Below are 104,773 nucleotides of genomic sequence, written 5' to 3' on the forward strand. Positions count from 1 at the left end.
ATAGCCCTCAAAAGAAATAGGGAGCCTTTCCAGCAGAGGCTGAAAATCTGAGAGACCTCCTAATATTCAATAACCCAAATATCCTAATGTCAGTCACATGGTTTTTCTGCCCAAATAACACATAGGAAAAGGTAAAGGGACCCCTGGCCATTAGGTCCAGTTGTGACCGACTCTGGGTTTGTGGCGCTCATCTTGCTTTATTGGCCAAGGGAGTCGGCATACAGCTTCTGGGTCATGTGGCCAGCATGACTAAGCCGCTTCTGGCGAACCAGAGCAGCGCATGGAAACGCTGTTTACCTTCCCGCTGGAGGTATCTACTTGCACTTTGACGTGTTTTCAAACTGCTAGGTTGGCAGGAGCAGGGGCCGAGCAACGGGAGCTCACCCCATCGCAGGGATTCGAACTGCCGACCTTCTGATCGGCAAGCCCTAGGCTCTGTGGTTTAACCCACAGCACCACCCGCGTCCCTCAAATAACACATAGGAGGGACCTATTTGCCATTGCTAAGGTTAGTTTTGTCTGAGTGATGCAGAGAGCTGGTTGGAGCTAAGTGAACTATACAACCTTTAGAAGACATCTGAAGGCAGCCCCTATATAGGAAAGTTTTTTAAATATTGAATATTTTATTATGTTTTTATATGTTATGTAAGCTGCTCAGGGTGGCCTGGCCAACTGAGTCAGGTGCAGAGTACAAACAAACAAACAAACAAACAAACAATTAATTAAATGGCCAGGAAATTAAATTCATGGAAGTGTAAAATATGCACGGGGCAGGAAAGAATGTGTGGCTTTCAGATTTTGGGGAGGCATGGAACTGGCTGAGATGACTGGCAGAATCTGGGACCAAGGAGAAGAGTCGGTGGAAGAAGATTGGAAAAAATTTAAAGTTTATCTTCAAAAATATTGCAAAATTAAAGATTGTTAGAAAGATGTTGGGAAAAGAAAATTATGTGGTTTTAGCAGAAAAAACATAAAGGATTAAGTAAAAATGAATTGGTGAAAGAGAGAATATAAAATTATAGTATATTAAGACAAATTATTAAGATAAAAATAAGGTTGGAAGGATTTGCTGAAATATCAAATTGAATCAGAATACAAAAATGGGAGGTGTGAGGAGGTCAAGGAAGTAAGTGAATGTAAGTAAGTGCTGTATAGGTTTGCCTTGTTCTTTACCCTTTTTTCTTTTTTTCTGTTTTTTGATGATGTATTGTTTTTCTTTTTCTTTTCTTTTTTTTGACTGTTATTAATATATTTTTTTCTTTTTTCGCTTCTTATTTTTTTCTGTAATCCTTAAAACTTTAATAAAAATTTATTTTTTAAAAAAAGAGAGATTTTGGGGAGGAAATCCTTTGTTAAAAATAGCTTGATAATTTTCATTACGTGCGCTGTACCCTAGTGGAAGAGCCTCTACCGGTTGCGGTAACTAAGTATTCTTTTATGAAGTCACGTTAGTTCAGTCCTGCTTAAATTGAGGCTGCAATAAACATCCCAATTTCTCAAAATCATAATGCAATTTATTAGTCAATGGTAAATATGAGCTAAAAAAATATTAACATAGTGTTAAGGTGAACATTCCATGATTTCTCCTTGTGCAATGGAACGTTTCCCACCCCCTTCCTCCCCACACGTACTGCCTTAATCTGCTATGGACGTTCCCTTTATAGAGAATGGGAAGGCTCATCTTCTACCTCCAGCCAATTCCTTGCAATTTACTCCGAATGTGAAGGAAGCCCTTGCTCAGGACGCCATGTTACCCAATATCTGAGGGGGCTGGGGCCCCCAAAGTTAATTGGCATTGCCATTCAAATAGTATGTGTGTGTTGTATCATGTGATTGATTATATGGGGTGGGGCTTACTCCCCCCCCCCATCTTTTATTCCAGTTTGCATCCCTGCTTGTACCTCATTTATGGAACTCCCTCCTGATCCACCTGGCACCTTCCTCATTTTCCCTTGTGTACCAAATGCATGTGCTAAAATGGCTGCTTTGGCTTCTGTGTTAATTTATAACGCAGGTGGTGCTGTGGTCTAAACCACTGAGCCTCTTGGTCAGGGGTCAGCAAATTTTTTCAGCAGGGGACCAGTGCACTGTCCCTCAGACCTTGTTGGGGGCCTGACTATATTTTGAAAAGAAAGAAAGAATGAATTCCTATGCCCCATAAATAACCCAGAGATGCATTTTAAATAAAAGGACACATTCTACTCAAGCAAAAACACGCTGATTCCCGGACCATCCTTTGGCTGGATTTGGAAGGCGATTGGGCTGGATCTGGTGCCCGGGCCTTAGTTTGCCTACCCATGCTCTTGGGCTTGCCAATCAGAAGGTCAGTGGTTTGAATCCCCGCGATGGAGTGAACTTCTGTTGCTCTGTCCCAGCTCCTGCCAACCTAGCAGTTCGAAAGCACACCAGTACAAGTAGATAAATAGGTATCTCTTCGGCGGGAAGGTAAACAGTGTTTCCTTGCACTTTGGTTTCCGTCACAGTGCTCTGTTGTGCCAGTAGCGGTTTAGTCACGCTGGCCACATGAGCCAGAAAGCTGTCTGCGAGCAAACGCTGGCTCCCTCAGCCTAAAAGCGAGAAGAGCGCCGCAACCCCATAGTCGCCTTTGACTGGACTTAACTGTCCAGGGGTCCTTTACCTTTATCTTAATTGCTGATATGATTTCTGTAGTTTATTGCTCTGTCTGGTGTCTTTTGAAACTGCCCTGAGTTTTGTTTATCAGCTGCTCGGACACATTTCCATTACTCCTGGTGGTTCTTTCCCTGATTTGTTGTTTTGATCTCTGTTTATCCACCTGGAATGCTACCTTATAGAAATGTGGCGTAAAAGCATTTTAAATAATGGCATGGCGTGACTGGAAGCAGATTCCTCAACCGCGCGCTGGCTCATTCATGCCCCTGCTTGTTTTCGAATCGCCGGTATAGCTTGTAGAATTTTGTGCATTGCAGATCGCAGGTGTTTGCCAAAAGAGAATCTGGATGAAAGGGAACATTTCTGTGGAAAAAAATGTGACAGCTCGCTTATCTCCCTCAGCTTCTCTTTTCCTCTGCCCGCCTCCCTCTCCTTTATGGTCTCTGGGTTCCCACCAGATCAGCGCTGGGACACATTTCTCACACAGGATGTTTATAGCAAAGGCAGGCTCGGGGATCCAGCTGTTCACATCCAGTCCCCCATGCTTGACCAATGCAGTGGAAAATGCTGACCCGCTTTCAAATTCCAGGTCTGACGGATGGAGCCAGGATGCCAAAATATGGAAGAGACTTCAAAGATGCCGTATGCAATTTTTTTTTAAAAAAATCAGGGAATCATTCAGAAAGCAAATCAGACCACCAGGGAGAGCTCTCTTTTTTTTCTGCTCAAACACAGGAAGCTGCCCGGTCAGATCCAGTGGTCTCTATCTAGCTCAGGATTGTCTACACGGACTGGCAGCATCTCTCCAGGGCTTCAAAAGAAGAAGAAGAAGAAAAAGAAGAGTTTGGATTTTATATCCCGCTTTATCACTACCTGAAGGCATCTCCAAGCGGCTAACATTCTCCTTTTTCTTCCTCCCCCACAACAAACACTCTGTGAGGTGAGTGAGGCTGAGAGACTTCAGAGAAGTGTGACTGGCCCAAGGTCACCCAGCAGCTGCAGGTGGAGGAGCGGAGACGCGAACCCGGTTCCCCAGATTACGAGCCCTTCACTATTGTTGGCATCCATCTGGGATGCGGGCGGTGTTGTGAGTTAAACCACAGAGCCTAGGGCTTGCCGGTCAGAAGGTCGGTGGTTCAAATCCCCGTGACGGAGTGAGCTCCCGTTGCTCAGTCCCTGCTCCTGCCAACCTAGCAGTTCGAAAGCACGTCAAAGTGCAAGTAGATAAATAGGTACCACTCCAGCAGGAAGGTAAATGGCGTTTCTGTGCGCTGCTCCGGTTTGCCAGAAGCGGCTTAGTCATGCTGGCCACATGACCCGGAAACTGTACGTTGGCTTCCTCGGCCAATAAAGTGAAATGAGCGCCACAACCCCAGTTGGCCACGAGTCCTAGGCTCTGTGGTTTAACCCACAGCGCAACCCGCGTCCCCAAGCATATCCTAGCCTTTTCTAGACTCCCCCCTTCAATGTATATTACTTAAAGCGGTAGTTATTTTAAACTGTACAGAAACTGAATATCGTTACAAATCTCTGCAGCTTCCAAGATTTGTTCTCCTCCACTTGAGCTTATAGCCATGTTTTTTTCGAAATCAGTTTTTGAACTGACAGATAATGCACTTGCTGAAATTGACATGACGCTCTTCTCATGAGTCCCCCTAAGAACTGTACTTATTTTCCTCACATGATCTGGCAGCGCCTCCATGCATTTCAAGTCAGACTGCAATCCGGAGACCAAAATAATAATGTTTATGAATTATCCTGCAGATGTAAGGACTCAACAAAGGGTCTGTTGAGCTTTGTAAAACTGCACGATACGGTAACGTTAACTGGTCATTAAAATAGTTGATAAAAAAAGAGTACAAAATAATTTGAGCTGTTCAATGACGGTTGCTTATTAAAAGAAGGAATTCATAAATTCAGACACATGACGAACTCTATCATCTGATATATATGGTATCTCATTTTAAAATTACATGGTAATGTGACATTGGAGCCTCATCACAGAGGCTTCTGAAGAACCATTTTGCCTGGAAGAAGCAGACGCTGTTTTTTAAAAAATGGTTTTGATTTTACTATAAAAATGGCACATTATCGATGCTTACTGTAATAATTTTATGTCAACCAATCTGTTGAGGTCTACCTGAAAAGCACTACATAAATATTGTCATCAAGATAAAATAGACACCAGGATTCCCTTTGTAATGCACTTAAAAAGAAGAGATACGAATCGCCAAATATCATATTCAAAGGTACCATCCTTCTACGTTCTGTGCACCTGATGGTGTAGTTTACTCTAGTTTCCTTTTTTTGTTGGTGTTGATTTGGTTAAAGAAAATAGATGTGGTTAACAAAAATTAAAAAAGAATTCTGGATGCTTAGATCCAGATTTGGAGCAACTATTTTTTGGTAAGAAAACCCCAGCAGAGATGTCACATCGCAAAACATGCAGTAAAATGTGGAATTATAGGATGTTAGACGTTTAAAATATGCCCTTCCAAGTTTCTCTCAAAGTTACCCACTTCCCTTAGCATAGAAAGAGACCAACACATTTGATAAGTTAAACATGGTTTACTTACTAACTCTTCAAAGGTCAAATTCATGTGCTACCTGAAACTTTTAACTGGAGATACAGAATTGAAGCAGAGTCGTTTTACCTTTAACGTGTGTGCTGTACCAATGAATTTTTGCTAAACCTGAGAGTCCAAGACACAAACTCACCTATGTACACACCCACCCATCACTGCCTACCTTTCCCCCAAATTATCAGCTTTAGCAGCTACAAGTCTCCATGGTCTGGTGGTTGTCATCTTTCTTTTGGGAAAGAGACTATACAGTGGTACCTCGGTTTAAGAACAGTCCTGTTTACGAACAATTCGATTTACGAACTCCGCAAAACCGGAAGTAGTGTTCTGGTTTGCGAACTTTTCCTCGGTCTACGAACGGAAGCCGAATGGTGGAAGGGCACCGGCAGCGGGAGACCTCATTAGGGAAAGCTCGCCTCGGTTTAAGAATAGTTTCGTTTTAAGAACGGACTTCCGGAATGGATTAAGTTCATAAACCGAGGTACCACTGTACATTGGAACATTTTATTTAGCACTGAGCATGTGCAACATACAACTTTATCTTACCTAAACAGTTGAGTGAAATAGGGATTTTACAAACCTAACGTTTTTATTACTATAAAATGGATTCTCCTCCCCCCAAAAAAACAACCCAGGAAGATAAAGACTGCAATTTATTTCAAGTTCTGAGAGGCTCTGAAGCAGCAAAACGGAAGGTCTGTTATGGGTGCTAACAGAATATTTAAATTGCTTTCAGCCATTGCATCACCTTTATTGTATTTATTTATTATTTAACAAACAAACAAACATTTGGCTATTTAATACCATTCACATTTCCTGCCAAATTTCAGACAGTTGGGAATTTCGTCTTCATTTTACAGAGATTAGACATGTTCAGCCATTATGACGGCAGAATACCATTGGACCCTTCTGCCCTCAAGCACTCTTGGACCTGTGTAATTTACTTGTGAGTAAAACCCACCGAGGGACGCGGGTGGCGCTGTGGGTTAAACCTCAGAGCCTAGGACTTGCTGATCAGAAGGTTGGCGGTTCGAATCCCTGCGACGGGTTGTGCTCCCGTTGCTCAGTCCCTGCCCCTGCCAAGCTAGTAGTTCGAAAGCACGTCAAAGTGCAAGTAGATAAATAGGCACCGCTCTGGCGGGAAGGTAAATGGCGTTTCCATGCACTGCTCTGGTTCGCCAGAAGCGGCTTAGTCATGCTGGCCACATGACCTGGAAGCTGTACACCGGCTCCCTCGGCCAATAAAGCAAGATGAGCGCCGTAACCCCAGAGTCAGTCATGACTGGGACTAATGGTCAGGGGTCCCTTTACCTTTTACTAAAACCCACTGAATGTTTATGTCACAAAATATACAGGGATAGAAGGGAAGGAGGGGAAATTTAACAGCGGATGATGGAGCACAGAGTCCAAGAACAGAAAAATCAACGGAGGGAAAGCATCAGAAGAGGAAACACAAATCTTTTGTTTTACATTCAATATTTTTAAAATGTAAGCCACTGCGCATATTAAAAGCATTCAACTGAAACAAATGGCTCACAGGGAGCCCCTAAGGTGGGGTTTCCTGGCAGGCTTTGAGCCCCACCACCTCCTCGTTTTGTAAATTAAACACTGCAGAGAGGGCAAGGATTGATTCGTTCTGCGCTGGCTCCTGATGTCAGGCTAGATTTTGTTGAGAGCTCCCTGACCCCTTCCTGAGCATCCTGATTTCCTTTCACAGTATGTTTCCTGGCTCTGTTTCCCATCATCAAGTTCCCCACAATGGGAGACAGTGCGAAAAAGCGGGTGATCCCACCCTCAGCATCCTGCACATGACCCTAGCTACACCTGAAAGGTCAGCTGGGAAAGTTTTTGCAGGCCCACTATTGCGTCACCGCCATACCTTGCTGTTGATGTCTGTCACTGGGAAAATATCGCCCTTACAACCTGTGGCCGTGAATTGCATAGGTTAACTATGCCCAGAGTAAACAAGTGCCCCTTTTATCATCTCTTTCACCTGCTGCCAATTTACATCACTGAGTAATCCCATGGGTTTACCAGTGATTAGATGGTTTGGTCTTTCCTCCTCTTTTTTTTTTTTTTTTTTTTAGGATAACAGACACATATTTTATCTTAAAACCTGAACCTACAACTAACAATATCCCCTTTTAAGTTGCTTTCAAAGTTTCCCACTTCCCTTAGCATCATCATCATTTTATTTATTTTATTTAAATTATAATTTAATTTAATTTAATTTAATTTATTATTTGTTTAAGAAATTATTATTAAATTTTATTTATACCCCGCCCTCCCCAGTCAGAGCCGGGCTCAGGGCAGCTAACACCAGTAAAATTACAATAAAAACATAATGGGGGGGACCAATTTAAAATACAGGTTAAAATGCAATTAAATTGCAGCCTCATTTTAAAAGTAGCCCATAGATAGATATAGACTTTATTTGCGTAGCCGACAGGACATAGCATCAAAGGACAAACACCAACAAAAATACATTACGAATATAGTTACCATAAAATCTTATGACCTATTAGAACCCTAGGTAGAAGCTGGATTATCATTCATCCATGACCCTCTGTCCCATGGGCGGCGGCCTTTTCTCTGGTAGATTGTTCCAGGTCGGTTAAGTGAATAGACCAGCCAATTTGAAAGATTATAAATATAAATATAACCTCAGAGGGATGGTCAGGACAGGGAGAAAGATAATAATAACCAGATGCAGATAAATTAATAATCTCAGTACTTAAAACTTGGCAGAGGTAGGACAGGAAACTAGGATTTCAGAAGGAGAGGTCAAAATTGGAAACAGAACTGTTAGAGACCAATACTAAGAATTTGTCTAAAATGTATAATTTGTTGCTGAAATGGAATACACAGGATGAAACGGTTAAATCAGCTATGATCAAATGGGCACAAGACTTAGGTCATGATATTATGTTTGCTGACTGGGAACAGTTATGGACCACAGGCCTTAAATTTACGGCATGTAGTGCCTTGAAAGAAAACATAATGAAAATGATCTATAGGTGGTACATGACCCCAGTCAAGCTTGCAAAGATATATCATTTGCCCAATAACAAATGCTGGAAATGTAACGAATGTGAAGGAACTTTCTATCATCTTTGGTGGACCTGCCCAAAGGTTAAGGCCTACTGGGAAATGATCTATAATGAAATTAAGAAAATCCTTAAGTGGACATTTGTAAAGAAACCGGAGGCTTTTCTCTTGGGTATGGTCGGCCAATTGGTACCAAAGAAAGATAGGACTTTTTTCATGTATGCAACTACAGCAGCAAGAATTCTTCTGGCAAAGTATTGGAAGATGCAAGAACTACCTACTCTGGAAGAATGGCAGACGAAGGTGACTGAATTTATGGGACTGGCAGAGATGACCGGCAGAATCCGTGATCAGAGGAGAGAGACAGTGGAAGAGGACTGGAAAAAATTTAAAATATATCTTAAGAACTGTTGTAAAATCTCAGACTGATAAAATGTCAAGGGGTAAGAAACAGAGAATTATAGCTGTAAATATTTAAGTTAAGAGAATCTGAGGGAAGTTAAATATAGAAATGAAATGAAGGATTGCTAAAAAATTTGAAACAAGGGTGCAATGAAGGGGAGGCATGGGGAAGTCATGTGTTGTTTGTGAATGTTTTTATTTGTGTGATTTTTGTTTATGAAAATTAATAAAAATTATTTAAAAAAAAAATAAAACTTGGCAGAGGTAATAAAATAATAATAATAAAACATAAAGATAATAATAATAAGATCCTAGGCGAGGAATCCGGGTGACGACACTAATGTCATTCAGATAGCAGCTCTCAGTCTCATTGCTCTCTTGATAAATTTGGCAACCTTCTCTGTTGTCGAGCTGTTCTGGTCAGCTAGGAGTGAGAACAATTTGGCTTCACAAGAGCGGCCCGGGATGGCAGATAGGAGCGGCGTGATGGTCTTGTCCCTGAGATCTTTATATAGGGAGCAGGACAAGAGAACGTGTGACACAGTCTCTACGTAGCCAGCTCCACAGGGGCAGAGCCGGTTCTCGAATGAAATTTTTTGATATCTACCTTCAAGAACAGCTGAGGGTAACATATTTAGTCTGGCCAGTGTAAAGGCCCGTCTGGGTTTTGGAATGGTTAAGGTAGACAAATGAGGTGCCCGAAAATCAAAGTGGGAGGGGGGCAGATAAGTGTGCCCATAGATCAAAACCATAAGGGGAGGGAAACATAAGGGTCAGACTGAGTCCAAACCAAAGGCCAGGCAGAACAGCTCTGTCTTGCAGGCCCTGCGGAAAGATGTCAAGTCCCACAGGGCCCTGGTCTTTTGTGACAGAGCGTTCCACCAAGTCGGGGCCAGTACTGAAAAGGCCCTGGCCCTCGTTGAGACCAATCTAACCACCTTGCGACTTGGGACCTCCAAAGTGTTGTCATTTGTGGACCTTAAGGTCCTCCGCGGGGCATACCAGGAGATGCGGTCCCTTAGGTACATGGGTCCTAGGCCGCATAGAAATAGACAAACACATTTGGTAAGTTAAACATGGTTTACTTACTAACTCTTCAAAGGTCAAATTCATGTGCTACCTGAAACGTTTAACTGGAGATACCGGAATTGAAGCAGGGTCATTTTACCTTTAACATGTGTTCTGTATCAATGAATTTGATGGGCATTGAACTCAAAATGTTAACTGGTGAGGCAGCGGAAAGAAAAGTTCACCTTTTGAATTCTACCTGTTGCACCCAGTGCTATTGTTCTAGAAAAGGAGGTGCTGGAACTCACAATGAACGCCTCCCTTGTTTTCTTAGGATGGCAACAGTGCCCACCTGAGATGTGTCAGAACTGAATTTTGGTGAGTTCCGGCTGGAAAAAAGAAGCCCTGGTCGTACCTATCACGAGACATCCATGTTATGGATTTTGACAGTCATGTTTAAAAGGCTTTCTTTCATTTACAAATTATCCAGAGAACCACAGATCAGTTGCAAAAAGTTTATGCTAACTCATGGATCACTTGGTCAGAACGTGTTTTACAGATGTATACTGTTACGAGTTGTGTTGAGGGGGCCTTCTGGGAAATAATAATAATAATAATAATAATAATAATAATAATAATAATAATAATAATAATAATAATAGGAAAGTGGGGGTAACACTTGCTTTGACATATCATCAACCCTCCCCACAAACAAATCAGAATTAATGCTCAATAAATACCCATTGTTGTCCGGTCTCCCTTCAGATTTATCAGGATGAATGCTGAATAATCAGGTTGTCTAGATTATTGTGTCCCATACACACAAATCAGTTAATTTTATTTCAGACCTGAAGGACCTTTTGGGTCCATACACACAAATCCATACACACAAATCAGTTTTGGGTCCATACACACAAATCAGTTAATTTTATTGCAGACCTTTTGGGTCCTTCAGGAGGAAGCGAGAGACTAGCACTAAAGAAAGCAATCAACAAACATTGTAAGTTTGGGACTGTAGGACCTCGTTTGACTTTTTTGCTGTGCTGCTGAGCCCAGCCCTTTATTCCTTCACTGTTTCCAAGACACTCGGATGATTAGGGTCCCCTTTGTTCTCAAAGAGAGGTGTCTAATTCCCTGCAGTTTTGTGCTGAGTGAGCGAGGAATGCAGGATCTGAAGGCCGCGGATGTCAGGAGTTCTTACGCTTGTTTGCCACATTGGCTTAGGGTGCAAGCGCTGTCGGGGAGGGAATGAGAAGGCAAGAAGCAAGGACCCCGGGACATCTGTCACCATTGCTGGAGTCAAAGGGAGGGGAACTGGGGTTGTGCTTCTAACAAGAGACAAGGACTATTGCACTGTGAAGGATCCATTTGTTCCTGCTAATTACCCACCCAAGGTGACACAATGCCTGCCTGTGAGAAACTGCCCCGTAAGGCCTCTTAACAGGGAGACTTGGACGCTAAATTTAACAGGGAACGACTGTTACGTGGCTTTGCACCCCCGTGGCTGCCAGCATTCATTTTAATCCCGCTTCTAAGACAGAATTGCTGTCCTTGCGGCCGACTTGCTCATAACTTTCAAGAACTGCCAGCCTTAACCTTGCTGCCTGCAAACCAATGGCGGGTTGGTTTGCCACGGGATTCAGCCAACGTTGCGATGGCTCGTGCGGCCCACACACACTCCTGTGGGTTTTCCTGACTGGACATGCCTTGCCCCAGCATGGGAACCAGGCTGTGATGCACTCTAGTGCTGTAACCCAGACCACGTTGTCTCCCACTGCTCCAAAAATGCCAAGGTCGTCGCAAAAACCCAAGCCATCACGGCTTCTCACTTTGCCATGCCCGAATTCCCATATTTGTTGATGTATGCCAGCCGGAAAATGCTTAACATTGGCAGAATTAGGGGGAAGAGCGAAGAGTTTTGCAGTGGGTACGAGGGAGGGAGCCAGGCCAGCTGGACAGTGAAGTAGCAACAGTAAGAAGAAGAAGAAGAAGAAGAAGAAGAAGAAGAAGAAGAAGAAGAAGAAGAAGAAGAAATTTTATTTATACTCCGCCCTCCCTGGCTAGAGCGGCTAACAACAGTAAAATTACAGTAAAAACATAATAGGGGGGAAAAAACCCAATTTAAAATACAGGTTAAAATGCAATTTAAAATGCAGCCTCATCAAAACCATAAGGGGAGGGAAACATAAGGGTCAGACTGAGTCCAAACCAAAGGCCAGGCAGAACAGCTCTGTCTTGCAGGCCCTGCGGAAAGATGTCAAGTCCCACAGGGCCCTGGTCTCTTGTGACAGAGCGTTCCACCAAGTCGGGGCCAGTACTGAAAAGGCCCTGAGTTAGTTGTTGTTGGGAGTTGTTGGTGGGTAGTTGGTTGGTTTTAGTGGGTTGGCTGGTTGGGAAAGGCAGTTGGAGAAGCAGTTGGTAATAGAGAGACAGTTAGGGCAGTGGGTTCTTGAGTGAGGGGAGGCAGAAGAGACAGAGAGAGGAAAATAAGACTAAGAAAGTAAAGAGCAACAACGTTTGGAATGCCGTAAAAGTTTGTATGTGTCTGAAATAAAACGCACTCTTCTTTATTAATTGAGAACCCGACTGAGGCTGAAGTGATTTTACCGGGGAGGACCTGGTTGGTGGCAGCGGATTAGTGGTGTACGGGTCAATAGTCCGTGGGACGACCGGGGGCTCCGTATGAACGCCACACACATCCTAGGAGGTCTGCCAAGTTCTGTGGACACGGCGACCAAGTCAGCGTGGATGTCGCCGAGACAGAAGCAGGGGCGAAGTGGGAGGGTGCCAGGGGGTCCATGGTGCTGGGCACACAATTTTTGTGGGGGTGTGAACCAGGTGACCCAACGCAGGCAATCCCAGTGCAGTCCGGCCTGGTACATATCTCTGTTGGCCAGCCAGGCTCCCCCTGCTTTGCTCTGGTAGGGGTGGGGTTACTCTGGCGGCAAGGAATAGGCTGGCGAACCAGCACATTTCTATCCTCCCCACCTACCCTGGGCGCTGAAAACTGACTCTACGCCGCTGGACAGAAATGCAAGCAATGGAAATAAAATCAACAACCACCGCTTTGACCCATGATAACTGGATCCCAGTATAATTCCTCTCCAGGCCATGCAATGATACCGAATTGGGCAAAACAGCATTACGTAATGGCACCATCAGGGCCTCAGCAGGCCGCTGCTGGTGGCACCTCTGCCTGTGCATAGCTTGAACTCTCCCCCGCCGTCCAAAATACAAACCTCTGAGGCTGTTCTTTGCCGTCTCCCCACCACCCAACCTTAAAAAAATAATTTTAAAAATCCTAAAAATTATTATGGTTAGCAACTGGCGCTCGGGGCCAGGCCGCTAGCTGGCATGTGGTCATGAATGACCCCTGCTGTGGCAGCCTGGCTTGCTGGAGCAGAGCAAACTCGCAGATCTGATAGCTGCCCCGAGCACTTGGCGCAAGCTGGGGAACTGCGCTAAATATAGGCTTCTTGGGAACAGGCTGCTATGTGTGTGTGTGTGAGAGAGAGAGAGAGGGAGAGAGAGAGTAAAAAAAAAAAATGCTGTTTCAGTTTGTGTCATCATTATTACGAGCGATGATGATGGGTTTATTTCATTAAACGGGGCTTCCACTGCCTTTTCGTCGCTTGCCTTCGAGAACGACCTTTCTGAGCAGGTTTTAGCTCTGCTGTTCAGAGGAGGTTTTGTGGCATATAAAAAAGGCGCTTAAAAGGGCAGGTTAAAAAAAGGTGGGGGCGATTTGAGAGGATCAGCTCCTCATCTTGATAGGTCATTTGCCGATTCACACCAAGGCCACATCCGAACTATTTGTTTAAAGCACTAATTATACCATTCTAACAGTCATGAAAGGGACGCGGGTGGCACTGTGGGTTAAACCACAGAGCCTAGGACTTGTTGATCAGAAGGTCGGTGGTTCGAATCCCCATGACGGGGTGAGCTCCCGTTGCTCAGTCCCTGCTCCTGCCAACCTAGCAGTTCAAAAGCATGTCAAAGTGCAAGTAGATAAATAGGTACCACTCCGGCGGGAAGATAAACGGTGTTTCCATGCGCTGCTCTGGTTCGCCAGAAGCGGCTTAGTCATGCTGGCCACATGACCCGGAAGCTGTACGCCGACTCCCTCGGCCAATAAAGCGAGATGAGCGCCGTAACCCCAGAGTCGGCCACGACTGGACCTAATGGTCAGGGGTCCCTTTACCTTTACCTAACAGTCATGGAATCCTGGGAACTATCGTTTGGTGTGAGTGCAGAGAGTTGTTTGGAGACCCCTATTCCCCTCACAGGGCTACAGTTCCAATAGCAGTTTAGGTAACTCTGTTGTAGTCTCAGGTAACTCTGGAAATTGTAGATCTGTGAGGGAAATAGGGGTTCTCCTCAGCACTCTTAAAACTACATTTCCAAGATTTGGGGGGGGGGGTGAGCATTGACTGTTTAAATTGGTGTGGCACTGCCTCAAAAACGTACTGTATAGTGAAGATGTGGCCTGATAAGCTATTTTTAATTGGAAGTGAGAGCTGCTCATAGAAACCAACAGAGAAATCCAAGATTTTAACGCAGCTGGGATTGGACCCCAGAATGTCCACACACCTCCAACGGCCACACCTTCCTCCCACCACAGACAGAAAACTGTTTCTGGCCCCTGGTTCTTCTCAGGGAGAATAACCTAGTGATTCATTCATAATGCTATGTTATATACAGTGGTACCTCAGGTTAAGTACTTAATTCGTTTTGGAGGTCAGTACTTAACCTGAAACTGTTCTTAACCTGAAGCACCACTTTAGCTAATGGGGTCTCCTGCTGCTGCCATGCCACCGGAGCACGATTTCTGTTCTCATCCTGAAGCAAAGTTCTTAACCTGAAGCACTATTTCTGGGTTAGTGGAGTCTGTAACCTGAAGCGTATGTAACCCGAAGTACTACTGTATATACTATTCCCCATTTACTTTTCAGCATGCAAATCTGTCAGCATCCATACCTCCACTATAAACCTCCCATGTGTACCCGTTGTATTATTTAATATATATTTTATAAAATAAATGTACTTTTTCATAAAGTTAATAGATGCCACAAGTGCCCACCAATATAACTTTTAAAAGGTAAGCATCTGGAACAGGCTTCCTTATTACAAAACAAAGGTGTAGTATAGCTGTTGCATTCTACACATTTATTCACAAAATGAAGATGTTTCAAAACAGGGTTGTTGTTTTGTCTTTTCTTCCCCAAGGCTAATTTAATGGAAATTGGTGATGTAAATATGTTTTCCTCCTTTGGGGACAATTGGTCAAGGTTGGTTTTTTTTTAAGAGTGCTGCATATGACCACTGAAATAATGAATGAAATTGCTGCAGTTGTGTTTCATAACCTTATAAATACTTTGGAGCATAAATGTGGGTTTTGTTTTTCAGGAACATAACTTTGTTAAAGCTTTTCACAAGATCAGCAGCAACCCGTGACTTGCAGAAGCAGAAAATGGTGTAAACCAAGCTGTGCTTTGTGATCCAAGGGTCACAACTTTCAACCCAAAATCTATGCAGTTACAGTCTTAAAGGATTCAGAAGAGAATTGACCTCCCAGACTGTTGTGATCTTACTTTGGAGGCCCCAGAAGAAAAAACTGCCACTGGTTAGGTTGCTTGTACAATCTAGTGAATCCTAGTTCTTCACCTTGTAGGACTTTTTAAAGATTCTGACTGTTTGTTTTTGACCTTAAACTGTTAAGACAAGGATAGCTAACCCGCAGCCCAGGAGTTTGATCCACGCAGATGTTTTTAAGTGTGCAAAGGCTGGGATAGGGTGCTGAGCTAGGATTTTCTGAGAAGAGTGTTTTTCAGAGCTTGAACAGAGTAACATGTGATTGGTTTGGGCTTTGAGTGCTTCATTAACAAAACGACATTGACAAACTGGAGGGAAGAGTGCACAATGGCGCGACTGATCTCGGAGCCGCGGGGACTGATGTTATGAGAAAAGATTAAAAGAGCTAAAAATGTCCAGTGTGGCAAACTGGTGAATAGCAGGAAGGCACTTCAAGTGGCTATAGGGATATGGATATGGGGCAGGGGAGAATAATTATTTGTTGAAGGGTTTGTCTTCAGGGCTGAATTTGAGTCCTACCTTAGCTCGGGAGACAGTTTTGAAAGCTGTTGAGTTGATGTCAGTCGCCTGGCAAAAGGGACAGGTAGCAGAGAAAGGCTATGCCCTATGGTGGCCCAGGACCGATGGGAATTATTGTTCAAAACATCTGGAGGGCACCAGGCTGGCAAAGGCTGCTATAAAGAGAGTCTTCCTGAATGCAAAGGATGTTTTCCTCTTGGCGCTCACATGCCCCAGTACAACTGGATTTGGAGAAAGGGGTTTGGCGGCAGAGCGTGTGACTTCCAAGCCAGTGCGAACCCCAACACTGACCCATGTTACAAAATAAGCACAGTTCAAAGATGCATGGGGAAAGAGGGCAAAATTAAGATGGGATGCTGGATGTGATGAAGCATCCAAAAGGAGGGGGGCAAAAGGAACAAGGGATTTAAACAGGACATGGGTTTCTGATAAGCTACGGTTTTCCTAAATGCTACAGAATAGAATTCTGCTGTTTTAAATGCGAGCCACCTGGGATTGTCAGTTGCAAATCCAAATCGGAGGATGCGAGTGTGCAAAATTCCCCTATGCTGAAATCTACTGGTGGAGTATCTGAGCATGCAAATGGCATGCGCTGGGGCATGGGCAGGTTGTGCAAAATATAATGGGCTTTTAGCAGAGAAATGCTGGCATTTTAGCTACGTAATATGCATTGAGCATAAAGCAGGCATAGGCAAACTCAGCCCTCCAGATGTTTTGGGACTACAACTCCCATGATCCCTAACAGGACCAGTGGTCAGGGATGATGGGAATTGTAGTCCCAAAACATCTGGGGGTCCGAGTTTACCTATGCCTGGCATAAAGGCTGTCGGTTCTGTACAATCGGCATTCAGGTTATGCAAAATTCCACACATTGCAGAGTTGCTTTTTAGGATGCAAACCAGAGTTGTACACCTTAGTGTGCAAATTCCGGGCAATTGGCATTTCGCCTTCACATAATGCGGATTAGACATTTACTGAGTAGTTATTTCTACTTTTGAGGCTGAAGCTCCAGATGACACGGTGCTTGCATTTTGGGTTTGTAGAGTGCGCAGTGGCTGTAAACCAGCAACAACAAAAGTGTGCTTTGAATTCCGTGCTTGTAACTCTATACTGGACTGAATGTTTAATTTTCTGTGTATCGGACAGCTGTGCTTGCTCAGAAAGGACCAGGCAAGCACAAAAAGTAGGTGCAAATTTAATATTTGTTTTGCGTCGGCATTCTAGATGCATTTTGCTGCTGCAGATGTCGTTCAGCAACACTTTCCTCCTCCATAAGTATGTAGCAGATCCAGTATGAGCGAGCGATGCATTATAGCGCGTGTCTTTGGCTGTGGGCATCAGTGGTGCAGGACATACTGATTGCAACGCGTCTTTATTTGCGTCGTCTGGTCGGAAACCATTCAAATAAACGCGTTTTGCAGTTCCAATAATATGGGGCGGGAGCTCAGCACAGGAGGTGGAGCTTTTGCAAGTTTCACCTCGCGTCTTTTTTGCCATTCAAAACCTAGCGATGATATCAATAATCGTTTGCAATTTTAAAAGGCGTCCTTTTCCCCTCTTCTGTAATGGCACGAGGAAAGGAGTCGGCCGTGATCATAATGGGACAATGCTTGCACCTGTGCGTCTTTGCGTGTTGGCCAAACCCTTCCAGAACACGGCTGCTGCAAATGAGTGTAGATCGATGGAATTTTTCTAGTTTGCAAAACCAAAAGAAGCGTCGATAGTAGCAGGTCGGTTGCAATTCGCCCCGCGCGTGCCAGGCAATCGCACGGCGTTTTGCAAAAGCCACGCTGCTCGCGAGTCGCGCCGCTCCGCTCCGTGCGCGGGCGAGGGAGGGAAAAGGAGGAGAAAAGAAGAAGAGCCAAGTCAGCCACTTATTCGGGTTTTGCAAATGTTTTAACGTTTCATTCTTTTGCAAGAGGCTCCATAAATGACGATATTGCAAGGGAGGAGGGAGGGGGGACGGGATGCTTTTGCTACCCGCTCCCTTTGCTCCTTCTCCTGGGAGGTAGAGAGAGAGGGAGAAGGGGAGGGGGAAATCCCGACGGTCGTATCCGGCTCGCCGTCTCCTGAACAGCCACGAGAGGCTGCCAAGAGCGGGGCTGGGGTTCGCCCCCTCAGGACCGGGAGCGGGCCCGCCATCCCCCTCACGAGGGGGAAATGGCCTGAGGAAGGCGGGTGAGTCCAGCGGGGCGGCGAGTTATGGGGTCAGCGCGCGCGCAAATAGGCAAGGAGCGAGAGGAGAGGTTTCTTGGGGGCGGCGGGGGGTTTCCATTTGTGGGGAGTCCCGGGGTGGCAGCGGGGCTTGAAATGTGGACGTGAGGGGGCTGAAGCTTCTCCTCATGGAGGTGAGCTTTCGAGGGTCTCGGGGGGGGTGGTCTTCGTGGTGAGTTCTTGGGGGGCGTTTTTTGGGGTAAGTGCCCAAACGCGGAGGCGCGGCGGGAAGGGACCGCCGGGCGCACGGGAGAAACGCCGAGGCGCTGAGGGGGGACACCTTGGGAATGGCCGCTTGGGCAGGCCTCGTCGGCGCTTGGCTTCTTCCCAGGCTTCTTGCCTTGAGGGGGGAGGCGGGGGCAGTGGGGGTGGTCGAGGGCAAAGTGGCCGGAGGGCAAGGAGAAAGGGGGGCTGGGGGGGCGGCTGCAAGTCGCCCACCTTTTAGCCTGCGCGCTCACAGCATGCTCCTCCAACTACCCGTACCGTCGGCTGCGGCGAGAAAATTAGACGCAAAACAGGATATGGCGAAAAAGAAATTATTATTATTAATAATTATTTATTAAACGAGGGCATCAGCTGGTAGGAGGGAGGGAGCGTGAAGAGGTTGGGCCCACAGGTGAGCGAGGACGCAGGTGATGTGATTAGCTGGGCCCCCAAGCTGTGCCTAGTGGATGGCAGTGGTTCTCAAACTTTCTCCTCGGGGCCACACTTTCAGAAATAAGGCTCACACCAAACTGATTATTATTACCATTGGTAAGAAATGCATTGAAAAGCAAAAAGGAGCGACTCCTAGCAGGGCTTTGATAGATAGATAGATAGATAGCAGGCATAGGCAAACTTGGCCCTCCAGCTGTTTTGGGACTAAGGTAAAGGTAAATTGAGCCCTGACCATTAGGTCCAGTCGTGACCAACTCTGGGGTTGCGGCGCTCATCTCGCTTTATTGGCCGAGGGAGTCGGCGTACAGCTTCCGGGTCATGTGGCCAGCATGACTAAGCCGCTTCTGGAGAACCACAGCAGCACACGGAAATGGCGTTTACCTTCCCGCCGGAACGGTACCTATTTATCTACTTGCACTTTGACGTGCTTTCGAACTGCTAGGTTGGCAGGAGCAGGGACCGAGCAGCGGGAGCTCACCCCGTCGCGGGGATTCGAACCGCCGACCTTCTGATCGGCAAGTCCTAGGCTCTGGTTTAACCCACAGTGCCACCCGCGACTACAATTCCCATAACCCCTGACCACTGGTCCTGTTGGCTAGGGATGATGGGAGTTGTAGTCCCCAAACAGCTGGAGGGCCAAGTTTGGCCATGCCTGGCATAGAGCATAACAATTTTATAATAGGACCATGGGACATACCGAAAGCGTAAAACAAGGCAGCGACATTCCAATTGTGGGATGTTCTCCCCAGAGCATCTTGCCTGGCACCATCACAAGAAGTCTTTAGGCACCAGGCAGGAACATTCCTCTTCACCCTGGCCTATGGCTATGAAATAATCTCTGGCCTGTGACAGTGTGGAGAAGTGGACTGTTGTTATGAAGATTATTTTACTACTGTATTAGGCTGTCTGTCATTATGTTTTTATCACTGATGTTCTGCAGTGTGTTTTTAATGTTGCACATCGCCCTGGGATCTTCTGATAAAGGGCAGTCTATAAATTGAATGAATAATAATAATACATAAGAACATGAATCATTCCCAAAGTAGGATTATAAACAAGCCTCTTACATCCGTACCTTAAGTACCGTACATATACAAACTAATTAGAGGTGTGAGCTTCTTTTTGCCAGGTAATCTCATTTATACTAGGTTTAATTTGAGACAAACCAACGCTAATCTCCTCATCAACAGAAAGAAGCCTTTGGTGTTTTTTTTCTGATCTTCCATATTGGTTGGAAAATATATTTTGAAAAGATACCAATCTATACTCTGCATATGTGCTGTACTATAGGGAACTGAAATGTTTAAATGTTTCTTTGATTGTCCTTGAATCTTCCCACCACATTTGCCATACTCTCCTGCCATGCCAATTTGGCACACCACACCCTTCGAGAACCACTGGTGTATGGGGACATAATAGGAAGAGTTGGATGCACAGGCTTGCTGAGAGAGACTCAGGGCCCACCTCAATGCCTCTGGGAAGGAAGGCCACAAGCAGAGTAGGAAGGCAACAGGCCTCTCTTCCACAGTTGACCCCATCCAAGTGGGCACCACCATTTAAGAAGGATATTAACAAGCTGGAACATGTGCAGAGGAGGCTGGCTGAGATGATTGAGGGTCTTGAAGCCAAGCCTTATGAGGAATGGTTGAAGGAATTGGGTGTGTTTAGCCTCCTAAAGAGTAGACTGAGAGGTGATACGATAGCTGTCTTCAAATATCTAAAGGGCTGTCGCATGGAGGATGAAGCAAGAGTGTTTTCTACTGTTCTGGAGGCTAGGGCCTGATCCAATGGCTTCAAGTTACAAAAAAAAAAAAAAAAAAGATTACAGCTAAACATCAGGAAGAACTTTCTGATAGTAAGAGCTGTTTGACAGTGGAGCAGACTCCTTGGGAGGTTGTGATAGGGTTGCCATATGTCCAGAATTTTCCAGATATTGCGGGGGTTCAGCTGTTGGAAACCTTTTCTGGGCGGAAATCACTGAAATGTCTGGGGAAATCTGGATGTATGGCAACCCATGTTGGAAGTGTAGATTTTTGTGAATTTCCTTAAAAATGGCTCAAAAACTTCATTTTTGTTTGAGATCTTGCAGTACTTTGGGCAAAACTTTAAAAAGCTCCTCCAAAAAAGCCCCCCCCCCAAAAAAACAAAAAGACTCAACAACTTTTGTGTCTGGATTTTCACTTTTTGAAAAATGGCAACCCTAGGTTGTGAGCTTTCATTGGAGGTTCTTAAGCAAAGGTTGGGTGACCATCTGTCATGGATGATCTAGTTAAGATTCCTGCCTTGCAGGTGGTTGGACTACTAGATGACCCTTGGTGTCCCTTCTATGTCTACAGTTTGACCATTTCGAGATCACGGTTAATAGCAGCTAGCAATCATAACTTCTGATCTTCCCTCGAAGCTTTCTATGCTGACAACCATCAGTTACCCTTACGTCATGGCAACTAATCCCACAAGCTGAACAGTTTGAAGATGTATAACTCCCTGCCCCCATTAATTCCAGTTATAGTGCAAAAAAGGGAGCCAACATGCATGGACTCAGTCCCTCACTGTGCTTGCTTGTGGGCAGGTCTGAAAGTTTAGCGCAAAGACACCCTTAATTGAGGGGGGAATTGTGCTTGCTCAACCCTGCTGCCATGGGTGGGCAGAGCTGGAGGTGGAGACATTCTGAACCGTGGACTGAATTAATGAATGGGAAAAGGTGTGTTTGCAGGGGCCTTTCCCCAAGTAAAACCCGAGGCAGAAACTCAAGTGGGTGTGACCAGTCCCGGACCAAACTGAAAACTGAACAGCTAGGTCTACACTTAATGGAAAGTGTGGATGAGTCCTTAGTCTTTTCATGACTAAGTCATGCACTAGTCATAAGGGGTATTTCCAGTCAGTTATCCTCTTCTCTTTAATAAATTTCGGAGTCATAAGATCCACACTCACAGCAGTTACGTATTGCAAAGCCAGTCAGGCATCCGTGTGCCACTCTTGAGTTGGCTTTCAGGTAAAGTTCGTATATTGTCTGTGCAACTGTTGAATTTGAAGGCTCTGTGCCAGCCCAATCTGGCTTGGCAACCAAGGTCCTCTATGGTGCCGCCATTACTGTGTACAGTATTCATGTAAACCAGGGGTAGGCAACCTAAGGCCTGGGGGCCGGATGCGGCCCAGTTGCCTTCTCAATCCAGCCCACGGACGGTCCGGGAATCAGCATGTTTTTACATGAGTAGAATGTGTCCTTTTATTTAAAATGAATCTCTGGGTTATTTTGTGGGGCCTGCCTGGTGTTTTTACATGAGTAGAATGTGTGCTTTTATTGAAAATGCATCTCTGGGTTATTTGTGGGGCATAGGAATTTGTTTAATTTTCCCCCCAAAATATAGTCCGGCCCACCACATGGTCTGAGGGACGGTGGACCGGCCCACGGCTGAAAAAGGTTGCTGACCCCTGATGTAAAACATAGGATCAGTAACCTATAACGTTTCCCTTTCATGTGCAGAGCCATTAAGAGGTCAAGTGGTCAAGGGGGTTATTCACTACTAAATAGTTTATTTTTATTTTTCTTAACGCAGCGTTCCGTAAACTGCCTTGAGACCCCAGGTATCGGGTGGTATATAAATTCAATTAATAATAATAATAATAATAATAATTAATAACTAGTACCACAAAACAGAGAAACAGCCAGGATTTATTTTCTATAAACAGATGTTGTGTACTCCAAATAGATCAGGCGTTATATGTCTCCTTATGTTTAGTATGATGGCCAACGTGTATCGTAGGAAGTGAATCTCACCGAGTTCCAGTGAAACTTAACTTCCTAGTAAATAGGCTTAGGATTGCAGCCTTTGTCCTGCTGGAATTTCTTGATGTTTTCTGTTGTGGTTCTTGGCTGTGATAGCTGTGTCTGGACTGAGCAAATGAGGGGGTGTTTCCTTTAATTGCAGGGGAGGGGAAAAAAGGTGAAGGAGATATTTTACTACCCCAAACTCTTTCCGTGACACAATCATCTTACCCGGTAGGTTGGGGGAAGATTGCAAGGCTATGAATGCAAAGGGTACAGACACGTTTCAGGTTGTTGTTACTCATAATCTGCCTCCGTGAAAGACAGCTGCGCGTCACCCCCGCTGAGTGGTCGAGATGCATATAATGTTCATGCCCTGTAATAGGGGGAGGAGAAAAGGGCTGTGCCGGGTTGCCTCAAACAATAGCGAGCCTGGAACGTCTTTCTTCCGCTGTCAAAACTTGTTTTCTCATGAGCGCGGAAAGCACTCGGCTTCCCTGGGAATGCCTGTTGTCCTAATGACGATTCTGCCACATTTAGAAGCGTCCCGATGTTTGTCTTGCTTCATTGTCCTTTTACGTCCCATATCTCTCGATGCCTCCTTGGCTTGAGCTGGTTTCTCCCCCTCCTGGAAACGGCTGGAGACGGTAAGTATTTGCACCAGATGCATGCAGACAGACTCGTCCTTTCAACAAAAGAAGCATCCATTAATGGGGGGAAACTTTGGATCTTTCGAGTGAGCTTGGCTTTCAAGAACAGATATGGGAGTTTCGTGTTTTTTTTAAAAGGAAAAAGAAAATATGTAGTTCAAGTTCTAGGTGTGAACAGGATATTGATTTGTAGGTTTTCCCCAGGGGGTTTCGACAGAGGGAACATTGCAGCCCTGAACTTTGTCGGTCTGAACCCGCTGATATAAAATCTTTAATTGAATTAAAGTGTTTTGGGAGGCATATGGAGAGTAGAAGGGATGGAGATTAACAACATTGCATTATTCCTTCCTGATTTATGATAAATCTTCACCTTTTGAAAACGGTTGTTGGGGTTTTTCAGCTTAGCATAGGCAAGAGGGTTTCAATTTTTTAAAAAGATAAAACTATAAATACCCATTAAATTGTCAAGTACACGTGTATTTGGTAGCCTGATAGTGTTTTTTTTGGGGGGGGGAGATCCAAACAAATATAGAAGGTCAACCGAGTAGAAGCTGCAGAAATGCATTTTGCTTGCAAATTTGCCTGCACTTCTAAGGATTTGAAATAGCAAACGACTGGCTACATATTCCATTTGATTTTATGGTGCCATGAAATTGTTAAATGTTTGGTATACAGCCTAACCCTCTGGGTTATGTATTGTGTAGACTATATCTTGGGTTTTTGTTTTTTGTTTTGAATACATGCATTGTATGTTGTAACCATGCCAAGTGTTCTTGTATTTTTCATTCCTACTACCTTTGGCACACAGCTGAACTTCCGCTGTTGCTCAGGAGTACTCACCACTTCCTCAGGGTGCTCCACGCATCTGAACAAGTATTTCCTGTCCACAAAGGTTCATGATTCAGTAAATCAGTGGCTCTTTTCCCGTCCTACCACACTCGTCCTTTTGCTGCTACTTTTCTAAGATTTTAAAACGTGGAATATTTCACATTTGGCCTTGGATTAATTTCTTTTTTGCCGTTACCGTCCCAGCTCTCCATTTGTCAAGATCATCCAGTTACTTCAGGGTTTTGATGGGTCATCTCTAAGCATGACCGAGCCTAGAACCAAGTCTTAGCCTCTAAAATGTTTTCAGTCCTTCCCACCCCAGTCCATGAGGTGCTGCGTTCATTTTTGTCCCCTGTCGGATGTTAATTGTGCATATTATTAAATAATGTTTTGTGCAAACTTTGTTGTTCTGAGTAAGCTCGACGTGGGGTTTGGTAGTACCACCACAGATCCTTTTCGGTGGGGCTTAGTTAAGATTGCTGAACAAAACTTACTGTACCATAGGCACTTTTTAACACCTAAGGCACGAGTTCAGCGCACAGACCTAGAGAGGAGATGTCTAGCTAGCTTTGTAGTAGGTTTGATGTGTGCACCTTGGGAGACGCAGTAACTTGAGTGCTTTGCCCAATAAGGAATGAAGCTGCAACCTGTTGTTCTCCTTGGACTACGTGGGTTCAGGACATCAGTGCAAGGTCCAAACTTGGGATCAAGGTTAGGGGAACTGTGTGGCACCCAGGTTGTGGGAGATCCTTCCGCTTTCTCCATATAATGAACAGCATTTGAAATCGGGATTTGGGGTAGGTGGGATGGCATGAGTTGAGACTGTGTTTTGTGGATGCACCTACTGGTAGGCAACCACTTGAACGCACCATTCCAAAGTCAGAACTTTCACAGATATTAATGTTTTTAGAAGCATAGAGTTGGACAGAGCATGTTGGACTGTCTCGTAGTCCAACCCCCTGCTCAGAACAAGGGTTCCCCCAACAGACATCTTTCCAACCTCTGTTTGAAGATTTCCAGCAAACAAGCGCATTCCCCCAGCTGAGTTCTTTTCTTGAACTGCTCTTAAACATTAAAATGTTTATTCTAATGTCCATTGAAGTCCATTAGATCTAGCCTTGCCCTTTGGGGCGGTAGAGAATTTTAAGTCTTTCGCCTATTTTATTCATTCATATTTTTTTGGGGGGGGGTTAAAGTTTATGATTATTATTTCATTTAAAAATGTATATAAAACAGAGATAACCAATTACGACAACATACAAAAATTAAAAGATGAAAAACAAAGCATAAAATAGGGATGTAGAACCATAGAGTTGGAAGGGGCCCTGAGGGGGAATATGCAGCTGTCCTGTTCGGGGATTGAACCTGCAACGTTGGCATCATTGGCATCACACTCCAAACAACTGAGCTATCTAGGCTGACAGACGTAGAATTAAGTAGTTGCACATGAGATTAAAATAACAAAAGCCCAAGGAGAAACTATCATCAAGCATAGTTCCAGATTTGCCAGGCTTGAGGTGAGGACTGTCTTGAAAATCATGGTTCCGCTGAATACGTTGTAAGGGATTGCCAAAGTCTGTTGGTTCTAGTCTTTGTTGAAATCTCAAATCGAGCATAGTTTTTACAGCTATATTGCAGAGCGAGCGGTACCAAGCGTCCAATTTCATTCATTCGTTTAAAACACTCCTACCCAACTTTTCAAAAAAGTTCAAAGCGGTTAACAAATAAAATACCGCAAGGTATTTTAAAGCTATAAAAATGGAAATCAGGGTAGAATAAAGCAGTAAAACATCATTACATAAAAAGAGAAACTAACGCAGCAGCTAATCCCATAAAGATGAAACCAGAACATCAGTCAAAACTGGTGGATCAAAGTTCGCTAGAATCACACCAGGCTGTATTGGTAATCTATAGCTAAACTATACCAGGAACTCTGTTTCTTTTCATAGTGCTTGTATGTGCCACAAGGGCTCAATGGTCTCTTGTCAGAGGATGAGTGGCTGGATTTAGTGCTGACCACTTGAGTAGGACGGCCGTTGCATCATCTTTGCATGAAGCTACGCTGTCCGTTACCCTTTCCTTATGAATGGCTCATTATCTCAGGCTGCCCCCTTCCTCCCTCTTTGACCTTCCTCTTCTTCCCACAGTCTTCCTCGTCAAAAAGAACGACATTTCGAACTCCCGTCAGGATGATTCCGCTGTAAGGAATGCTGGTTTGCAACGTTATGTGAAGTTTTTTAAACCCAAGGAGTGACTAAAGTACGGCTAAGCAGTGCTTTCCTCAAGTGACTGGAAATGTTGTTTTCTGTAGAAATTATAATAATAGCTTTATTATTTATACCCCACCCATCCGACTGGGTTGCCCAAACCACTTTTGGGCGGCTTCCAACAAATATAAGTGCACGATAAAACATCGAACATTAAAATAAACCAAAAACTCTCCCTATACAGGGCTGCCTTTAATTGGCTAAATTTGAAATCCAGATGCTGAATTTCAAAGTAATGCATTTGAAGAACTGATTAAATAATAGGGCCGGATTCCTAAGAGAGGATTCCTAAACACTCTTGGCAGTAATAATTGCTTGAGGCCCATTTGCCCGTAACAGAGAGCTTAAATGCACCTTTTTGGAAAGAGGGGCTACTGCTGACCCACATGTCTCCCCAGTGGTGCGTGGGGTGGGAGGAAATGTGTGGTGTGGCACTATTGAAATCCAGCATTTCCATCAGCAAAGATAAGTTGTTTACACCTGCCGTGCACATTTCAGTGTTTTCCTACGGTATAAGATTATTTGCGAGAACAGTCAACGCTAGGGTTGACTATTCACTTGTTTATAACAATTTCCGGAGGGATACATCCTTGTTGTATTCCTCAAGTGTATACTTCATAGGGTAGGAAATGGCACCAGGATCTCCCAAATTCTGCTCCACAAAAAGCTCGATTCTGTGACTTGTATAAAGGACATGTAGTTAGCAAATTTGCCAGATCTACTTAGTGGGGCGTTAGAGCTGTGCTGAAGACCCAGCCTGCCCATCACCTACCCCCAGGACTGGCTTTTGGGATATTACCTGGCATTGCTCACATTGGTTTGAAATCTGCCTTTAGAGAGTTTTGGACTAGCAGCCGAGTTCCTTAAACCAAGGCAGAGAAAAGGAAAAGGAATCCAGTTAGTCTTGGGGTCCTGAATTCTGCGCCCAGTACCGATTTGTGAAATAGGAAATGCTCACATCCCTGCCTGCTAGACTGTTAACTTTACTGTGCAGTTAATTAAGTGTATGTGGACCCTGTGAGTCTGCGAGATTAATTGGGGCTTCCTTCCCAAGCTATAAATAAATAGGAAGAGGGGGGGTGTAGGGGTTATGCATGTATGTAAGTTGAAATGCAATGGAAAATTTGAATCGGATGAGTTGATGCAAGAGGCATTTCCCTATGGAGTCACTGGGCTGCAAAATGTTTTATTTGCTTAAACTCAAACAGATGCTTCAAAATACTCTCAGAATGAGTGTTCTTGTGCCAGTTTAACTCACCTCCCCACTTTGGCTTGTGAACATTGGTTTGCTGCTCCTAACCACGCCAAAACGGTGGACATACCATCATTGTGGCACTGCCACCTGCTCCCCTCGAACTGACTCTTCTGCTGCAGGTAGGGAGGTGCGTTTAAACCTTCTGAAAACAAATACATCCTTTGAGATTAAAAATAATTTGGACTTCGTGGGTAAGTTGAAGGAAGACCCACGTATCTTTAAACCTATGCTGTTGTTGTTTAGTCGTTTAGTCGTGTCCGACTCTTCGTGACCCCCTGGACCAGAGCACACCAGGCACTCCTGTCTTCCAGTGCCTCCCACAGTTTGGTCAGACTCATGCTGGTAGCTTCGAGAACACTGTCCAACCATCTCGTCCTCTGTCGTCCCCTTCTCCTTGTGCCCTCCATCTTTCCCAACATCAGGGTCTTTTCCAGGGAGTCTTCTCTTCTCATGAGGTGGCCAAAGTATTGGAGCCTCAGCTTCAGGATCTGTCCTTCCAGTGAGCACTCAGGGCTGATTTCCTTAAGAATGGATAGGTTTGATCTTCTTGCAGTCCATGGGACTCTCAAGAGTCTCCTCCAGCACCATAATTCAGAAGCATCAATTCTTCGGCGATCAGCCTTCTTTATGGTCCAGCTCTCACTTCCATACATCATGGATGGTGTGTATCTCTTCATAGATCATTCATAGATTATAAATGGTATATTTGGGGACATAAGAGGCAAAAAAAAAGTTCAAATCTGGGGTTTTTTATTTAGTTGGAGGGGAGACGGCAAAATGAGGATATGATACAGATCACACAGAAAAAGAAGAAGAATATCCCTCCTTTCACTCCCTTTAAGGAGTCTCAAAGCAGCTAACATTCTCCTTTCCCTTCCTCCCCCACAGCAAACACTCTGTGAGGTGAGTGGGGCTGAGAGACTTCAGAGAAGTGTGACTGGCCCAAGGTCACCCAGCAGCTGCATGTGGAGGAGCGGAGACGCGAACCCGGTTCCCCAGATTACGAGACTACCACTCTTAACCACTACACCACACTGGCTCAATAACATAAATGAAAACCATGCATAATATGAAAATATATATAGAGAGAAAACATTATTCTCATCCTAGTATGGAACGTAGAAACCCAGTGAGATTGGCGGTACAGTGGTACCTCGGGTTACATACGCTTCAGGTTACATACGCTTCAGGTTACAGATTCCGCTAACCCAGAAATAGTACCTCAGGTTAAGTACTTTGCTTCAGGATAAGAACAGAAATTGTGCTCCAGCAGTGCGGCAGCAGCAGGAGGCCCCATTAGCTAAAGTGGTGCTTCAGGTTAAGAACAGTTTCAGGTTAAGAACGGACCTCCGGAACGAATTAAGTACTTAACCTGAGGTACCACTGTATATTAAAAAGGACCGTGCATCTTCCCGCAAGACATAATTTATGGAATTCCCTGCCACAAGGTGTAGTGGTGGCCATAGACGTAGAGGTAAAGGGACCCCTGACCGTTTGGTCCATTCGTGGCTGACTCTGGGGTTGCGGTGCTCATCTCGCTTTACTGGCCGAAGGAGCCGGCGTACAGCTTCCGGGTCATGTGGCCAGCATGACTAAGCCGCTTCTGGCAAACCAAAGCAGCGCACGGAAACGCCATTTGCCTTCCCGCCGGGGTGGTACCTATTTACTTGCACTTTGACATGCTTTCGAACTGCTAGGTTGGCAGGAGCAGGGACCGAGCAACGGGAGCTCACCATGTCGCGGGGATTTGAACCGCCGACCTTCTGATCGGCAAGCCGTAGGCTCTGTGGTTTAGACCACAGCGCCACCCTTTTGCCATAGACTTAGATGGATTTAAAAGGGGATTAGACAAATGCATGGAGACTGGGTTCCCACCCTCCCCCAGCAGTTTGTCATAAGCAAATGGAGCCTCTATGAGTCAACTTACCTTTGGTCCTGTGGCAGACAATAGGGTATGAATATTGCCTGGATACTTGAGAGCCTCTTGGAAGTATTTGGCTAGCCGATGCCAGAAGAAAGATGCTGGATTAGGCCATCTCTTGGTCTGATCTAGCAGGGCTCTTACAGATTTAAATATTTGTCCCAACAGCTGTATATACCCAAGTCCTGTTGTGTGCGCTGGGTTGCTTTCTGTGTGGGATCCCATTGAGTTTCTGAGATCCCCATAGGCACTGTGATTTTCAGACTACTACTTGTTCAGTAGCTCTCTCTGATAAACCACACAAGCTGTCTCAAAGCTAACTGTAACATGCTAGGAGTATCTCTTGTGTATACGCAAAAACATCTGGTCGGTTTGCTGCTACTTTCCCTGATTCAAACAGGGCATATAAATGCGGTACAGTGTCAAGCGAGCATTGGGCCACACCTGTGGATGCACAAGGCTTGTTGAGCATGCTTTTTCCAGGCCTCCACTGGGGATGTGATGGGTTATGGCTTTGGAGTTTGTGTGTGTTCTCGGATTCAGGATACGATATTCTCCCTCTCTCTTGTGCATGTAGAAACCAGTTTGTGATTTTGTGGATTGTGCATTCGTGGATTGTGTGGGTGTGCACATAATTTGTCTAGTCCAGATTAATGCTCATAGCATTAAAAACTCATTCCAAAAAGGACCAAACATGTGTTAGAGCTCAACGTAAAACCTACCATGTGGTGATAGCGATCCTCTTTGCCACCTCTGTTGCACCTGTAGAAAACAGTTCCAGGAGATACTTTCAGGTGGTTCATAGTCTTAACAGAACCACCTTCGACATCAGGGTTGGTGGGGATCTCCTGTAATTATTTTGCAAGGTTTTTTTGCAGAAAAAAATGCTCAGATTCGTAAGAATGAATAGTCTCCACCATGGGTAGGCAAACTAAGGCCCGGGGGCCGGATCCAGCCTGCGGACAGTCCGGGAATCAGTGTGTTTTTACATGAGTAGAATGTGTCCTTTTATTTAAAATGAATCTCTGGGTTATTTGTGGGGCCTGCCTGGTGTTTTTACATGAGTAGAATGTGTGCTTTTATTTAAAATGCATCTCTGGGTTATTTGTGGGGCATAGGAATTTGTACATTTCCCCCCCTCCAAAATATAGTCTGGCCCCAACAAGGTCTGAGGGACGGTGGACCAGCCCCCTGCTGAAAAAGTTTGCTGACTCCTGGCTCTACATCATAGTAGCATGGTTGAGGTGCCAGAGCTCTTGTCTGAGTCATGTTGAATGGGATCAGTTTCAACCTGTTACCTATGAGTATGTGGACAGGCTTTTTGGATGACTGAAACTGACCACCTGTCTCCTTGATCCTTGCCCATCCTGCCTCATAAAAGCAAGCCGGGAAGGGCTGGGCGATGGGCTCTGCGGGGTGGTGAATGCTTCCTTCTGCAAGAGAGTTTTCCCTGAACCCTGTAAAGAGGCGTTTATTAAACCGCTTCTTAAAAAAGGATTTTTGGTCCTGGCCACTATGGCCAACTATCGCCCAGTCTCAAATCTTCCATTCCTGGGCAAGGTGATTGAGCGGGTGGTTGCTGAACAACTCCAGGCATGTCTGGAGGATGTGAACCCTTTGGATCCCTTCCAGTCGGGACTCAGCCCCCATCATGGGACTGAATCCATCTTGGCCGTGCTGGTTGTTGATCTCTTGCAGACTAAGGACAAGAGGAGAAAGCTGGTTCTGGTCCTGCTGCATCTCGCAGTGGCTTTTGACCATAGTATTCTTCAGGACTTTTCTAGTGGGGCTGGGAGCTGGGGGCACTGTTAGGCAGTGGTTCCGCTCCTTCCTCCTGGGTCATGTCCAGAAAGTGGTGTTGGGGGCAGTGTTCAAAACTCCCATTGTTCTAGGCACATTTTGTGACAGGAAATTTCATTCACGTGAGCAGTTTCTGAGCTCTGGGCGCAGTGCTCTGCCTAAGATTTCAGATTAAAACTGCAGAGTGGAAGGAAAGGAGGATCTTTTTCAGCCTCCCCACTTCCAGCTACTCTCTGAAGACTGGAGAAGAGACCCCTTAAGAATATTAGGAGGGTGGGCAAGGGAAGGACTAGAACAATGTGAAAAATGAACATAATATTTTAGCTGCAGTTCATTTATTTTCAGCTTTGTATTCTTGTTATTAAAGCACACCTAGACATTCCATTGTTGCGCTCATAACCTAGGTTTAAGGTCCCATTTAGCTCCTAGCTTTCATATCTCATTTTCTAACACTGGCTGGGGGGTAAGTTTTCGGACCAATGGGCACTCACTTGTGGGGTGCCTCAGGGCTCCATCTTCTCCCCCATGCTTTTTGACATCTATATGAAACCGCTGGAAGAGGTCATCAGGGGTTTAGGCTAGATGTTCACCAGTATGTGGATGATACCCAGCTCTACCTCTCCTTTAAATCGGAACAAGTGAGGGTGCTGAATGTCCTGTTTGGGTGTCTGGAGGTGGTTGTGGGGGATGGATTGTGGCTAACTGATTGAGGTTGAATCCTGACAATATGGAAATATTGTTTCTGGTGGGCAGGTGTGGGAGGTTTTTGCTCTAGGAGGCTTAGTTCGGTCAGAATTGAGTATACGCTTCCAGAGTTAATGCTAAATACGGTACATTACTTCTAGTAGATGAGCCACCATAGCTGTTAGAAGGTCATGAACATTTGTGTCCCAGGCTTTTTAGACTCATCTATCCATGTACTAGGTAAAAAAAGGTAAAGGACCCCTGGATGGTTAAGTCCATAGGCGCCGACTCCATGGGGCTTGAGGGGGCCCGAGCCCCCTCAAAAATTCGTTTGGGGGGGCTCCGCCCCCCCAATAATCTCCGCCGCCCCTCCAGCAGAGCGCCATCGCCGCCCCTCCCCCAGCCCAAAATGCACAGGGAGGGGCGGGCTGCATGCCTCCTGCCCTCCCTCCCGAGCAAAAGCTCCACCCAATTTCCTTTGGAGCTGATTAATAGGCGCAGCACGCTCTCCCCTATTCGCTCACGAGGAGGCGGCGCCACTTTATTTGCATATTCATGAGCTTATTTATTATTCATGAGCTTTCCCGGGCCCCCCCAATATTTTTTATAAGTCCGCGTCCCTGGTTAAGTCCAGTCAAATATGGGGTTGTGGCGCTCATCTCACTTGAAACCAAGGGAGTTGGTGTTTGTCCACAGGCAGTTTTCCGGGACTAAACTGCTTCTGGTGCAACGGAGCACCGTGACGGAAACCAGAGTGCACAGAAACGCCGTTTACCTTCCCGCCGCAGCGGTACCTATTTATCTACTTGCGCTGGCGTGCTTTTGAACTGCTAGGTTGGCAGGAGCTGGGACAGAGCAACAGGAGCTCACCCTGTCACGGGGATTCGAACTGCCAACCTTCTGATTGGCAAGCCCAAGAGGCTCAGTGGTTTAGACCGTAGTGCCACCCGTGTCCCACAACCCATGTACTATCTTGAAACCAAAGGGGCACATTGGTTGCCAGGTTTGAAATACGTTTGCATTATTTTCAGGTCTCCTACCCCACTATAGTTGCTGTGATCTAAGCTATAGATTGGCTTACCATCACACCAGAAGCTGGGTTTGCGATTTATCTCACTCTAAACAAAACCACAAGCTGTATAGCTAAGATTTGTTCCGTGGTTAACCACTTGTGCTTCGCCTGTGGGAGATAAACATGTTTGGTTCATACGCAACACTAACCCGACAGCAGTGTGGTAGACTGGAGGAGGCACTAAGTGGCCACCGTCTTAGTTAATAAAGCATGAGACTCATCATCTCAGGGTTGTGAGTTTGGGCCCCAAATTGGGCAAAGATTCCTGCAGTGGGTTGGGTTAGATGACCCTCACAGTACTTCCCATCTCTACAATCTGATGGTTCTACAATTTCAGCAACCTATCAGTAGCTCTGGCTCAGGCCTGACATTTAGCAATGAAGAGAAGTGCACCTGCTTTTCCAAAGGCTGAAAAGTGTTGCCCAGCAAACATCTTAAGCCTGGTTATACCCCCTTCCCAAAGTGGCTTGCCTCTCACGCCAAGACACGTGTTCAGTTTGCAATAGAAACTTCACTTCACTCCTGGCCCACATAAGATGCTTTTCAGTGGATAAGCGAGTGGTTGCATGGAGCCCGATGCCTGCTACCAGTGATGTGGGTTTGATTCCTTAGTCCAGGGGTCAGCAAACTTTTTCAACAGGGGACCGGTCCACTGTCCCTCAGATCTTGTGGGGGACTGGACTATATTTTTTGCGGGGGGAGGAAATGAACAAATTCCTATGGCCTACAAATAACCCAGAGATGCATTTTAAATAAAAGTACACATTCTACTCATGTAAAAACATGCTGATTCCAGGACCGTCCGTGGGCCGGATTTAGAAGGCAGTTGGGCCGGATCCAGCCCCTGGGCCTTAGTTTGCCTACCCCTGCCTTAATCTTTCCCCTTGTGTCCAAATGTTTGCCGCTTGCTCCCCTCTGCCTGGGAGTGCCCAAGATAGAGGGTGCTGCTTTTGAGGCGTGCCTGATTCCCCCAACACCTTTCTTTTTAGAAATTCACCACTGCGTTGATTGACTGTGTGGCAGAATACTGTGTCTGCCGAAACCGCAGTAATGTGCCATGGTGGAAATGGATTATGTTTCCTGGAAATATATTTATTTAAAGCAAATTATACTTCTTTTACTAGCCCTCACGAGAGTTCTCAAGGAAGCTTAAACCATAAAACGGAGTTAAATACCGGGTTGTTAAAATCCATTTGTTCCACGGTAAGATAGTGAAGCTTCTGCAGAAACTCACCTGGGCACTGCAGCAGTTGTGTTCATGCTTGTTCCAGACGTTTCATGGTGTGTGTACTTGATGTGAAGTGATAGTGCCTTTTCGCACCAGAGATACTGAATTGATCAGGGTCTTGTGAGTTGTTCTTTTATTACAGTGCACACCTGGGATGCTGATTTAAGACACACCTGGACCCTCTCGTGTAGACTATTCCCATTTATTTATTTCCATTATTTATATATCCCATCTTTCCTCTGGTGACATGCACAACCTTGTGGGTTTTTTTAATAGTCTAGGTGTCTTTTTGGATTGAAAGTTGTTGTTTTTTAATTGAAAATGTTGCTGATAGGTTGGTAACCAGAAAAAACAGCAGGGTTTTCTTTCATTTTTGTTTTTTATAGTATTACTTAATTAGCGCTATCAATGTTGTTTCATTTAAGAACTACTAAGCAGAATATCTTAATGTCCAGAAGCCGAAATTATTTTAGGAGTAATTCAAAGATTGATAGAAAATATAAATGTGATGCTAAGATAGTGCTTGCCAAAAAAGTCGAGTGAAGTTACATGAAACGGCAGTAGCTTCACAAGTTTGCCTGTCGGATAGATCCCAGCACAACTTGAAAACATGGGAAGACAAAAGAGTATGTTAGGAAAGTATGGAAACTGCCACCACTATTCTATTTCCTTCTCCCTAAGTCAAAACCTTTACCGTCTGAGGGTGGTTACAGTTGGGAGTTTATTAGGGAATCGGTGGTGTCCATACTTGCAAGGTTTTGCTGAGCCCACCCACCGCCATCCAAATGCTAGCCTGTAAATTTTGATAAGGTATTTAATCCAGATTTCATCTTTCCTTGGGCAGTTTTAGTGGCCAGTTTGTCATGCTTGGTTGGCGATCTCTTTGATCCCCATTGGAGTGCAATAGGTCTTACTCTGTTTCCTAGACAGCAGCTGAAAGGTGTTTTTAGTTGGGGGTGTGGTTGTGCGGTTAACGGTTACAGGGGACCTAAGGGCCTTTTCGGGGGCACGGGTGGCGCTGTGGGTTAAACCACAGAGCCTAGGACTTGCCGATCTGTAGGTCGGCAGTTTGAATCCCCGCGATGGGGTGAGCTCCTGTTGCTCGGTCCCTGCTCCTGCCAACCTAGCAAGTAGATAAATAGGTACCGCTCCGGCAGGAAGGTAAACGGCTTTTCCGTGCGCTGCTCTTGTTCACCAGAAGCGGCTTAGTCATGCTGGCCACCCGAAAGCTGTACGCTGGCTCCCTCGGCCAATAAAGCAAGATGAGCACCGCAACCCCAGAGTCGGCCACGACTGGACCTAATGGTCAGGGGTCCCATTAACCTTTACCTTAAGGGCCTTTGCATGTTTTTCAGTATGGCCACCCCACCAAATCAAACAGCTGATCAATATATCACTCTTGGGACTTATTCACACTGGAGTTTGCTGTACTTTTGCAGCTGTTGCATTTCTGTTAAATTTGATCGTCCACATGATATTACCCTTAAACGCAGACTTCCTCAACCTCGGCCCTCCAGATGTTTTTGGCCTACAACTCCATAGGAGTTGTAGCTAGCAGGACCAGTGGTCAGGGATGATGAGGATTGTAGTCTCAAAACATCTGGAGGGCCGAGTCTGAGGAAGCCTGCTTAAACGACACTAGTCTCAATTCTTTCCCACCTGTAAATTTGGGTTTGTCTGATCCAAGGATGATCCAGTGATGATCCAATAAGGGGAGACATTAGCCTTCAAAACACTCCGTTTGGGGTTGCAAAAAGTGGTTTGGTTTTGGGGTGGGTGAATCAACTCTTGACTTGGTGCTGTTCCCCTTCCCATGCCTGGTACTTCCTTGATGCTTTCTTTATTTTATGGCTGTGCTCGTAACTATTTCTGGCGCACTCCTGAATGGATCCCCCCCCCCTTGTGATTCCTCAGATTTGCAAAGGGGGCAAAAAAAGGAAAACTGTGCAAGCAGCCCACATTAAAAATAGTATGCTGAGAATTTACAGTTGCCTGGCCTGAGTCTGTGCTTTTGTGCACTTCAGGGCATGGAAAATATTTGAAAAACAAAGTGTGTGCACGGTTGGTACTTAATTAGCACAATCAGATGCTAAGGCAGTGCCTACTGGCTGGTTCTCGTTTTCCTTTTGGAACATCGGTGTGTTGCGAGTGAGGTAACATAGGTGTGTGTCTAAGGGACACTAGTAAGGAGATGAATAAATTTTGTGGGTTTGTGTGCCAGTCTGTCACAGTGGTCTTTGTCATGGCTCATGGTTTTCAGAAGCAGCCACTCCTGACATCGGAGCTGTCTGAATGCGTACTCCAAGCCCTTGGTGCATGACTTCTCAAAAAACCCTGCAGGGGGTGTGTTTGCGTGCCTTGCCTCTGCCACTGTCATGCCCATTCACACTTCACATTTAATCATAGGTGAAACGTGCTCTTTTGTGCGAGGTTATTGCTTTTTTCCCCAAGGAGTGGGCTTTGAGCACAACTGTTTCCGAAAGGAGTTTCACATGAGCAAAAGAAAGCAGGTTTGCCCCCCCAAAAAGTCCTGAGCCAACCCAGTCCCCACTGTTGGTTTGTTGTTTGTTCTTAAACTGTGTTTCTATCGTCCTAGTCTTTTTAAGAGTGCAGACAGATGTACCAATTTGAGAGCAGTGGAGCCACTTCAAAAGTTCCCCTGCTGATTTCCATATAAACATCCCTTATTTTGCCCCAGGATAAACTACAGTGGTGCCCCGCAAGACGAATGCCTCGCAAGACGAAAAACCTGCTAGACGAAAGGGTTTTCCGTTTTGGAGGCGCTTCGCAAAACGAATTTCCCTATGGGCTTGCTTCGCAAGACGAAATGTCTTGCGAGTTTTTCCGACTTTTTTCCCCTCCCCCCCCTTTTTCTAAGCCGCTAAGCCTGATAAGCCACTAAAAGCTGCTAAAAGCCGCTAAGCCGTTAATAGCGCTAATCCACTAAGCCGTCAATGGGCTTGCTTCGCAAGACGAAAAAACCGCTAGACGAAGAGAATCGCGGAACGGATTCTTTTCGTCTTGCAAGGCACCACTGTATGATGAAAGGATTTGGGCACGTTTTCAGGGCGGTTTAGCTTAAACTGGAGAATAGCTGGCTGTGAAGCTGTTACCTAAAACCCACCAACACCTTTGCAACCATCCCTGGAGCAGTTTTTGCAGCTGCTTTTGCAAATTTAATTTGATAAGATAAAGAAAGAGCGCAGTGATACGCTGCAACGTTTAATGTTTTTGGGAAAGCAGCATGGCTGAGTCAGCATCCTATTGCAGCGCGAAGGCAACCAAGATGATCAGGGGTCTGGAAACCAAACCTTATAAGGAGTGGTTGAAGGAATTTGGGTATGTTTAGCCTGGTAAAGAGGAGACTGAGAGGAGATACGATAGCCATCTTCAGAAATCTAAAGGGCTGTCCCAGGAAGGATGGAGCAAGCTTTTTGTTGTCATGAGTTCAGCCTACACACGAGTAGGGCCCTGGTAGAGACACATGCCCGACTGGTTATTTTTCTCCTGCTACGGAGGGTAGGACCCAATCCAATGGAACCAAGTTACAAGAAGGGAGATTCTGACCAAACAGGAAGAACTTTCTGACCGTAAAAGATGTTTGAACAGACTCCCCTGGGAGGTCATAAGCTTGTCCTCCTTTGGAGGTTTTTAAGCAGAGGTTGGATAGCCATCTGTCATGGGTGATCCAGTTGAGATTCCTGCCTTGCAGTGGGTTGGACTAGAATGTGTTTCCCAACCTTGTGCCTCCAGCTGTTTTTGAACTACAACTCCCATCATCCCTGACTAGCAAGACCAGTGGCAAGGGATGATGGGAATTGTAGTCCAAAAACAGCTGGAGGCACAAGGTTGGGAAACACTGGACTAGATGACCCTCAGGATCCCTTCCAAATCTACAGTTCTGTGATTCTTCAGTTGCAAAGCTGGGATGGCACTGTCCCAGCTCCTGCCAGCACAGCAGTTTGAAAGCACACCAGTGCAAGTAGATAAAAGGGTACTGCTGTGGCGGGAAGGTAAACGGCGTTTCCATGTGCTCTGGCTTCCATCATGGTGTTCTGTTGCACCAGACGTGGTTTAGTCATGCTGGCCACATGACCCGGAAAGCTGTCTGTGGACAAAGGCCGGTTCCCTCAGCCTGAAAGCGAGATGAGCCCCCCAACCCCATAGTCTCCTTTGACTGGACTTAACCATCCTTTACCTTTACATTTACAGGTGATTTATCCTCAGTTACCACTGTCCAGAGGTTAGGTTTTAGGTCAGAGAACGTATTTTATCTGTGTGCAAAGCCTAACACACCAGTCTTGTTTAAGTCACAATTGCCATTGATAGCAATGTAGCTCCTGCAACGTAACTAAAAAGTGTTCCCAAATTACTATTACCACTACTACTACTAATAATAATAATAATAATAATAACAGTTTTATTATTTAGGTGCTGCCCATTTGACTGGGTATCCCCAGCCATTGGGGGCGGCTCCCAGCAAAATTTTAAAAACACAATAAAACACCAAACGTTAAAAGCTTCCCTAAAGAAGGCTGCCTTCAGATGTCTTCTAAAAGTCAGATAGTTGTTTATTTCCTTGACATCTGATGGGATGTGCTAAATATTATTTGGGCTGCTTTCCCCCCTTTCCTTGGTACCTTTCCCTTTTCATGCTAGTAGGAGCATTCAAGAGATCATGGAAAGCTTCTTTTGAATTTTCAGTACAGGACATGAAATTTTCTCTGTCTTTCAACAATCTATGTGCCTGGATTTGTTGAAAGAGAAAAGGCAGCTAAGTTGACATACTAAATTTTTTTGACTGCAGAAAAACATCCTGTGGATCTATAGCTGCGCTCCTCCCCCCCAGATTTCTTCCCCCAGATATTTTGACATCTTGGTTTTATGCATAGAAGAAAGATCTATGGTCTAATAATTTCACAAGTGGTTTTTGGATTCTTCGGAAAAGGATGTTGGGGGTGGGGGGGATCAGCCATGCCTTGTTAAAATGCCCAGACTAGGCAAGCAGAGCAAAAGCTTCTTGTCAAACAAAACGTCTCTTGAGAAGACGTTTTCAAATCAACATTGACATTAGTGGCTTTTTTTGAACTCGTCTTCTGTTTTCAACATGTCACATGAGATGGGCAAGGCATGCTTTGAATAACCCCAGTTATTTGGAAAACATTTGCGGGGGGGGGGGGGCGGGATGTATCAGAATTCTCACTCAGCTGTTATATAAGAACCATAGAATCATAGAATTTATAGAGTTGCGAAGGGACCTTAAAGGGTCATCTAGCCCAACCTCCTGCAACGCACAGAGATGAGAGATTTTGTTTTTAAAACTTGCATAGAATTTTTGAATTAGGATTCAGGCACACAGACCTGGAGGCACAAGTTTTGTGGTGTGAACTGGCTATTACCTGGGCTTTCCCAAAGCACCTCCAGACTGTCGCTATTTTGGGGTGGGACTCAGTCACATACTGGCAAACCCAGACTGCTTAAAGGTAAAGGGACCCCTGACCATTAGGTCCAGTCGTGGCCGACTCTAGGTTTGTGGCGCTCATCTCACTTTATTGGCCGAGGGAGCCGGCGTACAGCTTCCGGGTCATGTGGCCAGCATGACTAAGCTGCTTCTGGCGAACCAGAGCAGCGCACGGAAATGCCGTTTACCTTCCCACCGGAGTGGTACCTATTTATCTACTTGCACTTTGACGTGCTTTCAAACTGCTAGGTTGGCAGGAGCAGGGACCGAGCAGTGGGAGCTCACCCCGTCATGGGGATTCGAACCGCTGACCTTCTGATCAGCAAGTCCTAGGCTCTGTGGTTTAACCTACAGCGCCACCCGCATCCCATCCAGGCTGCTTAATTAAAATTCATTTGGAGCTCTCGTGCAACAAATCTGCTTGTCACCGCTGAATGAGACTTTTGACATAAGGAAAATGCACTAGAAAGCACAGGGTAACGTTTATTTGATACAACACCTTCTAACATCCTGCAAGCAAATCGAAATGAATGATCAGTAAATAGGTGAGTATATCTAACCTCGCCACATACTTTGTGCAAGCAAATCAGGATGGATGCTCTATATACAGTGGTACCTCTGGTTGCGGACGGGATCCGTTCCAGAGCTCAAGGTTTCCACAACCGGAGGTGCCTGTTCTGCGCATGCGCACAGCACGATAGACCACTTCTGCACATGCGCGAGCGGCGAAACCCGGAAGAACACTTCTGGGTTTGTGGCTTTCGCAGCCTGAAGTTTACGTTACCCGAGGGTAATGTAAGCAGAGGTTCTACTGTATACAGGTAATCTGGACTCCCATCAGATAAATAAGAATGGTTCTGTTTAAAATCTGCGGTGCTCCCAGGAGGGGCACTTACTCTGGAAAACGGCTCTCTAGCCAGGGTCAGGACTGTGGTGCATATTTTAAAACACTGTGTGTTAGAAAATCAGATACATAGTCTAGGAGCCAAATGGCTCCTTAAAACAGAGCTTTCCAAACTCTGTGTTGTGACACATTCGTGTACCGACTGCAGAGTGTAGGTGTGTCGTGTGAACGCTCCCTGTGCTCCTCTCGGGGCTGGAAAGGGGTTAGTTTAACCTCCGGTTTGCTAGTAAAACTGAATTACCATGTCGTGAAATGATGCATGTCTAAAAAGTGTCATCACCAACATGAAAAATTTGGAAAGCTCTGCCTTAATCCATAGTTGCAGTCGCCAAAATGGAATGACTAGCTTCCATTTTGGGGCCAGACGGCTCTAAAATCTTGTTTTTCAAATGACAGAATGACTGTGATTGATTCTCAGTGAAACATCCGGCTAGTGAAAAATCACTTGATCCAGGGACAGCCCACATATATATTGGCCTATTCCGACCTCTTTTTCTTAATGGTGACTGCTCCTGCTCAGGTTGCACAGGAAAAGCAGTTTGGTTCCAGAAATCCATTCTGATTGTGCAGATAAAATATAACTGATAGAATTCTACTGTAGTTCCTTTGCAGCTGCAGTGGTGTGTCTTTAGAGATGCACTTAGGAAATGTTGCTGGCTAGAAAACTCATTCGTAGATACTTGTGAGGAAGTACAGTGGTACCTCGGGTTACAGACACTTCAGGTTACAAACGCTTCAGGTTACAGACTTCGCTAACCCAGAAATAATACCTCGGGTTAAGAACTTTGCTTCAGGATGAGAACAGAAATCATGCAGCAGCAGCGCGGCAGCAGCAGGAGGCCTCATTAGCTAAAGTGGTACCTCAGGTTAAGAACAGTTTCAGGTTAAGAGCGGATCTCCAGAACGAATTAAGTTCTTAACCCGAGGTACCACTGTACCTGTTTTTCCATCTACACCTAAGTAGGGATGGGTAACATCAGCTTTCCAGCATCACAGTCCGGCATCCCCGGACCCCATCCCTGGCAGAGCAGTCCCCGGTGCTCCCCCCACTTTTGGGGGAGCCAGAGCTGGGCTGGGCGATCCTTTACCTGCTCGGAGAGGAGCAGTAACTGCACGCTCCTCAGCCGAGCAGTTTAAAGATGCTGAGGGAGGAACAAGCTGTATCGGCACCTCATATGAGGGCAGAATGGGATGGCGGTTTCACCCAGCGATGTATTGCTGGTGAAGCCGTCACCGCTTCTGAGTCCCTCTTCGCACAACGCTCACTGGAGGAAGTCACCAGCAGAGGGACTTGGGAGCAGTGGCGGTTTCACCAGTGATATAGTGAAACCGACATCGTGGTCTGCTCCTCATACTGATATATCGCCCAGGCCTACACCTAAACAGTTTACCTTAGACACCCATTTAATTTTGAAGCCCATTTCCAAATAAGTGTGTGAGAGAGATACTTATGGGATGAGTGATAGGGGAGGCAATTAGCTCTGCATCTCATGCAAACTGCCTTTAAGCAAATAAATTGGGAGATGCGATCAAGAGTCTCCCACGTAATGTCTAGTTTTACCCTAGTTAGCCATGTTTTACACCCTCAAAAAACTAGTTATGGGTTCTTTTGTGTGTGTGTGTTTCTCTGGTCAGATTATTATTTTTGTTGTCATTTAGTCGTGTCCGACTCTTCGTGACCCCATGGACCAGAGCACGCCAGGCACTCCTGTCTTCCACTGCCTCCCGCAGTTTGGTCAAACTCATGTTCGTAGCTTTGAGAACACTATCCAACCATCTCGTCCTCTGCCGTTCCCTTCTCCTTGTGCCCTCCATCTTTCCCAACATCAGGGTCTTTTCCAGGGAGTCTTCTCTACTCATGAGGTGGCCAAAGTATTGGAGCCTCAGCTTCAGGATCAGTCCTTCCAGTGAGAGCTGAATGAATTGTTCAGTGTTACTGGTTCTCAGGGAAAAGGAATCGTAACGAGTTCTGGAAAACCTAGGTTGCTAATTAAATCTACCAAAATTTGGCCCCATATCTCTGCCCCCGAAACCAGACCAGTTTTGCAGGGCATGGAAATGGATGGCGGGCGGTGTAGTTGGCATCCGTAAGGAGCCTGAAAGATGAATGACTCTAATTGAATTTAGGAGACATAATCAGATGTGGCCGCTGCTGGAATTTCTCCCTTGAGTGCATCCATCCTTAGTAATTGCTCGTTTATTAGCTCTGCAAAATGCACATACCCGCTTCTCCACTGTCTTTCTACCCCTTCCCTAACAAGGAATGTGTTCGTTTTCGGTTTATAACCTGACTGTACCTAAAGGCTCGAAAAGAATCCTGCTGGAATGTTTTTCAGCAGGTGAGAACGGGGGTTGAGCTGGGGAGGGGGTTAGCCCCCCCACCTAGACCTTTCCTGTTGCATCCCCCTTGCCTTGCTGCTGGTATCACATGCTGCAGACAAAACGCTGGGAGAACAATAGCTCAGTCTCTTAAGGGTTGTGGGTTCAAGTCCCATGTTGGGCAAAATATTCCTGCATTGCAGGGGTTGGACCAGATAGATGGCTGTTGTGGGCCTTTCCAATTCTATGAGAGCCAGTGTGGTATAGTGGTTAAGAGTGGTAGACTCGTAATCTGGTGAGCCGGGTTCGCTTCCCCACTCCTCCGCATGTAGCTGCTGGGTGACCTTGGGCTAGTCACACTTCTCAGAAGTCTCCCAGCCTCACCTCACAGAGTGTTTGTTGTGAGTGAGGAAGGGAAAGGAGAATGTTAGCCGCTTTGAGACTCCTTAGGGTAGTGATAAAGCGGGATATCAAATCCATACTACTACTACTCTTCTTCTTCTTCTTCTATGATTCAAAGCCTGGCTCTTATCAGACTGACTATAGCTCTTTATGGGAGCAACAGGGGTCATCCCCTCTACTGATCTTGCCCTGCAGGTTAACTGGTGACTTGTCTACCCCGGTGATGCTGTTATTGAATGCCAAGTCAGTACTTAGTAGGGCCACCCTCAGCCATGATTTAGTTATGCTTGAGCTGGGAACTGGCCTGAATGGAAGAGCTGAAACCTGGGTGGGAGAAATGGGTTGGAGTGGATTGAACTCTACTCCATACCGACCAAAATTGGAGGCGGTGTCACTTGTAGGCAGCCCCACACTGGATCTCTCAGCAGCTTTTGCTACCACTGACTGTGTTGTCCTCCTGGGGTGTCTCTGCGAGTTGGGTGTTGGGGGGCACTGTTCTGGAATGCCCCTCCACTTGCATGGCTGGTCTCCTGGAATAGCATGAAGCTCTGTGGGGCAATGTTATATTCCCAATGCTATTTAACTTCTTTATGAAGCCATCGGGAGCAGTTGGGAGATTGGGGGCCTCAAAACTTAACCCCGATATGGATTGGACGCCTTCCAATATTGGGAGGGAAATGGCTGTCTATCCCAGGAATGAGTCTCATTTTGTGACAGTTTGCTTGCCATTGCTTGAGGTCCAGTGCCAAGGGCCTTCTGGCGGTTCCCTCGCTGCGAGAAGCCAAGTTACAGGGAACCAGGCAGAGGGCCTTCTCGGTGGTGGCACCTGCCCTGTGGAACGCCCTCCCACCAGATGTCAAAGAGAAAAACAACTACAGTGGTACCTTGGGTTACATATGCTTCAGGTTACAGACTCCGTTAACCCAGAAATACTGCTTCAGGTTAAGAACTTTGCTTCAGGATGAGAACAGAAATTGTGCTCCGGGGGCGTGGCAGCAGCAGGACCATTAGCTAAAGTGGTGCTTCAGGTTAAGAACAGTTTCAGGTTAAGTACAGACCTCTGTAACGAATTAAGTACTTAACCCGAGGTACCACTGTACCAGACTTTTAGAAGACATCTGAAGGCAGCCCTGTTTAGGGAAGCTTTTAATGTTTAATAGACTATTGTATTTTAATATTCTGTTGGAAGCCGCCCAGAGTGGCTAGGGAAACCCAGCCAGATGGGTGGGGTATAAATAATAAATTATTATTATCTGTTTGAGATATTCCCCTGCTCTTTTTTTGCCTCTTACATAGGCATATGGTTTGCTTGATTTTTTTTTAAGTCGCCGCTGCTGCTGCTGCTACTACTGTAATGGAGCTTCCCATTTCACTGCTGCAGTTTGTGGTGGAATGTTAAACACAGTCCTGGCAATGGCAGTGCTTTTCTTGCACACAGTCCGTGCCTTTGGGCAGCCGTACCCAGACCTAGACATTGAGCGTGTGTGTGTGTTCTGCACGTCCGTGGCTGAACATGGAGCCAGAACTAGAAAAATAGTTTGTTGGGAGATGAGACCAGGCTGGGCTCTTCTCCCTGACATGCTAGCTTTTTGGATGCAGGGACTTCTTCAGACATGATTTCCCCTCCCCATCCCCCACCCCTTATACCATTTGAAATGATGCTGTTCGGGAGAAGCTTCACCCTTGTTTCCGATAATTGTATAAATTGGCAGCTTTCATTTTTCTCTGGGGACGGGTGACCTCTGAACAGCAAGACTGCAGAATGTTGCTTTTTTAAAAAAACAAAACAAAACCATGCAGCTGAGCCAGAAAACAGATAAAAATGGAAGAATAATACTTTTTGCTCTGACTTCCCCTTTGTCCTCAGAAAAGCCTTTGCCATTCTCAGCGGTAATGCAAAATTATGACAACTACAGGGAGTGAAGTTCCGTCCTGTAGCTTCCCTTTAGTGTACAATACTGGCTGAGTTACAAATCGGGAAATCCCTGATATGAATCCACAATGAACTCGCTATCCAGGCTGGCAACTTCTAGCACTGTGCAATCACCACTTTTTCCACTCTTTGTTGCTGCTGTTGTTGTTCAGTTTCTGAGTTGCTTCTTACAAAGAAGTATTGAAGCTGTTTATGGGCAGAATGAAATACAGTGGTACCTCAGGTTAAGTACTTACAGTGGTGCCTCGCAAGACGAAAAGAATCCGTTCCGCGAGTCTCTTCGTCTAGCGGTTTTTTCGTCTTGCGAAGCAAGCCCATTGACGGATTAGCGCTATTAGCGGCTTAGCGGATAAGCGGCTTAGCGTCTTAGAAAAGGGGGGGGAGGGAAAACCCCCCGCAGGAACTCGCAATACATTTTCGTCTTGCGAAGCAAGCCCATAGGAAATTCGTTTTGCGAAGCACCTCCAAAACGGAAAACTCTTTCGTCTAGCGAGTTTTCCGTTTTGCGAGGCATTCGTCTTGCGGGGCACCACTGTAATTCGTTCCGGAGGTCCATTCTTAACCTGAAACTGTTCTTAACCTGAAGCACCACTTTAGCTAATGGGGTCTCCTGCTGCCGCCGTGCTGCCAGAGCACAATTTCTGTTCTCATCCTGAAGCAAAGTTCTTAACCCGAGGTACTATTTCTGGGTTAGCGGAGTCTGTAACCTGAAGCGTATGTAACCCGAGGTACCACTGTACATATCGGTACATCTGTTTATAAATGTTTATTCACAATACAAACATGTAAAATGAAAAAAGAAAAAATATTTCCCCACCCAGCTGTAGGATAAGCACCCAGCTGTGCTAGCATTAAAAACATGGCTGCAAAAACCAATATAGCAATTCCTCAGAACCCGGGAGAATAGGAACATATTTACTTGGTGTTGCATGATTATAGCGTTGGTGACTGGCAAACTTCCCTGGGGAGACTGTTCCACAGGCTGGGGCCCCCATTTTCACCATTGTCACATCCTTCCAGCATTCTCTCGGAGGTGGCACAGAGGGAATTGAAATTACCGCTGACTGTCCACACTCTTTTGGGTGTACATCTTTTTATGTTCCATTCAGACTACTGGGCGTGACAAAGCTTCATGAGTGTGCCCTTTTTTGCACTGTGTTTCATTTTTCTAATCGATTTCTACATTTGCACTGAACCACGTTTCTAAAACTTCAAGCACTGCTGCATGAATATACATGCTTTTAATATGGGCCCTACGTGTTTGGCCACAACTTTAAAAATTGAATGCGGCTGGGAGGGGATTGACATACTGCTAAAATGGCGGTGATCATTCCGAAGTGTTGCCTGAAATATCACTGCACTTGTCAAAACCATGAGAAAGCAGCCTTAAGGTGATCTTACACCTAAGGTGATCCATGGGGATTGCAGAGCTGTTCTGCTCCATCCCTGCAAGCAATTCACACTGTCATGTAACTGCCCTGTAGACAAATCAGAATAAATGGTGTGTACTTGTAATGGTTCTAGGGGGTTGCTCGTGCGTAAGTTGGCACCACACCTGGCTGAGTTACCTGGGTGAACCCTTTCTGACTGGACAGCCACCCATCCGTGGCTGCCTCAATTGCTGGCAGAATCCGTCAGTGGGCGTTTCTTGAACTTCTTCCAGCAAAGAAGTTCTTTGACGCCCAGTCTCCTCCTCCTCTCCCTGCGTGGAAGTCTTCTGCGCAGGGAGGGTGTGGGCAGCGGAGGACCCGTGCTCTCCCCGCTGGTCTCCTGCGAGGAGTCCTGGAGCCTTCTCTCCGATTCCCCCATCTGCCCCCCTCCTCTACTGGTGCTATGCTGATTTCCTTCTCCAGCGGATGGGCTGCCTCTCTCCCTACTGGGACCCTCTCCGGCATCCCTCTGGAGCCTTCCCTCCGCCTCTGGCTCCGATGGCAGTTCCCTGACAGTACTGTTATGAATTGGGGGGGGGGCAGACTCCCCATAATCTCCACATTCAGTGAAGGTTCAGAATTTGAGCAAACTCATGCATTCGTGAATTTAGCCAGGGCTGGGAATAACACCTGCTATCATCCCCATGAGGCCAACCTGGTGATGGTGGGTCGTTGAAGAAACATTGGTTCCCGTTAGCCCCTCAATGGATGTAATCAACCTGGCAGAAGGCCCATAGAGAGGTTGCCAGGGTAACAGGGGTGTGTGATGTTGCCACAGGAAGAGAGGTGTCCTTGTACAACGGAGGTGTGGGGAGCAGGGGTTTCTGAGCAGAAGGAACAGGAAGTGGACAGAACTCCATGCGGGGACTAAAGGGCAGCAGGCTGTTGCAAAGAGAGAGGTGGATGGTGCTTAGGATGCCTCTATATCCATTGCTGGACTGCTGCAAGTCCCTCTTGGGATGTAAACCCAGTGTTCTCTGTCTCCATAAAACTCTGCAAACAAACCATATTTCTTAAAGCCACTATTCTCTGCTGCATCTCAATTTCCCCCAAAGAAACAGAAACTCTGGTTGAGTGCCAAGACCCCTGGAATCTTCTGCTACTGCTCAGCAGAAATTGGGGTGGCCTGTAACAGTATGGAAACCAGACGTAGTTTTAACTGTTGTGTAAGGGTTGTGTAAATCAGGATGCATGCTGAATAAATGGCTTGTTCGTTTCTCCGAGAGACAAAGAAACAAAACACGAGAGTACAACCATCTGATGATGGGATTCGGAGGAGACCCTCTCCCAGAGGCCGATCTAAATGGCTAGGATTGCAGTTCTAGCCGCCCCTTCCTTTCCTTGCTAGTTTTGGGGGTGGCTAGGATGGTGGGCAATTCATCTCTGCACTAGCTTCTGCTGGCATAGAGAATGCTGGCTCTCTGTGCCCCCATTACAACTGCTCTGCCTGGCACATTTCACATGAGATACACATGTACAGTTCTACCTCGGGTTACAGACGCTTCAGGTTACAGATGCTTCAGGTTACAGACTCTGCTAACCCAGAAATAGTACCTTGGGTTAAGAACTTTGCTTAAGGATGAGTACAGAAATTGTGCTCCGGCGGCAGCGAGAGGCCCCATTAGCTAAAGTGTTGCTTCAGGTTAAGAACAGTTTCAGGTTAAGAACGGACCTCCGGAACGAATTAAGTACTTAACCCGAGGTACTACTGTACACACAAGATTTTTTTTTAGCAGCACATGTGAACATAGCTCATTTGGGATAAAATACGGAACGGAAACTCAACCCCGGTTGTAGGTTTTACAGCCTCCCATTACGGAAAAAAGACTGTTTTAATCTCCATGTATGTGGACACCTTAAAATGGTAAAGAGAGCATGAGACCTTGAGGGTTGGGGTGAATGCCAGAGGAAGGAGACTGACTTCACAGTCTCCCTAGGCAGCTTCTTCCTCTGCTGAAACAGCCTTGGAAGTGGAAGAGTTTCGCCCATAAATATAATCTTTTGCCTAATAAGGCGTGTTGGCCTGTCTCCTGAAAGATATTTCTGTCTCTCTGTCTTTTTTTTTTTTTTTAAAAAAAGAGTCATACTCTATGGGAGATAAGGGCCTAGGATTGGAGAAGGTTAACTTGCCCATGTCCATGTTTGGATTGCCTCTTGGCTGTAATGTTTTCTCTGCACGGTACATACATGTTAAGCCTTTCCCCCCTTTTCTTTTAAAGAAAAGGATTGGACAACTTCACAGCTCTTGTTTATTATTTTTAGCTCATCCTTAACTTCACAGAGATCAGGGTGGAAGACATAAAGTTTTCTCAGGCCTGTTTTATACCTAACAAGTCTGTGAGGGAGCATTGGGTTCAATCTGAAGTTATCCAATAGACTTCATGGCTGAATGGGTGTTTGAAACCAAGTCTCCCTAGATTATGAGTTTGTGTACTTACACTAGACTGACTTTTGACCCACTTGGCTAGGTGGAATTTCCATGAAGAGCACAAATACACTTCCTTTATTTGTTGGCTGCGCTTCTGTGCTGATATACAGCACTTAAGGCTGGGCGATAATCTGGTTTTCAACATCATGATTATATCACCAGCCAAGCATTGTGATGCACCAATATATCACAATGTCTAAAACAAGGATGAAGACATTGGCTGGTTTCCCGGTTTCCCCCACATTGTGATTTTTGCATGGCACACCCCTGGACACCATGATTCGCAGTATAGTGCCAGCTCAAAAACCATGAAACTGATATTATGATATGGACTTCAAACTGGTTTTGGACAATATATCGATATATCGCCCAGCCCTAACAGTACTCTGAGCTACCAATGCCACCTTTGCCTCATGCAACAGTGCAGGGTCCTAACTGTAAACCCGATTCTTTAGGGGCAGAGAACCACAGAGCCTAGGGCTTGCTGATCGGAAGTTTGGCGGTTCAAATCCCCGCGACGGGGTGAGCTCCCATTGCTCGGTCACTTCTCCTGCCCACCTAGCAGTTCGAAAGCACGTCAAAGTGCAAGTAGATAAATAGGTACCACTCTGGCGGGAAGGTAAAACGGCATTTCTGTGCGCTGCTCTGGTTCGCCAGAAGCAGCTTAGTCATGCTGGCCACATGACCCAGAAGCTGTGCGCCAGCTCCCTCGGCCAATAAAGCGAGATGAGCGTCGCAACCCCAGAGTCGTCCACGGCTGGACCTAATGCTCAGGGGTCCCTTTACCCTAACCGCCTTCAAACCATGTTGAACACTGCCCAGCTAGGGACATTCTTGAAAACCAGAGGATGGCATACAGCAGTAGGGCATCCTTTTCCAAGTACATGACTGTGCAGAGTTACCAGTGCAGATCACCTGAAGGGATCCTGCGGAACATTAGTGCGCCCTGCACTTTGGGAATTCCTGCAATAGGCTATATTCTAGCCATGCAAAATTAATTTTCTTCACACACACCAACACCATTCTCTGCATTTTCCATCTAAGCAAGCAGCATCACTGCTCAAGGATGCTTTCCAACCAGGAATAACTACTTGAGAAGGGTGTAGAACAGGATGGGGTACGCATGGCCTAGAAAAAGTTTTCAGGGCCAGACAGAAGCACATTTGGCCCCCTAGACCTGCAGTTCCCCACTCCTGCTTTAAACTGAGTTATCAAATGTTAAATAACATGCCTTTTGGGGTTATAAATTATGACTTTTTAAACTCTTGACACCCAGGCAGCATTTGCTTTAGGGCCAGTTCAGATATAGACTGCATTGTTCACTTAGAACCCTAAGCCCAAGCTTTGTTAAGCCGTTTGGATCCACTGGACCCAAAGCCTCATGGATCCCCTTGAGATCTGGCCCTTAGCTGCATGAGCCTGGAGCCCAGGAAGTACAAATGCTTTAATAAGCAGATACGTTTTAACGGTTACAACTACCAATTAGTTATACATGCTTACTTAGGAAATATGTTAATTGGAATGTTGGAGGCTTCAGTCTCCTTCTTGGTGATTTAAATAATAATTTAAATACAGTGGTACCTCGGGTTAAGAACTTAATTCGTTCTGGAGGTCCACTCTTAACCTGAAACTGTCCTTAACCTGAGGTACCGCTTTAGCTAATGGGGCCTCCCGCTGCCGCCGCGCTGCTGCTGCACGATTTCTGTTCTCATCCTGAGGTAAAGTTCTTAACCTGAGTTACTATTTCTGGGTTAGCAGAGTCTGTAACCTGAAGCGTCTGTAACCCGAGGTACCACTGTAATAATTTAAATCAGTCTGTGATTTATATAAATACCCTGCTTGTGAGTAAATACACACACTCAAATCCACATTTGTACATAGTTTAAAAACACAAAGTGAAATAGATAATGCATAGCAGCAGCAGGTAATTTCAAAATACCACTTGGCAATAATTTTCCTTTCCATTGTGTGAACCGGCCTTTTCCTTAGTTGGGGTGTAATGTGGGGTTTTTTTATGCTGGTCTTTGGAAATGTAGAGAATGCTTAAATTACTCATGTACAGTGGTGCCTCGCAAGACGAAAAGAATCCGTTCCGCGACTCTCTTCGTCTAGCGGTTTTTTCGTCTTGCAAAGCAAGCCCATTGACGGGATTAGCGGCTTTTAGCAGCTTATCGGTTTAGCGGATAAGCAGAAAAGCGGCTTAGAAAAAGGGGGGGGGAGGGAAAAAAACCTGCAGGAACTCGCAAGACATTTTCGTCTTGCAAAGCAAGCCCATAGGAAATTCGTTTTGCGAAGCGCCTCCAAAACGGAAAACCCTTTCGTCTAGCGGGTTTTCCGTCTTGCGAGGCATTCTTCTTGCGGGGCACCACTGTATATAAGTACAGGATAACATGCAATGGTAGAAACAAGTATATGCAAAATGTTGGTAGACGAAAGTTCCGCAGAGCTGGAAATTTATTCTTAGGTGCGTTTTCGTAGTTTATTTCACGGCACAACAGGACAAGCCTCATTTCCTTGCACTATTTGCACGTTAACCAGTCTTGCAGTATTTCTGCTTCAGATTCCTTGCCCTCTTGCAAAGTGGCTTGGGGATTAAGAGGGCTTTTGCTTTGTTTATATCGAGATATTAATAGCCACGTTCTCTTCTCCCCCCCCCTTTATTTTTTTTGTTCTTAGCTAACAGCCTTTGACCACCATGAGTTGGAGTTTCCTGACACGTCTCCTCGAAGAAATCCACAACCACTCCACGTTCGTTGGGAAGATCTGGTTGACGCTGCTGATCGTCTTCCGCATCGTCCTCACCGCCGTGGGAGGGGAGTCCATCTACTACGATGAGCAGAGCAAGTTTGTGTGCAACACGGAACAGCCGGGCTGCGAGAACGTTTGCTACGACGCTTTTGCCCCGCTCTCCCACGTGCGCTTTTGGGTCTTCCAGATCATCCTTGTCTCCACTCCCTCGGTGATGTACCTCGCCTACGCCATTCACAAAATCGCCCGGATGGTGGAGCACGGCGAAACGGAGAGGAAGTTCCGAAGCAAGCCTTTCCCCATGCGGTGGAAACAACACCGGGGCTTGGAAGAGGCTGAGGACGACCACGAGGAGGACCCGATGATGTACCCAGAGATTGAGCTGGAGAGCGAGAACAAGGAAAACCCGCCTCCGACCAAAGTGAAGCACGACGGCAGGAGGCGCATCCGAGAGGACGGCCTTATGAAGATTTATATACTGCAACTCCTGAGCAGGACTGTTTTTGAAATCGGCTTCCTCGTCGGCCAGTATTTCCTCTACGGGTTCGAAGTGAGCCCGAGATTCCTTTGCAGCCGGAAGCCGTGTCCGCACACGATAGACTGCTTCATTTCGCGGCCTACGGAAAAAACCATCTTCCTGCTCATCATGTACGGCGTGAGCTGCCTGTGTTTACTTCTGAACGTGTGGGAAATGCTCCACTTGGGGTTCGGCACCATCCGGGACACGCTGAACAATAAGCAGAAAGAGCTGGAGGACTCGGGGACGTACAACTACCCGTTCACTTGGAACACGCCATCCGCGCCTCCGGGCTACAACATCGCGGTGAAGCCCGACCAGATCCAGTACACGGAACTGTCCAACGCCAAAATGGCCTACAAGCAGAATAAGGCGAACATCGCCCAAGAGCAGCAATACGGGAGCAACGAGGAGAACATCCCCACCGAGTTGGAGACCCTCCAGCGGGAAATCAAAGTCGCCCAGGAACGCTTAGACCTCGCCATCCAAGCCTACAACAACCAGAACAACCCGACCTGCTCCAAGGAGAAGAAGCCAAAGGGCAGCTCAAATAAAAGCAGCGGCAGCAGCAAGTCAGGGGATGGGAAAACCTCGGTCTGGATTTGACGCTGCCCTGCCTGGGAATTAATGCTGTGCTGCTTACGCTGAATGCCGAAGGAATTCCCATAAATAAAATGTTTGGCTTTGTTTAAGTTCAGGGGTGTTTGGGGCTGCCAAAGGACACTCTCCAAAGGGGTGGGGGCGGGGGAGAGGAGAAGAGTTTGTGCTCACATTCCAGTGTTTCCAGAACATTTATTTCTTGTTTCTTCCAGGTCAGGAGAAGACCTGGGTTTATTTTATTTTTTTTTATTTTTTTAAAAAACCCAATCATTCTCGTTGGAACGGTTTACACTGTGTGTACAGCATTATGGTACATTTTATTATGCACAATTTTTGGTATTTGTACATTGGATATCTCAGTTATACTTTTTATATTAAAAGGAAACAAAGTTGGTAATTCTGGGTGTTTTTGTAAGGTGTTTGTTTTCTCCCCTTCGGCCTGCAGATCTAAAAAAAAAAAAAATTCACCTTAGATTTTCCTGAATTTTGACAATGAGGTGCTTCCCCTCCCCGCCAAAAAAAGTTAGAGAAGCTCATGAACAGGGATGGGAATATTGAAATTTTTTTTAAGTGTCGAAAGTGTGATGCCTAGCACAATTCTTCAGCAACTGCTTTACTAAGAGAGAGGGAGGGATCATAATTTGGAAGCAATAAGAAAACTTTATACCAGCCGTGTATTTAGCGCTTGCCTGGAGTGTCACAAAATCTGGATATTTAGCTTATCATTTCTTTAACTTCTGATGTGTGCTTAGCTTATTTTTTCTACACTAGTTTTTCAAACATAGGAGGAACTGAAATTGTAGAGAAGTGACAGCTTTTCAGAGAATTAAAGGAGGTAGGCAATGAAGCTTTCTAATATAATTCTCCACAGAACTGTGGAGTTGAGACTGAGGATCTTCTCGTTCAAACCCTTGCGATGCAGGAATCATGTAGCTGTCCCATATGGGAATCAAACCTGCAACCTTGGCATTATCAACACCCACTCACTAACCAACTCCAGGCCGTAATGCCTTCATCACTGGACAAACAGATTTTTGTGAGCTTTTGGAAGCGCTGTGAGAACCTGAAATAGCTGCTTAAACCAGAGAACCATAGTCTTTTGGGTGGGGCGGAATGCATGCATATGGATATTTGGGAGGCAAGAATAGCAAAATCATTTCGCCTTCAAATCTCTGAAAAAGGATCCTTTGCATACAGCCTTGTTTGAAGGGTTCTTCATTGTTGCTAAATGACAGGGCTGTTCTGATTAAATGGCCTCCCATTTTTCTCATTGCTCAGAGCAATACGAATTCTAGGGGCGGCGGGGGGAGAGAGATGCATTCAGAGTTTGTTTTGCTCAAGAGACCAGTCAGATTTTGGCATTTGTCTTAGGTTTATAATTAGACAACAGAGACGGCAATGTTTAGTGCCTTCGGTGATGCCTTTTTGGCAAGGGCAAGGGAAAACAGAGATGAGAGGTTCATGTGCAGTGTACACTACTTTCAACTAATAATGTATTACGAATCCAGGGCCGTGCTGTTCTGTTCTCCCTGTCTTCTGGTGGTATGGGGCTATTCTTCGCGGAACTGCTCTATGATTTCTTCCCAAGGTATGGAGGTCAGGGGTGGCCAGGCTGAAAAACCTACTTGGATGTATTCTGAAATGTCCGGCTTTCCATCTCTCTCTCTCAACCCGCCCCCGCCCCCGCCCCCCCCCCAACTGAAGGCAACTCACAGTATGCAAATCTAAACTTTTGGTGGGGGGATAGGACTGGCTCCAGAGTTAGTCACGCTTAGGGTAGATCCTTTGAAATCACAAGACTTAAGTTAGTCATCATGACCACTCTTAAGCACGGTATCCAACCCCTATAAACTACATTCTGGAAGTTCGGATCCATTACTTCACAGCTTCCTTGGAAATACATGCCTGTCTGCCTTTTAAAGGCTTCTAAAGGATAGGATGCGGGTGGCGCTGTGGGTTAAACCACAGAGCCTAGGGCTTGCCGATCAGAAGATCAGTGGTTCGAATCCCCGTGATGGGGTGAGCTCCCGTTGCTCGGTCCCTGCTCCTGCCAACTTATCAATTAGAAAGCACAAAGTGCAAGTAGATAAATAGGTACCACTCCAGCGGGAAGGTAAACGGCATTTCCGTGCGCTGCTCTGGCTCGCCAGAAGCGGCTTAGTCATGCTGGCCACATGACCAGCTGTACGCCGGCTCCTTCGGCCAGCAAAGCGAGATGAGCACCACAACCCCAGAGTCGGCCACGACTGGACCTAATGGTCAGGGGTCCCTTTATCTTTTTATGACTGTAGTTGCTTGGGCTTGCATCTGCTTGCTTCTCTCTGTGACAATCATTTGCATTCCTTTGCACTTTGCGCAGGAAAAGAGGCAAACTTTTGCTGCCAGCAGTTAAACTTCTCCCCCCAAATGCAAAGTGACTTGAACTCCAAATCCTAGTTTCCATAGCTGTTTCATATTCATTCTAGCTGCAAGAAGGAGAGTTCATCTTACTTTGAAATGGAGCATGTGTGGCTTCCAGTGAAGTGGATGTTTCTTTTATGCTGACGAGCCGTCACATGGCAAGTTCTCAAAACCTCTTTGTTGGGGAGGAAGTGGACTAGATGCATTTTTCTATGGTTTGCCCTGGAGCTCCTTGTCATTGTCGGCTTGGGAGAATGTCAAGCAACAGTGCTCTAGTGTCCCTAAGCATGTGCAGAATACATTTCCCCTCGCTGCTGAATAACTATAGCTTTTCCTCAAGTTTAATATTATGGGACAGGCTATCCTCTCATAGGGTAGTTATGTGGCTTCCAGGAAAGGCCTGGGAATAAAATACGCCTAATACTTGCTTTTCTTTTGTTGGCAGGCTGTGAATTTTTGCAGTGCATTCAGTTCCAGGTATTGAACACAGATGCAATAACTCCTGCGACGTAGTAGGCCACTTTCTATTGGCTGGAGGTACAAGATGCATAGGAATCTGATAGATTTGCATGCTTCCGTTTCATGATGAATTTTTCAGAAGCCACTCTTGTGGTTGCGGAGCTGGAGAGTCTGCTCTGAGGACAATGAGAGAGCCACATCCTCCGGCATGGCCAGTGCAGAAGTGGGTGCTAGGGCTTCCTGTCAACTTTCAAATAAGTCCAGAAAAGTTACTAGTCATCCACATTTTAAAAAAAACAAACAAAAAAAAAACACAAAAAACACCACATTGGCTATATATACTAGTATCACTGGGCCCATCACCTCCTGGCAAATAGAAGGGGAAGAAATGGAGGCAGTGAGAGATTTTACTTTCTTGGGCTCCATGATCCCTGGAGATGGTAACAGCAGTCACGAAATTAAAAGACACCTGCTCCTTGGGAGAAAAGCAATGACAAAACTAGACAGCATCTTAAAAAGCAGAGACATCACCTTGCCAACAAAGGTCTGTATAGTTAAAGCTATGGTTTTCCCAGTAGTGATGTATGGAAGTGAGAGCTGGACCATAAAGAAGGCTGATCGCCAAAGAATTGATGCTTTTGAATTACGGTGCTGGAGTCGAGAGTCCCATGGACTGCAAGAAGATCAAATGCATCCATTCTTAAGGAAATCAGCCCTGAGTGCTCACTGGAAGGACAGATCCTGAAGCTGAGGCTCCAATACTTTGGCCACCTCATGAGAAGAGAAGACTCCCTGGAAAAGACCCTGATGTTGGGAAAGATGGAGGGCACAAGGAGAAGGGGATGACAGAGGATGAGATGGTTGGATAGTGTTCTCGAAGCTACCAGCATGTGGGAGGCAGTGGAAGACAGGAATGCCTAGCGTGCTCTGGTCCAGGGGGTCATGAAGAGTCGGACACGACTAAACGACAACAATCAGCCATTGATGCCCTACAGGGGGGAAAGGGGAGTCAGATTTTTATTTATAAAAATAGAAGCCTCCCTGCCTTGTCACAAGCAAGTTTAAAGACTTGTGTTAAATATAATTTTTATACGACATAACAGCTGTAAACACTTCAAGTGTTCCATGTGTTTCATGTGCAGTATCTGGATGTTGTAATGCTTGCAACAGCCTTGAGAGATAAGTTAGTATTCTCCCCTATTTTGCAGATGGAAGGGGCAGGGTGAAGCGTGAGAGAAAGTAGCTTTGCCTAAGGCCACCCTAGTGAGTTCCTGCAAGAGGCAAGATTCGGACCCGGAACTCGCTGATTTGCAACTTCCTCTTCCAGCCATTACACTACTCCAGCTCATTTTACTTTTACGTCACGCAATGCAGACTTTCACTCTTTATCCTGAGGCTTTCTGCTTGTGCTCTAAAAACACTTTTTTATCAATAACATTCATTCCTTCCAGGGCTGAGAGTGGGCATCCCGCAAACCGTGCTCCAAAGCTTAGGGAGCCCCGTGGTCACATTTAAACCCTGGAAATATACAGATGCGTTGTGCTTTTATGACGGAAAAGCGGAAGGTCAATGTGATGCTAACAGAAAGGCATTCGAGATGGAAGGGGGGAAATTTGCTGGTCGGAAGCCAAAACTTGCAGGCATCGGGAGACGGTAAGTAATGCAAACCAGCACGGTTGGAGAGCAGTTTGTGGTACTCTTTGGTTTGCAACAGCTCCCAGCATCAGAAGCACATAGTAGTTAGGGACAAATGCAGAACAGAAAGGGATTTTGGCAGCTTGGCTTTTAAAAAAAACAAACCAATACCAAACTGTTCAGCATAACCAAAAGCTCCCTTAAAAGGTTTTTCATTAGCACAAGACACTGGTACAGAAACCTCAGCACCGGGTTTTTATAATGAACAGGGCTAGGATTGCCCTCTGTGTATTAATTTCAAAGGCATTTTGCAAATTGCAATGAAGGTATGGAAGATCACATTGTCTTCCATTCAGACTCTTTGAAACCAAAACCCTAGGTTTGTTCTCAATCTGTTGGCGTTGCCACGCGAGTCCAAAAGTAAGCAGAAACCCTTTTTGTTCCGTCAGCTGACTGGGATCACTCACTTTCTAAGGCCTAGCAAGTTAAATCCTTCCACTTCCTGCATAAGGAACCTTTGCCACTTCCCGATCCCTTATCCTCACTGCAGAAGACTTCCAACATTTCCTGCCATTTTAGGAGAATAAGTTAGTGGTTCCTTATTGGTAATACTGGGAACAGACAAGAGAAATCAGGGAGAATCGCCATCCTTACAATGGTCCTTACATCTAGCCAGCAAATATTTAAATTCCAGAAATGTGACTCAACACCCAGAATTCCTTCAGGGAACTTGTAAACCTGAATATTCAAAGCTATTTATTTTCAATGTAAAACATATTCTGAAGGTGCCCTTGCCAGATCATGGGGGATATTGAGGCACCTTGACTCAGATTTAATGTCATCAGTTCCTAGATTTGCAATGTTTTCAAACTCTGCTAGTATAGTCTTCAATTCAGGGTTGCTTCTGCCAGGTTGGAAAGAATCAGTAAGATGTCATCCACAAATAAATGTATTGTGTGTTTGTTAATGTGTCTAAAGAATACTTAAAATCAATGTACAGTGGTACCTCTGGTTACATACTTAATTCGTTCCGGAGGTCCGTTCTTAACCTGAAACTGTTCTTAACCTGAAGCAACACTTTAGCTAATGGGGCCTCCCGCTGCTGCTGCGCGATTTCTGTTCTCACCCTGAAGCAAAGTTCTTAACCCTAGGTACTATTTCTGGGTTAGCGGAGTCTGTAACGTGAAGCGTATGTAACCCGAGGTACCACTGTATTCTTGTGGCCGTCAGAAGGAACTAAAGTTTGTGTGAAGTAGGTCTGTTCCTGACAAAAGGATGGGACAAGGGAATTAGATTGGTTCACTGCTTGTTATAGTTTTTGTGGTTTTAAAGGTTCATCGTTTTCAGCTGTTTCCAGGGCGCTTTTATAAATAGCAAGTGGCAGATTCTGAAATTAAAACATAGCACGATAACAGGGTTGTACAGATTTCTGTAGCATGTAATCCAGATCTTTTCCCTGACATCTTCAGTTGTCTGACTATCTGTGTCTCGTTTTTCTAAGTTGCAAGCATCGTATTGTAAGTGGGAAATTTTCTTTCTCTTAACAGCAGCTTCAGAAAGGCCGGTCTCTGTGTCCCTCATCACCCCTTATCTTCAGAACCGTTTTGCAAAGTGAGCTCAATCCCTGGGCCAAAGATGAAGGGCTGAAGGGGATAGAGAAAAGAGAGGAAGATCATAGTGTTAATAAGGAAGAACGATGGACCCTTTGGAAGATCAGAAGGACACATTCAAAACAAAATAAAAAAATTCCTTCCAGTAGCACCTTAAAGACCAACTAAGTTAGTTCTTGGTATGAGCTTTCGTGTGCATGCACACTTCTTCAGGTACGGCTACCTATCTGTAAGAAGGACACATTGACAGTGTGGGGTAAAGATGGGATGAAACATTTTACTACTACTACTACTACTAATAATAATAATAATAAATAATAATAATTTTTTATACTCTGCCCTTCCTGGTTCAAAAACCGGGCTCTGGGCGGCTAACAACAAATTTAAAACACTTTAAAACACTTAATTATAAAAGCAGCATAAAATACAGTATAAAAACATGAATAACAATAAAAATCAAAAATCAATTAGATAATCCCCAGGGCTAGCTGGCTGAATTAGTCCTACTTGGGCCAGTGAGGAGGCCAGGGGAGAATTAGCTGTGGGGTCTCAGAGCGAGTGATCTTCATAAAAGGGGAGGGGGGAAGGAAGAGAAGGAAAATAAAAGATCAGGCTGAATTCAAATTAAAGGCCAGGCGGAATAGCTCTGTCTTACAGGCCCAAGGGAAGGAGCTTAAATCCTGAAGGGCCCTAGTCTCATGGGACAGCATTCCACCAGGTCGGAGCCATCACTGAGAAGGCCCTTAAATGTAGCAGGAGAGATTCCAAAGGGTTCTTGCTGCCTTTAAGACACCTGTGCTTATGTTGAGGAGCAGAGTGGGATGGCAGGAAGGGGTGGAATCCTGAAACTTTCCAGTACAGCAAGGACCAGTCAGGTGTGGTGGGGCACCTGTCATTCACCCAACGTACCGTATTTTATGCTCTATAGGACGCACTTTCCCACCTCCAAAAATAAGGAGAAATGTGTGTGCATCCTATGGAGCGAATGCAGGCTCCTTCGCTTCAGCGATAGCAACGCGAAGCCTCCGAAACGCAGTGGGAGCGCTCCCGCTGCTCTCCGGAGACTTCGGGTTCTTTTTGCTGAAGCCGGGAGAGCAGGACTCTCCTGGCTTCAGCAGAGAGGGAGAGCTGCGCAGCGCCCCTTCAGCTAAGTGGGAGGAGAAATGGAAGGGGCTCCGTTTCTCCTGCCGCTTCACTGAAGGGGCGCTGAGCAGAGAGGGGGAGATTTTTTTTTTCTCTTCTCCCCCTCTAAAACAAGGTGCGTCCTATGGTCGGTTGCGCCCTGTAGAGCGAAAAATACGGTATTTCAAAACACTGCAGCTGGTCAGTTTTGCTGCTGTTTTTCCAGTGTTCGGATTCCTCCCCCACCCCCCTCAAAAGATAGCGATGGAGGAATGTAACGAAGTGCCCTGCGCTTGCTTTTCAGGAGAGACAAAACGGGAAAGCCCAGGCTAAAAGCACACACAGATGGCCACGGCCGAGAGGTAAGCTGGAAAACCTTGCATTTGAGGACTTGCCTGGGCCTCCTAGGCAACCAAGAATTCTGTGGCTGCCAGGGAGCTGCTAGCCAACTGCATATCTAGAAAGATGTATGTGTGCACCCTGGCCTGCAGGGAATATAAGAATGTATATATTATATAGGTGGGGAGGGTTACCAGGAGGAGTGAAGAACCCTCTTCTAACCGAAGTGTGATTTTATCTTCGCTTACCTTTTTTCTGATGGGCCACTGCTCAGGCTGGCTTCCTGTGTCTGGTCCTTAGTCTGAGATGCTCTATTGGGAAAAGGGACAACCCACACTATAATTTTTATTAGATTTGGGGGGCGCTGAACCAGTTTGGTTGTGTTTTGGTTGTTGGTAAAAAAACAAACAGTGAAAACAAACAGTGAAAACCCCCAGGCGGCTGATACATTGGGTTTACATAATCAATAATAACATATTCAGAACAACCATATGTACAATTCTATATACCTTAACACTTCTCCCTCCACAAGGTTTATTCAACTTTTAACATTTTCATTGCCCCAAATTGTTCAAACCTGCCCAAATAATTCAATTTATTCTCAAACCAAGCCTCCTCCTTCTCACTGACCTCAAACCCTTTCATGTTATGTATCTTCACAGTTAAGATATTCTAAGATTATAATATTTTTCAATTTTTCCTTCCATTGGTTCACCCCTAGCTCTTCTGCATTGTTCCAATTACTCGCTATAACCTGTCTGGCTGCAATTACCATCAATTTTACCCATTTACATTCCTCTTTTGTTTCTAACTCTGTGTTACTCAGGCTAATAAGAACCATTAATTTAGATATTTCCACCTTCCTACCCACAATTCCCGACTGAACCAGTTTTAAGCATGTTTCCCATTTGCATCCTGACGGCAACTCACTACAGCTTGAAATTAAAAATAAATAGTGTTGAACCTATCGGTGCACTAAGGCCACATAACAAATCAACTTGCTTTGGTACCAGCCCATTGTTTTCCTTCTGTCATTCTATTTTAATTTACTGCTCTAAATCTCCAGGTAAGTTTACCTCACTCCTTTTTTTAGAAAGGGTTTTAGAAAGGCCCTACGAAGAGGTGAGAAGTCCCGTCGGGGACACCTGATTACTGCCTCTTTAGATGCCTTGTGATGGAATACAGACGTGACTACAGAATTTATTTTACTTGTCAGTTTTGTGTCTTGATTTTTTTCCATGGTAGTACCTTTAGCTCACCACAGGAGGGCACACAAAAGCAAGCAGCTGCTGGAGAATTTGAGGATTTCTCCTTGCAGGCTGACGTTTTCTGCAGCAATAGGAGCAGAATAAAGGACCTTTGGTGAGAAGATAGGGGAGAAATGCAGCCTATGGATCCTGCCAGTAATTGCCATATGGTCGCCATCTTCAAAAATATCAGGGGCTGTCCCGTGGAAGAGGGAACAAGCTTGTTTTTTTTTTTTTAAATAATAATGTTTATTCAGGATTTGAGAATTACAAAAAGAAAAAAGAAAAATACAAAAAACAAAAAAAATACAAAGAAAAAATACAATCATTGAAAAAGAACAGATTAAACCTTTGCTTAACTTTCTTCCTTTACTTATTTCCTTGACCTCCTCACACCTCCCATTTTTGTATTCTAGTTCAAATTGTTACATCAGCAATTGTTATTTCAGCAAATCCTTCCAACCTTGTTTTTAACTTAATAATTTGTCTTAATATATTGTTATTTTATGTTCTCTCTTTCATCAATTTCATCAATTCATTTTTACTTAATCCTTTATATCATTTCTACCAAAACCATATAATTTTCTTTTTCCAGCATCTTTCTAACAATCCTTAATTTTACAATATTTTTGAAGATATACTTTAAATTTTTTCCAATCTTCTTCCACCGACTCTTCTCCTTGGTCCCAGATTCTGCCAGTCATCTCAGCCAATTCCATATATTCCATCACCTTCGTCTGCCATTCTTCCCGGGTGGGTAAATCTTGTGTCTTCCAATACTTTGCAATGAGTATTCTTGCTGCTGTTGTGGCGTACATAAAAAAAGTTCTATCCTCCCTTCGCACCAATTGGCCGACCATGCCCAGGAGAAAGGGAACAAGCTTGTTTTGTCCAGCTCTGAAGGGGGAGGACTTGAGCCAATGGCTTCACGTTACAGGAAAGGAGATTCTGACTAAACATCAGGGAAAACACTTTCTGTTCGAAAAAGGATCGGTCTCCCTCTAGAGGTTGTGGACTCTCCTTCCTTGGAGATTTTAAAGCAGAGGTTGGATGTCCATCTGTCATGGATGCTTTGGCTGAGATTCCTGCATTTCAGGGGACGCGGGTGGCGCTATGGGTTAAACCACGGAGCCTAGGGCTTGCCGATCAGAAGGTTGGCAGTTTGAATCGTCACGACGGTGAGCTCCCGTTTCTCGGTCCCTGCTCCTGCCAACCCAGCAGTTTGAAAGCATGAAGTGCAAGTAGATAAATAGGTACCACTCCAGTGGGAACGTAAACGGCGTTTCTGTGCGCTGCTCTGGTTCGCCAGAAGCGGCTTAGTCATGCTGGCCGCATGACCCGGAAGCTGTACGCTGGCTCCCTCGGCCAATAAAGCGAGATGAGCGCCGCAACCCCAGAGTCGTCCACGACTGGACCTAATGGTCAGGGGTCGCTTTACCCTTTACCTGCATTGCAGTGATTGGACTAGATAACCCTTGGGGTCCCTTCCAACTCTACAGTTCTAGGATGATTCAACATGTTTGGATGCACTTAAAAATGAGGTGTTTAGAATTCTTCTCGTGCACTGCTCCTGCTTAAGCTGGTGGAGAGAGGCAGTCAGTACTGGGTGTGATGCTAGTCTTGCAGGCTAATGCTTTTTGGGGTCTTCGCACCCATCCTCAAGAGGCCTAGGTCTGGCCTTCATGGCCATCTTCTACATCGCTACCTGGACCCCATCTCACCTAACAGGTCATAATGTCTGGGAGGCAAGCTGTGCACAGGGATGGGAGAACTGTGCCCATTCAGATGCCATCATTGTACTCCCAGTTGCCATCGGCTCCAGCCAGCATAGCTGATGGGACAGGGATGATGGGCCAAGCTTATTAGCATTCTTCATCCTTTTTAACTTTTCCTTTCTCTTTTGACTCGTGCTTCTTTCAGAATTAAACGATCTGAAAATTGTAGACGGGCTTATCCTCAATGGGAGTAAATTACCTTGCACAAGAATGGTAAGTTATACAATTTATAAAAAATTGAAACAAAAAACTTAGCGGTACTTTGAAGGGGTGTTTATTTTGTTAGTGGGTCTTTTTGGATTGGGTGGGTGGAGTGGAAAGAGGCCTTGTAGTGCCTTAAAGACTAGCCAATTTAATTATGGCATCCATAAATTTACTTTTTCAGCTGCATGGAATGTTATCATAAGTTATAGATAGGTAGATAGAGATAGGTGTCTGTCTGTCTGTAGATATGGATGGGTAGATGGCTACCTGGTTGGGCAGAATGGTGAAAGCAAGGTCAGAAAAGTACAGCGTTGTGATTATCATGTCCAGTTTATAATGGCCAGTCGGAACAATCGGGAACTACTAACACAGACATCCTGGCGTCGTTAATCCAATTAACGGGGTACTTGTGGGATTATTGCATGCTTCCAGCTCATTTTTGCTTTGGGTGGAGAGTTGGGGCAGTGACTTGACCTGTGTAGTTCGGAGGGTGTGGTTCATCCCTCACTCCATGTGACTTGTGTAGAGATACCAAAATAAAGGCTATAGAGCAGGCATCCCCAAACTCAGCCCTCCAGCTGTTTTGGGACTACAACTCCCATCATCCCTAGCTAACAGGACCCAATGGTCAGGGATGGTGGGAATTGTAGTCCCAAAACAGCTGGAGGGCAGAGTTTGGGGGCGCCTGCTATAGAGAGAGAGTCCTACAGGTCTCTTGGTCAGTAGGTACTGGACTCAGCAGAGCGACTGGCCTGGCAGCCGCCAAGGGCCAGGGGGGGAATCCAGGGCTCTTAACCCCAGGATACAAGTAGAAGCAGAAGAAATCCTCCTTACCTTTTTTAAGATTACGAAGCTTGTCTTCTCGCAAGAGCCGCTCTTAAAAAAAATGAGTAGAACTCTTCTTTCACCTACCTAAATATCCAACTTAAGCTGCCTCAACTCCCAATCCTACCCCTAGCTATCTAATAAAACATGAAATACGAAGGTATAAAGCTACAAGATAAATATTAAATAGAAAAAAAATATAGGTAAAAAAAATATAAGTAACAGAGCAAACCAAAACACAAAACCTCCACTCCTGCATGTACAAACTCGTTCTCCCATAATCAGATTTACTCTCTCCTCGTTCCCACCCTGGACACCTCTGGTTGGTGACTTTTAAAGCAGCCGCAAAAGATGTCATAAAGGTGGGCAGGTCACTGTTACCTTGACAACCGACCTGCTTTGGCACTCTTCTTGAGTTGTGCTTGCTGAAGCATCCCTCTTCGCTTTCGTAGCTCCATTTCTCACAAATCAAGATTCTTTCAGCACCATTCCCAACCTCCTCCTAAATAAAGTAGGTAACTCACACCTCACGGGTTTAGAGATGGCTAGAGCAGAGGATTAAGACAGCCCACTTTGGAATATGGAAGGCTCCAGGTTCAATCCCTGGCGTCGTAGCTACGGAAACCTCCCCAACTTTAAAATTAATTGAATTTTAATATTAACGCACAGTAATAAAACGAGGACAAAATATGGATACAAAAGGATTAGGAAAACAGAAGGGAAAGTAGAGAAAACATATACTGTGAGGTGTCTGCTCTTTGTCATTCCAGAAATGTAGAACCATGGGCCATCCTTCGATAAATAGTGTTTTTCTGTTATACGTTGTCTTTATTTGCAGGACCGTTTCCCAAGTTTTTCTTTGGTTGTTCTGCAAACGTTGGTGGATTTTTACATTTCCAAGATTGAACAATATCAAAGTTGGTCAGAGTTTCTGTCAGCTGAAAATCGACATTTGTAAGCTCAAACTGGAACATTGCAAGGATTGGTTTTAGGGTTTTTCAGTAATCACTGGAGAAAGGAGGTTTCTTATAGGCAGATGGTGGGAAACGGGGTTGTTGAACACACATCTTCCACAGAACTCTTCTTGCTCAGTGCACTGACTTAAAATTAACAAATACTGGGGGTGGGAGAGCTGAAAATAATGCCAATATATGCAGCCAGTCTTTACCTTTACCCATGTACTATTAGGTCCAGTCGTGGCCGACTCTGGGGTTGCGGCACACATCTCGCTTTATTGGCCGAGGGAGCCGGCGTACAGCTTCCGGGTCATGTGGCCAGCATGACTAAGCCGCTTCTGGCGAACCAGAGCAGCGCACGGAAATGCTGTTTACCTTCCTGCCGGAGCGGTACCTATTTATCTACTTGCACTTTGACGTGCTTTTGAACTGCTAGGTTGGCAGAAGCAGGGACCGAGCAACAGGAGCTCACCCCGTCACTCGAACCGCTGACCTTCTGATCGGCAAGTCCTAGGCTCTGTGGTTTAACCCACAGCGCCACCCACGTCCCTTCCTGTACATGGGTAAACAAATCTAAAATGCCCAGAGACAAAAAGTTATGGCCCTCTAGTGGCCACCGTGGCTCAACTTACCAGAAGTAATGTCTTTAGTGTTAACTCTGACAGGGTAGACTAGATTCTGACCCAACTAAGTCTCCTAGAGTAAAATATACAATCGCTGCAAAGAGGAAGGGATGCTTTTACAATCATAGAGTTAGAAGGGACCCTGAGAGTCTTCTAGTCCAGCCCCCTGCAGTGAAGGAATAATGTGTGGGATTTTGTGCATCACAAAACTCTTCCAACAGTCGGCCAGTAAAAGGCCACTCATCCCAGCTATACAGAACGCAGTGCAGTGGTTTTTAACCACTTTTGAGAACCTGGCCTAGCAATTAGTCCTAACTTGAATAGTCGCTGCCATTATTTAGCAGAAGAGACATCCACTGGGGGCCGATTCCCGGCTTTTAAAGCCATTGTTTCGGCTGACGACACAGGCCTCCCGTTATCGACAGCACTTTGCACCGAAGCTAGATCTCAGGGTCAAATCCCGGCTGTGTTTATTATTATTATTTATTTCATTTCTATACAGGATACAGAAGGAGAGAAGGGGCAACACACACAATGGCTGCAAAGAAACCCAAAATGAGACAGTAGACACCCATGGTTGGTAAGCACAGCAGCAAACAACTGCCAATCCAGTGTCAAGATTTATTCTTTCTTTTTTTTAAGAAACAGCACAAAAGTAATCAAAAACAATTTTGGTAAAGAGGACTGCAGGGACAGAGCAAGACCCCCAAGCTTGCATAAATCTTGGCCCAGGAGAAGAACCCTTCCAGGCTGCAGCTACGACTGGGGCATGGCAGCGAAGCCAGGGGTCCCTGGTGGGCATTGGAGGATTGGGGGGGGGGAGGAGAGGGGATTTATCCTCTCTGGCAATGCCTCTAAAGAAGAGAGTTTCACCCACGTAGGGGGCAAGCGTAAGGCAGCAGGAATCCCCTTCCTGATCAGAACGGCAAACTGGCAGAAGTCGCCCAGCTCTCCTGCACACGCTGACAAATGTCCCTCCCTGAAAAAAAGCAGAGCTCGCTCCAGCACCCAAGTATTGGGAGAGGCCAGACACGAAAAGGCACTTCAGAGCAACGCACGTGCTTGGGTAGAGCGATGGGTGAAGGCCCCCGTGTCCCAGCGGAGTGGCTTCTGTTTAATGCATTCAGTGCCCCTCCAGGAACAACGGAAGCCAGGCGGACAGCAGTGGCGTTTGTCAGAGCAGCAGGAGCCCTGCAGGGGGAGACAGAGAGAGAGGCAAAAATGATGGGGTGATACTTCCTGTTGGAAAGGAGTACTCAAGACTTAGAAAAGCTAGACAACTTCCTGTTTAAAGGATTGCAAGACACTGAAAAGACGGTACTAGGATGTTTATTCATGTTTCTGCTCTATCTCAAGAGGCCTTACTTGGACCCTCGAGGAGGCTGGTGAGTTTGAAAAACCCATCAAGATTAGTGGAAAGAGGAGCGACAACCCAGCACAAACAAGAGGAATAGTTCATGGAGGAAGCAGGTACAGAGCCACCCCTGGATTAACTGCAAGTAAGAAAGGAGGAGGGATAAAGGACTCAAGACAGGTTGGTGGGGCAATCCCATTTACCCTCATGGGCCAGCCTCCACTTGGACCCCCCGTGACAGGATAGCAGCAGAGACAAGTAATAACTCTTGCAGCCCATGTACAGATAGCCTCAGACAAAGATTACGCATTGAGAATTTAATGATATTTGGAATGTATGTGTCAAAACCATAGTAACACATGGATTAATTAAGACTACAAAAAACTATAGTATATATTTTATTGCTGTTTTGAACTATCGTATTTTTCGCTCCGTAGGGCACACCTAGTTTTCAGAGGGGGAAATCAAGGGGGGAAATATTATTCTCCCCTCCCCCCCAGCTCTGGGAGCAGCGGACCGGGTGCACACAGCCTGTGCGCTTCTCCCAGACCTTCTCCCTGCTTTTGCGGGAGGTGGGGGAATTCCCCCACCTCCCACAAAAGCCCACAGGAGCTGCGCACGGCTCCTGCGAGCTTTTTGACCAGGAGGGAGAAGGGACTGACACGGCCAGTCAGTCCCTTCTCCCTCCTCGGGGAAAAGCCTCAAAGACCAGGTCGGGGAACAGTGCAAAGGTGGCGTGCCGCCTTCCCGCTGCCCCCCATCCTCTGGGGCTGGCGATGGGGGAAGCGCTGCTTTCCCCCACCGCCAGCCTCAAAGACCAGACTCCTGGCTTCAGCGAAAGGAACCTGAAGCCTCCTGAACGCAGCGGGAACTCGCGCTGCACTCCGAAGGCTTCAGACGGCTATCGCTGAAGCCAAGGAGCTTGCATTCGCTCCATAAGTGCATCCTAGAGAGTGAAAAATACGGTACTTCTTAAAAGGGTTTTTTAATGTACAGTCGTACCTTGGTTTTCAAACAGCTTAATTCTTGTTTTGTCTCCTGAATGTTGCAAACCTGGAAGTGACTGTACTGGTTTGTAAACTATTTTTGGAAGCTTAACAACCAATGGGGCTTCCAATTGGCTGCAGGCACTTCCAGCAGCCAATAAGAAGCCGTGCTTTTGATTTCCTAACATTTTGGAAGTCGAACGGACTTCTGGAATGGATCCCCTTCGACTTCCAAGGTACGACCTATTCTCTTCCCTTTTTTATTTTATTTAATATTTAGCCCCTTCCCCTTTGAACAGGAGGAGCTTCATGAGGATGGGAGGGAGAAATGCCACACCACAACAACAACAACAAGAAGCAAGGCGTCATTACCGGTGCTGTATAGTGGAAATTTTTCCAGTGATTCATCTAACTTCACTGGTAACAGTGATTGGATGCCAATTGGAAATGTGATATTGGCTGGTTTGGGTTTTTTTGTAGCTTTGTTTAGTAAACACAAGCAAAATAAAAATAAATTTGCACAGGAATTTTTCTTTTGTCCAGAATTTCCCAGAAAACTCACATGGCTGATGATGAGATACAAGAAATCCCAGGGATAACCTGCCTGGCCATCAGTCAAGGACACTTGAGAGTTGTAGTCCAGCAATGGCCACAATCCCCATCTGCTTTCTACCTCTGTGTTTCACTCCCTTTAAGCCATCGATCCTGCTTCTCAGAATGTTTCAAACTAAGATAGCCACCCTCCCATGACCTCTGCTCAAAATCTTATGTAGTTGGCACCCCGCCAAACACACAAGTCCTCCCCGCTAACCAGTTCGAACCTGCAACCAACCCCTCCGCCCCCAGCACTGCCACTGACCTTGTCGTAAGGGCAACAGGCCCATCTGCCTGAGCTGGACTTGCAGCAGGTCTGGTGGTCGTGACAGTAGTGCTGATCACCGCACGACACATCCCGGCCGGACGTGGGGACGCGCGAGGAACTCAGCAGACCGCCTGCAGGCAGGAGCCTGGGCCAGAACTGCTTCTCACATGTCCGAGCTGCCACGTTGCAGGTGTAGCCCGAAGGGCAGCAGTGTTTGTGATCCTCGCAGCAAACAGCCTGCAGAAGCAGAGAGAGAAAAGCTTTGGTCCTCAGGGTCTGTCCTGATGCCGCAACACTCGATGACCTAGCCAAAGCGTTGCCCATACGTGAAAGGGGGTTTGCCTATAACTGCTAAAAAGGATACAAGTTTCTGTTATTAAACGACGTCTCCCCAGTGGAGAAGACATGGCCAAAGGTAGTGCAATGAACAAAAACAAGGGGGTGGAAAAAATGGAATGGCTGACAAGCTGAAATTTGCACCTCTTTTTAAGAATTACTTTCACCCTGAGAAATCTCCTCTTTCGTTTCACACGAACTCAAGTTTTTAAACCTTAAAGCTGTGAAGACAGTGTTGAAGAAGAAGAAGAGTTTGGATTTAATATCCCGCTTTATCACTACCCGAAGGAGTCTCAAAGCGGCTAACATTCTCCTTTCCCTTCCTCCCCCACAACAAACACTCTGTGAGGTGAGTGGGACTGAGAGACTTCAAAGAAGTGTGACTAGCCGAAGGTCACCCAGCAGCTGCATGTGGAGGAGCGGAGACGCGAACCCGGTTCCCCAGATTACGAGGCTACCGCTCTTAACCACTACACCACACTGGCTCTTACTGGCTTGGAAAACCTTGGGCGTGTTCTCAGGTTACTGGGGTGGCGAGCAGGAGTCAAGGGGGCTGGGGCCATCTCCCTTGGCTAGTGAAACACTTATTTATCTACTGCCAGAAGTCTCTTTTCCCAGAACAGCATTTAGGTTAGTTAACGCATGCCTCAGAGTTCACAAAGGGTGCCTGAATAGCACCCAACACCCTGCAGAAACCAAGCTGCTGCTTCTCTGACCAGCACCCTCCAGACTCTGCCTCCCGCCACCTGCTCTATCTTTTTCTGTGCTTTGCCCTGCTCGCTGCCTCTGCCCAAGCCGCTTGCCCCATTTCCTAATAGATCAGAGTCTATTCCAGCATCACACAGTGCAAGGCTGCCTCCTGCATGTCACTGAGTCGCCCAGTGCCCTGGCATGCTTTCGCTTCAGCGTTCTGTGCTGGCACCTGGGCAGAAGGTAAAGGCAAAGGGACCCCTGACCATTAGGTCCAGTCGTGACCAACTCTGGGGTTGCGGCGCTCATCTCGCTTTATTGGCTGAGGGAGCCGGCGTTTGTCCACAGACAGCTTCCAGGTCATGTGGCCAGCATGACTAAGCCGCTTCTGGCGAACCAGAGCAGCGCACGGAAACGCCGTTTACCTTCCCGCCGGAGTGGTACCTACTTATCTACTTGCACTTTGAGGTGCTTTCGAACTGCTAGGTGGGCAGAATCAGGGACTAAGCAATGGGAGCTCACCCCGTAGCAGGGATTCGAACCACCGACCTTCTGATCGGCAAGTCCTAGGCTCTGTGGTTTAACCCACAGCGCCACCCGCGTTAAGTTTGTGCAAAGCCCCAGCTGCACTCACGTTGGGCAGCTGGCAGCAGCTCCACCCGCCCGAGACATCCCTGCAGCAGGTCTGCCCTTCCTCGCAGCTGGTTGTGTCGTTGCATCGGATGCCACAGTTCCGAGTCACACCGGCAGGATGCTTGGGAGCCCAAGGTAGAGAGTGCTGCGGCGACTGGCAGGTTTTCTGACCTGGATCGCAAGTGTAGTCTTTGGGGCAGCAGTGGACACGGTCTGGGCAACAGACAGCCTGCAGGGGAGACAGGAGAGAGATACAAGAACAGGAGCTGGCAAGATTTAACATCAAAGATCAGAGACCAAAACGGGAAAAAAATTCTGAGAACCACTGGCCTCGGGCATCGTTGTGAATTCACAAAGAGGCCGAGAAAGAGGAGCAGGATTTGAATCTGGGACTTCCTGGGGTCAGAGCTCAGTCCCTTATGCTGCACCAGCTCTTTAGGAGACGATGATTACAAGGGCTGAACCCCAGGAACCGTTTTCCCAGCTGGAAGCATCTTAAGAAAACACAGGGATTGGCCAATGGGGAGAAGGTGAGCCACCAAAGAGGTTCCTCTTTTTAGAACCATTGCCTGCCATAAAGGCATATTACAGCAGGGGAAGGATTCCCCTTTGTTTAAAAACAGAGTTCAAGTTAGGTTTTTCTTGAACTGCACAGAACAGCACCATCACATTAGTTTCACACTTGATAGCAACTTGTTGGGGACTCTTCCACCACCCCAGCTTACCTCTGGGAAAGGGCAGCACCCCCACTCGCCCGAGGGCATCCGGCAGCAAGTGTGCCCGTCTGGGCAGCTTGCCTTGTCGTCACACTTGATGTCATTCACCTCCCTTGGCTGATTAAGAGCCATTGAGACCTGCCAGGAAGGCTGTCCGCTTTGGACACAGGAGCCGTGTTCCACATCACAGGTGTAGCCCCCAGGGCAGCAATGCTTTTGGTCAGAGCAGCAGACTGCCTGCAGAGGAAAGGAAGGAAGGATGAGGACTCGCCCCTCATCAGGGGCCTATAGGCTGCTCCCCAAATCAACCACTCTTTACCTGTAAGGAAACCCGCCCGCTCGACGTACCTGTGGGAAAGGGCAGCACGCCCAGCTCAGCGCTCCGGCCGTGCAGCACGTCTGCCCATCTGCGCAGCTGAACTCCTCGTTGCATTTCACGTTCCTGCTCAAAGAGGCGAAGCCAACAACGGCCGGCTTCTTCTCCAGCCAAGGGATGCCGCCTCCGTTCTTGGTGCAAGTGCCTTCCGACAAGTTGCACTGGTAGTTGGCAGGGCAGCAGTGGGAGCCGTCCTTGCAGCAGATGGCCTGGGGGGGGGGAAGCAGGGGGGGAGAAGGAACTCGTGAGCCTGGAAGGAATCGGGGACAGGATTTACAATCCCTGACTCTGAATGGTGGCAGGGTGTCTGGTCTCACCAAGTCTTCAATGGGATTTTGTTTGGAGACCCAAGTCCACGATGCTACGGGAATCAACGGAATAGCCTACTCCTGTTCCTAAAGGTAAAGGTAAAGGTACCCCTGCCCGTACGGGCCAGTCGTGTCCGACTCTAGGGTTGCGTGCTCATCTCGCTCTAGAGGCCGTGAGCCGGCGCCGTCTGAAGACACTTCCAGGTCACGTGGCCAGCCTGACAAAGCTGCAGCTGGCGAGCCAGCACCAGCGCAGCACACGGAAACGCCGTTTACCTTCCCGCTATAAAGCGGTCCCTATTTATCTACTTGCACTTAAGAGTGCTTTTGAACTGCTAGGTGGGCAGGAGCTGGGACCAAACGACGGGAGCTCACCCTGCCGCAGGGATTCGAACCGCCGACCATGTGATCAGCAAGTCCTAGGCACTGAGGTTTTACCCACAGCGCCACCCGCGTCCCACTCCTGTTCCTAGTCAGCTTCAAATTACAGGCTGATTTTGTAGGTTTTTCAAAAGAATGCATGGGGTGGGGGAACGGCATCATATGCTGGGGGGGGGGGCCCTGACCAGATGAGTTTTTCCTTCATTGCTAATGAAACATCACATTGTGCAGGGGAAGTGCTAGATGGCATGTAAGGGCAGAAGAGTCCCTTCCCGATCCATCGGGATAAAGTAATGAAATTATTACTAATCTGGCAAATCACTGGGCACCCCAGCTGCCCAATGCAAAGCCAGAACCAAATTAGATGGGATTGCATCAGATTAGGGAGCTGCTGCCATCCTGCAAAAAGTGGGAGAAGCAATTTAAATGGGAAACGCAGGGGAGACAGCCGAGCTGAAAACTTGCCAGCCCATATTTTACTTCCCCACATATCCCTCTCTCCAGGCGCTTTGGGCTTCGACACTGAGAAGGCTTGGGAAAAAGCAGAGAGGGAAAGGAGCCCAAGAAAAGGAAAGAAAGGGGCCTGGAAATATCACTGGCCGCAACACAAACCATAGGGCAAGTTACTGGTAGGTAGCCATGTTCGTCTGCCGTGGTTGAAACAAAAATAAAAAATCCCTTCCAGTAGCACCTTAGAGACCAACTAAATTTGTTATGAGTTTTCGTATGCATGCGATTGGTGAGGGGGAGACTGAATTTCACCGAGCAAAAGCCACTGGTTTCTAGTTGTCAAGATGCACCTCCTTGCTGGGTAACGGCATTATGCAATCTGCTGTTCACCCCACAAATGGGCTCCGCTTGTTCCCATTTTACAGACAGCAAAACTCTGGCCATGAGCACACTCCCAGCGCTGCCAGGCTTGAACCCACTTCCCCCCCTTTCCGTTCCACAGCCAAGACACTTGGAGCGCACAGGCCAGTGTGGTATTTGGCAGTGAGTGTTGATTTGGCCGGCCCTGGCAGAATACCCAATTTTCGGGGCCGGGAGGAAGAGATGGGACCTGCCCCACCCTCCTCTTACCTCTGGCAAGGGGCAGCAGCCCCACGCACCCGATGACAGACGGCAGCAGGTGTGCCCTTCTGGGCATTCCGTGTGGGCATCGCATGGCACTGCCGTGCCCACAGAGCTCACAGGCAGGGAGCGTGGCTCTGCTTTCGCCAGCCACGGGATGCTTCTGCCGCCTTCGTCGCAGGTCCCTGCAGCCACGTTGCACGTGTAGCCCTTTGGGCAGCAGTGGACGTGGTCTGAGCAGCAGACAGCCTGGAAAAGTACACGGAAGGCTCTCAGGATCATTCGTGGAGCAGTTGACACAGAGAGGGTACAAGGAGGCCATGGAAGGAAGACCCTCCCCACCAGCCCAACTAGCAGAGATCCTTTTCGACATAGAGGTTCCTGAACATTTTCAGGCCACCATCCCCTGGGTCTCACAGAGACTCAGAATGCAGCTGCCAGGCTTGTGACTGGGAGCAGCCGCTGGGACCATATACAGTGGTACCTCGGGTTACATACGCTTCAGGTTACAGACTCCGCTAACCCAGAAATAGTACCTCGGGTTAAGAACTTGATTCAGGATGGGAACAGAAATCGTGCTCCAGCGGCGTGGCAGGAGCGGAAGGCCCCATTAGCTAAAGTGCTGCTTCAAGTTAAGAACAATTTCAGGTTAAGAACGGACCTCCAGAACAAATTAAGTTCTTAACCCAAGGTACCACTGTAACTAGTCCTAAAGGATCTTCAGTGGCTCCCAGTATGTTTCTGAGCACAATTCAAAGCGTTGGTGCTGACCTTTAAAGCCCTAAACGGCTTTGGCCTAATATACCTGAAGGAGCGTTTGCACCCCCATTTTTCAATCCACACACTTAAGATCTAGCTCCAAGGGCCTTCCGGCGGTTCCCTCACTGCAAGAAGTGAGGTTATAGCGAACTAGGCAGAGGGCCTTCTTGGTAGCGGCGACTGTCCTGTGGAACGCCTTCCCATCAGATGTCAAGGAGATAAACAACTACCAGACTTTTAAAAGACATCTGAAGGCAGCCCTGTATAGGGAAATTTTAAAAATGTCTAATGTTGCACAATTTTTTATGTGCTCTAAGCTGCCCAGAGTGGCTGGGGAAACCCAGCCAGATGGGTGGGGTATAAATTAATAATAAATAATGATAATGATGATTATTCCCAGTTACCCCTGCCATATAAAAATATTCAGAACAGCGGTTACTCACTAAGGAACATAGTAAGCAACACAGTAAAACTGAAAGCTGTAACCACCTGCTACACATTTGTTCAAAATCCAATGAAAACTACTTTGTTCAATTAGTTCAACAAACATGGAGAAGCTGGTGTCACTGGGTATCAGGTTCATCCAAGTCTGATAGTCATTTACACCTCCAGCGCCCCCTGCCATCCCCTTGCCTCTTAGTGCCCCCTTTGGAAACCACGGTTTTAACAGCAGGTATCGGGAACAAGGCCTGGTACCCTCCACAGGCACAACTATAGTAAAGTTACCAGATGTCCCCGTTTCTTGGGGACAGCCCCCGGATTTACAAATCAGTCCCCTGACAAAATCCATCTATTTAGCAGGAAGTTGAAAAGTGTCCCCGGATTCATTGGGAGGGAAACTGGTAACCTTAAACTATAGGATTCGTCCTGTCCGTCCGTCCCCCCCGTCCCCCCACATGGCCACTTCCTGACTTGAGTCAAAACCCTTGCCCCACAGAAGGAAGAAAGGAAGTTGTCTTGATCTACCTAGTTCAGGACTGCCTGGTGGGATTTCAGAAGGGACCCTGTAGGCGCCAGAGACTGAGTCTTGGACCACCTGCACCCCTGTCCCCTCATCCATCGCTCCTCTTACCTCCTCCAATGGGCAGCACCCCCATTCGCCTGGGCTTCGCAGGCAGCAGGTGTTCCCATCTGGGCAGGTGTGCTCATCGTCGCACTGGACAACACCGACTACAAGAAGGGGAGGGAGGCACATCGGAATGGGAACCAAGAACGCCCTTCCTCAAGGCTGTTTTTGGTGGCCCTTGGCAACATTTGACTACCCCCTGAAACCTCCCCCTCCCCACTGTCCTGCCAAGGCCAGGTAAGTGAGGTGCTGGGCTTTGGGAAGGAGGTGGTGTGATCTGGCAGAGTCCTAGTAGCGTTCTGCCTCCTTTCCAAAGCCTAGTAGTGCTTTCGTAGCTTTAGGAAGGAGATGGGAGGGCTCTAGGACCCTGCCAGAGCTTTGCGCCTCCTTCCCACAGTCTGGTGTGTTGCTTAGCTGGTATGGGGAAGGCAGCGTGAGGGGTGAGGAGTATCAACTTTTGGTCTCGCTCCCTTAGGAGCAGAGGAAGCTGCATTATACCACGCTAGAGCATTGGCCCATCTAGCTAAGGACTGTCTACAGCGACTGGGAGTGTCTCGCCACTGTTTCAGGCACAGATCTCTCCCAGCCCTAACCTGGGAATGCCAGATAGATAGATAATTTATTATGGTCGGAGACCAGCTTATAAAACACACTTGGGGGTACAGTCACAAGGAAAACAAACAATTGAAACAATGTACAACAATAAACTACCGCAGCGAGCTGACCCAGTCACCCATAGAATCGAGTTTGGGGATTTTCTTAACGAACTAGTTTGCGTTGGGAGATGGTCTGTGCCTACAGATCTGTACAAAGAATCTGGTGACCATCCGGGTCATCTTCTGATCTTTGCCTAAGAGGAATAGGTCGAATTTTTGCTTTTCCGAGAGGTCAGCAAGCCTCACCAGTAGGGGATCAATGGTCTTAACTACATGCCTCTTCATAAAAGGGACATCTAAAGAACAAGTGCTCTGGGCTTCCTATCTCCCCCAATGAAGAGGCGCAAAGTCTCAGTGTATGGGACTTTTTTCAAGGCTCCTTCCAGGACCAGTGAGGGCAGGGCCGAGCTTCTGGCGAGTGTAAAGGCCCTTCTTGCAGGAGATGCCAGAAATTGAACCTGGGACCTTCTGCTTGCAAGGCAGATGCTCCTCCAATAAGCAGCAGCCCCTCTCCCAAAGTCTACATCATGGACAGCCAACCTGGTGCCTTTCTGAAGCAGCTGACCTACACCTCCCAACCACTTCTGACACCACAATGCTAGCTATCCCCATTTGACATAATGATTTTCGCCTCCCCTGCTGCTTTGCAGAACACCCCCCTCCCCACCGAGTCCTGCCTCACCTGTTTGGCGGAGGTCCACAGTGAGGTGCAAGACGGGCCATGACCTCTGCGGGGTCATAGTGCATCGCGAGTGCTCCAGGTCGCACGTGGTGCCCTGTGGGCAGCAGTGAAGGTGGTCCCTGCAGCAGACAGCCTGGCAGGAGGCGAGGAAAGGTTGTGGGCATTAGATCCAAAACGGCACTGCCTGCATCTGCCTAGCTTGGGACGTAGGGTGGGCTGGAGGGCACCAGTTCATGCCAAACATTGCAACCCATGCTTCTGGTTTGAGGGCTGCATCTTTTCCATATCTTGCTGGTACGGGCAGCAAGCCCAGAGGACAAGTGCTAATTTACAGCAAGGCTTCACGGAAAAGAGGGCCAACAGACACCCCAAAGCTCCCCTAAAATGAATCAAGTGTTGGGGAGTCAAGGTCCTCAGAAGAAGCTGCATTGGTGGATCTGTGTTGCTGGGAGTATGACTGGGCAATATATCGTCCAAAATCAGTTTGAAGTCCATATCATGATATTGGTTTCATAATTTTTGACCTGGAAATGTATCGCGAATCACGATGTGTGTGTGTATGCTCTGTGCAAAAGTCAAAATGTGGGGGAAACCGTGAAGCCAGCCAATGCCTCTACAATGCCCTGTCCTTATTTCAGACATTGTGATACAGTCATACCTCGGGTTACAGCCGCTTCAGGTTGTGTTTTTTTGGGTTGCGGACTGCTGAAACCTAGAAGTACCGGAATGGGTTACTTCTGGGTTTCGGCAGTCACGCATGCGCAGAAGTGCCGGATCGCTATCTGTGCATGCGCAGATGCGGTTTGTGAATACTGCGGGTTGTGAATGTGCATCCCGCACAGATCATGTTCGCAACCCGAGTGTCCACTGTATATTGGTATATCGCAAAGTTCAGCTTGTGATAAATTGCGATGTCGAAAACCAGGCATCGCCCAGCGCTAGAGTGGAGTACAAGCCTCAGGGAAGTGGGCAAATGAAAGAGGGAAGTGATTTCTTGCTTCACCCCCACAGCCAAAATCCAACTTTGGTTCTCGAACAGCTTAGTTGACGAACAAATCGACTCCGCAACGCCTTGGTTTTCGAACAGTTTCAAGAGTCAAACGGACTTCTGGAACAGATTGAGTTCAAGAACCAAGGTTCCACTGTATGTTGGGTCAAAAAACAGAGCTGCCACAATTTGAATTTAGCGAGAGCCACAGGCCTAGCATCACTGGCCCCTTCCACTAGACCCACACAATCCCATCCAGTTGTCTTTCTGAATTTGATACTTACATTGGGTAGGTGGCAGCAGCCATATTGGCCCGTCGGGAGAATGCAGCAGGTATCTGTATCCGGGCAGCTGGACTGATTACCTGGGCAGAGATTGTTCAGAGGTGAATCTGCAGAGGAGGTTCAGAGACAGGAATTTAAGGGGGTAGGATGCGCTGCCTTGTCAGAAGGGGAATGAAGAACTGCTGCACTGAATGGGCAGCAACTCCAGGTCCACCCCATCCTTCACTCCCCGTTCCGTACCCAACAGAACCGCTCGCCTGCTTGCTGGGAACTTCTTCCGAAGAGGGTGCTCCCCGGAGGCTGCAAAGCACCGGGCATGTGGCAGGTCGCAAGTTGTGTTGTGTGGGCAGCAGTGGATCTTGTCTTCACAGCACAATGCCTTGGGAGAGAAAGAGGCGAGGAACGTGACAGCAAGCCCAAAATCCATTATTTCAACTGGTTGTTTTTTTTGAATTTTCATGCTGCTGTTATATATTTGCTTTTCTTAGCTTACGGGTTCACGGTACTTTCAATATTTAATTGTAAGCCACCCTGATCATGTATCCCAAAGATTGTGCTTTCATTATTGCCTTTTATACCCAAACAAGTTTCTAGTCTAGCATGGATGATGGGAGGTGTAGTCCCATGACCACAGATAACAGCCACAGGTTTCCCATCCCTGCCTGATTTGATTTGCTGCTTGCTTCTCTCTCTCTCTCTCTCTCTCTCTCTCTCTCTCTCTCTCTCTCTCTCTCACACACACACACACACACACACACCCTCAATTACCTGGTCCTATTTCTAAGTTATCTGCTCACAAGTACATCAGCAAACACAGTATTTTTCCTTCAAGAAGCACCACCTCAAGCTTGTTAGCAGCTATATTACACAGACTCTTTTGCCAATGGCTTCAGAAAAGTTCAAGAGCACTTGTGTCTTTGAGATGTTGAGTTCGTAATGGCTTTCTCTTAAGTCTTTTTTTTAAAAAAATATTTAGTTAGGTTTTTTAAGAGGTTTCAAGCTGCATCCCAGCATAATTACTTAAGGAGGAGCTTCGGTTCTGAAACACATCCAGCTATAATACTGCATTCAGCTATAATGAAACTCTCACAGATGTGGACTTTGGAGAACCCATTTCTGCTTTTTGCATTCTCTCACAAATTTGCCTCCTGGTTCTTTTCGAGTTTCTTTTTCTTTTCTTTTTGCGCAACCTGGAGCCGTTCTATAGTGCTCCCGCTCTCTTGCTGCGTTGCAGAGACTCCTCCCCACCCCCCAGCTAGCCAATGGGTCTTGCTACCCCGTAAGACCCACTCTCCCCTCTGGGAATCTTCAGGGATTCAAGCCGCACAGACACACTTGGTATCAATGGTACAAGGTGTGACCCAGAAGTTGCTCTACAACCTCCTGTTCAATACATGAACTTAAAACCAAGTCAGACCCAAGGCAGTGAAGGATCCAAAGGCAGATCTTGGGGCAACTTGGAAAAAGATCAACAAGGATTTCCTATTCTGTTGTTCAATAACAGCAGTAACCAAACTACACTCCCAGTACAACTGCTGAAGTGCAGGAAGTTGGGGCAGGTGACGAGGATTGTATTCTGTGGAGGGGAACCCACATTGCGGTAGAAGGGGCACTGCCACACCAACCTCACTCTTCCAGAGGGCAGCTCTGGTTTATCTGCTTTCCCCTCTCAGTCTCAATGCTGCCCTTGCAGAACTCGCCAGAGAGCAAGATGGTGACAGAAGGAGACTGACTTGGCTTCGTTTGGCGTTGGGCTCTGGCGCCACCTGCTGTTGGGCTCCTTGCCTCCTGCCCTACCGGTCCCAAACATGCACCAGCCACCACTGAATTTTGTGTGTGTGTAAGGACTGGGACGCAGTTCGGTTCTGCCACTCACATTCCTGGGCTCAGAATTCTTTAATTGTTAAGTGCTGGCCTTATGCGTCTGGCTCTGGCTGGCAGATCTTTGGGTTCTAATCAATAGCAAAGCAGAACGTGGGAGCCTGAAGTCCACCCGCCTCTGATCTCGACCACTATTGTCTACTCTGACAGACAGCAGTAAGTGCTCCGTCATGGTGCTGTGGCTCCCGCAACGTCTCAAGACAACTGCAGGTGCCCTTCAGAAGCCTCTGCTTTTCCATTTCTGCTTTTTCATTTTGTGAGTCACCCAAAGGCTAGACATCAAATCAATTAATACCTTGATTTTAAGGGGGGGGGAGACACTGTTCTCTGCAGCTTTTGCTTACACTAAGTGTTTCGTGAGTTGCGGAAGCATCTGCAGGGAAAGCACAGAACAGAACACTGGGTAGGGAATCCAGATCTCTCTTCACTTTAAAACCAAGTTTCTAGTTCCTTGGGCTGTACATATATGGTTGAAAGCGCACAAGAACGTGTTAAAATCTCAGAAGCACAAAAAGTGGCTGAGTGGGGTGTTAGGCCTTCAGTGTGGCTTGTGATTACGAGAAAACAAAAATGACACAAAGTGCTAACAAGTGAAGAAATATATATATATATAACACCCACAAAAGAAAGGACAAATTATGCAAATGAAAGATGCTTGTATCATTTATAGACTGCAGAATTAAGCTTCTTTGATTTTTATAGGTTAGTGATGCAGAAGGAAGATATCAGTATGAAATGGCATTGCCAATAGGAATTGTAATCGTTGGACTTGACAATCTTTGGACTTGACTATCCTTGGACTTTACAACAATGAAAACATATAGACGCTTAATAGTAATATGATATGTTGTTGCCCACCAGGAACTGTGCTTTGCAATTTTTTGACATGACGACTACAGTTTAATTATATATATAATGCTATGTTACTTTATAGCCAGTTACGTGTGTGTTGTGGTATTCTGAACATGAATTATGTAACGGGGCAATTGTGGTGTGTGTTGAGCTGAGATTCCTGCATTGCAGGGGGTTGGAACAGATGACCTTTGGGGGTCCCTTCCAACTCTACGATTCCATCTGCTGGGCCCCCATACCTCGGGCATCGGGCAACAGCCCCAGACTCCATCGGGCATCATACAACAAGTAGACTCGTTTGGGCACTCCGATTCCCCATCTGGACACTGAACAGCACCGACTCTGGCAGGAAAGGTTGGAACTAGAAGCCAAAAGCAACAGAAAATCCATGTTAAAAGTAAGTTCTAGCCAATTTTCGAAAAGCTTGGCATTCAGAGGAAGCCACTGGGATAATTAGAAAATTCTTCTTGCCAGGTTTTGCAGTTCATTGTTCCAGCTGTGACCACCCCTCTCTCCTTTCAATCACCCTGCCCCAAGGTACCTTCACTCTTAGAGCAGGATTTCCCATCAGGACTGCAGCGGGAGCCAAGGGGGCAGCAATAGTGACCACCAGCACAGGAGATGCCCTGTAAGAGAGGAGCATAGCTGTCAACTTACAGATTTGAAAATAAGGGACCAGCAGCCTCGAAAATAAGAGATCAGCAGCCAAAATAAGGGATTTTAGTCAACCAGCTGAAATACAAAGTTAAAAGGGACCAGATAATTTTGGAGAGCAGCACCGGTTTTTAGCCCTTCATTTCCAGAGATTGCTGCTCAAGCTGATGAAATACTGCAATTAAATAACTACAAGCAGCAACCACTTCTTGCGCAAAACGAAGTCCAAGCTATGAAGATGCTACCCCAGGCAGAGACGCTCAGTTCGGCGGCCGCGAGGAGGATGGCGGCGGAAGGACCCGAGGCTCCCACCAGTCCCAGCGGGGAGGGGCTCCCGGGGGCTGAGGCAGGTGAGAGGAGGCCGGAGGGGGGCGGGGCGGGCAGCTAAGCAACACAGTTGGAGCTTCCCTCCTCCCTGGCCGGCAGGGAGGGAGGGAGAGGAGCTGCTTCCTTTGAAACCTGGGAAATTTAAGGGACATCATCAATAAGGGACAGCAGCGGGACACAGCGCTGCGATAAGGGATTTTCCCGCCAAATAAGGGACGGTTGACAGCTATGGAGAGGAGGGGAATGTCAGGGGAAAAGACATTCAGCACAAGAGATGGGGGTGGTGATTGCAGGCTCAGAAGGAACCTGCCTTTGCCTGGACCACAGCAGGGTGAGTATTTTCTAGGCAGAGGTGTTGGGGACTCAAGTCTGCCCATGAACTAGACAGGGAGGCATGGCAGCCATGTAGCTGGCTGCAGTCACTCAGTGGGATGCTTTCCTTCCATCCCTTTCCAGGACTACAGTCAGTCGCCATCCCCTCCTTCTGTGCTCCATTGCTCCACAGTGCTCAGGTTAAGCGGAGATCACAAGGTCGATCAAGAAGGTTGGTGGCTCACCTACTCAAAGGAGAGATTGACTAAAAAATCTTGCAGTCATGGCTGGGGATAGGAAGAGCTTTCAGAGAGGTTTCTGTTGCCTTCACAACTAAAAAGCACCCTACCCACAAACTCTGGCAGAGACCTTTCTGAGATACTCAATACGAAAATCATATTTCTCCTCCTTTTTAATCACCCAGTTAGGAGCAGGGTCCAAATGGAAACAGAGATCTATTAAGTGTTAGAACATCTGTTCTGAGATTTATTTCAGCACAGAGCACAAAAGGGAAGAAGGCAGGCTGAGACTACAAGGTGTAGGACATGGAGGCTGAATCTTATTGGTTTCTATTTCCCTCACTGAGCAGCAACTGCAGTCACAAGACATTGTTTTGCATTCCACAGTCAGAGTTACTGTTGGATTCCCACGGGAATGGGAGACTGGATGTGACGTTCACTGGTTTCCTGTTTTTTACTGTTCTCTCGGTGTTCTTTGTTTCTGAGAGGAGTTGCTTCTCTGCTCTCACAGAGGCAAGATGCATGTTTGGATTCTCTCAGCACAGAAGTGTAAATAAAGTTAAGAATGTGGCACATACTGCTTATCCTTCTGCTGTGTGGACTACGCTGTTTGGGCTCAAGATAAGACGAGCCTGTATCAGCTTCAGATGGGCAGAAGCTGGTCAAAATCTCGCAAATCTTTCCCTTTATGCTATCCCGAAACAGTCCTGGAGAAGACCTGCACCTTGCAGGAACACCCTCCCCCTGTTCTCTTCTGTGTCTCACCTCTTTCCAGGGGCAGCAGGCCAAGTCATCGTCTGGAGTACGCAGGCAGGAGTATTCCGCCGGGCACACACGGCCGTCTAAGCACACGACACCAGAGGACTCCGCCACCTGGTGGAGAGAGTTGTCTTGCGGAGGGAACATGCGCAGGGAGGCAGCTGTAAACTGAAAACAGAAAGAAGAAGTGGGAAAGTGGGAAGCAGAACTGGCCCCGTGCAGATACTCACACAGACCCAAGACCTCCTTGGAAGAAACAGCTGATACAGAGCTGGGGGGTGGGTGGGGAGGTGTCGCGTAGCTCAGTCAGTAGGGCGCGAGACTCTTAATCTCAGGGTTGTGGGTTTGAGCCCCACGTGGGGCAAAAGATTCCAGCATTGCAGGGGGTTGGACCAGATAACTATTGAGGTCCCTTCCAACTTTACAATTCCATGATTCTAAGGTTCTACTCAGTGTTAGAAACTCAGATATATGAGCTTGGCGCCAAATGGCTCCTTAAACGAAGGTTGCGGTCACCAAATCGGAACGTCTAGTTGGAAGAGGCCAATATATATGAGAACTGTCCCCTGGGATCAAGTGACTTTTCTTCTTTAAGTTCTCAAAGTTCTTAACCTAAGCTCAAGGTTGTCATCTGAACTAGCCAGATGTTTAACTGAGAATCAATCAGTCCATTATTTGAAAAAATGAGACTTTAGAGCCCCAAAGTGGCAACTGGACATTCCGTTTTGGCGTCTGCGGCCTTGGTTTAAGGAGCCATTTGGTGCCTAGATTATATCTGAGTTTCTAACACTGCCAACAGCCCTAGCCTCCATGAATTTGTCTAATCTTTTTGTAAATCTACCCAGGCTGGTGGTGGTCATTACTACCTCATGGGGGCCAGGGGGAGGGAGTTAACTATGGATATATATATCTATATATATATATTTGCTTTCGTAGATTTTCACGGGTACAGGAATGCAGGTTTTGGTGTCCTCGGGTGTCTTCCCGTGTAAAAGTTGGGGTGTCTAGGCGACGTTTCGACGAGGTCTCACTCGTCATCTTCAGGCTGGTGCTTTCGGCTTCTTGTTACTGGAACAGAGCAGGATCTCAGTGTTTGAGTTCCTATAAATACTGTAGAGGGGGTGTGGTGTATAGCCTCCAATGTTCTGGGCAGAGAGGAAGTTCCCAGGCTAGTGTGCCTTTTCTTCTTTTGTTCCTTAATTACTTGAGAGATATCTTGAGTGATTTCTTGAGTGATATCCTGAGTACCACTTAGGTGGGTCATTAGGTGTGGATTAGTTGTTAAAGTCTTTGTGTCTTGACCTCTTGAACTTTGTGAAGAGTTTTCCTGAGAAGATGGCTGTACTGTACTTAGTTGTGCTCTGGCTTGGCTTCGTGTATAGGGGCGAGCTGTGGTTTTGTGGCTTGTGTCAGCCAGATCTGTGTAGGGATTGCAGGGGGGTGCAGCATCCGGAGGTGCCACCATGGATTGGCTACTGGATGGTGTCTGTAATTCATCTGTGGAGAGGGTCTGGGTTTGGGTCTGGTGTGGTTGATTGGTGTTGGCGTTCTGTGTGCCTCTGGATCTGGTGTCAGTTTTTGTGGGGAGGGCTAATTTCCAGATGTCTGGCAAGCGGGATGTGTCGTCACGCTTGTTCATGTTGTGAGGGTGTTTCTCTATCTCGATGGCTTCCATGATTATTCTCTTGTGGTGATGTTCCGTGTTAAAGAGCAATTTGGAATCTGCAAAATTAATTTCGTGTCCTGTTTCTTTCATGTGTTGGAAAAGAGAGGAAGTTTTTTCTTCTTTTTTGACGGCATTCTTGTGTTCTGCGATACGTGCATTTATTCGTCTGTTTGTTTGTCCAATGTACGTGGCTGGGCAGACTTTGCAGGGTATTTCATAGATCCCTTGGTTTTCCAACTGGATTTAATCCTTGGGGTTTTTTTACATTGGACAAACAAACAGACGAATAAATGCACGTATCGCAGAACACAAGAATGCCGTCAAAAAAGAAGAAAAAACTTCCTCTCTTTTCCAACACATGAAAGAAACAGGACACGAAATTAATTTTGCAGATTCCAAATTGCTCTTTAACACGGAACATCACCACAAGAGAATAATCATGGAAGCCATCGAGATAGAGAAACACCCTCACAACATGAACAAGCGTGACGACACATCCCGCTTGCCAGACATCTGGAAATTAGCCCTCCCCACAAAAACTGACACCAGATCCAGAGGCACACAGAACGCCAACACCAATCAACCACACCAGACCCAAACCCAGACCCTCTCCACAGATGAATTACAGACACCATCCAGTAGCCAATCCATGGTGGCACCTCCGGATGCTGCACCCCCCTGCAATCCCTACACAGATCTGGCTGACACAAGCCACAAAACCACAGCTCGCCCCTATACACGAAGCCAAGCCAGAGCACAACTAAGTACAGTACAGCCATCTTCTCAGGAAAACTCTTCACAAAGTTCAAGAGGTCAAGACACAAAGACTTTAACAACTAATCCACACCTAATGACCCACCTAAGTGGTACTCAGGATATCACTCAAGAAATCACTCAAGATATCTCTCAAGTAATTAAGGAACAAAAGAAGAAAAGGCACACTAGCCTGGGAACTTCCTCTCTGCCCAGAACATTGGAGGCTATACACCACACCCCCTCTACAGTATTTATAGGAACTCAAACACTGAGATCCTGCTCTGTTCCAGTAACAAGAAGCCGAAAGCACCAGCCTGAAGATGACGAGTGAGACCTCGTCGAAACGTCGCCTAGACACCCCAACTTTTACACGGGAAGACACCCGAGGACACCAAAACCTGCATATATATATATATATATATATATATATATATATATATATATGCGCACAGGTGTACATAGAGGTTCAGGGTTGTATGGACTGGTAGAACACTGTTCTGTTCTGATCCTATTCAGGTGTGCTATTGGTGCGCATGTGCCACAGACAGGTGGGGTGAGCCGGAACAGCAAGCTCAGTTCCACTGCCAAGTAAGTGGCAGGGAGCCATTTTACTTGTGGACTTTGAGCTCCAGCCAGTGTTAGAAACTGATACAGAAAAGCTAGGAGCCAAACGGCTCCTGGGGCCTGGGTTATAGGCGCCAAAACAGAGTGTCTACTTGGGGGAAGGGGGGCTGTCGGCAACACTTTTTATTGGCATGAATGAACTTTATTACGGTCTCAGACCAGGATTATTATTTATTATTCTGATAAGCTTGAACTAATAATTCACATAAGAGAGACATTGTTAATAGCACTTTTTTATCAGAAATTGTTAATACATGTTTAATCTGGTGTTTACAATATTGGTACCATAGTTCAGTTTTCAAAACACTCTACTCTTTACTGTTAAACTCCTCAACATATTGTCTATCCTTAACATTTACTTCAAGGCTTCAAAACAGATACATTTCAGTAATCCTTGAGTGCCAGCCAGGCGCAAAAAAGGGTACCCAGACTTTTTGAGGTGTTTGCAAATGAAGAACCTTTAGGTGCAAAATGAGCCTGGCGCTCTGCTAATTTCGAACCCTGTCTTCAACTCATGGAGAGGGAGAGGGAAATAGTGAAACGGGAGGGTAGAGCTTAGCAAACTCATTCCTGCTCATATGTGGGGTGAGGATTTTATTTCTATTAAAAATATAAGCTTTGGGAGTATTTGTTTTTTCCTGTTGCGGCTATTTTATGCTTCCTTCCTGTGTTTTAATTTGTATTTATGCATTATACAAACATTTGTGCACCATTCTGGAATCTTTTTGATGTCCAGAAGTACTTTAAATAAACCATTGTTTAAAAAGGGTGCATTTCATGGAAGGGGGGAACAGCTCTGCCTTTACGAAGTTGGAAGAGGGACAAAGACTTGGCTTTTCACCTACTTGTGGAAGGTGCAAATCTGGTTCTCACCTGAGGCTGGTCACAGCAGGAATACCCATCTTCTCCAGAGAGCCTGCAACAAACGGAGGATCCCTTACAGCTATGGCCATCGGGGCACTGCAGAGAATAAGCTGACCCTCCGAGCACCAGGCATACAAACAGCTGTACCCACCGCATCTTCGCCAAGAACCTGGAAAGAGAAAGATGGAGAAAAGGACAGGTGTTGATTAATTACAGGCAAGTCAATGTCTTCCAGCAGTCATGAAATTAAAAGATGCCTGCTTCTTGGGAGAAAAGCAATGACAAACCTAGACAGCATCTTAAAAAGCAGAGACATCACCTTGCCAACAAAGGTCTGTACAGTTAAAGCTACGGTTTTCCCAGTAGTGATGTATGGAAGTAAGAGCTTGACCCTAAAGAAGGTTGATCACTGAAGAATTGATGCTTTTGAATTATGGTGCTGGAGGAGACTCTTGAAAGTCCCATGGACTGCAAGAAGATCAAACCTCTCCATTCTTAAGGAAATCAGCCCTGAGTGCTCACTGGAAGGGCAGATCCTGAAGCTGAGGCCCCAATACTTTGGCCACCTCATGAGAAGAGAAGACTTCCTGGAAAAGACCCTGATGTTGGGAAAGATGGAGGGCACAAGGAGAAGGGGATGACAGAGGATGAGATGGTTGGACAGCATTCTCCAGCTGGAGTTTGACCAAACTGTGGGAGGCAGTGGAAGACAGGAGTGCCTGGCGTGCTCTGGTTCACGGGGTCACGAAGAGTCGGACACCACTAAACGACTAAACAACAATGACGCCTTCCTCTTACACCACTGCAAAATATAACCAGGCCTTTGGCCTTTAACTACCTGTGGCTTTTTAGAAGTGGGTGGGATATTTCTAATGTATTCCTCATGGTTTTAATGTATCTACGGGGGATTACTGTCTGTTTGGTTCTAAGTTGTTTTGGTGAGAAAGCAGGTCGGCAATAAATCACACGGCGTCAGTGAAGTTAACTCTTTATTCAAGGAAACAAGGTGGACTCAGGAGGCCAGGCCTAGTGGGCACAGTGACTCGTCCTGGTAGATCTTGCCCCTGTGAGGCAGTTGTGGGGAGTCTGAAGGTCCCTCTGCCTTCCCACTGTTGCCTAAGTCTCCTCCCCTGGATCCAAGCAATCGGAGACTCCTTCATCTTGCATTTCCTTGCTTCTCCCTCTTCATACCTCTTCTGGTCCTGGGAGACCAGGGAGGAGGGGAAGTAGTCTCAGCAGGAAGAGGGGTGGGGACAACAACAACAGCCCAGCTTTCTCACCAGCCAGACTTACCGTATTTTTCGCTCTATGGGACGCACTTTTCCCCCTCCAAAAATGAAGGGGAAATGTGTGTGCATTCTATGGAGCGAATGCAGGCTTTCGCTGAAGCCTGGAGAGCGAGAGGGGTCGGTGTGCACTGATCCCCTCGCTCTCCAGGCTTCAGGCAGCTATCTGCAAGCCTTCTGAGTGCGGCGGGAGTTCCCCCCGCACTCTGAAGGCTTGCGTATAGCAGCCTGAAGCCTGAAGCCCAGGGAGCGCTCCCCGGGCTTCAGGCAGCTATCCGCAAGCCTTCGGAGCATGGAGGGTGTTCCCGCCAGGCTCCGAAGGCTTGCGGATAGCAGCCTGTTCTGGGGGTTGGGGTCGGGGGAAGCTCGGACTTCCCCCGCCCCAGCCCCGCGGCTAAAAACGAAGCCGTGCGCAGCCTCTCCCGACTGGAGAGGTTGCGCGTGGCTAAAGAGGAAGCCAAGACAGCCAGCGGGATGGATCCCGCTCGCTGTCTTGCCTTCTTTGCTCTTTGGGGATGGGGGGGGGGAATAATTTTTTTTCTTTATTCCCCCCCCCAAAAAAAACCCTATGGAGTGAAAAATACACCCTATGGAGCGAAAAATACGGTATCTCTGCCTCTTGCCCTCCATTGCTTCAGCTTCTGCTCCAAGTCTGGACTTCTCCCTGCCAGACTCCCCCCGCTTCCTAAACCCTGTTGTCTCTTCAGCTTCCGACACCTCCTCCTCCTGGTCTTCAACCTCTAACCACTCATGGTCGTCCCACCACTCACCCCCAGGCTCTGAGCCTTCTTCCCCTGGGGGAAGTCCATGATATCTCGGTTGCCTGGGCAAGATAAAGTGACTGACAAATTTAATTAATAATAATAAATGCCAAGAAGCAGACCCAAGCATAAATGAGAACACGTGCATCAAAAGCATGTCCCAGAACCATAGCTGTCAACTTACAGATTTGAAAATAAGGGACCAGCAGCCAAAATAAGAGACCTGCAGCCTCACCTGTTCCAGGCACTCCAGTCTTCCTGTCCTCCTGCAGTCTGGTCACACTCATGCTTCGAGAACACTGTCCAACCAACTTTGTAACCAGAGGTTCAACTGAATAGAATCTGAATCACATGCACCACAAGGCCTGTGCATCCTCAACTTAAGATGGCTCCCCGGCCTGGCTTTGCACTGCAAAGTTTGCAGCAGCACGTGCAACAAAATGGCATCCAGCATTCAAAAACCCCCTCAGCTTGCATTAACTAGCCACGCACAAGGCATGCAAGCTCCACCCCCCCCAGTCGTTCTTAGACTTCTTATTGAGTGAGCAACGCAGCCAAGCAACACAGTTGGAGCCTCCCTCCTCCCTGGCCGGCAGGGAGGGAGGGAGAGGAGCTGCTTCCTTTGAAATTTAAGGGACATCCATCAATAAGGGACAGCAGTGGGACATGGCGTTGGAATAAGGGACTGTCCCTTCAAATAAGGGACACTTGACAGCTATGCCCAGAACTCTGACCTACTGGACTCAGCTGGGTCATCAGGACGTGACTCAGCTGGGTCATCAGCTGACTTAACTGATCCTTGTGTGACTCAGTCATTTTGTACAACATCATGTGAGCAAGCTCTGGGTGTGAACAGAGCTGGTAATGGGAAGTTCTAGTCAATGCTGCATTGTGCCATAGAGTTGCTGACTGCAGGCTGGAAGGAAAGCCCTTGTCACTGAGCTCCTACCGCTGCCCAAGAAGTCTTCAAAGCGAGGCCAACCCTACCATTAGGCAGAGAAGTGATTACTTCAGACAGCAGATGCCGAAGGGCAGGGTAGATAAAAAAAGGTGTTGGGAGCAGGGCAGATAAAAAAAAATCCATGATTTTTTAAAAATAAAATGCTTTTGGAGGAAAAACCTTTCTAAAGATAGTTCCAGTTACAGATAGGTAGCCGTGTTGGTCTGCCATAGTCAAAACAAAACAAATTCCTTCCAGTAGCACCTTAAAGACCAACTAAGTCAGTTCTTGGTATGAGCTTTCGTGTGCATGCACACTTCTTCAGATACACTGAAACAGAAGTTTCCAGACCCTTCTATATAGTGAGAAGGTGGGGAGGGGTATTACCCTTCTGAGTAATACCCCTCCCCACCTTCTCACTATATAGAAGGGTCTGGAAACTTCTGTTTCAGTGTATCTGAAGAAGTGTGCATGCACACGAAAGCTCATACCAAGAACTGACTTAGTTGGTCTTTAAGGTGCTACTGGAAGGAATTTGTTTTGTTCTTTCTAAAGATAGTTTTCTATTTAAGTTACATTATAGTCCAAGGGCTATTCATCAGGAAATAAGGATTTGTTTTAAGTTTTTCATGTGCTAAAACTCAGTCTAATTTTTAAAAAAATGTTTAACCACATCAGTTAACAAACATGGACACATATGCTATGTTATTGTTTTAGTTAAATAAATTGTTATTGATGAAATGATTATTTTTCTCCTTCCAATACAGCAGAAAAGTTGTCCAAATATAAACAGTTAACTTATTAAACCTCACAATAATTTCATAATTATCTATGTATTTCTAATAGTATAACGAAATCAGTAACTTTTGATATAGCTGTAAAAACTACCCTGAAAATTTATTATTCAAAAAATGAAACCTTTATCTGGTTGTAAATATTAAGATTATACCAGCAAGAATGAGTCTTTCTGTAAAAAGATGATTTAAATCAAGACTTACTGACTAGTGCTTTAAATTGTGATTTAAATCGATTTGATTTAAATCAAATCTACCCTGGTTGGGAGTACAGAGCTGTGTGTACCCCATGGCCAACGCTGTACCTCCCTGTGCTAGCCAAGTGCCCTCAGGTGAGAAGCAGGATTCTGCTCCATTCCAATGTTTTCGTTGCTCGGTCCCTGCTCCTGCCAACCTAGCAGTTTGAAAGCATGTCAGGTGCAAGTAGATAAATAGGTACCGCTCTGGTGGGAAGGTACCTGGTTCGCCAGAAGCGGCTTAGTCCTGCTGGCCACATGACCCGGAAGCTGTACGCCAGCTCCCTTGGCCAATAAAGCGAGATGAGCACCACAACCCCAGAGTCAGCCACGACTGGACCTAATGGTCATGGGTCCCTTTACCTTTTACCTTATCGCACCAAGGAGCTCAAGGTGGCCTACTTGGTCTCCCCACTTTAGCCTCAAACAACACTGAGAGGTAGGTTGGCTGAGGAAGAGTGACTGGCCCAAGATCACCCAATGAGCTTCATGGCCGGGTGCGGATTTGAACCCTGGTCTCCCAGGCCCAAGTCTAACAGTCTGACCACCACGCCACACTGGAATGGCGCAGGGCATGGGGATGTCTGCTTACCCTTCACCTCAGGCAGCAAAATACATTGGGCTAGACCAGTAGCCACAACTACCACCAGGCCTAGCATGAGAAAATATGAATCCCGTCCCCAGTACCTCTTCAGAAAAAGCATTGCTATGTTGCTGTTTTAATTTAAAAACAAAATAAAAAACTTTGTATTTTATAGGTAAAGGGACCCCTGACCATTAGGTCCAGTCGTGACCGACTCTGGGGTTGCGGCGCTCATCTCGCTTTATTGGCCTAGGGAGCCATTTTTTTTTTAATTCTGTATTTGCAGTCCAACCCTGAGGGGATCCTTGGCTGAAAGGTAGCATGACTGCAGGGGGTTAGACTAGATGAACCTTGGGGTCCCTTCCAAACTTTAGAATTCTATGACATAATATGCAATATCTACCCATACTGAGTTTTAGAAAGGTTCTGCCTGCCTGAAGCAAGTGCCTCTTGTAAAGAGGTCGCTGGCCAGGTTAGGGGGCTTGAGGGTGGGTGCACAGGCGGGTCTGCTGCTGCCTTTGTTTCTCAACTCTTTATTGCCACAGAAGTCCAAAATAGAGCCAAATTGGCAGCCGCAATCAGGAACTGAAATTTACGTGTCCCTGCAACCTAAATGGAAACTTTTGGTCTGCATCTTCTGTGACTGACTGACTGACTGACTGACTGACACAGAGAGGGGGGGGGGGACTTGAAACGAAACTTTCATGAAATGAAACTTTCAGGAAGGAAGAAGAGGAGGCAGAACAAGCAGATTCCATAAAATGCATGAGCTAGAGAGAGATCAAGGCGCAAACTTTCGAGTTAGAAAGCACAGCATCTGAATTGACATGGGTTTCACCTGAACTTAAGCCCACTCTGCACTCCAGTTCCAAAGTCAACTTCAACCCTTTCCAGCCTATAAAATGAACTTAGCCCCTAGGAACACAAAATCACAACTGCTACCTCTATCCTCCGATTCACCTGATGCCTACTCAGAGGTTCATTTACCCACAAAAAAGAGTTGACCGCAATAAAGCAGGAAGACCATTCCTTTCTCCAGAATCAGCAGTTTAGAAATTATGGAATTAGGTGTTAAGTCTGTAATTTACAGATCTAAAGATTTTTCAGATCAGCTTGCTAGCAGGAGGAGTCAATTAGCCAAAGGGATAACTAAGGTACTTTGCTAAACCTGAGGACAGCTCGTATCTAAAAGTGTGCACAATGCAAGACCGTAGATTTGAGCAACAGCGGCTTGGGAGAAATCTGGAGTAGCCAATCCAGACCAGCTAAGCTTCATATTCATCATGGTGGGACACCCCAATCTCTTGGCTTCAGAAATCTGATGGGGTTTGCAAGAGAAGCCTGGTTTCTTCAGCAGTTGCTCCATAAAGGAGTCATGATGTAAGGATAGGAGTCGTAACTCCCATCAGCCAAGTTCAACAACGGCTGGAGATCTAGGGCAGTGTTTCCCAACCTTGGGTCTCCAGCTGCTGTTCGACTACAATTCCCATCATCCCTGACCATTGGTCTTGCTAGCAAGGGATGATGGGAGTTGTAGTCAAAAAACAGCTGGAGGCACAAGGTTGGGAAACACTGATCTAGGGTCCCCCCCCCCCCCCCGTCCAGCTATAGAGGAACAGAAAGGATGTGAGAAAGAGAACATCACATGCCTTCAGAACCAGCTGCCTTTGACGAGGCTGAACCTAGTTCCTTCTTTGAAATTACTAGTTCCCCAATTCATCTGCAGGTGTTGATGAATGGTTTTAAATGCACGTTCATCATGTGGCACCCTGAAACAGGGTAATCAAAATCAAATATCCACATCATGTGAAAACCATCCTCTGTGAATGCCTGTGCAAAAATCTTTTTCTCCATCTGCAAGAAACTTGCAACTGGGGCGCAGGCCCTCCTTCCCCAATCTATTCCACCCAAGTTATAACGACAAATGAAAGCTGTTGGGATACTGCACTTCCAAACAGCCACTGGGAAGAGGCAGATTGCTTGGATAACATGATGCCCAGGGATGGGGCAGTGATGGCGCAGTGGCCTAAACCACTGAGCCTCTTGGGCTTGCCGATCGGAAGGTCGGTGGTTCGAATCCGCTCAACAGTGGTGAGCCCCCGTTGCTCTGTCCTAGCTTATGCCAACCTAGCAGTTCGAAAGCACACCAGTGCAAGTAGATAAATAGGTACTGCTGTGGTGGGAAGGCAAACAGCGTTTCCATGCACTCTGGTTTCCATCACAATGTTCTGCTGTGCCAGAAGCGGTTTGGTCATGCTGGCCACATGACCCGGATAGCTGTCTGTGGACAAACGCCGGCTCCCTTGGCCTGAAAGCGAGATGAGCGCTGCAACCCCAGAGTCACCTTTGACTGGACTTAACCGTCCAGGTAGTGATGTATGGAAGTGAGAGCTGGACCATAAAGAAGGCTGATCGCCGAAGAATTGATGCTTCTAAATTATGGTGTTGGAGGAGACTCCTGAGAGTCCCATGGACTGCAAGAAGATCAAACCTCTCCATTCTGAAGGAAATCAGCCCTGAGTGCTCACTGGAAGGACAAATCCTGAAGCTGAGGGCTCCAATACTTTGGCCACCTCATGAGAAGAGAAGACTCCCTGGAAAAGACCCTGATGTTGGGAAAGATGGAGGGCACAAGGAGAAGGGGATGACAGAGGACGAGATGGTTGGACAGTGTTCTGGAAGCTACCAGCATGACCAAACTGCAGGAAGCAGTGGAAGACTGGAGTGCCTGGCGTGCTCTGGTCCATGGGGTCACGAAGAGTCGGACACGACTAAACGACTAAACAACAACAACAACCATCCAGGGGTCCCTTAACTTTTATGTGCAAATAAATATGAGCAGGAGCGTGCAGGTCACAGCTTTTTCAAAAAGATGTCCTGTTGATCTGACTCGTACTTTTTTTTTGGCCATCACACACTCACAGAATCAGACCCTGAAAAAGAAGGAGTCATGGAAACCTGTGGCAGTGCTGGTGGGGTGCAGTTGAAAAATGGGAGGAAATTCAGGCTTACAGGTGGCTTGTTGACCTGCACAACTGTGAAAAGACACACTCCCTCCTGCTATATAGTCCTAGGCTTCTCTTGCAAAGCACAGAGAGCTGGCACTCCTAAATATTACTAGGAAACAGTAGAGAAACAGCCCTCCTTTCCGAACCTGATGTGCCTCTTTCTCCTGTCTGCTGCCCACCCCCCCCCCCCGCCCTTGCAACACAAGCAAAAAGCCAATCCCTTGCGGAGCCAAACTTTCTTACTTCTCAGAAATCACAACAGAAAGATGATCCAACTAGAGTATGGATCTACACAAACTGCAGTAGTAATGTGCAGGCAATGTGATCTCGCAAGACATGTCGAAGCAATGTACATGGATGGATGAAATATCTGTTTGTTTTGTGTGTTGGTTTTTCCACCAAATCCCTTGTTCTCTAGGTACTCACCCCTCTTGTTGAGTAAACTTGTCTCCATCCTCTCTAAAAAGAGGGTGATCAAGAAATGGCAAAGTGGGAGATTCTCTTGTGGGCCAATTTATTATGCCAACACCTTCAGATCACCAAGGTTGTTCTAAAAAATGGATTCTCTATTTTATTTTATTTTTAATTATACCCCATGAGAGGTGTAAAAGCAGCAGTGCTCAAAGTGAAGGCACTGCAGTCCCTACTCGTAGTTGAAGCCAGGAGACATATTCATAAGTAATAATTGTTTCAATTAAAAGGCATGGCAGTGTACCCTTAAATTAGGCATACCAAGCCCCGCTTGGGTCTTAACTCTGTATAGCATGTCAGTAGCCAAGCAACACCATTTCTCTTTCATAGCAAAATGATTTCTCTGACACTTAGCACATTGCATTTCTGGGGCTGTTACAGGAAAGACTTGGGAAATGAAAGAGAAACTCAGACGGACATTTTTGCTGCCGTAATCTTGCCAAGCCAGGAAAGGTCCAGGCACTCCCAACTATGTAGCTCCTTTAAGATAGTGCCAATAGCTCAAGGTCGGCCTCTCCCCATCTGAAGCGACACAGACCATGAGATCATCACCTGAGGCCCTTCTTTGTGTGCCTCCTCCACCAAGAGGTCCGGAGACTGTCTCCACATTTGTGAAAGCTGACCTGGCACCATCATTAGATATTTTTAGGTGCCAGGGAAAAACTTTCCTCCATAACTGGGTCTTTAACCATCTGTGGCCTTTTAGAAGTGAGTGGGATGCTTTTAATGTACAGTGGTGCCCCGCAAGACGAATGCCTCGCAAGACGAAAAACTCGCTAGACGAAAGAGTTTTCCGTTTTTTGAGTCATTCCGCAAGACGAATTTCCCTATGGGCTTGCTTCACAAGACGAAATGTCTTGCGAGTTCTTGCGAGTTTGTTTCCTTTTTCTTAAAGCTGCTAAGCCGCTAATAGCCGTGCTTCGCAAGACGAAAAAAACGCAAGACGAAGAGACTCGCGGAACGGATTAATTTCGTCTTGCGAGGCACCGCTGTATTTATTTTCCCCCTTGCTTTTAATGAATCTATTTGGAATCCCCCCCCCCAAAAAAAATCTATTTGGTTTTAAGTCACTCTGAGTTGCCCTGGGCAAGATAAAGTGACTAAGAAATTACCGTAAATAAATCATAATATATGGAGCTAAAGTGCCACTGGCATAACCAGATCATATGCCTTGTTACAATCACTCCTAAGTATCGGAACGTTACACTTAAGAAACATGCATCATGCAGGTACACCAAGCCGAGAAGTTCGGATTGGCTGCAGCTCATTCATTTTTGCCTCGTTCTTCAACCCCAAAGCATTCCTGGCTAACAGGCCTAAGAATGACAACTACTGATCTACCCCAAGATTTATAAAACAACAGAACAGTAAAAAGAAAAAAAGAAAAATGTTGAGTCTAGAGCCAGCCGGGAATTAAGTGAACAACATCCCAAAAAATATCCTAGGCAAACAAAAAGGTCTCTTACCTGGAGCCAAAGAGATAACAAAGTCCAAGTTTTATCCCTGCGAAGGTGAGCAAAAGGACTGAAAAAAGAGCAATTGTAGACCCTCCCCTATCTTGCCTCCGCCAGCAGGGAGACCAAGTACAGATAAGGTGGGCCTCTGGGGAAGATCTCAACAACTGGGCATATCCATGCAGAAGGAAATGGTCCTTAAAGTCGGCTGGCCCCAAGCCAAAGAAGGTTTAAACAGTGTTAAGAATTAGCCAAACGCATTTTGCGCCTGGCTTTCCACCACTTTTGACCAAGTGAAGATGCCTGGGCTCCAAGAAGACGTCTAACGTCTCCATCATCTGGAGGTGCCTGCCTGGGGATCATTGGATCTGGACTGTTTTCACAACACATCCTGTAGAATTCTATCACTTATATTTTACCTGCACGATAGGAATGAATTTCTGGAACCTGCCTGAGCAGGAGCAGTCACCTTCAAGGAAAAAAAAGGTCGCAATATATGTGGACTTTTCTTCTTTTAAGTTTTCAGAGCTCTTAACCTACTAGGTTGTTATCTGAACTAGCCAGGTGTTTAATTGAGAATCAATCACAGCCAGTCCATCGTTTGAAAAAAATAAAGAATTTAGAGCCACCCTACTGCAAAATGGGGGACGCGGGTGGCGCTGTGGGTTAAACCACAGAGCCTAGGACTTGCCGATCAGAAGGTTGGCAGTTCGAATCCCCGCAACGGGGTGAGCTCCCATTGCTCGGTCTCTGCTCCTGCCAACCTAGCAGTTCGAAAGCACATCAAAGTGCAAGTAGATAAATAGGTACCACTCCAGCGGGAAGGTAAACGGCATTTCCGTGCGCTGCTCTGGTTCGCCAGAAGTGGCTTAGTCATGCTGGCCACATGACCCGGAAGCTGTACGCTCCATGACCTGTAAGCTGTACGCTCCCTTGGCCAATAAAGCAAGATGAGCGCTGCAACCCCAGAGTCGGTTTAAGGAGTTTCTAACACTGGCTTAAGTTTCTAACACTGGTTCAAAGTCTCTAACACTGGTTTAAAAGTGTCAGGATTACCACCAGATAGCAAACACCGTGCTTCACCCAGTACCATACATGAACAGCCCCCCCCCCCGGCAGACCTCCATATATTTTGAAATACAGCTTAGCTTCTCAACATCTGAAGGGCACCGGGTTGGGGAAAGCTGCCCTGGAGGAACCCAAGCATCCACAGCCAAGCCAGTACTACAGAAAAGTTATGGGGTGTGGTAACTGTTTGTGCATATTCCACTGCAATGGCACAGTCACCTTTTCCACAAGAATCCCAGGACATCGTGAGTTTGCTTGCGATGGGTGTGAGACCACTATCCTTCCAGCAACCATTATGCTCTGTGCAAAAACAGCCTCCATGTGAGAAAACGAACAGGTTTTCCCCTTAGAAGCACACAGGAAACTCCTCATTTAGCCAAATACTGCCTACACCAAGCGACAGCAGCTTTCCAGGGGTTCACAATAGGCGTCTCCCTGCCAGAGCTAGGGATTCAACCTGGAACCTTCTGCATGCAAAACTGAAGACCGATGCCAGACTGCAACGCTCTGGCCTTCCCCTGCCTGCTTGAGATCTCAGCACAGACACACCTACAGAACAAGAGGTGAAACACAGAACTTACAATGATCCAAACTCAATAAGCAGGCAACACACGTTGACTTCAACCAGGAGAGAGCGCACACACTGATTTTTGGGTTCAGTTTGTGAGGAAGTAAAAACCGAGTTGCGAAAAGGAAGTGCAACATAGTCTATTGTACAATAACCACAAGAAGCCATAAACAGAGACAGGACAGCAACCTTCAGGGAGTAGGTTTTGAGGTCAACTTATATAGAATCACAGAATTGTAGGGTTGGAAGGGATCCCCAAGGGTCATCTAGTCCAACCCTCTGTAATGCAGGAATAATGTGCGGGGGGGGGGTTCAACAGCTGCACAGAAAAGGCCACTCTAGCCCAGCTCTACAGAGCACAGTGCAGCTGTTTCTATCCACTATGAGTGCAAGAACCAGGCCTAGCAACCAGCCCCACCTGACACAGCTCAGAATGATTGCTGCTGTCATTTATTTAGCAGGAAAAAAACCATCCTCTGGGGCTGACCCCTGGCTTTTAAAGCCCTTGTCAGAGCTGACAGTGCAGGACTTAATTATTGACAGCACCTGGCACTGAAGCTAGATCCCAGGGTCAAATCCTGACTGTGTTTTTTCATTATTGTTTATTACTGTACATTTCTATACTGCTCGTCACCCGAGGATCACAGGGCGGTTTACAATAGAAAAAAAACACAAAAATACATACGGTAACTTAGTAACAGACCAAGCCTAATTCTCCCCAGTTTAAAAGCCCATAGACTCTTTAATTAGCCAGAGGCCTGGGAGAAGAGGAATGTTTCTTCCTGGAACCTAAATATATGTAATGAGGGCACCTGGTGAGCTTCTCTGCAATATATCCTGCAAGGCGAGAAAGAAGGCGCACGACAGAGAGAAATGCTCAGTTTCCCATTAATCTGGGGGGAGGTGAAAGGATGGGGGGGGAGAGAGAACAACAATACAAGAAACGCAAAGGAGTTCCGCTGTTTGAGATCAGACCAAAGCTTGCATTGAGCCTAGTATTCCGTCTTCAACAGGGGTCAGCCTGCTCTCAGGAAGCAATGCTGAAACAGCCAGCTCTCCCTTCCTGTATATTCCCCAACCTATTGCATGCGCAGATGATAGTAACCCTGGGGCGGGGACCCCTCTGCTGTTGCAGCAGGATCCCCCAAGGCACCCGGGCTGCCCAAATCAACTCACCCTTTGCACCAGCTTCGCCCCGCAATAAGACTGGCGCGGCAGGACCTTCGCTAGCCGGTTCCTCCCAGCCCCAAAAGCAAAACCCCGGGTGCAAGGCCACGCCTCCGGCTCTCCATGGAATTGGCCGAGCCGCTGTCCCTGCAATCTGTTTGGCCGCTTTTCCTTCCTTTCCCCCTTTTTGGTTGGTTGCTTTGCTATCGCGGGCCTTGCCCCCCCCCCCGCCCGCAGATTGGGAGGCAGTCATATGATCTGTTGCTGAAGTCCATTTGCAAAACGCGCACATGACCCCGGCAGTTCGAATGCGCTTTGTTGCGCACGTGACGAGGCAGGGAAGGGAAGGGGTGGCTTTTTAAAAAAAAAAAAATATGTATTTTTTTATTTCATTTTTGCAGGCTGAACACCGGCTCAGGCTCGCCGGAACTTCTGGTTTTCCACGCCGGGGCTCAGCCCCGGAAGTGGTAACCAAGAAAGAGTGCCTCTGAGAGCGTGCCGATTGCTGCCCTGCTTTCCCATCTAGTTGTTCATGTCTGTATGGCATGTGCACAACGGCAGCGTTACTGCCGTGAAACACGTGTAAATTAGGCTTTAGGATCATAAAGGTCATTAGGATCATAAAAAGATTGGGCCTCACTAAGTCTTCCTATGGGTCTGTTTAATCCTGCATGCTGTTTGCAGTACATTGTTACCAGTGGTGTAATTCATGTTCTATCATGCAGTTATAACCAGCTGCTTGGCATTGGCAAGTAGGCTACGTATTATTTTTGTAAGTTATGTTTCGCTTCTGTAATACAGTGCTGACTGAAGAAGACGCCGTTTCAAAAGTATTACTTGTAGGGAAGAGCTTTTGGGTCCTCGCGCAAGAATCCAGATTAATGAAACACCCTTTGGACAATTATTAGGCAATTCCCGAATTCAATTTTCAAGCGAGCATTGGAAGGCCATTCCCATCGGTGGGGTTCAGCTGCTCCGCAGATCTTTAAATATATTCCTGGCAGGTTTTTTTGGGGGGGGCAAACTACTTTTTTGCTCCCTTTTCCTGTTCTTTTCCTCCCCTTGCTTCTAACAAAGAACTTTTGAAGTCGCCATTTAAAGTCAATAGGTGGGCGCGCAACTGCAGGGCCTCTAGAGGGCGCGTGAAGACGCTGCTTCACTCAAATTCCTGTAGTCGGGCTACATCAGCAGCGTGTTCCCGTTAGCATGTAGAGGTTTTTCACATCAACCTGCACCCTCAACAAGAGTTATCGATGGTCTTCTGGACTAGCAGCCGCTTTCTCCCTGACCCCTGCTAATGTTCTACGCGGAGGGGATTTGTATTTTATTGCAATGTACCATGGTGGAGCAATCCATCTCATGGAGTCTCAGCTTAACTGAGTTGGATATAGCTTATTTTTATTTTGAGAAGGGCAGAAAGAGTATCAGTAAACCGCCCCAGTCCCACACTGTACTGCATTTTTTAATTATTATGTTAGGAATTAGCACCCTTCCATTCCACCTGAGGGTTTAGCCCTAAAATGACTAAACAGTGAAATCCACGGGGTAATGTTAAAAATTAGAAAGGCGTGGATGAGAGAGTTCTATCTGAATTTCCCTTTTGCTTAGTTTAGGCTCTTTACCCCTACAGATCTGGCTGTTATTGCAAGCAGTTCTGTACCTTTGTGAAGCTTGATGTTTTATGCAACTTTAAGTGAGTGCAGTTAGAGGACGAAGATTGCAGTTTACTTTGCAAATAATTTTAAAAGGGGAAAGGCTATAAAGGGGTTCTGAGTCAATGTCATTTCTGAACAGCTCAGGGCAGCTTTCATGCCCATTTTGAAAGTGCATTTTGCACACACCCACACCACCTGCCAACCCTTTGGTTGAGAGACCGTGGCTTATGATAGTCCTACAGTGTAATCCACTGTTAATGTTGCAGATTAGAGGTGTGGATCTCAAGCCACAGCTAACCAAAGTTTCCCTACAGTAACATCAAAGGTCAATCTTCTTACATTGTTCCCCACACCAGCACAGATGGAATTGTACAGTTGAAAGCAGAACCTTTCTGCTGTATTTCACAACATGAAATATGGCCAGTTTTAGAAGCTCCAATATGTACTCCCTCCCTCCCTGCTTTTAATTTTTGCAAACACACTGGTGACAACTCATTGAAACCCTTAATCCGCTTGGACTACTGCAATGTGCTCTTTGTGGGGCTACCTTTGAAGGCGACTCAGAAACTACAGCTAATCCTGAATGCAGCTACCAGATGGGTGACTGGAAGAGGCCCCCAGGACCATATAACACCGGTCCTGAAAGACCTACATTGGCTCATTTCCGAGCACAATTCCAAGGGTTGGTGCTGACCTTTAAAGCCCTAAATGGCCTCGGCCCAGTATACCAGAAGGAGCGTCTCCACCCCCATCATTCAGCCCGGACGCTGAGGTCCAGGTCCGAGGGCCTTCTGGCAGTTCCCTCACTGCAAGAAGTGAAGCTACAGGGAACCAGGTAGAGGGCCTTTTTGGTAGTCAAGGACATAAACTTCTGACTACACAAGACTCCTGAAGGCAGCCCTGTATATGGAAGTTTTAAATGTTCGATGTCTTAATTTGTTGGAAGCCGCCCAGAGTGGCTGGAGTAACCCACTCAGATGGGCAGAATAATAATAATAATAATAATAATAATAATAATAATAATAATATCTATATACTGTTATGGACATCTCTCAATTCCACCCTGGAAGGCAGCGGTTGGGGGAAATTTGCAGAAACCAGAAACTGACCAGGTAAAATCTCAGCATTAATATAATCTCCCAGCAATCAGATGCAGCAGGCAGAACCTGGAATACCGTGTGTGTGTGTGTGTGTGTGTGTGTGTGAGAGAGAGAGAGAGAGAGAGAGAGAGAGAGAGAGAGAGATCAGGGGTGTAACTGGGGCTGCTTGAGCAGGAGCCAGGGCATATGGGGCAAGATCGAGTGTGCAGCAAAAGTTCCAAAAGTGGACTAGACGGTGGAAGAAGATTGGGAATTTAAAGTGTATATATGGAGATTTTTAAAAAATTAATGAGATGGAAAAATCGTGGAATGAAATTTTTCTGACCCTAGGGGAAATGTCTTAAGAGATCAAATTCAAATATATTAGTCTTAATGAGAAATAAGATTAAATAAAGTAAAAATGGATGGTTAATTGGTGAAGGAAGAGAATGTAAAATTACAGCATATTAAGATAAATTATTAGGATAAAAACAAAGATGAAGGATTTGCTGAAATATCTAATTGAACCAGAATACAAAGAGGGGAGGTGTGAGGAGGTCAAGGAAACAAGCTAAGGAAAGAAAGTTATGTAAAGGTTTGATTTGTTCTTTTTTTGATTGTATGCATTTTTTTTCTTTTTTGTCTGTTTTCCTTTTTTTCCTTTGATGTGACTTGTTTTTATGTATTGTTTTGTTTTCTTTTTTGTTTAACTGGGTGGGTTTTTTTTGCTATTTTTTCATGTAACTTTAAAAATCTTAAGAAAAATTTATTAAAACAACAACAAAAAACAAAGTGGACTAGCGGAAGAACTACCAGCCTCCTTACCTGCCAACGACTCAAAATCCCCATCTTCCCTTATTGAGAAACACAACAGGACTTGTGATGACGGGAGTTGCCATCTGGTGGGTCGTTTAATATTTAGCTTGAATTTTAATGTTGCACTGTATCCTGGATCCCAGCTCCTCACAATACGTGCCGTTTAGGGCTTGTAGGGAAAGGTTCTTGTTTGCCTTAAGCTTTCTTTTCCATCCTCCGTAAACTTGCATGTGTTATATAAAGAGCTCATGATCAGGGGGCTTGTGGTGTTGCAATATGGGAGGAAAGGTTTTGGGGGAGTCAGCATGAGAAAGCATCTCTTCTCGCCCTGTCAAAACACCCTGCTATATTGCATAGGGAGGGGAGGTACTCAATTTCATGGGATACCCCCATGTCCGCTGTCTTCAACAACTGGTAGGTCCTAGAAGCCACCACTGGCAACTCCAAGAGGGCAGGCAAGAACTTAAGAGCCTACTGGGTTATGCCAGTGGTCCATCGTTGTGTTCTCATGGTGGCCAAGATGCTTCTGGGGTTCCAGCAAGGGGACCTCAGTGCTACAGTAGCCTTTCCCACTTGTGAAAACCAGCAATGGGCATTTTGTGGTGTACCACCTCCAACAGTGGGGGGCAGAATATAGCCATAGTCTTGTCCTCCACGTACCCGTCTAATCCTCTTTTGAAGCCATCTGAATTGATGGCCATTAGTGCCTCTTGTGGGAGCGGAGTTCATAAACTACGTGAAGGACTTTCTTGCTCTTACCTTTGCCCGAAACCTTGGAAGAGCCAGTTGTCATTCGTCATTGGGAATGCAGAGTTAGATACTCGGTAGAAAGCAGCTTCCTTTGTTGACCCTTTAATTTTTTTAAAAATCTATTTGGTATTTTGTATACCCAGGACATTCCTTTAAGCAGCAATCACCAGCTCAATGAGCATGGCTCAATTCTTGCCAAGCTCATAGGCATCAGGGCTACCAGAGTTTATCAGAAGGGACAAAAAGCCACAATGCTGTCTCAACTTCCAATGGCCAGCCATTTTCCTTCGTCAGTAGGCTATTCCACCCACCGGCCACACCCCCCAAAAAACCCCTCAGTATTTCATAGCTGCTGACATTACACGGCCCTCATTTCGGCTGGGTCTTGTTGTTGCTGGTCCCTTAGGTTTGTCATTCTTTTGCAAACCTCCAAGTTCCTTTCCCAAGCCCATTGATACCCAACTCGTTTTTCAGTGGTTGACTCCTATTTCTGTCAGCTTTCAGCACCAGTTTGCTGTGGGGTGGGGCGCTGTATTTCCCTTTGCATCTATTGTGGCTTCATGAATTCATGCATGTTGAGGTGGTAGAACATTCCAGTGGTCGCGTTTGCAAGCATTTGAGTTCAAGCCCTGCAACCAGAGATGCGGCCACTTGCTGTTTTGCAACAGGGAAACCTCAGCTGCCCTTGCCGAATGATACAACTACTTTAGCAAAGGCCTGTGGCCTAGTCCCGCCTCAAGCCCTGGGCAAACTCTTTTCCTTATCCAGCTTCTTTGCTTCCAGCTTGCTTGCAGTTCCTCTGATCTTCTCTCTCTTGGGCAAACCAATTTTCCATTTCCTTCATGCTGTATTGGGAAGGGTCCTTTGTCCTCCCTCCCCAACGCACGGAAAGGCGGTCGAAATGCTTGAGCACACTCTTTTTTTCACAGCCGCTCAGGCAAAAATGGCTTGGTAGGGAGTCCAAGAGAGAGCCTGACACAACCCACTTTTGCTA

At 46.5% G+C, this 104,773-nt stretch overlaps 2 protein-coding genes and 3 long non-coding RNA genes across 12 annotated transcripts; 2 read left to right on the top strand and 3 right to left on the bottom strand.

The window, feature by feature from the left end:
* The first annotated feature begins 17,132 nt into the window (after nucleotides 1-17,132).
* GJC1 (gap junction protein gamma 1) lies at nucleotides 17,133-53,263 on the top strand. 4 transcript variants are annotated; one of them, XM_081838107.1, is made up of 2 exons: nucleotides 17,133-17,512; nucleotides 51,678-53,263. In XM_081838107.1, exon 2 carries the CDS (start codon nucleotides 51,697-51,699, stop codon nucleotides 52,870-52,872), a length of 1,176 nt encoding a protein of 391 aa, XP_081694233.1. In that variant the 5' UTR covers nucleotides 17,133-17,512; nucleotides 51,678-51,696; the 3' UTR covers nucleotides 52,873-53,263. The 4 variants fall into 4 exon arrangements, with proteins under 4 accessions (XP_081694233.1, XP_081694231.1, XP_081694230.1 ...); XM_081838105.1 differs by lacking the exon at nucleotides 17,133-17,512 and adding an exon at nucleotides 17,746-18,009; XM_081838104.1 differs by lacking the exon at nucleotides 17,133-17,512 and adding an exon at nucleotides 17,747-17,960.
* Nucleotides 48,805-51,651, bottom strand: LOC309328360. Its single transcript, XR_014150815.1, has 2 exons — nucleotides 51,384-51,651; nucleotides 48,805-51,069 (listed from the first exon to the last, which is right to left on the bottom strand). It is a non-coding gene; the product is annotated as an uncharacterized lncRNA (long non-coding RNA).
* Nucleotides 53,264-56,760: 3,497 nt separating the features above from the next.
* Nucleotides 56,761-68,749, top strand: LOC309328276. 3 transcript variants are annotated; one of them, XR_014150716.1, is made up of 6 exons: nucleotides 56,761-57,378; nucleotides 60,397-60,454; nucleotides 63,599-63,666; nucleotides 66,564-66,641; nucleotides 67,418-67,531; nucleotides 68,701-68,749. It is a non-coding gene; the product is annotated as an uncharacterized lncRNA (long non-coding RNA). The 3 variants fall into 3 exon arrangements; XR_014150717.1 differs by lacking the exons at nucleotides 56,761-57,378; nucleotides 60,397-60,454 and having other exon boundaries at nucleotides 63,470-63,666; XR_014150718.1 differs by lacking the exons at nucleotides 56,761-57,378; nucleotides 60,397-60,454; nucleotides 63,599-63,666 and adding an exon at nucleotides 64,866-64,997 and having other exon boundaries at nucleotides 66,571-66,641.
* Nucleotides 58,104-64,840, bottom strand: LOC309328282. The gene is made up of 3 exons (XR_014150730.1): nucleotides 64,492-64,840; nucleotides 60,680-60,742; nucleotides 58,104-59,003 (listed from the first exon to the last, which is right to left on the bottom strand). It is a non-coding gene; the product is annotated as an uncharacterized lncRNA (long non-coding RNA).
* Nucleotides 66,638-103,893, bottom strand: GRN (granulin precursor). Of its 3 annotated transcripts, none has more exons than XM_081837758.1 (15): nucleotides 103,789-103,893; nucleotides 87,153-87,312; nucleotides 83,240-83,401; nucleotides 81,484-81,568; nucleotides 81,182-81,303; nucleotides 78,450-78,588; nucleotides 78,210-78,316; nucleotides 76,938-77,070; nucleotides 75,606-75,703; nucleotides 73,784-74,023; nucleotides 71,987-72,223; nucleotides 71,648-71,875; nucleotides 70,924-71,151; nucleotides 69,261-69,500; nucleotides 66,638-67,252 (listed from the first exon to the last, which is right to left on the bottom strand). In XM_081837758.1, the coding sequence occupies exons 1-15, from the start codon at nucleotides 103,827-103,829 to the stop codon at nucleotides 67,106-67,108; spliced, it is 2,367 nt and encodes a 788-aa protein (XP_081693884.1). In that variant the 5' UTR covers nucleotides 103,830-103,893; the 3' UTR covers nucleotides 66,638-67,105. The 3 variants fall into 3 exon arrangements, with proteins under 3 accessions (XP_081693884.1, XP_081693885.1, XP_081693883.1); XM_081837759.1 differs by lacking the exon at nucleotides 103,789-103,893 and adding an exon at nucleotides 99,489-99,722; XM_081837757.1 differs by lacking the exon at nucleotides 103,789-103,893 and adding an exon at nucleotides 98,326-98,495.
* Between the last annotated feature and the right edge of the window lie 880 nt (nucleotides 103,894-104,773).

The sequence above is a fragment of the Podarcis erhardii genome, assembly GCF_964252035.2.
Source record: "Podarcis erhardii genome assembly, chromosome: 13".
In the NCBI taxonomy this organism is placed as follows: domain Eukaryota; kingdom Metazoa; phylum Chordata; class Lepidosauria; order Squamata; family Lacertidae; genus Podarcis; species Podarcis erhardii.

Bases quoted from the DNA above. Each gene is read 5' to 3' on its own strand.
- GJC1 (XM_081838107.1), top strand. From the start codon at position 51,697: ATGAGTTGGAGTTTCCTGACACGTCTCCTCGAAGAAATCCACAACCAC.
- GRN (XM_081837757.1), bottom strand. From the start codon at position 98,480: ATGGCTTCTTGTGGTTATTGTACAATAGACTATGTTGCACTTCCTTTT. The intron at 83,402-87,152 runs GTGAGAACCAGA...TTCTGTTTTCAG, and splicing joins CCTGCTGTGACCAGCCTCAG to TTTACAGCTGCCTCCCTGCG. The intron at 67,253-69,260 runs GTCAGTGGCAGT...CTCCCCCTGCAG, and splicing joins CCTGTTGCCCTTACGACAAG to GGCTCCTGCTGCTCTGACAA.